This window comes from Bubalus kerabau, chromosome X, assembly GCF_029407905.1.
Source record: "Bubalus kerabau isolate K-KA32 ecotype Philippines breed swamp buffalo chromosome X, PCC_UOA_SB_1v2, whole genome shotgun sequence".
In the NCBI taxonomy this organism is placed as follows: domain Eukaryota; kingdom Metazoa; phylum Chordata; class Mammalia; order Artiodactyla; family Bovidae; genus Bubalus; species Bubalus kerabau.
This window is the reverse complement of record NC_073647.1, coordinates 90,971,599-91,103,884: the sequence shown is the minus strand read 5'-3', so window position 1 is coordinate 91,103,884 and position 132,286 is coordinate 90,971,599. Positions and strand designations below refer to the sequence as shown.

Below are 132,286 nucleotides of genomic sequence, written 5' to 3'. Positions count from 1 at the left end.
AGCTACCAGGGAAGCCTTTATCCCCCTAGTGTCTCACAATGGACAGGTCCCATCTCATTCTAGAACAACTGTATCTGTCCCCTGCCCATCTCTCTCACACACATCTAGGTTTTTTTTTTTTTTTTGAGCATCCAAAGAATACTGGGCAGATGCAGTCTTCTTTATTGAAGTTGTTTTCCAGGCCACAAGCTCAACATTTTCTAAATGTCTCAAAATTAAATGTACAGATTTCACAATCATTGGAGGTTGGCTCAGCCACCTCTCCCGTGCTATTAAAAACTCAATGGAATGTCTCTCCCATTAAAATACTAGGGAATTTACCTATGTGATTGTTAAGCTTCCCAACAAAGTTAGGCATCATTATCCCTGCTTTGCAGAAAGGAAGATTGAGACTCAGAGAAGATGTATCATCTAAAAGCACACAGCTTGTAAGAGGCATATGAATCTAATTGGCTCTTAAACACGCGTTCTTTTCACTACGCCTTTAAGTCCTCAAATCACCTCTCTCATGGGCCATTTGCTCAATAGGATCATTGCTCCTCATTGTCAGTAAGGGCCTGAACACTTGTATTGCCTTTTAAAGTTCCTAGGGCCATGTGTATTTATCCAGAAATGCCAACAAAGGTCCACCTAGTCAAGGCTATGGTTTTCCCAGTGGTCATGTATGGATGTGAGAGTTGGACTGTGAAGAAAGCTGAGCACTGAAGAATTGATGCTTTTGAAATGTGGTGTTGGAGAAGACTCTTGAGAGTCCCTTGGAGTGCAAGGAGATCCAACCAGTCCATCCTAAAGGAGATCAGTCCTGGGTGTTCTTTGGAAGGAATGATGCTAAAGCTGAAACTCCAGTACTTTGGCCACATCATGAGAAGAGTTGACTCATTGGAAAGGACTCTGATGCTGGGAGGGATTGGGGGCAGGAGGAGAAGGGGATGACAGAGGATGAGATGGCTGGATGGCATCACTGACTCGATGGACGTGAGTCTGAGTGAACTCCGGGAGTTGGTGATGGACAGGGAGGCCTGGCATGCTGCAATTCATGGGGTCGCAGAGTTGGACATGACTTGAGCGACTGAACTGAACTGAACTGAACTGAATTCTAATTATTCAGTTGGATCTCCAGGTGAATAGATTCTTCTGAAGGAGCCAAGATAGAGGGGAGTTTCAGTGAGGCAAAAGCTGCCAGGAGGTAAAATTCCTAGCCAAGTGTCTTTCTTGCACAGGACTAGGGTCCATGTCAAATATGCTATTTGCAGTGTCCTTTGTCACATAAACTTAGGTCAAGTTTAGAACCAGAAATTGAACTAGGGCCTCTTCCCAAAACTTGTTGCTTAATCTGAGGAGATACCTCTGCAAATGAGCCAGGCTCCATGTGCACTCACCTACAGCCCTAAACATCTCTGGACTTGGCTGGGTCCAGGAGGAATATGGCTATGAAGTCACCATTAGACCCATCCCAACAATTAGTGACGGCATGGCAGAGAGATGAGGTAATAGGACTACAACATGGATCTACCAACTAGACTAATGAAGCAATTTATGTCACCATAACAAGTAGAAAAATACCCAATTTCTGTGTATTTTGGCTTGTTTCCTATGCTATAGCCCAGAACTTCCTTTCCTTTGGCACTATATCTGAAACCCAGAAGATGAACTAGTAACTTGTACACTGAGGTTGGGACCCCTTTTCTCATGGTTAGGTTAGGGACCTATGTCCAATAAATAGCTGGAATCTTTCAATCCAAAGTCCCCAATTTTTAAGCTACCAATTCTCTTGGGATGGTTTAAATTTAGACCTGCCTAGATGCAGACAGCTGAACTGAGAGACTGTCAATCATAATATGCCAAGGCATATTAGCTAATCCATAAATGTATGTTAAATTTACTAGATTCACCTGAGCTTGTTGAATTTAGCCTACACAAAAATTTAAAACTCAGATGTCTCTTTGGCTCATTATATGGACAACCCTGCCCCCTACAGGTACTAGCAAAGAAAAACAGAGCAATCCTAGCCTAGTTTTCAGCGAGAAGAGCTTGTTACACTATATTTGTGGCATTGGGTTCTATTACTTGAGAATTTCTCAGTGATGGCAGAAAACAGTCATTCGAATCAGATTAGAATAAAATAACATAAAAGCCACATTGTTAGGAAAACAAAGAAACCTAGAAAGAGAAATCAAAAGCATAATGTACTTCAACAGGTTAGTATGGACTTAGTTTTCCAGCACTTACAACTGGAAGTAAAGGGGCAGGGAAGAGAGAGTCTTATGTGGTATTATGGAACATGCAGGCAAGCTAGAGTCAGGTCTGTCTTTGATTTTGCCACTTAGGAGTTAAAATCGGAACACTTCACTCCCATGATCAAGACTCCAACAGCTTCTCATCTCAGAATAAAATCCTATCTCCCTTCCCTGGGCTATAAAACCCTCAAGAATTGTCCCTTACTCATCTGTTACAGGTTTCCATCCTCCAACATTGCTCCTTTTCCTCCCTCCAAATAATGAGCAGAGCTCATTTTCTGGGACTGGAATAACCCTAATCCTCTTCATTCAGGTATTGGTTTGTATCACCTCCTAAGAGAGATCTTCTCCAAACACCCTATTTCATCTCAGTCACAATCACATCATACAATTTAATTTTTCCCCAGCATTTAGTTATTGTCTTCACTTACGTTTACGAATGTATCTGCCCCTCCCTAATAAAATGTAAGTTCCATGAAGGCAAGGGCCTTTGTCTTGTTCACCATTGTATCCTTTACACTTGGAACGGTACTTGTGATATAGATGCCAAAAAAAAAATTTTTTTTTGACGATCAGTACTAGCAGTGGGACCTGGAGCAAATTATTTAACCCATGATTCTATTTCAGTCATGAAATGAAAGTATTCAATTGCCCCCCCCCAATTGTTGTATCAAATAAGAGGGGAAGTGTAGGGGAAAAAAAGCTTAGTTCAGTGGTCAATAAAGAGGTAGGTATTCAACACATCTAGGCTTCAGCAATATGTGAACTGTGAACTTCCAGACGTTCAAGCTGGTTTTAGAAAAGGCAGAGGAGCCAGAGATCAAATTGCCAACATCCGCTGGATCATGGAAAAAGCAAGAGAGTTCCAGAAAAACATTTATTTCTGCTTTATATGCCAAAGCCTTTGACTGCGTGGATCACAAGAAACTGTGGAAAATTCTTCAAGAGATGGGAATACCAGACCACCTGACTTGCCTCTTGAGAAACCTATATGCAGGTCAGGAAGCAACAGTTAGAACTGGACATGGAACAACAGACTGGTTCCAAATAGGAAAAGGAGTACGTCAAGGCTGTATATTGTCACCCTGCTTATTAGTACATCATGAGAAACGCTGGGCTGGAAGAAGCACAAGCTGGAATCAAGATTCCCGGGAGAAATATCAATAACCTCAGATATGCAGATGACACCACCCTTATGGCAGAAAGTGAAGAGGAACTAAAAAGCCTCTTGATGAAAGAGGAGAGTGAAAAAGTTGATTTAAAGCTCAACATTCAGAAAACTAAGATCATGGCACCCAGTCCGATCACTTCATGGCAAATAGATGGGGAAACAGTTGAAACAGTGGCAGACTTTATTTTTCTGGGCTCCAAAATCACTGCAGATTGTGATTGCAGCCATGAAATTAAAAGACGCTTACTCCTTGGAAGGAAAGTTATGACCAACCTAGACAGCATATTAAAAAGCAGAGACATTACTTTGTCAACAAAGGTCCGTCTAGTCAAGGCTATGGTTTTTCCTGTGGTCATGTATGGATGTGAGAGTTGGACTGTGAAGAAAGCTGAGCACCAAAGAATTGATACTTCTGAACTGTGGTGTTGGAGAAGACTCTTGAGAGTCCCTTGGACTGCAAGGAGATCCAACCAGTCCATCCTAAAGGAGATCAGTCCTGGATGTTCATTGGAAAGAGTGATGTTGAAGCTGAAACTCCAATACTTTGGCCACCTGATGGGAAGAGCTGACTCATTTGCAAAGACCTTGATGCTGGGAAAGATTGAGGGCAGGAGAAGGGGATGAAAGAGGACAAGATGGTTGGATGGCATCACCAACTCGATGGACATGGGTTTGGGTGAACTCTGGGAGTTGGTGATGGACAGGGAGGCCTGGCGTGCTGCGGTTCATGGGGTGGCAAAGAGTAGGACACGACTGAGCAACTGAACTGAACTGAATTTATCAGTTTTTCAATCCATATACATCTCTCCTTCCCTTTCCCTTTTAGGCCTATGCTGACATTTTACATTAACCTTTCAGTGAAATCAAAGTGTGTATACAATACTGGTGATTGGAGGGTGGGTGCTATAAGTCACGGTGTGCCTTTAAGTGGGTTCCCCAGTATCTCTGTAACAGTTGTGTGTAGATATTTCAGGTCATCCAAAGATGTCAGGGTCAGGAATCTTGCCCACTCAAGTTTCTAGGCTGATTTATAAACTGGCATTTTAAACAGAAAATAAGGTCTAAGCCAGGCACAGTTAATATATGCTGGACAGTTAACTTCTAAGGTATTCAAAATCAAATGTACCAATAGCGTAAACTGAAGGGAACATTTTGGGGTGGGATGGAGAGAAAGAACAAGAATGGCTTCTCCATCTTTTTCCCCAGGTGATTTTGACCTCAGACTTAAAAAATAACGGAGAAAGGGCCTAGTCAGTGCCTATATCTGTATAATGCTGCTGTGCTGTGCTCAGTCATGTCAGACTCTTTGCAACCCCATGGACTCTGTCAGGCTCCTCTGTCCACGCGATTCTCCAGGCAAGAATACTGGAGCAGGTTGGCATTTCCTCCACTAGGGGATCTTCCCGACCCAGGGACCATCTTGCATTGGCAGGCAGATTCTTTCCCACTGCACCACCTGGGAAGTCAGTATCTGTACAAGGGCTGTTAGATAATAGCACTAAAATGAATCTTGGAATATATTCCTATTTAGTAGGTAAGGCTGAATGATTTTCCTGTTTAAAAAATGTAGATGCTACTGGTCCTCACATGTGGAGAAAAGGGATTAACTCAGATGCTGGAGAAGATAGTATTATTAGGGATGTTTTCTTTTTAATTTGAACAGGAGGGCAGAATTTGGGCTTAGTTGCCAAGTTGGTCTCTCCTTAGGAATAATTCTGTACTTTGTTAACAGAGCCTCAGACACTCTTTCGTTTTTTTCCTTCTCCCAGGAAAGGGCAGGGCCAAGACAAAACAGAGCGACTCTTAATTTTCACCTTTAATCTAGAGGGGCTACACCTAAGATCCTGAAAGAAGCTGAATGATGTGCTCCTCTGGCTTCTTCCAAGTAAGCAGTCTGATTCAAGAGCTGTAGATAGGTTTGTCACCCATGCAGATGACAGAGCACTTCTTGGAAATTATTTGTATTACTTTAACATAACTAAGAGAAGTACATGAAACTTTGGGTGCTTATTCTTCAATAAGTAAATGTAGTAAATGTAACAACTGCTGTTTATTAGCTGCTATGTAATACTATGGTTGTGATGGGCCTCTCTAACTTTTAATCAAAAGAGCCCTCAACCAGCTACGGTCTTTTGCTAATTGTTTAAATATTTTATCTCAAACTTTTTTTCCTTATTGCATGGCATGTGGCATGTTGGATGCATGATCTTAGTTCCCCACCAAGGACTGAACCCATGCCCCCTGCAGTGGAAGCTCAGTCTTAACCACTGGACCACCAGGGGAAGTCCATTTTGCTAATTATTAATGTCTAAGCTTTGGTAGGCAGCGTATTCTTTTAACCCCAGAAGGGGAGGAGAAAGATGGTAGTTTGTAAGCATGGATAGACATTCTAAGCCACAGTTTTGATACACAATTAGCAGCATAATGTCTGTTTAGTTCTAAGGTAGTATAGATGAGCAGATGAAGTGTGCATATCTATAGGTGAACTTTTAAAACTTAACACCATTTGCACTTTAATCAATCTCTCCCATATTGTTCTAGAACTGCACTGTTCAATATGGTAGCCACTAGCCACTTGTTGCTGTTGAGCATTTGGAATGTGCCTTGTCCAAAATGAGACATACTATAAGTGTAAAATACCAGATTTTGAAGATTCACTATGAAAAAAACCCAATGTAAGTATCTTAATTTTTATATGGATCACATTTAAATATTTTTATTTAATGGGTGAAATAAAAGTATTAACAGTAATTGCAACTATTATCTTTATTTCTTTTGTAACATGGCTGCTGGAGCTTCCTAGGTGGCTCAGTGGTGAAGAATCTGCCTGCCGATGCAGGAGACATGGGTTCAATCCCTGGGTCAGGAAGATCCCCTGGAGAGGGAAATTGCAACCCACTCTAGTATTCTTACCTGAGAAATCTCATGGGCAGAGGAGCTGGGCGTCATGGGGTCAGAGTTGGACATGACTTAGCAACTAAACAACAACAATGTAGCTGCTAGAGATTTTTAAATTACATGTGACTTGCATTTTATTCCCACTAGACAGCACTATTTTAGAACATTTGGTATAGATAGGGGAAACTGCATTTTTTGTATCAGTCAGCTTATCCACTGAGAAATTCAACAATATTTCAGAGGCTTTGGGTCCGCCAAAAACAAGGGGAAGAGAAACCTCGGACCAGCACAATCCCTAGTACATAGTGGGAGCACAACATACATTTATCTATTAGCTGAGGAAACAAATTCTAAATTCAGATGGGCCCTTGTTCACTTCATTACTCCTCAATGCTCCCCTCTAACACCATTTGCCATGGGGATGGATAATTATGCTATGTGTATCTTTTAAGGTTTTTGTAATACTTGACGTTTCCCCATTGAAATACCTGCTTCTTGTGAGTAGGGATCCTATTTCTCCATGTTTAAATGTTGAATGAGACGTGATCATTATTTTAAAGCACTCACCTCGGCAGCAATTTACTTATTCTAAATCTAGTACTTGAAATGCCATGTTCTTGGTTGCTTTCAGAGTAGAAGTGGAAGTGAGAAATATATTCAAGGGATTAGATCTGATAGAGTGCCTGAAGACTATGGACGGAGGTTCCTGATATTGTATAGGAGGCAGGGATCAAGACCATCCCCAAGGAAAAGAAACGCAAAAAGGCAAAATGGTTGTCTGAGGAGGCCTTACAAATAGCTGTGAAAAGAAGTGAAAGTGAAGTCGCTCAGTCGTGTCCGACTCTTAGCGACTCCATGGACTGCAGCCCACCAGACTGGGAATCTCCCCGTCCCTGGGATTCTCCAGGCAAGAACACTGGAGTGGGTTGCCATTTCCTTATCCAATGCATGCAAGTGAAAAGTGAAAGTGAAGTCGCTCAGTCGTGTCCGACTCTTCACGACCCCATGGACTGCAGCATACCAGGGTCCTCCGTCCATGGGATTTTCCAGGCAAGAGTACTGGAGTGGGGTGCCATTGCCTTCTCCAAAAAGAAGTGAAAGCCAAAGGAGAAAAGGAAAGATATACCCATTTGAATGCAGAGTTCCAAAGAATAGCAAGGAGAGATAAGAAAGCCTTCCTCAGTGATCAATGCAAAGAGGAAAACAATAGAATGGGAAAGACTAGAGAGCTCTTCAAGAAAATTAGAGATACCAAGGGAACATTTCATGCAAAGATGGGCACAATGAAGGACAGAAATGGTATGGACCTAACAGAAGCAGAAGATATTAAGAAGAGGTGGCAAGAATACACAGATCTATACAAAAAAGATCTTCATCACCCAGATAATCATGAAGGTGTGATCACTCACCTAGAGCCAGACATCCTGGAATGCGAAATCAAATGGGCCTTAGGAAGCATCACTATGAACAAAGCTGGTGGGGGTGATGGAATTCCAGTTGAGCTATTTCAAATCCTAAAAGATGATGCTGTGAACATGCTGCACTCAATATGCCAGCAAATTTGGAACACTTAGCAGTGGCCACAGGACTGGAAAAGGTCAGTTTTCATTACAGTCCCAAAGAAAGGCAATGCCAAAGAATGCTCAAACTCCTGCACAATTACACTAATCTCACACTCTAGCAAAGTAATGCTCAAAATTCTCCAGATGTTCAAGCTGGATTTAGAAAAGGCAGAGGAACCAGAGATCAAATTGCCAACATCCACTGGATCACCAGAAAGGCAAGAGAGTTCCAGAAAAACATCTATTTATGCTTTATTGACTATGCCAAAGCCTTTGACTGTGTGGATCACAAGAAACTGTGGAAAATTCTTCAAGAGATGGGAATACCAGACCACCCAACCTGCCTCCTGAGAAATCTGTATGCAGTTTAGGAAGCAAGTTAGAACTGTACATGGAACAACAGACTGGTTCCAAATCGGGAAAGGATTATGTCAAGGCTGCATATTGTTACCCTGCTTATTTAACTTATATGCAGAGTACATCATCCAAAATCCTAGGTTGGATGAAGCACAAGCTGGCATCAAGATTGCTGGGAGAAATATCAATAACCTCAGATATGTGGATGACACCACCCATATGGCAGAAAGCAAAGAACAAAAGAGCCTCTTGATGAAAGTGAGAGGAGAGTGAAAAACTTAAAACTCAACGATCAGAAAACTAAGATCATGGCATCTGATCCTATCACTTCATGGCAAATAGATGGGGAAACGGTGGAAACAGTGAGAGACTTTATTTGGGGGGGCTCGAAAATCACTGCAGATGGTGACTGCACCCATGAAATTAAAAGACGCTTGCTCATTGGAAGAAAAGTTATGACCAACCTAGACAGCATATTAAAAAGCAGAGACATTACTTTGCCAACAAAGTTCTGTCTAGTCAAGGCTATGGTTTTTCCAGTTGTCATGTATGGATTTGAGAGTTGGGACTATAAAGAAAGCCAAGTGTCAAAGAATTGATGCTTTTCAACTATGGTTTTGGAGAAGACTCTTGAGTGTCCCCTGGACTGCAAGGAGGTACAACCAGTCCATCCTAAAGAAAATCAGTCCTGAATATTCATTGGAAGGAGTGATGTTGAAGCTGAAACTCCAATACTTTGGCCACCTGATGCAAAGAGCTGACTCATTTGAAAAGACCCTGATGCTGGGAAAGATTGAGGGCAGAAAGGGATGACAGAAGATGAGATGGTTGGATGGCATCACCAATTCAATGGACATGAGTTTTGAGTAAATTCTGGGAGTTGGTGATGGACAGGGAGACCTGGCATGCTGCAGTCCATGGGGTCGCAGAGTCAGACACGGCTGAGCGACTGAACTGAACTGTGAGTAGGGGTCCTATTTCTCCATGTTTAAATGTTGAGTGAGACGTGATCATAATTTTAAAGCACTGACCTTGGCAGCAACTTAGTCTAAATCTAGTACTCGAAATGCCATGTTCATGGTTGCTTTCAGAGTACATATAGTATTCTTCTGAATTTGCTTATTGGTGGCAAATCTCCATGGAGAAAAAGAATTCTTCAAAACAGCCAAGATTCATCTCAAGGATAGAAGTAACATGAACAAACCTGAATAAGGGCTGCTTCTCTAAGTTGCTCACAAGTTCCAAATATCTTCTGAGCAACAATGACATTCTTTGAATGCCTGTGGTTGCCCAAAGCAACTTTAAAGGGCATTGACTTCAATGCCAATCAAGTAGTTGGCATACTAAGAGAAAAGGCTGCAATTTTTTTTTCCAGTCATTTCCTATTTCAAATCGTTGTAACTAGGGCCGAGAGCACATTTAATGAGATTGAGATGACCATTAACATTACAATTTGTAAAACACATTCCTGCCTCCTTCCAAACTTTTGGAAATGAAATCCCTTGATACTCACAGTGCCCAAAGTGATTTACAGAATTTACACTATGTGATCTTTAATCCTCCTCAGATTTGCCCTTTAAATTTTCCTTGGCAAACTTCCCCAATGTTTGTTCTAAGAAATGATACCTCATAAGTATACTCTAGGTGTACTTAGGACTTGAGACAAGTATTTAAAAAACTTGAGATACTCTAGGACGAAAGATACTCTAGGACTTGAGACAAATATTTAAAAAAACTAATTAGGGACTGTAATATGGCAGCAGAATTAAGAGTACAATGTGAAAATAAGCTCTCAAATCAGATCTGACTTGGAAATACTCGGCCACTATGTGACCTTGGGCAAATAATCAGATAGAGTGGCAATAATATACCTCAGAATAATGTGAGGATTAATTTATAACACTTAATAAAATACCTTACAGCAATCAGAAAATATCATAGCTATTAGTAATCCATTTGCAGTCTGATTTAAACATTGAATGAATTTAAAGACTTCAAAGAAACTGGACCCTAGCTTTCCTGTTTTTTAAATGATCATTAACAATAAGAAAGTGAAAGTCACTCAGTCATGTCCAACTCTTTGTGACCCCCATGGACTATACAGTCCATGGAATTCTCCAGGCCAGAATACTAGAGTGGGTAGATTCTTTACCAGCTGAGCCACAAGGGAAGCCCAAGAATACTGGAGTGGGTAGCCTATCCCTTCTCCAGCAGATCTACCCAACCCAGGGATCAAACCAGGGTCTTCTGCATTGCAGGCGGATTCTCTACTGAGCTATGAAGGAAGCTCTCATAACAACATAGTTTATAATCCACTCTGATCTACCAGGTTCTCTGTTCTAGGTAATGGTCCTTTTCATTAAATTTCCCTCAATAAGATGCCTGTGTACTGGCTTACTTTGTTATCTAGAATATGAACTTTTCAGTGGCATTCTTGAGCTACAGACAGAATCATGAACAACACTAAAAGTAAAACCCTGGGAGGGTATGAGGCAAAGTAGCATTGACCACTCCAAAATTATTCCGAGGAACCGTGTTCCTATGCCAATGATAGGGTTCTGTAGTTAGGCACTAGAAGAAATGAAGCTATGATAAAATTCACCATTAGTTAAATGAATACCAGTATCAAGGGGAAGTCAAATCCACATATCCGAATGTGATGACTTACTTAGAAACAAAACTCTTAGGGGTTTAAGCAACATGTGTGAAAGGTTGGAAGTAGGAATGGAAGACAAAAGCTGTCTGAGTACACATGCACACCTAGACAAGTCTTTATACTTACAGAGGTCAAGCAAGGGAATCATCAGGTCAATAGTAATACAAGAAACGTCAAAGATGCACCTACTTAAAATGTCATTTACACAAATGTTTCCAGGATTCTTATATACGAATAGACTTTAATCTTTTATTTTACCACTGAAAGATTAAGCCATTACACAATACAGGACAGAAGTTATATTTCATAAACCAGTACCTGCCCACACTCAAACAGTGAGGGGAATCAAAATCAAGGTTGCACTCTAATTCTACATGATTTTTAAAACCATGTCTATCTGACACTGGTGTGAAGCAACAGAATCTTTATCAGATTCCTCTTTTCAAAGAAAAACCCAAGGAGAGATGATCAAGCACAAATGATCACTTCATGCATTTTATTGATAGTCTATATTTTAAATCTGCAGTATGACATCTTACATAGGGAAAAAGCTTCTTCCTAAAAGATAACTATTAATAATCAAACCAGCTTTAATATGACTGACCTTTCAAGGTCTTGTTTTGCTTTAAACAATTTTTAGCAGGTGTAAAGAAAGCACTGTACAAAAAAAAAAAAAAAAAAAAGGAAACTGGGTACATTCTCAAAATTTAATACAGGGCTTCCCAACCAGGAGTCTGCTGGATAGATATTGGAAAAGGGTGTTATGTTCAGCTTTAAATTGAAGAAAATGAGAAACCAGATAAAGTAAGACAACCAAATTCATTTCACTTTGGTGCTCCTTTCTGCTTTTCTGAAAGTCTCTCCCAGAGGTCAGGAAGCCCTGGTTTAACAATCACTATAGTCTTTACAGAACATACATTTATGTGCTTCATGTTGAAAGACATAAAGGCCGCCTTTGTTACTGTTCCCCCTCCATATCCCTTTAGATTCTTATAGGCTTCAGAAAGCTTTCCAAAACTGCTGCCCAGTTCTTTATCTGAATCTAAGTAAACGTCTATACCAAAGCAGCTCTTCTTGGGAGAAGACAAAACAGGCACAGATACATAATCAGGCCAACTGCGTACCTACTCAACTTGATACTGGATCACATGGCCCTACATCTTTAAAAGCAGCACCAGGAACAAATGGAGCTATAAAGAGGTAAAATCCAAACATTGGACGTTAAAACACATACAAATCACTCAGTTCAAAGAATGTTAGCAAAGGGGCATTGAAAAGAGTTAAGGCTGGGCAGCTGGTTCAGCCATATCTTGGTATTAAGAAAAATCTGCAATATGAGGAACTGATAGAGGAACCCTCAAATAACTAGGCACAGTCATTCATTATGGGGTTCACTTTCACTGCGTATCTTTAAGATATGTCAATCTAAGCTTGGGGGTCTTTAGTAAACAAATCCTAACCAAAAAAAAGTATTTTGGTGATTTTGAGACTGTTGGGAGGGTGTGCCTATTTTCTTGAAATTTGAATTAGAACACCTATGTAGACATGAAAATAATCATAAAACTGATATAAACTGTTGTTATTCCTTGAACATTCCATCAGCTCAAATATACTGCATTCTAGATACAAAATGGAGTTACTCAAATCAAGTGAGATTGCTTACTTGTTCCAATATTCCTATTTTAGTAATGTTCCAGTTAAGCACTCTTTTCAGAATGCTAAAAATGTAAAGGGTAGGTATATAACTCATAGCTGTTTCTTAGGTGCTTTCTAAAAATCTAACTTAAAAATGAAATACTAGTTACTTGGACCTTGCATTTTAACTTTCCAAATGAATTACAAGTTACTGAATATTACTGAATAACAATTATTGAATAGTCCACAGGATTTTCCAGGTAAGAATACTGGAGTGGGTTGCCATTGCCTTCTCCAAGGATCTTCCCCACCCAGGGATCAAACCTGGGTCTCCTGCATTGCAGGCGGATTCATTATCAACAGAGCTACCAGGGAAGCCATTATTGAATATTACACATACTAAAGAATTATATTAAGGGAAAATAAATGCCTGACATTTGAACATGTGCCTTATCAATCTCTTGCATTACTAAGGTACAGTATACTTTAGTAAGTAGCAATCAGCACAGTATTATAAGACAGAAGTGCCCGCAAATGTGGCTTCTATGTATTTAGTATTGGTAACATATTTGACAGGGAAGCCGGTAAAACTTAAAAACTCAAATAAGGAAGATTACAAATATTTCTTTTTCACAAACAGCAAAGAAAAGGGGTGGAGTAAAGGGGGGGAATAAAAATATCCTCCATCTTTAAAAGTATCAAAAACCACCACAAGGTGCCACTGTATTCTCCCAAGCTGTAAAAATGGCTTTTTAAAAAAGCATTTTGCAACATTCACTTTCCGATTATGTGGGTATTTTGAGAACTGCTGAAAAGTTAGGGCTGATGCTGCCCCATTTCATGTCATGGACATTTGAGAAGCAGGTGATTAAATACAAAGCATATTAAGTGATAACCCTTCATAAAAATAATTTGAGACATTGACATTAGGAGAGAATACTTGGCAGGGAAAGAACATGTTTTTGGCAGGGGGCGGGGGGCGAGGATTACTTGAGGTAACACTTGTAACAGTTTCCTAACCTTAAATTTTGGATGAACTCCCACGATCATGTTTTTAGAGATTTCATGTATACACACACACATAATCCTGGTGCTAAATGTTTTTTTGGAATTGTTTATACAATTGATTACTTATACTCCAACACTAACATGAACACTTTTCTCAATCCCCACCCTCCATTACCACCACTAAGGTATAACTAATGTGTTCTTTTTAGAGCAAATATTCCAAATTAACAGTTTGGTTGATCTTCTAGGGTTGCTAAAGTCTGCAAACTTTAAAGCTAACTTGTTCAATTTTGTTTTTAGTACTAATAAATCTCAATCACGTCAGCTGCTTGCAGTTAAACACCTCAAACGTTTCAGACTAGTAAATGAGTTTTTTAAAATAATCTGAAATAATCAAGAAATGTCATTTTTAGTACTTTTTCCCTATGCTTTGAACAATGTAATGCCCCAACATTGTTTTTTCTTGTTCCTATTATTGCATGAAGTTCAAACTAGGTCCTCAAGACAGAACCTTTCTGTAATAAAGAAAAAGTGCAAAGGTACAAAATGAAATGTAAAGTCTTTTGCAAGAAAATGCTCCCTCAAGAGAACAGTTGTTTGGATGCAGGTGGGAAAAAAGATTTTTGTTCTCCATTGTACATCTGACACCTACAAATGACCTTGTCTTCAATGTCCATACTAGTAAGTACATACTGGTCATGGACCTTGCAAAAAAAAATAATCAAGTAGCAAATTCCACTAAAATATTTGTATCCATTCTACACAGTCCAATGGAAATTAATGAGTGCTATTGAAAAAGGTTTTCACATGCACATGTCCAATATGTGCACTGAAGGCTAAAAACTTAAAATTCTATTTCCAGTGTTTATGAATAGCTTCAGTATCTACATTCATAACCAGCATTCTGCATGAGTTACCTCTTAATACTTCACAAATGAGTAATAATACATCTTGGGAGGTTAGGAAGGTACCTGTTAATAATTTTCTTTTATGCTTAGAATGTGATGCAGTTGTTTTTAAACTATTTAAAATGAACACCCCTATTATAATGGGACATTTTATACCAAGAGGAAAATGAGTTTGTTTTTAGCCAATCAGGACTACCCTGCAGATCTGAAAACTGTAGATTACACCCTTAGTAAAGGATACAAGGAGGCTCACAAATATAAACAAATCCTGACTTTTACATGGACAATTTTTTTAGAAAGATAAAATGTATTACATAAGCGCCATAAACAGTAAAATCTGCTTATATTAAAAAAAAATAAGTGAAGCTTTGTTTGGACATTATTTTCTTGCAAGAGCAGTACATATCCTTAGTAAACAACTACCATATTTACAATTTCCTTGATACTTAGGTAGGATTGAAAGCCAGAGGAAAATATAAAAGAATGAGCTTTGAAATAATCTGTACAGCTGAGTTGGTAACAGTTAAGGTAGCCAGATAATTCCTAAAGCAGACTTATTTATTGTGTAGAGCATCTGACTACATACACCTGGGTATCAGCTCACTTTGTTAAGAGCCAAGGATGTGTTCAATCCCTCTTTGGGCCCACTAGCGTTTCCCAGAAAAAGACAGTCCTCCACAGTCAGACTAATCCTAACCCCAACCAGCCTCAAAAGAAAGTCGGCAAGAGTACTGGGGTTCTTCACAAAGCTAAGGAAACAACATAAAGTGCATATCCCATAGATTGTGAGTCAGCCTTCTCATCTTCAAATATGGGCAGCACAATTAAAATCTGAATTTCAAATAACCCAACATGACTCACTTTCCACAAAAAATAAAACTCCCTTAGTTCTTCATCTTGTCTTTAGATATGAGATATTAGGTCTGTATTAGAGATAGTAACAAGTGTGCACTGGTACCTTGAATAACAAATACCAAAAACAATGCAAATTTGAGACTTCCTACTAGTATACACATCTGTGCCAACTTCACTTCTTATGCTAAATAAGTGGTTTACAGTCTCTTTCCTCCATTTTTTTTCTTGAGAAGCAAACTTGCAAAAACATCAATGTAACTTGTGCTAGGGGGTAGTGGCTTGTTTTTCTTAAACCAAAACTCTGCCAAATTTGCTTCATCTACTCAAGTAGAATACTGTGCCAAGGATCTGTGGAATTACTGTCTTCATGAAAAGTTTAAGTTCTTCCAAGCAGTTTTCTCTATACTCCCTCTTTCATTTCCTGCCTAAATCCATACTCTGTCCTTTCCTTTGCAGGTCACAGTAGCTGTTCACATACATTAAATATTATAGATATGTTCTGCTCTTACATCTACACACTTACAAAAGCAGCTTTGTACTTTGTTTGGTGTGTTTTCTATTTTTTTTACTATGTTGGCTCACAAAAAGCAGTTTTTTCATTTCTAAGCATGGTACTTTACAATTTTTAATGCATTAATACAACAGTGCATTGGAAAAAGTACTGAGCCTCTACAAAATAGCTTTACATTTTTAAACAAATGAATGTGATTTTTTCACTTACACAAGCATAGGCTTTTTTTTTTAATATTTCCACAAGATAAATATCTCAATTAAACTATAAGCTCACTCTACAGTGTGCCACAGTGATGGGCTTAGAAGACAGTTATACACTTAGAAGATCCTAATCTTAGTGTTATTTACACTGATAAGTCCAATATCACCTTGTCTGAAAGGTGAACAAATGATATTCAGAATGTAGCTGAATGTGTGCCAACTAATAACTGGGAACGGTATAGCTTTAAGCAGTCACTTAGGAAACATGTACTGTAACTGAGTCTAAACTGGGAATTTCCTTCACCCCTCTTTGCTATGGCATATGAAACTTTAAAGATCAATATGAAAACAGGTAAGAGTCATTGCTAAGGCAGACCTTTTAAGATAACAAAGGAGAAACTGACAAGTATATGATAAATCATCAGTAATAACAATTACTGATACTGAAGTCAGATTTTTATGTCCTAACATGTTGCTTTTTAAATATTTCCTTTTTGGGGGAACAGAAATTAGAGAAAGGACAATGACTCATTCAGAAAGCAATGACTCAATTCTGGTTGCTACTTTACATTTAAGCACCACTCAAAAAGTGGACAGAAAGCAAGTGATTCCTGTTTGCCCATCACTATACCAGATACATAGCTGAGAGTTCAGACCTTAATCACACAACACTTTCTCTGTTACCAGAAGCTAAGACTGCTCTGCGACAAATAGGACAAGTAGAATTCTCAGATAACCAGCGATCGATGCAGTGGACATGGTACTCATGGGAACAAGGTAGTTTACGAAGTTTGTTGCCTTCTGTGTATTCTGTAATGCAAACACTACAGGTTTTTAATGCATCGTTTTCACCAAAACTTCTCATTGCCAAGTTGTCAATCTGTTCTTTGGTGAGTCCTCTAGGTTGGTCATCATCATCCTCATTTAAGAGGAAAAACTGAGCGAGACTAAGGAAGGGCAGAGAGCCACTTTCATCAAATGTTACTGGGGCCCTGTGTCGACCCTCTCGCCTGGCACCTGATGAGCCTGATGATGAGCTTCCTTCATTACTGCCTTCAAATACCTCTGAGCTAGTCTCTGAACTTTCACCATTGGAACTGGAACTAGGACTCGAACTGGAACTTGAACCAGAACTGCTACTACCACCAGAACCCCCTCTTCCATTCCGTGACTCTGACCTTTCCATATTTCGACTCGAGACTGAGCCACTAGGCTCTGAATCACTATCACTGTACATAAAGTAGCTTAACTCACCAAAACCTGTCATTATCTGCCTTAACATGGTCTGAATTGCAACAGATGTAGTCTCACTTAAACCAGTATTCAAGATTCTACGAATTGGAATTCTGATGGTACTGACATAGGTTCTCACACCTGCTCGCTCAGAACGTGAAAACGTACGCCTAAAACCTCCTCGTTCACTTTCATAAGTGACGGTGTTGTTTGGCGTCTGAGACCTTGACCGAGTTCTGCTAGCTATGCTATCTCTCTGCCGATATTCTCCAGGACGAACTCTTCTTACTTGAAGATCAAGGACTATGGTTGGAGGTCTCTGGCCTGATCCTGTAGATTCACCATTGCCAGTTGTGTCTGAAGATCCTGCTCCTTGTGAGGCATTTCTTGTTCCAGAAGCTGCAAAAAGACCTCTAGTTAGTAAGTCAGGTCCACTTATTTGCTGTCTTAATGTCACATGGTGCCGGGTTCTAGAACTTCCTTCAGTCTCATTTACCAAAGGATGCTCAAAAGTCTGAGATGAGATACTATGATGAGATCTTCGTGGAATTTCACTCATTGGATGTAGAGGTGATCTACTTCTTTCAGCTCTTGCTCGGGTTCTCCGATGGTCTGGGCTCCTACTTCTTGCCCTTCTCTGACCTCTGGTAGGTGGGGCTTCTCCTGTTAATGCTTCAGTTGAATTTCGTTCTGATCTGGGTGGCCTTGCAGATGTTGTTTCAGATCGTGGATTTTCCATTTGTCTTTGGCTGTTGTTGTCCATACTTTCTCCACTAGAACGTCTTGTAGGTGGTTCATTTTCATTCTCTGGATTTTGGCTCCCATTATTACGGTTAACATTGATCTCTAAACTGAATCTGAAATCACCACTGTTTGGATTAGTCCGGCTCACTGCTCTCCAAGATTGGTTTCCTCTTTGCCCACTTCTTGTCGTATTTCCAGTTTGTCTGACTGAGTTAAGCCAGTCTATTATAGAGTCACCATTAGATACATCATCTGAAGAGTCTCCACCTGTTTTTTAAAAAGGGAGGGGTGAAAAGGAACTATTAAAAATAAGAAACCATACTCTGAAACTTCATATTATTAGCAGAAAAACATTCTGAACAAATTTCAATTTACAGATTTTGTTTAAACTATACTGCACTGATTGGCAAGTAAAAGCAGGAAACTTTCAATTCCATTTTAAAACAGCAAGCTAATCCTAGAGAAATTTAAAGCATTTTTAAAAAAAGGGAATTGGGAGGAAGTCTATTTTTAGCATTGTATACAGAGCCTAGCGTACCACTGGGGACTGTCAGAAGACATTTTTTCAGTCCACTGTCAAAACATTAACATAATCAAATAAGGTAAAACACCAGTTAAGGTACAGGGCTAGTATTTTAGTTCAAATTACATTTTTTGGGTTAGATTTTTATTAGTCTACAACATTTCTTTGGGCTCTTAACTTAAGTGCCTTGGATAATACAGGACATTTAAAAACTACAGGACTGCTTTAGACATTGCAAAAATATAAACAAGATTTACAGGTTACTTCTTCATGTTACCAAGATTTTAAATTAACATGAAATTAGAGATCAGAACAAATAAAGAGTCTGAACCTAGCACAGTACATATACAGCACATTCAACAACCTAACTGTTATCATATTTCACACTGAAGGAGAAACACCAGACCTGAGGTAAGAACAAGATTTCTTAACAGTCCAACTATTTACATTTTGAGCCAAGTAATTCTTTGTTGTGGGAGCTGTGCTGTGCATTTTAGGATGTTTAGCAGCATCCCTTACCTCCACCCACTAGAGCAAACAGCAAACTCCCAACCAAAAATGTCTCCAGACATTATACCCCAGTGAGAACCACTAGATTAGAGAATGCAACCTTCCTGCTGGTAAGGAAATCAGGTTTATAAGGAAGGAATAATTCAGTGGGTACAGGGAAATTTCAATGAAGGTGGAAAATCAAGAAAAATGATCACATTTAAGACACATTTAAGATCACATTATATATAATTCCTATATCCCAATTAACACTCAAAAAAATCCCACAGGTGAAGCAGGGAAAAAAAAAGTTAACATTCTCACCAAATATCAAGAAAATGCCAGTTCTTTTTATGAGCAGTTACTTAACACCAAATTAATTTGTGCTACTGATTTGGATTATCTTTGGCTGACATTTATCATTAGGAAGCTCCTTATCCATTTCATCCTTTACACCCCTCTTCCAAGAAAAACTTACCTCTATTTTCATCTGAGTTTTGTGGTGGTGGGCCCTCTTTAATTTGTTGAAGTCTCCTCAGCAACTCTTCCTCAGTACTTTCACCTGAAAACAGTTTAAAATGTTTGCGAAGTTATAAATAAAATCCAATGACTTATCCATCTGAGATGACAACCGAAGAGTAGGAACCTGAGTAAAATTCACCTATTTGAGAGCATGACATTACAACTTATATTTATTTGTATTCCTTTCCAGTTTACAATATGCTTTTGCATACAATATCTCATTCTTTAAAAATGCAACTCTGGGAGATAGATATTATCTGCATTTAAGACAAAGAAACTCAGAGTGAGTGAGATGATTTGTTAATATAATAACCATGCTAACACCTTACCTTTTAAAATTTAAGCAATCGCTCAAACGTTAATAGAATTAAACAGAAATGAAGAGGAAGTGATATAATGAATTTTAACTAGAATCAAATGGGACCTAATGAGGCAAAAAAGAATAACCAAGCACAAATTTCTGAATAACTGACTATTTTACCCAAGGCTAGCTCTGGTTGATTATGATTGGGACATATTCAGAGAATGAGAGATGACAAAACAGAGTTAAGTCTGTCCTAAGAACCAAAGTTCCCATTAGCTCTTCCAGACCATTGTCTAGTAGTTAAATAAAGATAAATAACAAAAAGATTGTTCAGCTCCACTCTTTTCAATTCAGCTTACTATGAATTCATAATATAATTCCTCACTATAAATCCTGACATAGGATAATTGCAAATATGAGTGAACAAAATCAAGTAGTAAGTACAGCAGTAAATTTCATTCTCTATCCCTGGTATTAAAATCACACTTCACAATGGTAAACAAAACATTTTTTAAAAAAACAGTTGTTTTTTTAAAGACCAGCAATTTATATATATGTAAATCTTTAAACTACACATTGCATACCTGGGGTGCCTAGCAAATTGTTATCCCTCATAAGCCTATAATCTTCTTCACTGAGGTTATTTACAAATTGATAGAAAGCTTCTTCCCGATCCAAGCGGTCCATCTGACTTCTGCGCTGTGCTGCAGACTGATCACCACTTCCTTTATCGTTACAATCTGAGCTTTCCATCTTGATGAACAAGTGGAAAATTACCTAAAAGGAGAAAGGAGATCACTCTTGAAAACAGAAGTCAGTATATCTTCTATAGAACAGTTTTAATTATGTGAAAATCCAGAATTCAGTTTGAGACATGAATTTTAAGACCTCATATGAATGCAAACTTCCTAATACAAACACTGAAAAGCACTATCATACTAGGAAAAGACTAGGTCAGGGGTTGGCAAACCATGGCCCATGGACCAAACTTAGCCCTGGTGACTATTTTTTCTCCTTGAGATCTAAGGATGATTATTACACTTTTAAATGTTTTTCTAAGAGAATATTTTGTGATGTGTGAAAATTATGAGATCCAATAAATAAATTCTTAGCTACTTGTCCAGAGAAAAGTTTGGTTAGAGAAATACAGATAAGAATTCAGCAGTGTAGCAAGAATTGAACGGTGTCTATTCAACAAGGTTAAACCCAAGCAGCTTACTGAATTCTTGGCACTATAATTGCTTTTGTTTTTTAGTCCTCACAATGACACTGTGCACAAACACTGTTGTTGTTGTTATTCCTTTTTTACAGATGAAGAAACTAAAGTATAGAGGTTATATAACTTGATCAGGGTTACACAACTAACAAGTGACAGGGCCAGAAGCTGAACCCGGACAATCTGAATTCAGGTTTCTCTATGCTCTACTGCCTCTCACAGAGATATGCCATGTAGAACAGAAGTTCTAAAAATGCTAATGGTCAAGCCCACTTTCTCCATTTAATACGATGAGTGTGCACTGGTAATTTAGAAAAATGTTACAGGATGAGCATGGCACTTGAAATGCTGTCAAGTTATAATTGCATCACCGTGACTTGCAGTGCACAGACCACCAGTGCAAAGGAGTGACGGTGCCGCATAGTCTCTGTCACAACTACTCAACTCTGCCATTATAGGAAGAAAGCAGCCCACAGGCAGTATGTAAATGGATGCGTACAGCTGTATTCCAATAAAACTTGCTGAACACTGAATACCATCTCTAAAGGCACAGTGGAGTATGGATTATTTTATTAGAGTAGATGGCAAATATTTTATTTATAATGCAATGACACTGAAACTGTGCTAAAATAATAAAATATACATTAATATTATTAGACTATGCACTCATCATAGTATTTCCAATTCACAGGAAAGCAATGGTCTGAAAAACTAGAAAATTTAAAACAAAGATCACAAAATATTTCCTCACAAAAATAAAAAATGAAGCTTCAACCAGAGTAAGTTTCTAAGTGGCTCATTTGTTGGCTAAGCAAGGAAAGACATTTATCAATGTTGTGTTAGCTAAATTGCGTTTGACTGCAGAAGCTAAACAAATAGTTCACAGGAAATAAACTGGTTTAAGATTATTAGCCTTTTAATGAGAACAGGTGCTCAAAAAATGACAATACTGGGATATTATCAATCATCAAGTGAAAAACAAGGAAGCAAATGAGTAGTTCCCTTTGGTTCTTGAGGAGTTGACAAATATAACTGATACTATTCAGTTGCTTATTCAAGGAGTCAAGTTATTTGAGGAGTTTGAAGTAACTAAAGCAGTAGTCTCTATGAATAGTTTGCATGGAACAACTAACTACAGGTGATAACATTTTCAAAGAAGCTGAGAAACACTAATTCAGCACAACCTGAGGTGGAATCTGTGAAGATGTGTTACAACTGAAATGGTGGTTAAAAAAAAAATGCATAGAGCAAAAATATATTGAGTCAGGCAAATTTACAATTAAAATTATATGTTTGTATATTGATTAGACAGCATACTTAATGCGTGAAGATATTTTCAACGACGAAATATGTAAAATCTCATTTCAAATCAGAAAACACTAAATGGACATCTGCAAATGATTCTGATGATAAAGAATGTTTAGCCCCAATTTAGCAAAATGTTATCCTACCAAAAAGAATACCATTCTTCTCATTAGTAGACCTGTATTATAAAACATTGTACTCATTTATTATTACATCAAGAAAAACTGGAAATTTGGCTTCTTTTTATATAAATAACTACATAATATGTTCAATTTTAATTAGCAAAGTGAAAAAAAAATTACTATCTGGCCTTTTACAGAAAAAGTTTGTCAACCCCTACTCTGTATAGTACATAAAACTAGCCAAAACTTAATTGCCACTCACTATTTGTACAGCCCTAGGAAACATATAGTATATTCTTTTCCTTCCAACCCCAGATTGACTCAAGTTCACAATGACAAAATAAAAGTTAACTCAGAAACATGTGAAAATCTGATTTGTGGAAAAGCAGTAATCTATGTTGGTACTACAATTTAATCCCACACACAAAACACCAAGTATCTGGATGTTTATGTCAATACTAGAGAAAAATAAAAACAAGCCATCTTTCAGATATTAAAAAAACAAAGAAGACTGTCTAGCTGATGAGTCTAAACAAATTTTAGTCTATACATGGGCACATCTGGCTCTCCACTGTTTTTCTTAGATCATTATTCTTAGAACTAGTCTATCATTCTTTAAACAAACAAGATGAATTATCTCAAGGAAAGGGAAAGGGAGAAAGACCTTAATATTTTTTGGAGTTTCCTAATTTCATAACTAAGATTTCTTAATTTTGGTAAGACTAAACTATATAAATTTCTGAAAGATGCTGTTTTTTACATAACTTGAAACTGTAAGACTAGAAGTCAACAGGTTAAATAAAACACCCATTAACGTTATATGGACCAGGCAATGAAAAAAAAACAAGCCAAAATTTTCTACAACTTAGTATTGGTAATAAATAGCACACAGTTAATTAAAAAAAATATAGAAAAGCACAAAGAAAGTCCAGCCATAATTTCCCAAACCAAAGAAAATCACACTAGGCTAATATTAAGCAGTTAATATTCTGAATAGTAGTAACATGAAAGGATCAATTCCACTTATGAAGGAATTGATCAATAAATAGTTCTGAAAATTTCTAAAAACTGAAAACTCAGTAGGGTTGAAAGGCTTTAAGAATGCAAAGCTTTCAAAGAAGGCAAAAATTTCTGATAAGTTCTGACATTTGAAGGACAGGAACCAAAGATAACAGAAAAATCACATACCAAGGACTGTTGCAAGAATGGCACAAAGTCTTAAAAATAGCGTCAGAGGTTAAAGCCCACAAGGAACAGAAACTTTCAAAAGTATGGGAAAGAGCTTTTAAATGGCTTTGAAAAACAAATCTGAAATAAGAATGAGATCTTTTACTAAGCCTCTGATACAGATGGTATATTAATAGAAGATGGTAGGTAGAGGCACTCAACTTCTATCTTATTCAGCAAGGAGAATCATCTTCCAACTGAAAGTAGTGGAAAAAACCAAGTTTCTAAAAAAACAAAACAAAACACAAAACAAAACAAAATCCAAACTGCAAAATTTCGTCTTTGAGAAATCAGAGAACAGGGCATACCAGATGATCTTAATCTGCAAAGAAAGTGACGTCTGTAAGCTTTAACACAGCAAAATCTGGCACAAAACCTGGGGAGGGAGAGCGCATGGAATTCTGCTATAGACTATCAGATATATTGCAAACATGTAGAAAAACATGTTCACCACAAGTGGAATTCACTGTCAAATGAACCTCATTTGCATTACATAGTCTTCTTTCACACAGAACTTGCTTTACAAGATTCTCACATTAAAATCACCTGAGGAGCTTTCTCTGGGGCCAATCAGACAGCGACATTTTAAAAATTCCGCAGGTAATTCCATTGCACAGTCAGGGTTGAGAAACTTTTTGATAGAGGCATCAGGATAATACTGCTGAAACGCCTGGCTTGGTTTTTGTCCAGAGTCTGAAAAATTTTTGCATCCTATTTTATGGAGAAATATAGGCTAGATCCATGCTTCTCAAACTTCCAACATACAAACGAACCACCTGGAAATCTTGTAAAAATACAGGTTCTGATTAAGTAGGTTGGGGGTGAGGCCTGAGAGCATGCATTTTAAATAAGCCTTCACGTAATGCTGATGCTGTTAATCCTAGAATCAGTTTGAGTAGCAAGGAGCTTGATGACAATACAATTTAACAGATTCACAGTTGCTGAATACCACTCTCAAAGATTATGGAGCAATGTTAACCTGCAAAGAGCCCAGTCTTAAGCATTTTGAAAAGAACCAAGTCAAAGACATGCCAGCCAAATCTATAGACAACTCAACGCTGGGAGTTAGTAATGAAGATGTATATAATAAAAAAAACAAATCCTGAATTCTCAGTGGGCTGTGAGGATGAGTGGAAATCAACAAAAATGATGGTAAATGTGCTACTTTAAACACTTTAAGGGTAAATGTGCTACTTTAAACACTTTAAGGGTTATCAAGCTGATGGGGAGAGGGGGACCTGTCCTGGCAACATGAAGATGACCTGAAGTTTTTAGTTAACAAAAGCTCAGTTAAAAGCATGTTTGACTTGACCGTTAAGAAACCTTGGAGTCACAGGTTGACAAATCTTTCCTAGGTCACAGTATTCAGATAAAAATAGGTAGTAGTGTCAATGCTACTTGCTGTTCAGACTCTATGTGGAGTATTTGAAACATTAAAAATACATCCAAAAGGACACTGACAAACACAAGAAAATATCTCGAGTGACTAAGATGGTGAGAAGCCAGGGAATACCATAAAATAAATGGCTGAATTACTTGAAAATGCCCAAAGACAACACTAAAAATGGACACGATTACCACCGTCAAATATTTGGAGTTATAACATATAAGACAGCAAACCACAGGGTCAAATTAGAGCCTAGAGTTGGAAAAAATATGAAGCAAATAATTCTGTCTTTTAAAAGTGAAACAAATAAAGACTGTCCAAAAGTAGAGATGCAACCAGTCTCTTGAAGTAAGCTACTACCAATTTCTGCAAGTATTCAAGTAGAGGCTAGATATTAGGTAGGAGTTTGAACAGACTGATTTCAAAAGACCCTTTGGACTAAAATGTCATTAAGGATAGACAGTCCCTTGGTTTCCTTAGTCTGGGTCTAGGGTCATACTAAGCCACATATTCCCAGTGACACAATTTTGTTATAACATTTTCTTAACAAGACCAATCCACTTTATATTGCCCCATCCTTTCCCTCCAACACATCTTGTACTTTACTGCCTTCACACTTCTAATGCTCTCCCTTCAGCCCTCCGTTTAGTCTCTCCCCATTTCACTCACCCCTCAAGGTTCAGTGAAATCTTACCACCTGAGAAGCTATGACTGCCTACCTCAGGTAAATTATTTTCAACTGTCTCTGCACAGCATTTGCCTGTGCCACTAGTGTCACTTCCTGCCTCACAAGGTCTTTTATGTTTTTGAAATACTAATTGTATTCATATCTTATTTACCCAACAGATCCAAAAGATCATTTCAACATATTATCAATATAAAAATTATGGAGATGTATTATATTCTTTTTTAAAATTCTAAGTCTCAGAAATTTGGTATGTTATTTTATACTTACAGCACATCTCAAATTGGATGCTAAATTTTCAATGGTTAAAGTGAAATGTAGTCCTAATGAAACAAAAAAGTCATGTTTCATGGAAAAAATTTACATTGTTTATTTAGCGTAATTAAAATGAAAGAAAAGTAAAAGTTCAGTTCCAGTTAATTAATGACATTTCAAGTGTCCAGTAGCCACATGTGCTTAGAGGTTACCATATCGGACAATGCATGCAGCTTTAAAGAATTTGTTCGTAAGGTAGAGAAACTCCACATGCGGAAACAGCTCTAAAGTGTTCCCAATATACTGTTTCTGCTCTATAAACCCACTATTTATGAATCCCCTTTACGCTTTTCAAAAGTGAAATAATAATGGTGACGGTGAGGTGAGTGTTAGTCACTCAGTCATATCCGACTCTCTGTGACCCCATGGATTGGGGCCCGTCAGGCTCCTCCATCCACGGGATTTTCCAGGCAAGAATACTGGAGTGGGTTGCCATTCCCTTCTCCAGGGGATCTTCCGCACCCAGGGATCGAACCTGGGTCTCCTGCATTGCAAACAGACTCTCTTTACCATCTGAGCCACTAGGGAAGATAATGGTGAATACTCTACAAAAACACATGGAATAGATGATTCTTAATTACAATCACCAATCTTCAAGTTCACTCCTGACCTAAAAATTCTAATATTTCCTACATGGAAACTAGAGACCAAAAAAAAAAAAAAAAAAATCACACCTCTGTTCAAAACCCTCTCAACACTGTGATTTTGGAGACTGCTAAATCCTAAATAGCTCCTGCCTGATGAGTTTAGAAGTTGGGTTATTCTATTCAAGAGGGATTTTTATTTTGGTTTATTATTTAATTCAAAATTTTAACAATGAGACACACAAAGTAACATGTAAACAAATCCAAATTACTATTACTTCCATAGTAACATGCTGCTCTCCCTTCCCCCTACCTACACCAGAGAAAATAAAGGAAATTATTTTCCCCACATGGCATCCTTGCAACACACTCATTTATTTCAAAATTGCAATCAAACTGGCAAGGCTTCATTAAACATAACACACCATGTTTTTTGCCAAGGTATAGACTTTCATTTAAAATGCTGTTCGTTTCTTGCAGTTGATTAAGGCACAGGGAGAGAAAAAGCCTACTTGGTTCCCTACTTTTGCCCAAAGCATTCATTCTTTCTGCTTTATTCTGCATTTGCCTGGGTTGGGAGTGGAAGTCAAGAGATTCCAGCACTGGCAAGACAGATGTTACAGCTTTAACACCTGCCAAGGTCCACTGGACTAGAAGTTAACTACATTTTGGAAAAAAAAAAAAAGGAAATCCTGAATGTAAGCAATGCCTTCAAATGCCTTGTAAAATCATCTTACGAACATACACCCAGTGAGTCTGGTCTCATTTTAAGCAGTGCCTTCACTACCTAAGCGGTGAAAAAAAATGAAAAAATGTTAATAATTCTAAATCACACGTTCGGAAAGTTAAAACATGCCAAAGATGTCAGGAGACTGCAGTTCAAATATTCAAATACAGATCTCTCTCCATTTTGGTGTGAAAAGATCATGTTAATAAAATGGGTCTCTAGATTCTACTCTGTGGTGAACAACATTGTGGTACATTTCCAGTCTAAATTAGGTATGAGAAAAAAAGAATCCCCATACCCCCTGGGCTCCTTCTATCATCATAAATGAGAAAATTTTAAATCTTTTCATTCAGTTACCTTATATTGAGTTATAATATTCATGTGCACAGTCAGAAATTTTGGATTAAATAGACGGTTATCATCAGTCAATTTTAAACTTAAATATTTTTATGGAAAACTTAACCAATAAAACGTAAAAGAAAAAATGTGTAACTGTTCTTAAATCACTTAGGTCTCTTCCTAGTTAAAAGTAATATCCATTGCCCTATTCATACAGCCCTTTCACCTATATTTCATTTAAGCCTTCCAACAATTCTATGAAGTAGGAATCACAAACTCTATTTTACAGATAGGAAACTGAAGCATAGAGAGAGGAAGTGATTTACCAAAGGCCATGAGGCTAGTAAATGGAAAGAGCCAGCAATTAAATCCAGGTCTCCTGATTCCAAATCCAGTCAACTTTTCAATAAATGGTCAACTGCCTCCCAATATATCCTAAGACCATATACCTTAAAAATACATTCCTTCAATCCTAACAGGCATGTCCAATGTATTCAACCTCACTATCAGCTTTTTAGTTGATGTTTGGGGTTTCCCTGGTGGCAAAGAGTCTCTCTGCAATGTGGGAGACCCGGGTTCGATCCCTAGGTTGGGAAGATCCTCTGGAGAAGGAAATGGCAACCCACTCCAGTATTCTTGCCTGAGGCATGGACAGAGGAGCCTGGCAGGCTGCAGTCCATAGGGTCACAAAGAGTTGGACATGACTGAGCAACTTCATTACTTTCACTTAGCTCATGTTCACTTCTGGTATGAAAACTTCCAAAGGGACAAAACATCTTTTATAAGCAGTATGAACCCAGCAGGGCTTCTTTTTAAACAAGTCAACTTTTAGTATTTTTGTTTTAAATACAGTTGCCCCTCAGATGCATAGCATATGTTATTATCCTTATTTCTTTCAGGGTACTGTGTGCCAATACAGCCAAATCTAGTCCTGGAAAGTAAGTAGCCAAATTAGAAAATTTGCCCAGTCATTTCAAAAACTACTCATCTGGTCAGTAACTGTATGACTGTGTCAGGTAAATTTAATTCTGGGGAGGAAAAGCCAGCAAGAAAACCAAACTTGAGATTTATTCTATAATTAGGGTGTTTAAAGCAGATTTTATTCACCTTGAGAATTTTAAAGCATTTTTAGTGATTTCAATTCTTCTACAGTAATTATCATATATTAATATAAATTATGCACGTTTCTGACCACTGCTATAATTATTTAATTCTCCTAACCCACGTACAGTAATCTTTAAAACATGTATTTTTGTTTTGTTAGGGCAAAAAGTCACTTAAAACATACTGTTCAGTATTAATGGGTCAGGAGACCTGGTGCTAAATGTAAGCAAACATACTATATTCAATGGACATACTCCATCAATTAAGATTTAAGGCACAAAAATATAGAGTTAAAAAAACAACAGACATAAAAAAATGAATTCTGAAATTCAAAAGGTTGTATGAGTATCAGTTTTAAAATAGACCACATCTATTAAGTCTGGAAGAAATCACTTCTTTTTAAAAATCAGAAAGTACAGGAGGGAGGAATCAAGATAACCTAATGTCAACCAACTACTGAAGTTATCTTGGGCATTGTCACCTTTTGGATGTGTTCAAACAAGCTCCAAAATTCAATAGTGTCCTAAAGTACAACACACCAAAAAAAAAAAAAAAATCATAGGTATCAACATAAAAATGTGTCATACTGAAAAAAGGGCAGGCATTATTCTGTTTTCTGTTTGCAACAGAGTTTCTTTCTTCATTAAGAACCTCATAGAGCATACGAGAATTAATGACAGGCAAGCCTTGTGTATAAAGAAAATGTCAGGTCAATAATACCATCATCAAAATGAAAAATACTTAATATAGTTAAAAACAACAAAAAAAGCCAAGTCACAAAGAACTACTGAATTTGAGGTCTGGATATAAAATACCATTGTATATGTAGTTACCAGAAGTGTTGGGAATTTTTCCTATACAGAATGATTAAAACTTTACAGCATTTGCAGCCAACAAATCAAAGGTTGACTGAGTAGCAGGGTGGAATTCAGCTCTGTGAAAATGAAAAAAGAGAAGATACTAGGTTCTAGTCTTGGCTATAAGATTAACTACGTGAATTTGGCCAATTATTTAACCTTTTGCATCTCAGGATCTCCATCAGTATTAGTGTACTGGATTAAGCTATCTACAAGATACCTTTCCAATTCTATGAATCCAGACTATGATATAACCCACATCACATTACAATATAGGCTGGAAAAATAAAGGTCAAGAAACATGAATAACTAGGATGTAAGTTTAAAAGCTGCGCTTTTCTCACTGCTACTTCACTCGTACACTTCTCTTTTTATGACTATCTTATTTTTAAAAAACAAATACAAAGCATTCCTCTTTAAAAAATAGGGTAGGCTTTATGTTTCACTGCCTTACTGCACAGTACCTCTCACCAGCCACACAATTTATTTCCATTATTGGCCTATTGGAGGATGGTACTAAAACTTCTGCCACTGCTGATACTACTAGAGCAGTATGAGATTACAAAATATCTGCATGGCATAATTCAAAGAGACATTGAATACAATGTCTTTTGTATTCTATAATGTATTCTACACAATGTCTTTTGTATTCTACTAAAACTTCTGCCACTGCTGCTACTACTAGAGCAGTATGAGATTATAAAATATCTGCATGGCAAAATTCAAGAGACATTGAATACAATGTCTCTTGTATTCTATCTTTATCACTTGAAAAGGACATGAGGGATGGTGTGGGGAGGGAGGAGGGAGGAGGGTTCAGGATGGGGAACACATGTATACCTGTGGCGGATTCATTTTGATATTTGGCAAAACTAATACAATTATGTAAAGTTTAAAAAATAAAATAAAATTAAAAAAAAAAAAAAGGACATGAGGAAAAAAAAAGGATTCAGCACGTGTTTAATCTCTAGGCAGGAGTTGTGCAGCTTACAAACAATTCTAATGACAACAACCTTCTAAAACAGTTAAATCAAAAGAATATTAAGAACGTCAACGCATATATATGGAATTTAGAAAGATGGTAACAATAGCCCTGTGTACGAGACAGCAAAAGAGACACCGATGTATAGAACAGTCTTATGGACTCTGTGAGAGAGGGAGAGGGTGGGAAGATTTGGGAGAATGGCATTGAAACATGTAAAATATCATGTATGAAACGAGTTGCCAGTCCAGGTTCGATGCACAATGCTGGATGCTTGGGGCTGGTGCACTGGGAGGACCCAGAGGGATGGAATGGGGAGGGAGGAGGGTTCAGGATGGGGAGCACATGTATACCTGTGGCGGATTCATTTTGATATTTGGCAAAACTAATACAATATTGTAAAGTTTAAAAATAAAATAAAATTTAAAAAAAAAAAAAAAAAAAAAAAAGAACGTCAACAAATCAAAGGATGGAAACCAAGCCAAATGCTGCCAATTCACAGGAACAAGTTAGTTTAAAAAGGAACCCATTATGACATTTCGATTCACTCAAGTACTTAAGACAGGGAATTTAATCTTCGATTACCCAGTTCATGTTCTTTTACTATCAAGCTATGCCACTAAATTAGAATTTGGTCTTATGCACACTAACTCAATTCTGATTTCTCATTATTCACAAGAAGTCAATGACTCAAAAACCCAAAAGGCTCATGCGCTTATTTTTAAAACGTTTTAAAGCAAAAGTCATTGATTACTGGCAATTCTGGTGTTAGTAAATAAAGTACTATTTTTTAAGATATAAGTTTCCCACCAAAAATGAACTATTTTAAAATCACATGACTGAAAAATATCACCTACACAAATGACTCCTATATTGTCTGAGGAAAATAATTTTGTGTTACAGAACCAAACACATTGACAACTGTGATTTCTGAACCAGCGCTCCTACAGAGAGATGATGACAAAGGTGACCGTGTATACCCAGCTTGTCCATATGAGTAGCAGTCTACAACTGCTGTCCTATAGTGATTATTAATATGGCCTTCTTTCACTCTTAAAAGTGTCCCAGTTTGGATAAATTATAAGGTGACCTCAAATGTAACTGACACTAACAGGAACTTTGGTCAATACAAAATGAAAAATGTAATTATGAATTAAACCCTTTCTTCACACAATCAAATGTAGAGCAAGAGGAAAGAGACTATTTTTCATTTCAGAAAAATCTGAAAACACCGAACACAATATCTCCTTCCCACCACAGAATGGATTATGTTCATCATCATGTAAATACTGTAATAGCAGTCCAAACTGCTGCTGTGAAATTATTGCAGTAAGTCCACAAATCTATATACACACATGTATTATCTACAGATATTAGTCTTCTAAACATATGTATGTGATATTTTGACTAATGAAATTAAACCCTTGAGTTGAAACACTAAAATACAAGAATTTGTTGTTCAGTCTCTAAGACATGTCCGACTCTTCTGCAACCCCATGGACTGCAGCCCGCCAGGATCCCCTGTCCGTGGGATTTCCAAGGCAAGAATACTGGAGTGGGCATTTCCTTCTCCAGGGGATCTTCCAGACCCAGGCATTGAACCACTTCTCCTTCACTGGCAGGCAGATTTTTTTTTTTTTTTTTTACCACTGAGCCACCAGGGAAACCCCAAATATAAGACTATGTACAGCAAAAACATCAAATATCTATTTCAGGAGCAAAACCACAAGTTCACAAATATACTCCCAAACTGTTTAAGATTGTCAAGATTTTTACCTCTAAAATAAACTGCTTTATCTGGGAAACTTCTATTTCAAAAAAAAAAGAAAAAAAAAAAGTGTTATTGCTTTCTTACACTGGGTATCAAAATGTCAAAGGATCATGTAAACTGGATACTTTTAAAAATCAATGGGCTATAAGGTTTGGAAATGTCTGTATTACAAAATGTTTATACACACATTGTAATTTGATAAATGCAAATGTCCCATTTGATCTACTGTATATAAGGCCTCACTACATGTTCACTAACATCAAAAATATATCCAACCAGCCTAACACTTCTAGATATCACTTCATTATTAAGCTACTTCTTAAAACCACTTCTAATTTTAAATTGTTTATCAAATTATATTACAGGCAGTAACAGCTGAAACAAAGAACCCTGACAGACAGAAAAAGAGAGTGTAATCGTTAGATAAGTCTTACTTGCTTCATAAAGCAAATTTCCTTCGAGTGTTAACAGAAGTTTTTGATGCAACTTAACCTATAGATATTTTTTATTACAACCTTTCATTTTTTTTGCATTTCTGATCTAATAACAATTCTAAGGACATAAAAGTTTATTGATTTTGGCATCAGACAGACCTGGGTTAAAATAGGGGCTCCTACCACTTATTACCTTTCTGAGAACAAATTATCTAATCTCTCCTCTGAGTCACACTCTGTAAAACAGGTAACATCCTCATGAAGCTTGGCTGTAAGGATTACAAAATCACACATGTGAAGCACAGGACCTAACACATAAGTATTCAATCCAAATTAATTATGAATTTAGGCTAATTACCCATCCTAGTTTGCATGGGACAATCCTGGTTTGCACCTGTTGTCCAGGAAAATAATGTTCCTTTTTTTCTTAAAAGCATCGTAGCTAGGGCAATAAATTGTGTGGTTACCTTAACAACGATGATGAAAGAGGTTGATATCAATTAGAGTATTATATATTATGACTTCTCCGATCTTGAAGCAAAAATATCAAATGTCACACAAAATAACTTGAGATTATATTCCTGTAATATAGTCTACTGTTAGTTCATTTAGTTATTCAATAAACATTTAAATATTATTTATTTATACTCATCCCATTCCAACAGTGATTAAAGGAAGCAAATTTCTATTTTGTTCTTTCTGTTCTATACAGGTACTGATAAATTTCAGACATTATTTTAAAAGAAAACTGACAGCGCTAATGAGGTTCCAGCTACTCAGAAACACTACCCTTTGAATTCCCAGTGAAAAACACCCATTCTGACCATTAAGAATGCCCGACACCAACTAATATATACCAAAGAAGCCCATTCAATTACAGGGCCCCCAAAACAGAATAAATATTTTAAAACATGCATTCTACACATAAATCATCAGGAGACGCAACAAAAAATAAAATTACCTGACTGTTATGACATAGTATTGTATACAATAAACTGGATTTTAGTTTTCTTCACTCTCTGCTCTAGAAAAAAAAAGAATCCATTATTCTTCCTCTTTTATAAGATAGACATTTTCTTTGTAACAGACACATCCTAAAAATTACATATCCTATGTATTTTAGATACACACCCGTCATAATTCAACCTAATTCCACATTAGTATTAGGATATTTGGTGAGACTAAGGTCAGAGGGAACCAACAATCTTATATGTTAGACAGAAGGTATCTTTTAAAGGCTGACAGCCCATCTACCTTTTAATATAAACTTACTTAAAATGGACTTTTACGCATCAGATCAGTAATTATTTTCAGATTCTCACAGTTACTTTCAAGAACTTATTTGGTACATTACACTAGCCTAAGGCAGGAACTAAAATACGAAAAATCATCAGGACATCTTAGGCTAAAGAAAAACACTTTTTCAGTAAGAGAAGAGTATCCTAAAACAAAATTTAAAAAATATTTAGATTGGTCTTCCTGGATATTTTATTTCTACAACTTAGAAAACTGATTCTGGGGCAGCGATAACTGTGCCTGCCTGCTCTCAAGTCATCCAGGAGGGACATAATATACCTGATGGGGTGATAAGTGTATTTTGTCTTCAATAATGACAAGAATTTTTTAAAAAAGGACTAATAGTAATTTATTTCTTCCTCCTTTCAATCATCCGAAGCCACTGCGGTTAATTCTGATTCAGGAAATGCGGACTCCTTATTTCCAGCAAAAAAATAATTATTGTGGGGCCTTGCTATGACTGAATGACAACCTAATATAAATGCTTCCTCTTTCTGCAAAACGAAAGAACGACCTAAATAGACAAGCCTGCTAGGCCTCAGATTCCCGGACTAACCTGTGGAATAAGTATGGTGAAACTGTCTAGGGAAGGAACGTGGCTGTCTCCTCCATCTTGAAATTAATCAGCATAAGGGAAAAAGGGACGGAGTATTCAGGAAGCAGAAGCCCAACCGGTTAATACTAGTTACTAAAGCTATGGCGTACGTGGCAGGTACCGCCCGCAGAAGCCGAGACCCTTAGGCATTTTTTGAGGGGGGAGGGGTTGGGTTGTGCACGGATTGAACGGAAATTAACTTCAAAATCATTTGGCCCAATTCCCACCCTCAGCCAGGGAAAAACAACAAACACGCAACGGCTTTTCCCTCCCTTTTGGGGGGAATCCGTGCAGTGGTATCTGGCAAAGGAAACGCAAGGGTTATTCAAGCAAGGGAGTAAACCACATTTGTCTTAGATCCTCAGGGAAGATGTCATCGTGGCCTCAGGGGGCGCCTAACTGATAGTGCCCTGTAGAAGCAGAAGGCTCAAAATGGGGTTTTGCAAATCCTGGGAAATCTCAAGGCCCAAGAGTTCCCAGCATCTAACTTAGAGCAGCCTGATTTTTTCCCCATTTCCTAAACCCAAGCCCGCCATGTAAAAGAAAGGGGGAGGAGGAGAAGGAAGTCTCCAGAGAACTGAGGAGAGGAAAACCTGAGACGATCAAAGATTCTCATGCCTGAGGCCAACACTCGAAAATCGCCTCCCCCAAATTCTTAAGGTTTTGGAGGGCCCCAGCTGCGGCTCGCGCGGCCACGGAGAGGAAGTACTACCTACCTCCTTCCCCTTCTTCAAAAAGCCTGTCGACTATACACCCAACTAAAATGGCAGCGGAGACTACGCCACGGAGCCCCCCGCAGCAACCGGTGCCTGGGGTCCGGAAGCGGCGCTAAGCCTCCACCACGATGCACCAGTCAGGCCATTTTGAGAGAAAGCAGCAGATGGGGCTTCGCTGTCTTCCTCTCGCTCTCCATCCGTTTCCCAAGGCTTCACTTACTCGGTTTTGGTGTCGGGATCCGACTCGGTCGGTTCGGCCGCCGCCGCCGCCGCCGCCGCCGCCGGGGCTCCTGCGCGCCTCCCCTGCCGCAGCTCTCAAGCCCGCCTCCGATGAGTCGCTGGTCGAGACCCGCCTCTAGTCCAGCGCCTGCTCGGAGACGTTGCTCAGGCAGCCATTATCTTCCCCATTGTTACCAAGCAGCGACAGGAAACGCCTGCCCACAACAGGAAGTGATGATGCCGCGTCCTGGCCCCGCAGCCGCAGCCGATTATCCACTCCCAGCCGCTTATCCAATCCCAGGCGATTCCTCGAAAAACCCTCGGTGAGAGGAGGAGGTGGCCGGCTGACGACGCGGCAGGGCGGGCCGCGGCCTGGAAAAGGAAAGCTGCTGTGCCGCCCACCATGTGACAGGCCCCACCCTCCTCCGCCATTTTGAATTGTGGCGAGAAATTCGCGTTCTGAGAACTGTGAGAACCTTTCCCATTTTGAAAACTGGAGGACGTCACCGTATGACTGCTGGAAGCCCTTTTCAGAGAGTGAGAAACGCGATATTAGTCTAGCCTGACGTCGATTCACACAGTCAGGACCGGTTAATACAGCATCCTACTTTTATTCGAATACATTTATCGAATGCCAACTGTAGGTGTCAAACACTAGTATAGATTTTGGGGATACAGCGCAAATTAAAGCAGACCAAAATCCCAGTTCTTGTGTATCTTTATATTCTTGGGGGGAGGGACAATAATTATAGTATATAAAATTAATGATAAATGCTAGGGAGAAAAATAAGGCGAGGGAAGGTGGGTGGGAGAGAGCCCGGTGGCGGCAAATGGGAATTGCAGTTTTAAAAAGAGTGGTCCGAGGTGGCCTCTCTCAAACGGTAATTCTGAAATTCTTGAGAAGGGGCGGTGTTTGTAAAAGGGTGGGAAAATTTGATAACGTTGGAATCTAAGGGCGGTTAAGGAAGGCCTTTCTTAGATAGTAATGCATGAAAGAAAGTACAGTATGAGCTAGCAAGTCGTTTTCACAGTTAAGAAAAACAACTACATGGACTTCCCCTCATAGGTCAGTCGGTAAAGAATCTGCGTGCAATGCAGGAGACCTGGGTTCGATTCCTGGGTCAAGAAGATCCCCTGGAGAAGGAAATGGCAATTCACTCCAGTATCCTTGCCTGGAAAATCCCATAGACAGAGGAGCCTGGCGGGCTACAGTCCACGGGGTCGCCAAGAGTCGGACACGACTTAGCGACTAAACCACCACCACCACCACCGAGGAAGGCCTTTCTTAGATAGTAATGCATGAAAGAAGGTACAGTATGAGCTAGCAAGCAACAACTCTCGTTTTCACAGCTAAGAAAAACAACCACAGTTTTAGGGTGTTATCTCGTTTCTTTTCTCATTTTTCTGTGTTCTGTGTTTTCAGGTAACAGTCCAGCTACACTGGCTTTCTTAGTATTCTTCCAACGAACTAAACTTGTTCCCACCTCTACAACTTTACTTAGGCTGGCATTTTCCTCTTCATATCTTTGCTCTCATCACCCAAACCTTTTCTCAATTGTCATCTCCCCAGAAAACACTTCCCTAACCACCCTATCTGAAATTACAACTTCCCCCATGCCCTTACTGGGCTTCCCTGGTGGCTTAATGGCAAAGAAGCTACCTGCCGATGCAGGAGACACATGTTCCATCCCTGGGTCAGGAAGATTCCCCTGGAGAAGGAAATGGCAACTGACTCCAGTTTTCTTTCTGGAGAAATCTCATGGACGGGGGACTCTGGTGGGCTCCAGTCCATGGGGTCTCAAAGAGCTGGACACGACTTAGCAACTCAACAACAACAACATCCCCTTCCCAGCTTACTTTTCTTTAAAGAAATTCATCTGAAAATATTTGTTTATGCCCACCCCCTTAACAGTAAGCCTCTTATTCACTGTTATATCCCCAACAAGCTCATAGTAGGCCCTCAAATATTATTTGAGAGAGTGCCAGCCTCAGCATGATGGCCATTTCATCACCCAGACATGTATTTCATTCCAAGCAGTTACAACAATATCCCTCATACTTACCTGCTCAACTTTCAAGCATATTAATAGTACCATTTTTGACAGTATGGGAATGTGGATTAGATACTGTGTGTCTACTCAGCTTGCGTCTTATATTGCATAATCATATACTAGAACTTTTACCTAGTGTAAAGTGAATTCTTCAGTGGCCAGCAATTGCTGTTAAGCTTGATATTGAGATTATGGCAATAACATTAGCCACTTCTTGACATATTCTTGAGACAAACATGGCTTAATGTAAAATATAAAATCATAAAAAAAGTAGAAAACATAAGTGTATATGTCCATAGCTTTGGGGATGTAGAAGGACTTTCTAAATATGACACAAAATCCACAAAAGGAATTATTGTTAAATACAACTTCATAAATGAAAGCTTCTGAATATCAACACACAATGTTAATAAAATTAAAAGACAAATGATACACTGAGAAAAATAATTTCAATATGATAGCTAAGGATTAGTACTGGTTTATAATAAAAAGGGAAATTAGCAAAAATGCTGCATATATGATAAATATATGATAAGCATGTATGGCTAATATTACTACAGACAGTGCCCAGTTTATAATGGTTCAACTTAAACAGTTTTTTTCACTTTAAGATAGTATAAAGTGATACTTATTCAGTACTTCAAATTTTGAATTTTGATCTTTTTCTGGGCTAGCGATATGCTGGGCAGTGATATGCTGGTAATGCTGGGCAGCAGCAGTGAGCTGCAGTTCCCAGTCAACCACATCTTGAGGGTTAATAACCCAGATACTGGTAACAATTCTGTACCCACACAACCATTCTGTATTTCAGTATTCAATAAATGACATGAGATATTCATCACTTTATGATAAAATAGACTTTTTGTTAGATGATTTTGCCGAATTGTAGGCTAATGTAAATTATCTGAGCGTGTTTGAGGTAGTCTAGGTTAAACTATGCTGTTTGGTAGGTTATGTGCATCAGATGCATTTTCCACTTAGGATATTTTCTACTTAGGATGGATTTTTTGGGGACATAATCCCATCATAAATTGAGGAAGATCTGTAGTCTATGAAGTGCTATTATAAATGTTTTTAAAGGTAAGTGCTCCAATTAAAAAATATGCAAAAGACATGAATTCAGTTCAAATGAGGAGAAAACATTTGGCTGATAAACATAACAATAATAGTAATCAGAGTGAGTAATCAACCTCACGAGTAATCAGAAATAAAAACAATACCTTTTTTGCCTAGCAGAATGTCAAAGATTAAACATTTTATAATATTAAGTGTGGATGAAGATAGTATGAAATGGGCACACTTGTATGCTATTGGTACAAATTGATACAGCCATTTTAAGGTAATCTGGCAACATGTATCAAAAGCCTCAACATCCATATTGTTTGACCAACAAGTCCACATATAGAAATTTATTTTAAGGAAAATAAGTGGACAAGTTTGCAAAAATGTACCTACTAAATATATAAAGATGTTAATCTTGATTAATTGTATAGTATTGAAATACTGAAAAATCAGAAAAATAACTATTCAACAATAATTAGTTAAATACAGTACATCCACATAATGGACTACTACATAGCTATTAGAAATGAGTAGCTAAAAAAATGGATAGATCTGGAAATATGTTTTTATTTTTTTTAATTTTTTTTAAGTTACTGTTTTATTTTTTTATTTTTATTTTTTTTTTAATTTTATTTTATTTTTAGACTTTACATAACTGTATTAGTTTTGCCAAATATCAAAATGAATCCGCCACAGGTATACATGTGTTCCCCAACCCGAACCCCCCTCCCTCCTCCCTCCCCATTCCATCCCTCTGGGTTGTCCCAGTGCACCAGCCCCAAGCATCCAGTATCGTGCATCGAACCTGGACTGGCAACTCGTTTCATACATGATATTTTACATGTTTCAATGCCATTCTCCCAAATCTTCCCACCCTCTCCCTCTCTCACAGAGTCCATAAGACTGTTCTATGCATCAGTGTCTCTTTTGCTGTCTCGTACACAGGGTTATTGTTACCATCTTTCTAAATTCCATATATATGCGTTAGTATACTGTATTCGTGTTTTTCTTTCTGGCTTACTTCACTCTGTATAATAGGCTCCATTTTCATCCACCTCATTAGAACTGATTCAAATGTATTCTTTTTAATGGCTGAGTAATACTCCATTGTGTATATGTACCACAGCTTTCTTATCCATTCATCTGCTGATGGACATCTAGGTTGCTTCCATGTCCTGGCTATTATAAACAGTGCTGCGATGAACATTGGGGTACACGTGTCTCTTTCCCTTCTGGTTTCCTCAGTGTGTATGCCCAGCAGTGGGATTGCTGGATCATAAGGCAGGTCTATTTCCAGTTTTTTAAGGAATCTCCACACTGTTCTCCATAGTGGCTGCACTAGTTTGCATTCCCACCAACAGGGTAAGAGGGTTCCCTTTTCTCCACACCCTCTCCAGCATTTATTACTTGTAGACTTTTGGATCGCAGCCATTCTGACTGGTGTGAAATGGTACCTCATAGTGGTTTTGATTTGCATTTCTCTGATAATGAGTGATGTTGAGCATCTTTTCATGTGTTTGTTAGCCATCTGTATGTCTTCTTTGGAGAAATGTCTGTTTAGTTCTTTGGCCCATTTTTTGATTGGGTCATTTATTTTTCTGGAGTTGAGCTGTAGGAGTTGCTTGTATATTCTCGAGATTAGTTGTTTGTCAGTTGCTTCATTTGCTATTATCTTCTCCCATTCTGAGGGCTGTCTTTTCACCTTGCTAATAGTTTCCTTTGATGTGCAGAAGCTTTTAAGGTTAATTAGGTCCCATTTGTTTATTTTTGCTTTTATTTCCAATATTCTGGGAGGTGGGTCATAGAGGATCCTGCTGTGATGTATGTCAGAGAGTGTTTTGCCTATGTTTTGCCTATGGAAATATGTTTTTAAATAGAAAGGCAATCTGTTCAAAATTGGAAAAGGAGTACAAAAGGGCTGTATATTGTCACTCTGCTTATTTAACTTATATGCAGAGTACATCATGAGAAACGCTGGGCTGGAAGAAGCACAAGCTGGAATCAAGATTCCCGGGAGAAATATCAATAACTTCAGATATGCAGATGACACCACCATTATGGCAGAAAGTGAAGAGGAACTAAAAAGCCTCTTGATGAAAGTGAAAGTGGAGAGTGAAGAAGTTGGCTTAAAGCTCAACATTCAGAAAACGAAGATCATGGCATCCGGTCCCATCACTTCATGGGAAATAGATGGGGAAACAGTGGAAATAGTGTCAGACTTTATTTTTGGGGGCTCCAAAATCACTGCAGATGGTGATTGCAGCCATTAAATTAAAAGATGCTTACTCCTTGGAAGGAAAGTTATGACCAACCTAAATAGCATATTAAAAAGCAGAGACATTACTTTGTCAACAAAGGTCCGTCTAGTCAAGGCTATGGTTTTTCCTGTGGTCATGTATGGATGTGAGAGTTGGACTGTGAAGAAGGCTGAGCACCGAAGAATTGATGCTTTTGAACTGTGGTGTTGGAGAAGACTCTTGAGAGTCCCTTGGACTGCAAGGACGTCCACCCAGTCCATTCTGAAGGAGATCAGCCCTGGGATTTCTTTGGAAGGAATGATGCTAAAGCTGAAACTCCAGTATTTTGGCCACCTCATGCGAAGAGTTGACTCATTGGAAAAGACTCTGATGCTGGGGGGGATTGGGGGCAGGAGGAGAAGGGGACGACAGAGGATGAGATGGCTGGATGGCATCACCGACTCGATGGAAGTGAGTGTGAGTGAACTCCGGGAGTTGGTGATGGACATGGAGGCCTGGCATGCTGCGATTCATGGGGTCGCAAAGAGTTGGACACAACTGAGCGACTGAACTGAACTGAATAAACATTACAAAGGAGATATGGGTACAATAGGAGGGATATATAAAAAGAACGTTTAACCCAGAAAAGTTGCCATTTTTAGCTCCGACTTGAGCTGAAGGAAAAATGATGGTTAAAGAGGGAAGGAAGATAAGGGAGGAGCCCTGAGGGAGGGAATAACCTATACAAATTACCTGGGGTCAGACAATGGAAACTTAGGAAACTGAAAGAATAGCTTGTTTTCTCTAGAAAATCATTCTATTTTCTTCATAGCACTCATCACACTGGAATTTATCTTGTCTATTTGCTTATGATGTTTACTGATTGTATTTCTATGTTTATAGTCTGTCAGTCTTCCCACTGGCCCGCTCCCAGTGTAAAGTTCTGTGGGAACTGAGGCTTAGCCCAACTCCTTCACCACTGTATTTTCCAAGCCTGAAATACATAATAGACATTCATCAGTATTTCTGGACTGAATCAATGAATTGCTGTGCTGTGCTTAGTTGCTCAGTTGTGTCCAACTGAGTGGGTTGCCATCCCCTCCTCCAGGGGATCTTCCCAACCCAAGGATTGAACCCATGTCTCCCACATTGTGAGCAGATTCTTTACAGTCTAAGCCACCAGGGAAGCCCAAATCAATGAATTAGCTTGTAGTCCAAATTAGAGATTTTGGATCTTATCCTCAGAGCAATGGAAAGTTGTTGAAGAGTTTTAAAAAGATTACTTAAAAGCAATCTTTATGGCAGCTATGTGTTAATTTTTTAATTTTTTGCATTTTCTTTATAGTGGATTTATTTACTATTTAAAGAGTCCAAACTCCTTTATTTTTAAGAAATTCAACAGGCTTTGTGGCATCCTCCCAAATATCTATTTATTTAGTTTGGATACTGCCTCTAATGTCTTTGTTAAATTTTTTTGCACAGGAATTACTGGACAAAATCAATTAACCAGAAAACCAATATCTGCTTCTTAGCACTTCCATTTTGCTTAAGTTCATTTCTTTAGGAGTTCATAATAATATTCAAAACATGAATGGATTTTAAATGTTTTCTTCAGTTTGCCCTGAGAAAGGGGCAACAGGATGGGAAGAGACAGCTGAGCTCATTCATTCATTTATTCATTGATTCAGTTTAGTCTTTCATTCAACAGTATTTGTTGTGTGCCATGGCACTGTGCTATGTCTTGGGGCTACAGATATAAAAGATATAGTCTCTATCTTGAGGAAGTTCACAATCTAGAAGAAAGGCATCCTGGGAGGATATATTTAATCTGCAGTCATTTTGTGCCAATATGTGGAAGCTAAAGCTGATCTGTTGGTTCCATTATAGGGGCCCCAGCAACACTTTTTAGGAAGTCAGCCACAAGTTTGTATTTATAGAGTGTTTGAGGTCTTAAAAATAAATGAAAGATTAGAGAGTAAAGCACAAAAAGTGTAAGAGTAAATCCCTTTTATTCCTTACCATCTGTGGAAGATATTTTTAACCTAAAAACCTTAAGAACATCTTGTATATTCGACTTAGACTAGTTAAAAAGATTACAATTGTTTCATTCCTAGCAGCACAATGCCATGTTTATACCAGCACTGCTATTTAAGACCTAGTTGCTCTAAAACTCAGTTCATCTCTTTGAAAAGGTATATAGTGATGTGTATGATTTCTCCAACCAATGCCCTGTAAGTTAATTAAGTGAGGTTGTTCTCCTCCAGTAAAATATACTATAGAAAAAAATAAGAAGTGTTATTGCAAATATTCAAACATAGTAGAAATAAAATATGTACCAATGCCTGGTTAATTACATTAGTAGTGGGGTAACTCAGTAGACTCACTGTTTATCTTTTTTCCCCAGCTATTACAGCAACAATTAAACAGTTCCCTTTCCATTCTATGCTTTTGGGGGATATAAAAAATAACCTGCCTAAGGAAGCAATATCAAGCACCTTATGTACTGAAACATCAGTGTTTCAGATGTTCTGGTTTAGAAAGCACAGGGCAGTTTTCCAGCTCATGCCAGAAACAACCAGGAACTGATCTTCCTGTAACAAATCAAGTGCAATATAGCAGAGAGAAGACAGAAAGCTTGGATTTAGAGAAGAAATACTCATCTTATCTCCAATTATTAATCTATTTTAATAAATACTTGGTCAATTATTTAAAATGGCAAATAACTAAATATTTTAAATAGATGAAGCTGACTATGCACTTTCCCTGGCATCAAGCAACTTTATACCAAGTTTCTGTTTAGAGAGATGACTGTCCATGCTTATCTCTGTCCTCTTCAGTCATCATGAAAGCTTCAAGCTCGTCTGGTCCTACACCCATTTAAACTTTCATTTCCATAGAGATCAGGTGTAAATACACTTCTACTACCACCTGTCCAGTTTTACAGCCTCTCAACACTTTCGACGGAGCCCTCTGGGACTGCACACTCAATACTAACGCACTCCCCTGCTCTCTCAGTCTTTTCATAGAAAGATCTCTCCTTCTCAGCACTTTGAAAAGCGCCAGCTTCCAAAAGACCTCCTCTCCCCTCCAGACTCACTGAGAAATAAAAAACCAAGTGCAGACTTGTTTTTCCTCACAAAGCCTTTATATCTCAAACCCAGAAGGAGAGTTTGGAGGGGCACTTAGATAAAATACAGATTCCTAGGCCTCACTCTAATAATCTGATTCAGAAATTTTAGGATAGAACCCAAGAATCTTCATTTTATTTTATTACTTTGCATTTTATTTATTATTAATTTTTATTGGAATTTACAACTATACTCCAATAATTGTGTTAGTTACTGCTATACAGCAAAGTTAGTCAACTATATATATATACATATATCCCCTCTTTTTTAAAATTTCCTTCCCATTTAGGTCACCACAGAGCATTAAGTAGAGTTCCCTATGCTATACAGTAGGTTCTCATTAGTTATCTATATTATATTAATACATAGTAGTGTATATATGTCAATCCCAATCTCCCAATTCATCCTACCCCACCTTCCCCCTTGATATCCATATGTTTGTTCTCTACATCTGTGTCTCTTTCTGTTTTGCAAATAAGTTCATCTATATCATTTTTCTATATTCCACATATAAGCGATATTATACAATATTTGTTTTTCTCTTTCTGACTTACTTCACTCTGTATGACAGTCTCTAGGTCCATCCACATCTGCAAATGGCACAATTTCATTCCTTTTTATGGCTGAGTAATACTCCATTATACGTATATGTGTGTGTGTGTGTGTATATATATATATATATATATATATATATATATATATATATATATATCACATCTTTATCCAAGGAATCTTCATTTTAAAGAAACTCTCTAGGAGATTCAGATGCAGGTTATCTGCAGAGAAGTGTTTGGAAGATGGGCTTTAGTTAAAACAATACTGTGTCCCTAATATGTGCCAAGAACATTATGCACATTATCTCATTTAACTTTTACCAAAAAAAATCTTAAGAGATGTTATGAGCATTTTATAGTTGAGGGAAATGAAGCTTAAAGCAGCAAAACCAAAATTTGCATGAGATCACACAGCTGGTAAATAATGAAGATAGATTTGTACTATGTAAGTGCATGCTGCTTCTAACAACCCAGATCTCCAAGCTCCTAAACCAGAGATCAAGTGAATAATACATTAAAAAATGTGTTCTTAAAGATGATTGAAAAGACAGAAAACCTAACTTTGCTGGAAATCATATTCCCCAGAAGGTCTATATATCTTACAATACTAAAGATATTAAATGGGAATGGTCTTTTCAAATAAAAGTTTTCATCTCCCTCCACCCTGCCCTCACAGATAATTGCAGAAATCAGGTAGTCACATATTTCTTTGGCTTAGGTTAATTCCTTGTTTTGTGTGTGTTTGTGGGTTTTGTTTGTTTGTTTTTTATTTTTTTGGCAGGACATAAAGCACTTGGAAATACCTACAGAAAGAGTGCAGTTTCTGACTTCAAGAAGGCCTGAACAGTGCTCACCTGCTTCTTTGCTCCAGGGCTTGGTTGAAATATCAGACTTAGGCAGCAGTGTAGCTGGACTGGTCACTTTCCCTTGGTGTAGAGTTGGAATTGTACAGTTTGACTGGTTCATGTTGCCCGTTGAGTAAATATAGTAAAAGTCAGCACAAGATGAGGTAAGGAACCTACCTAAAAGACACCAATACAGTTGGTATTAGCTCTAACCCTGAGCAAAGCTTGCCAGACAAACAAGTTCATTTTAGTTTTCCCTTTGGCATTCCTCCCTAACTAAATTTCCAACCATCTATCCCAGGAATCTCATTGTCAGAGTTTAGTGAACTTCAGTTATTTCTAATCATAGTCAAAAGTTTATTATATCCCCTTACTATCAGTGATGTTTTCCTTTAAACTTATCCACCTTTTAAAATGTATGTTTATTTAAAAGATATTTTGTATCACTATTATAAATGGAAAACCAGTGTCACTTGTTATAAATGGAAGAAAATCAGAAAAATCAGTACATAATTAGTAAAACAGTGTTCACCTGAATATCACCTAAGATCATGCTGATTGCATTTAATATGCTGACTAACATAAGCAAGAGAAACTTTGTCTATGGACTGGTATTCCTAGCCTGGAACCCAATGCTGTCCAGATGCTATTACTGCATTATGTTCCTTCCTTCCCTTCCAAATTAAAAGCCAGTTCTATATTTTTCCTTTCAGGGCTCAAGCCTCTAGTGGCCTATTCCAAGGGGATAATTAGCTCAAATTGAATAAACCAATTTATAACATAGGAGAAGGATTAGAAGAGATTCTCTCCAGATAATACATACGGGTTTTAACTCTTGCCTTCTTGAAATAACTGTTATCTTTTTTCTAGAAACCTATGATTGCCAAACCTCCAAATCATTGGGGCCAGAGCCTACCCTGGTGAGTCTGATTCCAGTAGAACTAAGGTGGAGTCCAGATAAGTAATTTGAATGTGCAACCTGTTTGGGAACTTTGGAATAACTGAAAGAGAGGTCTTTTGGGGGAGAAATAATAAGTTGATGGGGAAGATATTTTCATATGGAAGTGCTTGATGATATTTGTCAAATCACAGTGACTACAGACAAGGTTAATTCTGTAGACTTCAGTACTTAAGTAAGAATTTAATTGGAATCAAATCAGGTATATTCTTATTACATTATTTTATTAAAAGAATTTCAAAGTAGTGCCAGATACAAGTTTGGGGTAGGGGGTATAGACAGCCTGAGCCATATGCAAATATTCCAAGTAAATATCTGATAAAGATGGAATTTCAAATCAACTGAATGACAGACTACTTTTTAATCAGTGATTTTGAGACAATTAACTTTGCACAAAATGGTAGAAAAATAATATCTGTATGGATGAAACCATTTTATGTATAAAAAATGAAACTCCTGAAAAAAGTGAAACATGCAATTAGTGAAAGTATACATTGGTCCATCCTTTTTGAAGTAAAATTCGACATTATATCCCCCAAACCTTACAAATACTTTTACTTAGCAATTCTGCATTTAGAAATTTATCTTGAGGAAATAATCACATAAGTGCACAAAGTTGTAGAATTCTCAGAAAACACTGTTAATAATAATGCAAAACTAGAAACAAAATATTCAGAGATATGGTTTGGTTACAAAACTTATGGTACACTTGTACAGTGAAATGTATTTCAAGAATGAAATATGATTATGCCTATTTATTGGTATGGAAAGACACATGATATGTTATAATATGAAAATCCAGGTTACCAAATACAATATGCTTATTTTAAAATATATATAGTTATATATTCAAAGAAAAAGCCTAGATAGTCTCCAAAATATTAATAGTCTTTGTCTCTGGATGGTGGAATTAAAAGCAAGTTTTGTCTTGTTTTGTTTTTTTATATTTTTGGACATTTTCTGAAAAAAAATGACAAGCACAAATTATTTTTAAAATTAGGAAAAACAATAAAGATATTTCTACTTTTTCACATACCCTTTAGCTTAGCAGTTCTAATCTAGGAATTTTTCTTATAGAAATAATCAGAAATATATGCACATGCACCAAAATAACACTCAAAGATTGTTCACTATGAAATTATTCATAATAATGAAAAATTAAAGTACCCTCTCTTCAATAATTAGGGTTTTTTGGTTTGTTTTTAAAGTTATTTTAACCATCTTAACTATTTTTAAGTGTATAGTTTAGTAGTGTTAAGTATGTTCACATTGCTGTGAATTATGATATTTGTTAATAAATTATGGCATACTTTATTATGAAATATTATTGACGTGGAAAACTTTGTGACATAATGTCAGGTAAAAAAATCATTTCATAGCAAGGTATGTGTAATATGATTCTATTTTGTTTTAAAGACATTTAAAACAATTTTTTATTGAAGTATTTAACAATGTTATGTTAATTACTGCTGTACAACAAAATGATTCAGTTAGATACACACACACACACACATATATTCTTTTTTCTTCTTTTTGGCCATGCCACATGACGTGCAGGATCTTTCCCAACCAGGGATTGAACCCATGCCCCCTGCATTGGTAACATGAAGTCTTAACTATTGTACCACCAGGGAAGTCCTATACATTTAAAAAAAAAATTCTTTTCCATTATGCTTTATCATAAGATATGAATATAGTTCTCTGTGCCATACAGTAGGGCCTTGCTGCTTATCCATTCTACATATAAAAGCCTATATCTACTAACTCCAACCTCCCACTCCAACCCTCCCATAACCCCCTCCCCCTTGTCAACCACCAGTCTGCTCTCTATGTCTGTGATTTTGTTTCTGTAAAACAAGCTTTTAAAAGAGTTTACTTTTTTGGAGAAGTTTTAGTTTCATAGGAAAATTAGGGGAAGATATAAATCTTTCCCATATACCCCCCTGTCTGCACACATGGCTAACCTTTTCCACTTCAACATCACTCACCAGAGTCGTACTTTTGTTATAATTGATGAACTGGAACTGACAAATCATTATCACCTGAAGTGCATAGTTTACATTAGGATTCACTTCTCATGTTGTACAGGCTGTGGTTTTGGACAAATGTATAATGACATGTATCCATTGTTATAGCATCATAAAAAGTGTTTTCACTCCCTGAAATTCTCTGTGCTCTGACTTCTCTGTGCTCTATTCATCCCTCCATCCTTCTCCCTCAACCTCTGGAAACCACTTATCCTGTTATTATCTCCATAGTTTTTCCTTTTCCAGAATGTAATATAGTTGGAATCATACCATATGTAGCCTTTAAAGACATTTTATAAGCACAGGAAAAACAAGCCTGGAAGGATATATATTTAAATGTATACATACATATTTCTGGATACTGGCATTACAGGTGATTATGTCCCCAAGTTTTTGCAAGAAACGTGTATTACTTTTGTACTCAGAAGGGAAGAAAAAGTAAATGTTATGGAAGAGAAAGGTTTTTATCTCTAGAGTAATCAATTTTTGTTCATCTTCCTGTGCATCTCAGATTGTCTATTAGAGTATAACTATCATGTGGGCAGAGATTAGGTGTGTGTGTTTTTTTTTTTAATTTTCCTTGGTTCTTCCTGCTATATAGAGTTCTGCATTCAATAAATGTTGACTAACTGCATTCATGCATGTGCATACATATAAGCCTGTGTACCTATGTGGGCATGTATAAATATGCCAACTTCTTTCTCATCAATAATGAGAAAAATAGTGACAGGTTTTGTTTGTTTGTTTGTTTTTTAAGTGCCATAGTTCTACTGACTTTTCACCATATGTTGGGAAAAGAAAATACTTGCCAAGCTATGAGTACAAAGTGACCATTAAAGATTTGGGGGGCATACCAGTGAAGCTTGTCAGTTTTAGCCCAAGCAGTTATTTTTTTTGCGTGTGCTATCTCACTTTGGATAATATTTGCTCTAGTTCCAGTTTTCTATAATTCTACTAATTAGTCTATCTGGGCATTTTATTTGTAATATTTAAATAAAACTCCAACTGGTAAGTGGGCTATCTGTACCCACTCTGGGCTCCTAGTTATAAGCAAATGTTAAATCAGCTGAAGTGATATGGGCTTTGAGCTGTTGGGAGGCTGGTAAGCAGGACAGGTGTATGTGTCTTTAGTCACATTTCATTTCTCATCGCCAAAACTCCATATTCCATATCAAAACTGAGACAAGAGTACAAAGTTTGTGCTTTAGGTTATCAGCAGGTGCCCAAGAGAGAATTAATATTAAAATCCCTAAAACCACTAAATTATTTTAAAAGATTTCTTAAAGTTCTGCAGAATCAGATAGCAGAGCTTAAGGATTTATACATTTAACCTTAGAAATAGGACAGAATAAAGACCCAATTTGAGTCCTTGATGATTTGATTTTTTTTTTAATAGTTATGACTGTGCAAGGAAGGCTTGGAATGTGACGGACATTTTAAAGGTAGATTGTGGTTTATCCTTAATTATAGCTGTAGCTGAGCCTAGTACTTGGGTTGGGGCCTAATCATGGCCCAGGCCTTTCCTCAGAGACACAGCTGGTAACTGGGTAGTACTTCTGCTTTCTTTAATCCTCTGATAGAGAATTATTGATTCTGAAATCTCTTGTAGGATGTTTTTACACAGGGAAGTGGTGACTACAGAGGTGGGAGTTTAGAAATCTGAGCAGATGGACCATCTGTGAATTTATACTGCCTCATTACTGCCCTCTAATGGGTTACCCATTAGAGGCTGTATCTGAGTTACAGCCCAGATACATCTACCTCAGTTTCATGGACTACAATAAAGCCTTTGACTGTGTGGATCATAACAAACTGTGGAAAGGTCTTAAAGAGATGGGAATACCAGACGATTTTACCTGTCCCCTGTGAAACCTGTATGTGGGTCAAGAAGTAACAGTTAGAACCCTGTATGGAACCAACTGATTGGTTCAGGATTGAGAAAGGAGTACGACAGGGCAGTCTGCTGTCGCCCCGTTTGTTTAATCTATAAACTGAGCACATCATAAGAAATGCAGGGCTGGATGAGTTACAAGCTGGAATCAAGATAGGCGGGAGAAACATCAACAGCTTCAGATAATGCAGATGATGTCACTCTCATGGCAGAAAGTGAAGAGGAAATAAAGAGCCTCTGATGAGGGTGAAGGAAGAGAGTGAAAGAGCTGGCTTAAAACTAAATATTAAAAAAACTAAGATCATGGCATCTGGCCCCATTACTGCATGGCAAATAGGGATTTGACAAAGTGACAGATTTCCTCTTCTTGGGCTCTAAAATCACTGCGGAGGGTGACAGCAGCCGTGAAATCAGAAGACGATTGCTTCTTGGCAGGAAAGCTATGACAAACCTAGACAGTGTGTTGCCTAGCAGAGACATTACTCTTCTGACAAAGGTCCATATAGTCAAGGCTATGGTCTTTCCAGTGGTCACATATGGTTGTGAGAGCTGGACTGTAAAGATGGCAGAGCACCGAAGAATTAATGCCTTCGAACTGTGATGCTGGAGAAGACTCCCGAGAGTCCCTTGGACAGCAGGGAGATCAAACCAGTCGATCTTAAGGGAAATCAACCCTGATTACTCATTGGAAGGACTGATGCTGAAGCTGAAGTTCTAGTATTTTGGTCACCTGATGTGAACAGCTGACTCATTTGAAAAGTCCCTGATGCTGGAAAAGATTGAGGGCAGAAGGAGAAGAGGTCGTCAGAGGGTGAGAAGGCTGGATGGCATCACCGATGCAATGAACATGAACCTGGGCAAACTTCAGGAGATGGTGGCCTGGTATGCTGCAGTCCATGGGGTCACAGAGAGTCGGACATGACTGGGAGGCTGAACAACAACAATGTTAACCCATTGGAGGCTGTATCTGGGGGACACACTAATACCACTGTCTTCTTACATATTTAATGCACTGTCAAGGTATAAAATGTCCCTATGAAAATCCAAAGTGCTATTCAGCAGACCCTATATTCTTTCTGTTCATCAGCAAGCCCTATAAGTCTCACACACCCAAAACCTGGCAGTAGGATACCTACACTCAGCAAAGATTTAATAGCAGAGAGCACTAGTGAGGTCTCATGTGACCCAGATGTACTCCTCTTTCAAATTAACCAGGAAGTGTTAATTTGTGAATAATTAAAACCCTAACCCACTTTGAGGCCCCTCAACCAGACATTTTGTGGGGAGATACAGAGGGTACCCTTTTGATGAAAACATGGGAACTGGCACAGGAGTCAGTGAGAATTACAGGTTTATAAGCAACACATTCCTAATTCAGGATGCTATGGTCCCACTCACACCCTTGTCCTGTGAAACTTCTATACCACAGCAAGGTCTGTACCCTTATTGAATATACTCACAGCCTCCAATTTAGTGACTCATCCTCAGTTTCACCCGATGAATAAATAAGTGACTCTAGAGAAGTCTTATTTTTAAAATGCCTGGTAGTGATAAATTGTGTATGAATGAACTTTCAAAATATAGTCCATCATAAAATGTGTGACCAGTTGTAGGGAGCAGACCCTTGAAAAGAGAGATTGTCTAAAACTGACCACTGAGCATCAGTTCTAGATATTTTTCTTTAGCAGTTCAGTTTCTAGGCTGAGCCACTCACTTTGCCTTTTTTAATTATCCTACAGATTTTGGAAGGGTCAGAAATCTGGCCTTTGCAGTTCTTTGTAGAAATCTGCACACTGGCTACTTTTATTGCCTCCTAGCTGAATATTTTTAAATTCTGTTATTTTGTTTCCATGTTGTCATTGGTCTAGCCAGTGCCCATTCCTTGTTTATTCCTCTTCATCCTCATATAAGACTCCTGTTTCACTTTCCCACTCTCCATATACAATTATCCTAACTTTAGTTTCAGTTCAGTTCAGTTCAGTTGTGTCCGACTCTTTGCAACCCCATGAATCGCAGCACACCAGGCCTCCCTGTCCATCACCATCTCCCGGAGTTCACCCAAACCCACGTCCATCGAGTCCATGATGCCATCCAGCCATCTCATCCTCTGTCGTCCCCTTCTCCTCCTACCCCCATCCCTCCTACCATCAGAGCCTTTTCCAATGAGTCAACTCTTCGCATGAGGAGGCCAAAGTACTGGAGTTTCAGCTTTAGCATCCTTCCTTCCAAAGAACACCCAGGACTGATCTCCTTTAGAATGGACTGGTTGGATCTCCTTGCAGTCCAAGGGACTCTCAAGAGTCTTCTCCAACACCACAGTTCAAAAGCATCAATTCTTCGGAGCTCAGCTTTCTTCACAGTCCAACTCTCACATCCGTACATGACCACAGGAAAAACCATAGCCTTGACTAGACAGACCTTTGTTGACAAAGTAATGTCTTTACTTTTGAATATGCCGTCTAGGTTGGTCATAACTTTCCTTCCAAGGACTAAGCATCTCTTAATTTCATGGCTGCAGTCACCATCTGCAGTGATTTTGGAGCCCAAAAAAATAAAGTCTGACACTGTTTCCATTGTTTCCCCATCTATTTCCCATGAAGTCATGGGACCAGATGCCATGATCTTTGTTTTCTGAATATTGAGCTTTAAACCAACTTTTTCACTCCACTCTTTCACTTTCATCAAGAGGCTTTTGAGTTCCTCTTCACTTTCTGCCATAAGGGTGGTGTCATCTGCATATCTGAGGTTATTGATATTTCTCCCGGGAATCTTGATTCCAGCTTGTGCTTCTTCCAGCCCAGCGTTTCTCATGATGTACCCTGCATAGCAGTTAAATAAGCCGGGTGACAATATACAGCCTTGACGTACTCCTTTTCCTATTTGGAACCAGTCTGTTGTTCCATGTCCAGTTCTAACTGTTGCTTCCTGACCTGCATACAGATTTCTCAAGAGGCAGGTCAGGTGGTCTGGTATTCCCATCTCTTTCAGAATTTTCCACATTTTATTGTGATCGACACAGTCAAAGGCTTTGGCATAGTCAATGAAGCAGAAATAGATGTTTATCTGGAACTCTCTTGTTCTTTCAGTGTTCCAGTGGATGTTGGCAATTTGATCTCTGGATCCGCTGCCTTTTCTAAAACCAGCTTGAACATCTGGAAGTTCACGATTCACGTATTGCTGAAGCCTGGCTTGGAGAATTTTGAGCATTACTTTACTAGCGTGTGACATGAGTGCTATCGTGCAGTAGTTTGAGCATTCTTTGTCATTGCCTTTCTTTGGGATCGGAATGAAAACGGACCTTTTCCAATCCTGTGGCCACTGCTGAGTTTTCCAAATTTGCTGGCATATTGAGTGCAGCCCTTTCATAGCATCATCTTTCAGGATTTGAAATAGCTCAACTGGCATTCCATCGCCTCCACTAGCTTTGTTCGTAGAGATGCTTTCAAAGGCCCACTTGACTTCACATTCCAGGATGTCTGGCTCTAGGTGAGTGATCACACCATCATGATTATCTGGGTGGTGAAGATCTTTTTTGTACAGTTCTTCTGTGTATTCTTGCCACCTCTTCTTAATATCTTCTGCTTCTGTTAGGTCCCTACCATCCTGCCCTTTATTGAACCCATCTTTGCATGAAATGTTCCCTTGGTATCTCTAATTTTCTTGAAGAGATCTCTAGTCTTTCCCATTCTGTTGTTTTCCTCTATTTCTTTGCATTGATTGCTGAGGAAGGCTTTCTTATCTCTTCTTGCTATTCTTTGGAACTCTGCATTCAGATGCTTATATCTTTCCTTTTCGCTTCTTGTCTTTTCACAGCTATTTGTAAGGTCTCTCTAGACAGGCATTTTGCTTTTTTGCATTTCTTTTCCATGGGGATGGTCTTGATCTCTGTCTCCTGTACAATGTCATGAACCTCATTCCATAGCTCATCAGGCACTCTATCTATCAGATCTAGGCCCTTAAATCTATTTCTCACTTCCACTGTATAATCATAAGGGGTTTGATTTAGGTCATACCTGAATGGTCTAGTGGTTTTCCCTACTTTCTTCAATTTAAGTCTGAATTTGGCAATAAGAAGTTCATGATCTGAGCCACAGTCAGCTCCTGGTCTTGTTTAGTGTGTATCTTTTCACTTATAGGTATTCTTTCAAAATGTGTATATGAATATTTTTTCGGTTGATGTTAGTGGCATTCTGTTCTATATCTCATTTCTTCCTTAACATTATTTAAAAGTTCCATTCATGTTTCTATGTGTACATCTAACATATAGCTTTTATCTGCTGTATTCACTCTCCTAGCATCTTCAACTTCCCACTACCACAAACCATACTACAGTGAACATAACTCTGCATGAACCCATGTAAGAATCTGGGATACCAACTCAGGAAAAAAATGCTGGGTCATGGGACATGCAAATTTAACTGCCTGCCAGTTAACTCTTCAGAGTGACAGTACAAACCTACACTCTTACCTTCATGAGAAGGTCTCCCCCAGCATTTGGCATGACCCTACTTTCTCATTTTTATCAGTTTAATAGGTACAAAGTGATATTTCATTGTTTTTAAAATTTACATCTATCTGATTACAAATGAGCTTCAGTATATCTACATATGCTTTATTAGTCTTCTGGGCTTTCTGTTATGTAAATTGCTTATAAATATCATTTGCCTCTTTTTGTACTAAAGTTGCTGATCTTTTTACTTTAAAAATAAACTTATTTAGTTATAGTTTACACACAGTGAAATTTGCACTTTTCAGTGTATAGAGTTTTGTCAGTGTACACTGTCATGTAACCAATCAATAGCGCAGTCAAGATATAGAACATGAAGTTGCTGACTTTTTGTTGATTTGCCAGTTCTTGTGTACTTCAGGTATTCCTTCATCAGTTTCAGACATTGAAATTTTTTTTCTAATCTTATCATCTCTCTTTTAGTTTTCTGCATGGAACTTCATATTGAATAGAAATCCTTAATCTTAACATATTTGAATTTATCAAAGACTTGCCTTATGTTTTGATTATTAGGATATTGTTTCCACTCTAAATTCAGAGAAACAAATAATTCTTCTTAGGGAACCCAGAGTTCAGCTTGAGAAATATAAAGCTAACTTAAATGAGAATTAAATATCAGGAGGATGAGGAGGAGTTAACGCAAACAGGCAGTTACCCTGATATAACTGCTGTTCATTGGGTGCAAAATAAAAAGAAGCAGGTCATTCTCATAATCCTGAGAATGGTCCAGAGGTAGAGCTATGTTATATCAGTCATTTAAATTTATTTTATTTTTTTTAATTTTACTTTATTTTTAAACTTTACATAATTGTATTAGTTTTGCCAAATATCAAAATGAATCCACCACAGGTATACATGTGTTCCCCATCCTGAACCCTCATCCCTCCTCCCTCCCCATTCCATCCCTCTGGGTCGTCCCAGTGCACCAGCCCCAAGCATCCAGTATCGTGCATCGAACCTGGACTGGTAATTAAAAATATTTTGTTGAGAAAAGATTGACACAAGGATTACTACATTAATATGTTGTTGTTCAGCAGAAGATAATAACATCTGGCAAGAATACACAGAAAAACTATACAAAAAAGATCTTAATGACTCAGATAACCACGATGGTGTGATCACTCACCTAGAGCCAGACATCCTGGAATGTGAAGTCAAGTGGGCCTTAGGAAGCACTGCTACGAACAAAGCTAGTGGAGGTGATGGAATTCCAGTTGAGCTATTTCAAATCCTAAAAGATGATGCTGTGAAAGTGCTGTGCTCAATATGCCAGCAAATATGGAAAACAGCAGTGGCCACAGTACTGAAAAAAGTCAGTTTTCATTCCAATCCCAAAGAAGGCAATGCCAAAGAATGCTCAAACTACCACACAATTGCACTCATCTCACATGCTAGCAAAGTAATGTTCAAGATTCTCCAAGCCAGGCTTAAACAGTATGTGAATTGAGAAATTCCAGATGTTCAAGCTGGATTTAGAAAAGGCAGAGAAACCAGAGATCAAATGGCCAACATTCGTTGGATCATTGAAAAAGCAAGAGAGTTCCAGAAAAACATCTGCTTCTGCTTTGTTGACTACACCAAAGCATTTGACTATGTAGATCACAACAAATTGTGGAAAATTCTCCAAGAGATGGGAATACCAAACCGCCTTACCTGCCTCCTGAGAAATCTGTACGCAGGTCAAGAAGCAACAGTTAGAACTGGACATGGAACAATAGACTGGTTCCGAATAGGGAAAGGAGTATTCCAAGGTTGTATATTGTCACCCTGCTTATTTAACTTATATGCAGAGTATATCATGCCAAATGCCAGGCTGGATGAAGCACAAGCTGGAATTAAGGTTGCCAGGAGAAATATCAATAACCTCAGATACTCAGATGACACCACCCTTATGGCAGAAAGTGAAGAACTAAAGAGCCTCTAGATGAAAGTGAAAGAGGAGAGTGGAAAAGTTGGCTTGAAACTCAGCATTCAGAAAACTAAGATCATGGCATCCAGTCCCATCACTTTATGGCAAATAGATGGGGAAACAATGGAAACAGTGACAGACTTTATTTTTTGGGGGGCTCTAAAATCACTGCAGATGGTGATTGCAGCCATGAAATTAAAAGATGCTTGCTCCTTGGAAGAAAAGCTATGATCAATCTAGACAGCATATTAAAAAGCAGAGACATTACTTTGCCAACAGAGGTCCATCCAGTCAAAACTATGGTTTTTCCTATGGTCATGTATGGATGTGAGAGTTGGACCATAAAGAAAGCTGAGCACCAAAAAATTGATGCTTTTGAACTGTGGTGTTGGAGAAGACTCTTGAGAGTCCCTTGGACTGTAAGGAGATCTAACCAGTCAATCCTAAAAGAAATCAATCCTGAATATTCATTGGAAGGACTGATGCTGAAGCTGAAGCTCCAATATTTTGGCCACCTGATGCGAAGAGCTGACTCACTGGAAAAGACCGTGATGCTGGGAAAGATTGACAGCAGGTGGAGAAGGGGACGATGGTGGGATGGCATCACCGACTTGATGGACATGAGTTTGAGCAAGCTTCAGGAGTTGGTGATGGACAGGGAAACCTGGCATGCTGCAGTCAATGGGGTCGCAAAGAGTCGGACACGACTGAGCGACTGAACATGTCTGATTCTTTTTGACCCCATGGACTGCAGCACACCAGGCTTCTCTGTTCTGCACTACCTCCCAGAGTGTGGGAGAACTTAAAGCTTTTGCACAGCAAATGAAACTTGCCAAAAAAGACAATCTACTGAATGGGAGACTTATGCAAAGTATATGATATATAAGAGGTTAATATCCAGCATACATCCATCATACAAACCCAATTTAAAGATGAGCAGAAGACCCAAATAGACATTTTTCCAAAGAGGAATTGCAGATGGCTAAAAATCACGTGAAAAGATGCTCAACATCACTAATTATGAGGGAAATGCAAATCAAAACCATGTGAACTATCACCTTATACCTGTCAGAATGGCTATAGCAAAAAGAACAAAAATGTGGAGCAAAGGATACCTTCATTCACAGTTAGAGGGAATGTAAATTGGTACAATCATTGTGGAAAGCAGTATGAAGGTTTCTCAAAAAACTAAAAATAGAACTACCATGCTGTGTGGTGCTTAGTCACTCAGTCGTGTCCAACTCTTTGTGTCTCCGTGGACTGTATGTAGCCCACCAGGCTCCTCTGTCCATGGGGATTCTCCAAGCTAGAACGCTGGAGTGGGTTGCCATGTCCTCCTCCAGGGAATCTTCCTGACCCAGGAATCGAACTAGGATCTCCTGTATTGTAGGCGAATTCTTTACCAGCTGAGCTACCAGGGAAGCCCAGAACTACCATTTAACCCAACAATCAATTCCACCCCTGAGTATATATCTTAAAAAACAAAAACAACACTAGTTTGAAAAGATAAATGCACCCAAACGTTCATAGCAGCATTAGTTATTCACTATTGCCAATATATGGAAACAATCTAAATGTCCATCAACAGATGAATGGATAAAGAAGATGTGATATACTGTAAAGAACTGTGTGTGTGTGCTGTGTTTGTGCTCAGTTGTTTCAGTTGTGTCTGACTCTTTGCAACCCCATGGACTGTAGCCTGCCAGGCCCCTCTGTCCGTGGGATTTTCCTGGCAAGAATACTGGAGTGGGTTGGCATTCCCTCCTCCAGGGCATCTAACCCATCTAACTCTAGGGCATCTAACTCGACCTAGAGATCTAACCCATTCCTCCTGCGTCTCCTGCATTGCAGGCAGATTCTTTACCACTAAGCCACCAGGGAAGCCCCAGAGAACAGTGTGGAGTTTCTTTAAAAAACTTAAAACAGAGCTGCTATATGATCTTGCAATCCCACTCCTGGGCATATATCCAGACAACACTATAATTTGAAAAGATACATGCACCTCAGTGTTCATTGCAACACTATTTACAATAGCCAAGACATGCAAGCAACCTAAATATCCATCAACAGGAATGGATAAAGAAGGTGTGGTATAATCATTTAATAGAATATTATTCAGCTAGAAAAAGAATGAAATAATGCCATTTGCAGCAATATGGATGGACCTAGAGATTATCATACTAGGTGAAGTAAGCCAGAGAAAGACAAATATCATATTATATCACTTATATGTGGAATGTAAAAAAAATTGATATGAATGAGTTTCTATACAAAGCAGAAACAGACTCATAAACATAGAAAACAAATATGTTTATCAAAGGGGAAGGGGGGAACTTCCCTGGGGTCCAGTGGTTAAGAATCCATCTGCCAATTCAGGGGACACAGGTTCAATCCCTGGTCTGGAAAGATTCCACATGCTATGGAGGAACTAAGCCTGTGCACCATAACCACTGAGCCTGTGCTCTAGAGCCCACGAACCACAACTTCTGAGCCTATACACCACAACTATTGAAGCCCACGTGCCCTAGAGCCCATGCTCCACAACAAGAAAAGTCACTGCAAAGAGAAGCCTATGTACAGCAAATAGAGTATAGCCCCCACTTGCTGCAACTAAAAAAAGCTCACTCACAGCAACAAATACCCTACACAGATAAATCAATAAAATTTATAAAAGTTGAGGAAGGGAGAGGGATAAATAAGGAGTTTGGGACTGACTTATACACTTTACTATATGTAAAACAGATAACCAACAAGAACTTACTGTATAGCACAGGGTACTATGCTTAATAGTTTGTAATAAACTCCATGGTAAAAGAATCTCAAAATATATATATATATATATATGTGTAACTGATCACTTTGCTAAAACTAACACAGCATTGTAAAACAATTGTATTTTTGTTTTAAAAACCACTTCAGTCCAAAAAAAATGTGATATGTATATTGGCCAACTCAGTATATATGGAATACTACTCAGTCATAAAAAGGATGAAATTTTGCATTTGCAACAACATTGAGGACTTGAAGGGTATTACACTAAGTGAAATAAATCAGACACAGAAAGAAAATACTGTGTGATATCACTTATATATGAAATTTTAAAACTAAAAGAAACTATTAAATATAACAAAAATGAAGCAGACTCACAGATATAGAGAACAAACTAGTGGTTACAAGTGGAGAGAAGGAAGGTAGGAGGGGCCAGTTAGGGGTAGGGGATTAAAAGCTGCAAGCTACTATGATAAAATAATTAAGCTACAAGGATATATTGTACAACATGGGAAATATAGGCAATATTTTATAATAACTATAAATGGAGTATAACCTTTAAAAATTGTAAATTACTATGTTGTACACCTGAAACATAACATTGTACATCAGCTATTCTTCAATAAAAAAACATTTAGTGTGGTTAACATTTTTTGTTTTAGCCATTTATTTATCTATTGGCTATGAAATGTTATATTATTTTCCTATTGCTGCTGTACAAACTAACATGAATTTAATGCCTTAAAACAGCAGAAATTTATTTATCGTACAATTCTGAAAGCCTGAAGTTTGAAATGAGTATCATAAGACTAAAATCAAAGCACAAGACAGACTGTTTTCCTTCTGGAAACTGCAAGAGAAACTCCTTTCCCTTGCCTTTTCCATCTTCTAGAGGCCACCTACATTCCTTGGCTCATGCCTGGCCTTTTTCTCCATCTCCAAAGCATATCATTCCAATCTTTGTTTCTGTTGTCACATCCCTTTCTTTCAACAGATACTCCAGCTTCTCCCTAAACAAGATTCTGGTGGTTATTTTGGGTCCATACAGATAATCTTGGATGATCTCCCCAGCTCAAGATCCTTGACTTGCTTGTATCTGGAAAGCACCTTTTACAATGTTAGATAACAGTCACAGGTTTCAGGGATTATGACGTAGGCAAATTGTGGGAGAGGAAGCATTATTTAGCCTACCACAATTGACACTTCATTTTATGTATGTGTTCTTAATAGCTTGAGATAAAATTCACATACCATAAAATTCACCCTTTTAGTAGTTTTTAGTTTCAGTAGTTTTTAGTACATTAACAAAGTTGTGCAACCTTCACCACTAATTCCAGAACATTTTTATCACCCCAATGAAATATCCTCATACCAATTAGCATGTTCCCTCCTACTTTCCTCTCATTCCCTTTTTCCAGCCTTAGGCAAACATTAATCTGCTTTCTGTTTTCATGGATTTGCTTGCTCATTTAATGTACATGGACTCCTACAACACATGGTCTTTCATGACTGGATTCTTTCATTTAGCATGTTTTCCAGGTCCATCCATTTTGTAGCATGCATCAGCACTTTATCATTTATCCTAATTTTATTTTTACTTTTCTTTAAGGACAAAAAACATTTTATACTGGGGTATAACTGATTAACAATGTTGTGATGGTTTCAGGTGAACAGTGAAGGGACTCAGCCATACATATTCATGTATCCATTCTCCCATAAACTCCCCTCCCATCCAGACTGGCATAGAACATTGAGCAGAGTTCCATGTGCTATGCAGTAGGTTTTTGTTGGTTAACCATTTAAAATATAGCAGTGTGTACATGACCTTCCAAAAGTCCTTAACTATCCCTTGCCTCCAGCAACCATGAGTTCATTTTCTAAGCCTGTGAGTCTGTTTTGTAAGTTCATTTGTATAATTTCTTTTTAGATTCCACATATAAGGGATGTCATATGATATTTCTCCTTCTCTATCTGACTTACTTCACTCCATATGACACTCTCTATGTCCATCCATGCTGCTGCAAAAGGCCTTATTTCATTCTTTTTAATGGCTGAGTAATATTACATATATATATATATATATATATATATATATATATGTATCTCAACCCACTCCAGTGTTCTTGCCTGGAGAATCCAAGGGACGGGGGAGCCTGGTGGGCTGCTGTCTATGGGGTCGCATAGAGTCGGACATGACTGAAGCGACTTAGCAGCAGTAGCAGCATATATATATATATACACACATACATATACATACAAACATACATCACATCTTCTTTATCCATTTATCCATTCCTCTGTCGATGGACATTTAGGCTGTTTACATGTCTTGGCTATTGTAAACAGTGCAGCAATGAACACTGGGGTGTATGTATCTTTTTGGGCCATGTTTTTCTCTGGATATATGCCCAGGAGTGGGATTGCAGGGTCATATGGTAGCTCTATTTTTAGTTTTTTTAAGGAACCTCCATACTGTTTTCCATAGTGACTGTACCAATTTACAGTCCCACCAACAGTGCAGGAGGGTTCCCTTCTCTCCATACCCTCTCCAGCATTGTTGTTTGTGGGTTTTTTGATAGCCATTCTGGCTGTGTGAGGTGATATCTCATTGTAGTTTTGATTTGCATTTCTCTAATAACTAGCAATTTTAAACAACTTTTCATGTGCCTATTGGCTATGAACAGTGGATAAAGATGTGGTGTATATAGGAATATTACACAGTCATTAAAAAGAATGGCCTATTCTTGTGTATGTCCTCTTTAGAGAAATGTCTGTTCAGATCTTCTGCCCATTTTTTGAGTGGGTTGTTTGTTTTGATACTATTAATTGTCATAAGCTGTTTGTAAATTTTTGAGACTAATCCCTTATCAGTTACATCACTTGCAAATATTTTCTCCCAATCTGTGGGTTGTCTTTTGTTTACTGTTTCGTTTGCTGTGCAAAAGCTTTTGTGTTTAAGTAGGTCCCATTTGTTTATTTTTGCTCTTATTTCCATTATTCTAGGAGGTGGTTTAAAAAATATGTTGCTGTCATTTATGTCAGAGAGAGTTTCGCTTATGTTTTCCTCTAGTAGCATTTTTTCTCTAGGAGTTTTATAGTGTCTGGTCTAACATTTAGGTCTTTAATCCATTTTAAACTTATTTTTGTGTATGGAGTTAAGGAGTGACCTAATTTCTTTTTTTTTTATCTTACATGTGGCTGTCCAATTTTTCCAGCACCATTTGTTGAAGAGATTGTCTTTCCAACATTGCATAGTCTCACCTCCTTTGTCACAGATTAAAATTGAGGTGCATGGGCTTATTTCTGGGTTTTCTATCCTGTTCCATTGATCTGTATTTCTGTTTTTGTGCCAGTACCATACTGTTTTGATGACTGTGTTGCATTTCTATATACTAACAACTAAAGATCAGAAAGAGAAATTCAAGAAGCAATTCCATTTACCATTGCATCAAAAAGAATAAAATACCTAGTAATAAACCTACGTAAGGAGACAAAAGACTTGTACTCTGAAAATTATATGATACTAATGAAAGAAATCGAAGAAGACATAAACAGATGGAAAGATATACCATGTTCATGGATTGGAAGAATCAATATTGTCAAAATGACTATACTACCCAAGGCAATCTGGACTTCTAACCCATGACTCAGTGGTAAAGAATCTGCCTGCAATACAGGAGATGCAGGAGACTTGAGTTCAATCCCTGGATCAGGAAGATCCCCTAGAGGAGGGCATGGCAACCCACTCCAGTATTCTTGCCTAGAGAATACCATGGACAGAGGAGCCTGGCAGGCTACATTCCATAGGGTCGCAAAGAGTTGGGCACAACTGAAGTGACTGAGCATGCATAGATGCACCCAAGCAGTCTACAAGGAATCAGGTCTTCCCTTGTGGCTCAGCTGGTAAAGAATCCACATGCAATGAGGGAGTCCTGGGTTTAATCCCTGGATCAGGAAGATCCCCTGGAGAAGGAAATGGCAACCCACACCAGTACCCTTGCCTGGAGAATTCCATGGACAGAGGAGCAGGACAGGCTGCAGTCCATGGAATCGCAAAGAGTTGGACAGGACTGTGCGACTAACTTTCACTTTCACAAGGCATCTACAAGTTCGTTCAACACAATCCCTATCAAATTACCAATGACATTTTTCACAGAAATAGAACAAAAAATTTCAAAATCTGTATGGAGACACGAAAGAACCCGAATAGTCAGAGCAATCTTTTTTTTTTTTTTTTTTTTTTTTAATTTATTTATGGCTGTGCTGGTTCTTCGTTGCTGTGTGGGCATTCTCTAGTTGAGGCAAGTGGGTATTACTCTCTAGCCGTTGTGCGAGGGCTTCTCATTGCAGTGGCTCCTCTTGTTGCACAGCACAGGCTCTAGGGTGCTCGGGCTTCAGTAGTTGTGGTTCCAAGGCTTTAGGGCACAGGCTCAATAGTCGTGGCACACAGGCTTAGTTGCTCTGTGGAATGTGGAATCTTCCTGGATCAAGGATTGAACCCAAGTCTCTTGCCTCTCCTGCACTGGCAGGTGGATTCTTTACTACTGAGCCACTAAGGAAGCCGGCCAAAGCAATACTGAAAAAGAAAAATGGAGCTGGAGGTTTCAGGCTCCCTGACTTTATACAGCACTTTATCAATTTCTGTAGCTGAACAATATTCTATTGTATAGATGTACTACATATTATGTATCCATTTTTCAGTTGATAGACAATAGAGGTGTTTTCATTTTTTCCCACTATTATGAATAATGCTACTGTGAACATTGTGTAGATATTTTTCGTGGGCATATGCTTAGTTTCTATTGGAATTTCCTTTCTCTTGGAAATGCCAGTTCAGATGGTATTCCTTTGTTTTACTTTTTGTTGTTTTTGTTGTTCAGTCACTGCCATGTCCAACTCTTTACCATCCCATGGACTGCAGCATGCCAGGCTTCCCTGTCCTTCTCTATCTCCCAAAGTTTGCTCAAACTCATGTCCACGGAGTCGTTGATGCCATCCAACCATCTCATCCTCTGTTGCTCCTTTCTTCTCCTGCCCTCAGTCTTTCCCATCACCAGGGTCTTTTCCAGTGAGTCAGATCTTTCCATCAGGTGGCCAAAGTACTGGAGCTTAAGCTTCAGCATCAGTCCTTCCAATGAATATTCAGAGTTGGTTTCCTTTATGATTGACTGGTTTGATCTCCTTGCTGTCCAAGGGACTCTCAAGAGTCTTCTCCAGCACCACAATTCAAAAGTATCCATTATTTGGAGCTCAGCCTTCTTTATGGTCCAACTCGCACATCCGTACATGACTACCTGGAAAAACCATAGCTTTGACTATATATATGGATCTTTGTCAGCAAAGTTATGTCTCTGCTTTTTCATATGCTGTCTGCGTTTGTCATAGCTTTTCTTCCAAGGAGCAAGCATCTTTTAATTTCATGGCTGCAGTCACTGTCTCCAGTGATTTTGCACCCCAAGAAAATAAAATCTGCCACTGTTTCCAGTATTACCCCTTCTATTTGCCATGAAGTGATGAGACCGGATGCCATGATCTTAATTTTTTGAATGTTGAGTTTTAAGCCAGCTTTTTCACTCTCCTCTTTCACCCTCATCAAGAGGCTCTTTAGTTCAACTTCACTTTCTACTATTCAATTCAGTTCAGTTCAGTCTCTCAGTCATGTCCAACTCTTTGCGACCCCATGAATTGCAGCACGCCAGGCCTCCCTGTCCATCACCAGCTCCCGGAGTTCACTCAAACTCACGTCCATCAAGTTGGTGATGCCATCCAGCCATCTCATCCTCCGTCGTCCCCTTCTCCTCCTGCCCCCAATCCCTCCCAGCATCAGAGTCTTTTCCAATGAGTTAACTCTGCGCATGAGGTGGCCGAAGTATTGGAGTTTCAGCTTTAGCATCATTCCTTCCAAAGAACACCCAGGACTGATCTCCTTCAGAATGGACTGAGTGGCACCATTTGCATATCTGAGGTTGTTGTTATTTTTCCCAGAAATCTTGATTCCAGCTTGTGATTCATCCAGCCCAGCATTTTGCATGATGTGCTCTGCATGTAAAGCTGCCAAATAATTTTCCCAAGTGTCCACATCATTTTACATTACCAACAGAAATATATGAAGGTTCAGATTTCTATACATCCTCACCACCACTTGTCCACCTTTTTTTTTTTTTTTTTTTGCTATAGAATTCCTAGTGGTTGAGATGCAGTATCTCAGTGTGGTTTTTATTAACATTTCCCTGAAAACTAAAGATGTCAACCAACTTTTCCTGTGTGTATCACCTATTTGTATGTCTCTTTTGGAGAAATATCTATTCAGATTATTTGTCTGTTTCTTAATTGATTTGTTGTTGAGTTGTAAAAGGTCCTTTATATATCTGGGTACAGTTCCTTATCAGATATATGATTTGCAAATATTTAATCCTGTTATTTAGGTAGATCTTTTCATTTTCTAAATTATGTCCTTTGAAGCAGAGGAATTTTTAATTTTGTTGTCTTAATTATCTATTTTTTCCTTTGTTGCTTGTGCTTTTGGTGTCACATCTAAGAAACCAATTTTGAACTCACAGTCACAAAGATGTACTCCTATTTTTCTCTAAGAGCTTTATTGGTTTATCTCCCACATCTAGCTCTTTCATTCATTTTGAGTTATTTTTTGTGTATGGTGTGAGGAAAGGCTCTAACTTCATTCTTTTGCATGTGTATATCTAGTAGTCCAAGTTTATTTGTTGAAAAGACATATTTTCCCCCAATTGGATTATCTTGGATTGCATGTCAAAAAGCATCTATCCATACATTTGAGAGTTTATTTCTGGACATTCAATTCTACTCAATTGATCTATCTGTTTAACTTTATGCTAGTACCACACTGTCTTGATTACTCTACTGTAAGTTTGTAGTAGGTTTTGAAATTAGGAAAGTGAGTGTTCCAACTTTGTCCTTTTTTCAAGATTATTTTGACTATGGTGAATCCCTTGAACAGCCACATACTTTTTAGGATTCACTTGTCAATTTCTGCAATATGGTCAGTTTTTGCACTGCCACTTAATATTTAAGTCTTAATTCAGAAATATTGGATGTCTTACTATATTTAGGTCTTATTTAATTCCTTTCAACAACATTTTGTAGTTTTCATTTTACAAGTCTTGCATTTTCTTGTTAAATTTATTTCTAAGTATTTTATTTATTTTGATGCTATTGTAACAAGAATTGTTTTCTTAACTTCATTTTCAGATTGTCCATTCCTAGTGTAGAGAAATACAGTGGTTTTGTATATTGACCTGCAACATTGCTTAACTTATTTATTCATTTGAATAGGTTTTTCTTTTCTTTTCTTCTCTTTTTTGAGATTCTTTAGTATTTTCTATATACAAGATTGTGTCATCTGCAAATGGAGTTAGTTTTGCTTCTTCCTTTTCAGTCTGCATGTCTATTATTTAATTTTCTTTCCTAATTGTCCTGGCTAGAAATTCCAGTACAATGTTCCATTGAAATGACAAAAGGGACATCCTTGTCTTGATCCTTACCTTAGGGAGATATCTTTTGGTCTTCCACTATCATGTACAATAGTACCTATGGGTACTTTGGTAGATATTCTCTATCAGATTGAGGAATCTCCTGCTTCTAATGAGTTGGGTGTTTGTTTGTTTGTTTTTGTCATGAAAGTGTGTTGGATTTTGTCAAATGCTTTTCCATACCAGTTCAAAGGATCATGTAGTTTTGTCCTTTGTTTTATTAATACAGTATTTTACATTGATTAAATCTCATATTTAAAACAAACTTTCATTTCTTGGGGTAAGTCCTACTTCGTTCTTGGTTGTGGTAAATAATTCTTTCTACATATCACTGGATTCCAATTTTCAGTTGCTAGGGGTTTTGTTTTGTTTTGTTTTTTAGGATTTTGTATCTACAGTCACAAGAGATATTCAGACCAGTTATTTTTTCCTGAGGTCACTTGCTTCCTGTCTGAAGAATTTTTCTGAGTATTTCTTATAAGGTAGGTCTGCTAGCAACAAATTCTCTCAGCTCTTGCTTATTTGGGAATGTTTTTATTTAGCTTTCATTCTTATAAGACAGCTTTACTGGATATATGATTACTGATTGACAGAATTTTTCTTTCAGCTCTTTGAATATATCATTCTACTCTCCCCTTCTACTTTCGATGCTTTTTGATTAGTAGTCACCTGTTCATCTTACTGGGGTTCCCTACATGTGAGGAGTCATTTTTCTCTTGCTGCTCTCAAGATTTTGTCTTTGTCTTTTAATATTTTTACCATGATGTGTCTTGGTATTGATTTCTGCATTTATTCTACTTGCAGTTCTTTGAGCTTCTTAGATTGTAGATTAATGTTTTCCGTCAAAACTCAGAAATTTTCAGCCATTATTTATTTGAATATTTTTCTGCTCCTTTTCTTCTCTCTTCTCCTTCTGATATTCTCTTTGTGCATATTTTGGTGCATTTAATGTTGTTGTACACATCTCTGAGGCTCTGTTAACATTTCTTTATTCTTTTTTCTCTTTATTATGAAGATTGCATAATCTCTATTGATCTATTTTCAAGTTCACCATTTTTTTCTTCTGCTAATTCAAGTCCACTCTTTGAAGCCTACTAGATCTCTTACAGTGAGTTTTTAATTTTGTTATTATACTTTTAAACTCCAGAATTTTGATTTTTAAAACTAATTTATATTTTTAATGATATTTTCTTTTTATTGAAACGTTGTCATCCAGCAAAAGAAACAAAGATGTATAGAACAGTCTATTGGACTTGGTGGGAGAGGGCGAGGGTGGGAAGATTTGGGAGAATGGCATTGAAACATGTATATTATCATATGTGAAACAAATCGCCAGTCCAGGTTCGATGCATGATACAGGATTCTTGGGGCTGGTGCACTGGGATGACCCAGAGGGATGGGATGGGGAGGGAGGTGGGAGGAGGGTTCAGGATGGGGAACACATGTACACCCATGGTGGATTCATGTCAATGTATGGCAAAACCAATACAATATTGTAATTAGCCTCCAATTAAAATAAATAAATTTATTAAAAAAGTTTAATTAAAACTTCAAAAAGAGAAACATTGTCATCACACCTTTCTTTAATTTTTTAAGTAAAGTTTTATATAATTCTTTAAACATATATACTATAATACCAATTCTGAAATATTCGTCTTCTCAACTGATATCTAGGCCCTCTCACTGGCAGTTTCAGTTTCTTCTTTTTTTCCCATGTATGGGAAAAACCCATGTATGAGTTATATTTCCTGTTTTTCCCTTTTTGCATGTCTAATTATAGCAGCTTTGTGTACTGACCCTCCCTTACTCAGGGTTTATTGTTGTTGTTTGCTTCTTTGTTTAGTGATATGGATAGACTATTTTAATGAAGTCTATTTCCCCTATAGTGTGCAGTTCCCCATTAATGTCATTCCTCAAAAAGCACAGCTTTGGGCATGCATGCAGTCACCCTGAGATGACAGTGGTTTTAGCAGAGATCTTTTTTTCTCTTTCTCTAATGTCTCTGTTAAGCTATCTACCTCTGCTGGTAACACACAGAGCTATTAGAAATCAGTAGTTGCCAAGTAATTACCCTGCTGCTTTTGAGATTGCCCTGTGTCATATATTGCTCCTCAGTCCAATCCAATTAAATTTGTGCCCCTTTGTAGAGGTAGGTTTTGAGGCCAGCCTTTGAGTTTTGTTCTGACTACAGGAGGACTTTTCTTATTTCTTTCCCTCATTCTCTCTAGTAAATTGGTCTATGATTAGTTTTGCTTATTCTCATGAAGCTACTAGCCTCTTCTTATTTGCTTACTACCAAAATCTCCAGCATTTCAAAAGCACCCTTTGGCTTGAACTTCCCCATACTATGTTTCAATAAACTCAGTTCCCCTGGGGAGAGCATCAGAATTCACTGTTCTTATGGATCACCTTTCTCCCTGGGGAAAATCTCTGTATCACTACTCCAGAGCTGGAACTGGGATCAGTGGTCTGTTTCAGAATGAAACACCTACTTTACAAGCACAGTGTGTCTTGGCCTCTCTTGCTGTGGAAAATAGCCTATAAGTCAGCTGGAGTGAGGGTGACTGGGGACAAGTGTTTTTGACCTGACATGCCTAGGTTAGAGCTTCCATACTATGATTTAAAGCTGGCTAGAGGAAGGGAGCCACAATCCTCTCAACCATGCTTAGATGAAACAGAGCTTCAAAATAGGTCTTGGGACAATAAGAAATGCTGGTTCCCACCCCTCCTGGGGAAAATCTTCATCTTCTTGGATGCATCTGTCTGCAGTGGAGCTTCTGTCATTGAACTTGAGATTCTCACTGTTTTTTAAAATCAATATTTAGTAGATTTTATTGTATGTGCTGCCAACTGTATATCTTCTTTGGTGAAGAATCTGTTCAGGTCTTTGGCCCATTAAAAAAAAACCCTGAGTTCTTTGTTTATTATTAAGTTGAGAAAATTAGTTATATATTCTTTACTGAATATGTGATTTGCCAATATCTTCTCTCAACTGATTTTTTTACAAAAGTACAAAGGCAATTCAATGGAGAACTGATAGGATTTTCAATAAATAGTGCTGAAGTAATTGGATATCTGTATGGGAAAAAGGCAAACCATGACCTCTACTTCAGATCATACACACACACAAATGAAATGTGCAGCAAGATAAAGCTAGGTTTTCAGAATTGTGGCATGAGGGACTTGGCACATTACCTCTCCTCTTAATTCAGTATTTTTTATTGCTTTATAGTATTCCACTGAAAGGATAGACCATTGTTTATTTATTTCATGGTATGTAAATAATACTCCAATAAAGCTGCTTTTAAAAAGTATGAACACAAATGCATTTAATAGTTTGGCTGAATCTAAAAAGCTATCTGTTGATTTAAAGAAGTCAAACAAAACAGTATATACTGTATGATTTCACATACTGAAATTCTAGAAAAGATTAAACTAACCAACAGTTACAGAAAACAGCAATAGCTTCGTAGCGCTGGAAGTTGACCATCATGAGGCCTGCAGCAATTTAGGGAAATTCTATATCTTGATTGGGGTCGTGGTTATATGACTGTATATATCAGTGCTGATTCAACTGTAGACATAAAACAAAATTTTAGGTGATTGATAAAACAAGGCAGCCCACATCCCAGACCCTCATAAAAATCAGAGAGCCCATCTTGCCTTCAATGATGAGAACCAGGGCTGCTTCATCTCTACTTGGTGTAAGACAAAACTCAGTTGAAGAATCTGGAGGCCACCTCAGAGACTCTGTCTTCTAGGGATGCAATGTAGACTAACCAATTCTTAGCCAGACTAACAAAACCCTTCAAATTTATATTGGGTATTATTTACTCTGATGCCATCTAAATATATATATACTGCCCATGTTCATAGGACAAATTCTAAAAGGCTTTTTTTTTTTACTCCTAGACATCAAATCTCTTTTTTTGAAAATGAATCAGTCTTGCTCTATTAAGATGCTAGGGTTAGAGGGAGGGAGGCACAACAGGGAGGCACAACACATACTTATAGCTGATTCACTTTATCATACAGAAGAAACCAACACAACACTGTAAAGCAACTATCCTCCAAAAATGTTAGTATTCCTATTTTATACTCTGACATTATCAGGGCCCTGTACCTTATCAGTATCTGAGATTTTTCACCAACCTTTTAATGGCCATGTTTTGCTTTAAGGGCATACAAGATATTTGAAAATACTTTTTACCTAACCCAATCACCTATAAAAAGGGCAATCAAGACTGAGTGATACTAAGATATGTTAATAATTGGTTTTGTTTTTCAGAGAATATTTACTCTTTGAGGCAGAAAACAGTTGTTTTAGGAGTAATAAAAAATGATTTAAAGACACATTGAGATTTAAAGACAAAATGAGAATTAAATGAACAAATAGTATATTATTTATCATTTATTATGATGAACATCGTCCCTTATCATGGAATTTCAATACTGACATTCTGCCCTGAGGGATATGAGTTTTATTTCTAAGACCAGACTGAAATTATGGGTAAAGGCAACTTTCTTTTTCCCTTCTGATTCAATTTCTTAAATTTATGGAACCTTCTTTCCTTTTTTTTTTCTTTTCCCTGATTATCAAAGTGGTAAGCATACAGTTTGGAAAATTTGGGAAGTGTGGAGAAATATATAAAAAGAAATAAGTCACTTGTCATCTCTACAGCAAGAGAGCACAAGAAACAGTAGACATACGAAAGAAAGGCAGCATTATTTCCAGTTACTGAGAAATTAACTTTGTCCCTCCATCCCCAAATGATTCACCAGCTTAATGATAATAAGCTAACTTCATTTCCACCAGGATTTCATTGATACAGGGGCTTTTAGATGGAGCTGGTCATAAAAAGAGTGAACTACAGATGAAAAGGATTCTATGGCAAGTTTTAACTAGAGATCATAAAATAAAGTATTAGCAATGATGGTTCCAGGGACCAACCTCATTTAACTTCTAGTCTGTTTCTTCATCATATCCTGTTGGATGTGGTCAGTCCTATAAGTCCCAATCCCATAAGTCCTGCCAGCGAGGTACTAATATAAGATTTTTTATGATAGTAATTTGGTGTTACAGGCAGGGATTCAGGAATATGACTTAACCCATGCAAAGGTCATAAAGGAAAGATATACACAGGGTGCAAAGATAAATAGAAATTAAAACATTACTTTGTGATTAGTGGAGTTAGTGCCCAGTACTTTGGTACAGGGCTCTCTGTAAAGCTAGGTTTCAGTAAATAACCTCAGCTCAGGGTCCAAAAAGGACTTCACATTCTCCTGCCAAGTCTTAACCTTAGTAATTGACCACTGAATTGATAAGAACTCTTAACTACATGAAATATCAAGTGAAGGACACAGGAAAGCAAGATGGTTGGGCACCCAGGAGACTCTGGCTTAGTGTTTTAATATCTCTGAATGGCAGGAAAAAAAAAACACTAAAGAGAAAGATCTTTTAATCCATAGTGACCAGCCTAAACACACTAGCAAACATAGCTCAAGGGATCCATTCAAATTACTAGGTCCTCTGGAGGGAGGTAGTAGAGGTGAGGAAGCTGTGATCCTTCTCTTTATTCTCACTTTGTGCTAACTGTCACTCTGTGAGAAGAAACTGTACAATATGTGGATACCCCCATAAGAGCATGGGAATCAGATGGTCCTAATTCTTTTATAGATGGAAATTTTCTATAATTGGATCTTAAGGACACAAGTTTTAGCAGGCTCACATTCTGTCTTCTTTTAGTATTACATTCATTGTAGTGGTCCCTCAAGTTTCTACATCCTTTCTAAGCCCCCCCTTTTCTTCATTATCCATCCTACATATTTAAAATACAGTTAACTTTTGAATAACACAGGTTTGAATTGCATGAGCTCATTTATGTATGGTTTTTAAAAAATAAATAGTTATCATGTACTATATAGTTTCCAAATCCTGAAAGATGATGCTGTGAAAGTGCTACACTCAATATGCCAGCAAATTTGGAAAACTCAGCAGTGCCCACAGGACTGGAAAAGGTCAGTTTTCATTCCAATCCCAAAGAAAGGCAATGCCAAAGAATGCTCAAACTACCGCACAATTGCACTCATCTCACACGCTAGTAAAGTAATGCTCAAAATTCTCCAAGCCAGGCTTCAGCAATATGTGAACCGCGAACTTCCAGATGTTCAAGCTGGTTTTAGAAAAGGCAGAGGAACCAGAGATCATATTGCCAACATCCACTGGATCATGGAAAAAGCAAGAGAGTTCCAGAAAAACATCTATTTCTGCTTTATTGACTATGCCAAAGCTTTGACTGTGTGGATCACAATAAACTGTGGAAAATTCTGAAAGAGATGGGAATACCAGACCACCTGACCTGCCTCTTGAGAAATCTGTATGCAGGTCAGGAAGCAACAGTTAGAACTGGACATGGAACAACAGAATGGTTCCAAATAGGAAAAGGAGTACGTCAAGGCTGTATATTGTCACCCTGTTTATTTAACTTCTATGCAGAGTACATCATGAGAAACGCTGGACTGGAAGAAGCACAAGCTGGAATCAAGATTGCCGGGAGAAATATCAATAACCTCAGATATGCAGATGACACCACCCTTATGGCAGAAAGTGAAGAGGAACTAAAGAGCCTCTTGATGAAAGTGAAAGTGGAGAGTGAAAAAGTTGGCTTAAAGCTCAACATTCAGAAAACGAAGATCATGGCATCTGGTCCCATCACTTCATGGGAAATAGATGGGGAAACAGTGGAAACAGTGTCAGACTTTATTTTTTTGGGCTCCAAAATCACTGCAGATGGTGACTGCAGCCATGAAATCAAAAGACGCTTACTCCTTGGAAGGAAAGTTATGACCAACCTAGATAGCCTATTGAAAAGCAGAGACATTACTTTGCCAACAAAGGTCCGTCTAGTCAAGGCTATGGTTTTTCCTGTGGTCATGTATGGATGTGAGAGTTGGACTGTGAAGAAGGCTGAGCGCCGAAGAATTGATGCTTTTGAACTGTGGTGTTGGAGAAGACTCTTGAGAGTCCCTTGGATGGCAAGGAGATCCAACCAGTCCATTCTGAAGGAGATTAGCCCTGGGATTTCTTTGGAAGGAATGATGCTAAAGCTGAAACTCCAGTACTTTGGCCACCTCATGCGAAGAGTTGACTCATTGGAAAAGACTCTGGTGCTGGGAGGGATTGGGGACAAGAGGAGAAGGGGACGACAGAGGATGAGATGGCTGGATGGCATCACTGACTCGATGGACATGAGTCTGAGTGAACTCTGGGAGTTGGTGATGGACAGGGAGGCCTGGTATGCTGCGATTCATGGGGTTGCAAAGAGTCGGACATGACTGAGTGACTGATCTGATCTGATCTGATATAGTACCTGATGGGCTTCCCAGGTGGCTCAGTGGGCAAAGAATCCACCTGCCAATGTAAGAGATGGGGATTTGATCCCTGGGTTGGGAAGATCCCTGGAGAAGGGCATGGCAACCTACTCCAGTATTCTTAACTGAAGAATCCCATGGACATAGCAGCCTGGCAGGCTACAGTTCATGGGGTTGCAAAGAGTTGGACACGACTGAAGCAACTTAGCATGCATGCATGCATATAGTACATGATACAATCCAAGGGTGGTTGAATCCAAAGATGTAGAACCATGGATAAGGAATTGGTTCCAGCTGTAAGTTTATATCTGTTTTTTTGACTGAGGGGAGTGTTGGTGCCGCTAAACCTCGTGTTGTTCAAGGGTCAACTGTATTTTCATTTTCATTTCCCTTTGACTCTTTTATTCTTAACAATCTCATCTACTTCCTGTTTGAGAAGGTGCATGCTAAGTCGCTTTAGTCATGTCTGACACTTTATGATCCCAGGTTCCTCTGTCCATGGAATTCTCTGTGCAAGAATACTGGAGTGGATTGCTATACCCTCCTCCAGTTATGAGAAGGTACCTTACATTTATAAAAGATAGCTCTCTGAGTGAAATTTATATCCTAACAGTCTTCACAGTATCCGTCTCTTGCTCATCTATATATACATCTCTGTCCCCAGCAAGATACCAAGGATTTTGCTCTGTGTCACAGTGACTGTTGTTATCACTCTCTGCTCCAGGTTCCTTCAGACTACAAAACCTGCCTTTTAAGGAAGGTTCATCCCTTGTTCTCACAAATGACCCAATAAGGAAAGCACCCTCGACAAATTCCTAAACCAAAGGGGCTGCTGTTGGTAACTTCCAAAGGCAGTCACCCACTCAGTGAGTACCAGTGTATCTGCTGTCATGTCTTCTTTCCTGAAACCTTGTGTTCCCTTTGGTTTTTAAACAACTTGTAGTATAACATTCTTTTGCACTCTACCCCCAGAAGTAGTAGCATATGCTTCTATTTCTATTTCCTTCTATTTCTCCCCGATTTATTTCTTAAGGTTCTGTACATCCCCTACCATGCATAATGCTGACACTATTTGTGGGACCATATTGTCTTTTGTCTTTCCTTTCCCTTCTCTTTCTTTTGTGTTTTAGACATTTGTTTTCTTAACATACTCCAGGCTTTACCTCAGGGGATTCCTCCCACAGTAAGAACTGTAAAGAAAAGAAGTTCTAGGGGCTTCCCTGGTGGAGTGATTAAGAATGCGCCTCCCAGTGCAGGGGATACAGGTTCGATCCCTGCTCCAGGAAGAGCCCGCATGCCATAGAGCAAGTAAGCCCATATGCCACAACTACCGAGCCAGCACTCTTGAGCCCGCAAGCCACAACTACTGAACCCAGCACCACAACTACTGAGCCCATGCACCCTAGAGCCCATACTCTGCAATAAGAGAAGCCACTACAGTAAGAAGCCCATGAACTGCAACTAAGAGTAGTCCCCACTCACTGCAACTAGACAAAGCCTGGTTGCAACAATGAAGACCCAGCACAGCTAAAAATAAATAAATATTAAAAAGAAGAAAAGAAGTTCTAAGTCTGCAGAAAGCAGTCACAGTTCAAATAAAACTACCTTATCCATCTTCACATCCATGAATAGAAGAATTTCTTTCAGCTGATATCTTTGCATCATTCCAATATCTAACCTACACCAGATCCATACATATTGAAATCCTAGTTTAGTGATTTCAACTTTTCTCCTCTTCCCTTAGAGCTCTAACTCTCTAAGTGTTATGGGCATCTTCCTCTTTGCTCCAAACTATACCTGAGTCCCCAATCACAAGTGGTGTCTCCTGAAATTCACTAAATAATGCCTGAAGTATCCTTTGCCATCTTGTGGTCTTTCTCTCTTGATTTTTTTCCCTGAATATCTTGTAATCTGTCATGAAAAGGACTGTAATCTGCTCTTATTAGTTACACTTTGTCTGTAATACTCAGAGGACTCCTCAATAGTTTTCTGGGCCTGGGATAGTTTGTGGGAAGAGGAGGGGCAATGAGAGGTCATTCCAGTTTACTCTCATCTTTCTTTTTCTGTTAAATCTCTTTGACCTGAGTTATCTTCCTTGACCTAATAATACAGCATATACCCTCCTTTTTCCTACTCTATACCAAAAAGCTTTTAGGCCTGGGGACATTTGGGGGGCGGGGTTATCCTTCTTTTCCTTTTCATGTAAGCCAAATTTGACCACTAAGATCTTAAGGCTTCTCAATCTTCATTTCCTGATAAACCTATGGTTTGGTTTCTGACATTTCTAAATCTAAAATGGTCTCCTAGGCTGTGATTCTCTGTTCATTTACAACACGCTGTACTTTCTCTGCCTGCTGCCAATGTCTTTAAGCTGTTGCTGTGCCAGCCAGATTCTCAAAGCCAAGGCATTACTGCCACAGTCTCTTTTAGTGTATTGCTTTTTTGTTCTGACTTTTTCTTTTGAATTTTTGGTAATTTATTTCACTGTACCCTCCACCCCTTCAACCTTAATTGTAAAAGCTGCCATATTCTTCCATGTATTTAAGGCTTTCACACTTCTTGATTTGGTTTCTAACAAAGTCTACCGTCCTTTGGGTCTTTGAAGTCAACAACAAGGATCATGGTATACCTGAGGGATAGCCAGAATGGATTCACAAACTTATGAAACAGGAAAGAGAGCCTTAGAAGTATGGCTCTAAGTCACACAGAATAAGGTAAGCAGCAACATAATATGGGCAGATGGCACCAACTATAAACACTTAAAGGCCTAATTGTCTCCCACTAAAGTTCAGTTTACAGTCATGACAGAGGGACAGAATGAAAAAAGGGGGAAACAAACTATGGTATCCAAAATAATTCCATTGTATTAAAGAGAAAGGATATGTCCAAAGAAAAGACACATAAACTGTCACTGTTTGCAGATGACATGTTATTATACATAGAAAATCTTAAATATTCCACCAGAAAACTATTGGATCTAATCAGTGAATTTGGTAAACTTGCAGGATACAAAACTAATGCATGAAATCTCTTGCATTCCTATACACTAACAAAAAGGCAGAAAGAGAAATTAGGGAAACAATCCCATTTACCATCACAACAAAAAAAATGCCTAGGAATAAATCTACCTAAGGAAGCAAAAGATCTATACTTATAAAATTATAATACTCCGATGAAAGAAATCAAAGAGGACACAAATGGATGGAGAAATAAACCATGTTCTTGGACTGGAAGAATCAATATAGTGAAAATGAATATATTACCCAAAGAAATCTACAGATTAAATATAATTCTTATCAAATTACCAATGGCATTCTTTACAGAATTAGAACAGATTTTTTTTTTTACCATTTGTATGGAAACACAAAAGACTCCAAGAGTCAAAGTACTCTTAAGAAAAATGGAGCAGGAAGAAACAGGCTCCCCAACTTCAAATTATACTAAAAAGCTATAGTAATCAAAACAGCATGGTACTGGCACAAAAACAGAAATATAAATCAATAGTACAGGATAGAAAGCCCAGAGCAAACCCATGTACCTATGGTCACCTAATCTATAACAAAGGAGGCAAGAATAAACAATGGAAAAAAGAGAGTATCTTCAATAAGTGGGGCTGGTAAATCTGGATAGCTACATGTAAAAGAATGAAATTAGAACACTACCTAGCACCATACATAAAAATAAACTCAAAATGGATTAAAGACCTAAAAAGGCCTGCATAGTCAAAGCTATGGTTTTTCCAGTAGTCATGTACAGATGTGAGAGTTGGACCATAAAGAAGGCTGAGCACCAAGGAATTGATGCTTTCCCAAGAATTGATGCTTTCAAACTGTGGCTCTGGAGAAGACTCTTGAGAGTCCCTTAGACTTCAAGGAGATCAAATCAGTCAATCCTAAAGGAAATCAACCCTGAATATTCATTGAAGGGACTGATGCTGAAGCTGAAGCTCCAATACTTTGGCCACCTGATGGGAAGAGATGACTCACTGGAAAAGATCCTGATGATGGGAAAGATTGAGGACAGGAGGAGAAGTGGGCAACAGAGGGTGAGATGGTTGGATGGTATCACCGACTCAGTGGACATGAGCATGAGCAAACTCCAGGAGATAGTAAAGGACAGAGAAGCCTGGCTTGCTGCAGTCCATGGGGTCACAAAGAGTCAGACATGACTTAGTGATTGAACAACAGCAACAACAACAAATGTAAGACCAGATACTATAAAACTCTTGGAGGAAAACATAGGAAAAACACTCTTTGACATAAATCACAGTAAGGTCTTTTTTGAAGCACCTCCTGGAATAATGAAAATAAAATAAATAAATAAATAAAAAAGGTCTATATAGTCAAAGCTATGGTTTTTCCAGTAGTCATGTACGGATGTCTGGTTTGACATAGCTTTCCTTCCAAGGAGCAAGCATCTTTTAATTTCATAGCTGCAGTCAACATCTGCAGTGATTTTGGAGCTGAAGAAAATAAAATCTGTCACTGTTTCCACATTTTCCCCTTATGTTTGCCATGACATGATGGGATGGATGCCATGATCTTAATTTTTTAAATGTTGAGTTTCAAGCCAGCTTTTCACTCTCCTCTTTCACCCTCATCAAGAGGGTCTTTAGTGTTCACTTTGGCAGCACAAATACTAAATTTGGAATGTACAGAGAAGATTAGCATGGCCCCTGTGCAAGGATGACACACAAATTTCTGAAGCATTCCATATTTTTAGACATAGAGAACAGACTTGTGGACACAGCGTGGGGGAAGGAAAGGGTAGGATGAATGGAGAGAGTAGCATGGAAAAATATCTACTACCATATGTAAAATAGACAGTCAGTGGGAATTTGCTATATGACTCAGGAAACTCAAACCAGGGCTCTGTGACAACCTAAGAGTGGTGGAATGGGGTGGAAAGTGGGAGGAAGTTTTAAGAGAGAGGGCACATATGTATACCTATGACTGATTCATGTTGGTGTATGGCAGAAACCAACACAATGTTTTTAACCAAGTACCCTTCAATTAAAAATAAAATTTTAAAAAGAGACTCTTTAGTTCCTATTCACTTTTTGCCATTAGATTGGTAAGTAAGTAAGTGTTAGTCACTCAATGGTGTCCAACTCTTTGCAACCCCATGGACTGTAGCTCAGCAGGCTCTTCTGTCCAGCGTTCTCCAGGTGAGAATACTGGAGTGGGTTGCCTATGCTCTTCTCCAGGGGATCTTTCCAACCCAGGAATTGAACACATTCCTTTTCATTTTAGTTCACTGATTCCTAAGATGTTGATACTCAACCTTGCCATCTCCTGGTTGACTACATCCAATTTACGTTGATTCATGGACCTAACGTTTCAGTTTCTTAAGCAATATTGTTCTTTATAGCATCAGACTTTACTTTCACCACCAGACACATCCACAGCTGAGTGTTTTTCCCACTTTGGCCCAGCTGCTTCAGTCTTACTGGAGCTATTAGTAATTGTCCTTCATTCTTCCCCAGTAGCATACTGGACACCTTCTGACCTGGAGGGCTCACCTTCCAGTGTAATATCTTTTTGCTTTTCATACTATCCAAAGTGTTCTCCAGGCAAGAATACTAGAGTTGTTTCCTTCTCCAGTGGGCCATGTTTTGTCAGAACTCTTCGTTTTCAACCATCCATCTTGGGTGGCCCTGAGAAGCATGGTTCATAGCTTTTTTGAGTTACACAAGCCCCTTTGATATGATAAGGCTATGATTCATGAAATGGCTCAGCGGTAAAGAATCTGCCTGTCAATGTGACTCAGATTCAATCTCTGGGTTGGGAGGACCCCCTGGAGAATAAAATGACATCCCACTCAAGTATTCCTGCCTGGGAAATCCCAGGGACAGAGGAGGTTGGCATCTACAGTTCATGGGGTGACACACACACACACACACACACATATATACACAAATACGTAGCAAGTAAACAATATACTACTAAACTAGCAATGGATCAGTGACAAAATCAAAGAGAAAATCAGAAAACACCTATAGAAAAATGGAAATGAAAATGTAATTTTCATTTATATTTGTAAATGAAAGCACAACAGTCCAAAATCTATGGGATTCAGCAAAAGCAATTCTAAGAGAAAAGTTTATAACAATACAATCTTACCTCAAGAAACAAGAAAAATCTCTAATAGATAATCTAACCTTACACCTAAAACAACTAGACAAAGAAGAACAAAAACAAACCTAAAGATAGTGAAAGAAAAGAAATCATAAAGATCAGAGCAGAAATGGATGTAATAGAGGCATAGAAAACAATCGCAAAGATCAATGAAACTAAAAGTTGCTTCATTGAAAAGATAAACATAATTTATAAACCTTTAGCCAGACTCATCAGGAAAAAAAGGGAGAGGGCCCAAATCAATAAAATTAGAAACAAAAAAGCAGAAGTTATAACTTGCACCACAAAAATAGAAAACAACATAAGAAAGCAATTGTATGCCAATAAAATGGACAACCTGGAAGAAATGGACAAATTCTTAGAAAGATACAGTCTCCCAAGACTGAACCAGGAATAAACAGAAAATATGAAAAGACCAATCACAAGCACTGAATTGAAGCTGTGATGAAAAACTCCCAAAAAACCAAAGTCCAGGACCTGATGGCTTCACAGGTGAATTCTATCAAGCATTTAGAGAATTAACACCTATCCTTCTGGAACTGTTCCAAAATATTGCAGAGAAGGAAAACTTCCAAATGTATTCTGTGAGGCCACCATCATGCTGATACCAAAACTAGCCAAAGATGCCACACACAAAAGAAGAAAATTACAGGCCAATATCCCTGATGAACATAGATGCAAAAATCCTTTGCACATTACTAATGTTTTGAATCCAACAATACATTAAAAAGACCATATACCATGATCAAGTAGGATTTATCCCAGGGATGCAAGGATTTCTCAATATCCACAAATCAATCAATGTGATACACTACATCAACAAGTTGAAAAATAAAAAACATTTAATCATCAAAAAGAATAAAATACCTAGGAATAAACCTGCTGAAGAATACAAAAGACCCATACTCTGGAAAATGTAAGATGCTAATGAAAGTAATCGAATAAAACACAAACAGATGGAAAGATATATCATATTCATGGATTGGAAGAATGAATATTTTCAAAATGACTATACTACCCAAGGCAATATAGAGAGTCAATGCAATGCCTATCAAATTACTAATGGCATTTTTCACAGAACTAGAACAAAAATTTTTTTTTTTTAGTTAATTTTAATTTTATTTTATTTTTAAAATTTACATAACTGTATTAGTTTTGCCAAATATCAAAATGAATCCGCCACAGGTATACAAAAATTTTTAAAATTTGTTTGGCGACACAACAGACCCTGAATGGCCAAAGCAATCTTGAGAAAGAAAAACAGAGTTAGAGAAATATAACTCAGCCATAAAAAGAATGAAACAATACCACTTGCAGCAAATGGATACACCTAGGAAGTGTTATACTGAGTGAAGTAAACCAGACAGAAAGACAAACATTATATGACATGTGTGGAATCTAAAAAATTAATACAAACAAACTATTTATGAAACAGAAACAGACTCACAGACTTAGAGAACAAACTTGTGGTTGCTGGGGGAAGGGAAAGAGGGGAAGGGAGGGAGTTTGGGATGGACACGTACACACTGCTACATTTAAAATGGATGACCAACAAGGGCCTACTGTAAACACAGGGAACTCTGCTCAATGCTAGGTGGCAGGCTGGATGGGTAGGGAGTTTGAGGGAGAATGGAAACATGCATATGCATGACTGAGTCTCTTTGTTGTTCATCTGAAACTATCACAACATTGTTAATGGGCTATACTCCGATACAAAATTAAAAGTTTTAAAGAAAACGTATTTGTATATTTTACTATGAGTATTAACATATATTTTGTCCATTTTTCTTTCTTTTTGTTGGAGACTTTGGGATTCTAGTTACCCAGCCTAGTTCCAGGCCCTTGACAGTGAATGTGCTGAGTCCTAACTGCAGTATTGGGGGATTCCCTTGCCCATTTTTCTATTAAGTGATTTTGGTAATTTCCCTTATTAACTATATATTAAGGAAATTGTTTGTTATATGTGTTACAAACTATTCCCCAGTTTCTCATGTGCCTTTTGATTTTTATTTATAGCATTTTTCCCATGTAGGAAATAAAGCCCATGATTTTTATGTAGTCAAATTCATCAATCTTTTCTCTAGTAACTTCATTATTTTCCTTATTTTAAGTTTTTTTATTAAATATAATGGACATAAAAGTGATTATTATCACATGTCATAAATGTAGTTCAGTGAATTTTTGTAAACTGAATACTTCCCTGTAACCAGCATCCAGATCAATAAATAGAACATGAACAGTATCCATGGTACTCCCACACAGTCACTACCTGTTCCTTCCCACACAAGGTAGTAAATTAGTTTTATAAGGTTTCATTTTTTAATATAACATTCAAAAACTCCTTTTTAGGGAAAAGAGTGAATTCAGGAACCCATTTTATTTTTTAAAATGACTAGTTAGTTGTCCCAACACCATTTATTAAATAATAAATAAATAAATAAATAATATAATATTTATTATAATTAAATAATAAATAAATAATAAAAAAAAAGGTAAATAAGAAATTTTACCTTTATATCAATCTCTTTTATGTATTTGAACCTATTTCTAAACTCTTTTTTCCACTGATGTGACTATCTCTTCATGGTTTCTAGCAGAGGAATGACATAGTCTATGCTTTCAAAAGATCATTTTGGCTGCTGTGTGGAGAATGGACTGTATGGTGGGATAGTGTGCAGGGTGCAAGTAGGGAGTAAGGATATTGTAGTCATCTAGGTGAGAGGTAACAGTGGCTTAGAATAGGAAGTTACTGCAGAATAGAGAAAAGTGGTCATAGATGAGGTAAGATTTGGGCATTTAATTCATATATCAGTACCACACAGCTCTTTTAATTTCTGTATCTTTATAATATACTTTAATATCTCAGAAGACCAATTTCCTCCTCATTAGTATTTTTTCCAGAATTTTTCTTACTTTTCTTGATATGAGCTTTTCTTTATATTAGCTTAAGAATCAGTTTTTTCAGTTTCAAAAAATTCTATTGTTGTCTTTAAAAGGTCAAATTAAACTTATGTAGTAATACATACAAGAAAGAACATCTTTGTACTATGAGTAGTCCCATCCAGTAACAGAAAATTTAAGACTCTGTGATTGTCAAAAGTATATAAAAGATTTCTTCATACAGATCTTTTAAGTTTCATATTTTTAAGTCCTGAGGGTTTTTATTGTTGCCATTTGAAACTGGACATTCTCTACCATTATATTTTTATTACCAGTTATTATCTCAAATACACAAAAGGACAAAAAATCAGACACCCATGTTTTTATTATCTAGACTTAACTGAATGTTGACATTTTTCATGCTTGCTTCAGATCATTTTAATCCTATTTTTATTTTTTTATTTTATTTTTTTTTTAAATTTTATTTTATTTTTAAACTTAACATAACTGTATTAGATTTGCCAAATATCAAAATGAAATTTTACATTTTAATCCTATTTTTAAATCGAAGTATTATTGATCATAATGTTATATGTTATATGTTACAGATGGACAATATAGTGATTCACAATTTTAAAGGTTATATTCTATTTATAGTTATTATAAAATATTGGTTATATTCCTGGTGTTGTTCATTATATCCATGTAGCTTATTTTATGCCCAATAGTTTGTACCCCTTAATCCTTTATCCCTATATTGCTCCTCCCACTGCTTACTTCTCCCCACTGATAACCACTGGTTTGTACATATTTTCAATTTTACTGAATATTGACTCACTTTCTGAATAGCAGTTAGTTCAGTGCACAAATATTTATTTACTCCACAACATGTGCCAGACACTATTCTAGGAGCTGTGTTACAAGAGTGAACAAAGAAGACAAAATCTCCTGCATTCTGAAGAGTACATTGAAGTTGGGGGAGATAGACAAAACTCAAAATATCTAAAGAAAATGCAGAATGTGTTATATCAGATAAATTAGAAAAAAATAAGACTGGGAAAGTGAATATAGAGTGCAATGGTGGTTAATCTTAATTGTTAACTTGGCTAGGCTATACTACCCAGTTTTTTAATAGAACTAACCTAGATGTTGCTGTGAAGGTATTTTACCAGATGTGGTTAGCATCTACAATTAGTTGACTTAAAGATTACCCTAATTAATGTGGGGGCTTGCGTGTATGCCCAGTTGCTCAGTTCTGTATGAGCAAAGATGCAATAACAGAAATTCTAGCCTGCCAGGTTCCTCTGTCCATGACATTTTCCAGGCAAGAATACTGGAGTGGGTTGTCATTTCCTTCTCTAGGGGATCTTCCTGACCCAGGGATTGAAATCATGTCTCCTGCATTGACAGATGTATTCTTCACCACTGAGCCGCCTGGGAAGCCCTAAATAATGTGGGTGGACCTCACCAATCAGTTGAAAGTCTTAAGAGAAAACCTGAAGTTTCTTGGAGGATAAAGAATTCTACCTCAAGATTGCAGCATCACTTCTTGCAGTTTCCTGCCTGATGACTTGCTTTATGGATTTGTGACTGACAGTCCCTGCAATTGTGTGAGCCAGTTCCTAAAGATAAATGTCTTATTATAAATATATTAATGCACTGTATATATATATATATATATATATATATATATATATATAAATTATGTCCTATTTGTTCTGTTTATCTGAAGAACCATGACAAATGTACAGTTTGGCTTGAGAAGACAGAATCTTAAGGATAAATTTTCATTTTTATTATTGTTGTTGTTTTGGCCATGCCACACAGCACATGGGATCTCAGTTCCCTGACCAGGGATAGAACCTGTGCCCCCTGTAGTGGAAGCATAGAGTCTTAACCACTGGATCACCAGGGAACTCCCAAGGATAAGTTTTATGAGTTGGTTCTGGAGTTTCTGGAATTGCTTCTCTAATCTATTAGGTTTAAATACATTAATGACTCTGGTAATGACATTGGTAAAGAAGTGGTAAAGAAGGCACTGGGGAAAAATAAATAATCAGACTTTCAGGAATTATTGATCATGAGCTCTGAAATGACATTAATTCTAGGAGAACCAAAAGAACAGTATACTCCACTAGTCAGAGTAAGGCTCACACGTGTCAAGTGATAATGGATAGCTCAGGTCCATCTCACAGTGGACACAGTGGGTCCTCAAATCTGTCTTGTGGTTATTTTTCTGATCTGGAATGCATAGTTGGAATAGATATAGTCAGTAACTGGCATAATCCTTTCATTGGTTCCCTAACCTATGTAGTGAGGTCTATTATGGTAGGAAAGGCCAAGAGGAAACCACTAGAACTGTTTCTACCAGAAAAATAGGAAAACAAAAGCAACACCACATTCCTAGAGGAACTGCAGAGATTAGTGCCACCATTAATGACTTGAAAGATGAAGGGGTGTTAATTACCACCACACCCACATTTAGTTTGCCTATTTGGCTTATGTAAAAGACAGGTGTGCCTTAGAAAATGACAAAGGATTACCATAACTTTAACCAGATGTTGAGACCAATTGCTGTTGCTATTCCAGATGTGGTTTCTTTGCTTGAGAAAACTAATATATCCCTTGGTATCTGGGGATATTTCAGTTGTTGATCTGGCAAATGCCTTTTATCAATGCCTGTTAGTAAACACCACCAGAAGCAGTTTGCTTTCAACTTCCAAAGCAGCAATACTGTCTTGTTGCAAGTATATCCATTGCTCTACTCCTAATTTTCATACTTTATAGAGATCTTTTACTTTGCCTTTTACTTCTATAAGACACCATACTACTTCATTACATTGATGACATTGTGCTGATTGGACCTGGTGAGCCAGAAGTGGAAACCACTCTAAACTTACTGGAAAGACATTTATGTGTCAGAGGGTGGGATATAAATCCTACAAAATTCTGAAGCCTTCTATCTCAGTGAAACTTCTAGGGGCTCAATGGTATTATGTGAAGATATCCCTAGGATGGCTAAGTTGCTGCATCTGACCCCTCCTACAGCCAAAATATAGACCAAATGCCAAGTGGGACTTTTTGGATTTTGAAGTTATGTTTCTCATTTGGATGTGCTACTCTGATCCATTTACCAAGTGATCTAAAAAACCACTATCTCTGCATGGAGCCCAGAAGAAGAGAAGGCTTTGCAACAAGTCCAGGCTGCTGTACAAACAGCTCTGCCATTGGGCCATATGATCTAGCAGATCCAGTGTCACTTGAAGTGGTATTTGTCAGTGGCAGATAGGGATTCTATTTGGGGCCTTTGGTAGGACCTTATAAGTCAATCATAGTGTATGCACTTAGGATTTTGAAGCAAAACCCTGCGAGCCTCTGCAGATAACCACTCTCCTTTGGAGAAATAGCTTTTAGCTGCTTGCTATTGGGCTTTAGTAGAGACTGAACACTTAACCATGAGCCACAAAATTACTATGAGACCTGAGATGCTCATCATGAAGTGGATATTGATTCCCCCACAAACTCATAATGTTGGCTATGCACACTGGCACTCCACTAGCAAATAGAAGTGGTATATAAAATTATGCTTTAGCAGGCTCTGAAGGCACAGGTAAATTAAATAAATAAATGTCTCAAATGCTTATGGCCCCTACTACTTCTATGAAAGTGAAAGTGAAGTCGCTCAGTCGTGTCTGACCCTTTGCAACCCCATAGACTGTAGCCTACCAGGCTCCTCTGTCCATGGGATTTTCCAGGCAATAGTACTGGAGTGGATTGCCATTTCCTTCTCCAGGGGATCTTCCCGACCCAGGGCTCGAACCCGGGTCTCCCACATTGTAGACAGATGCTTTACCGTCTGAGCCACCAGGGAAGTCCTATATTACCTCCTTTTTCTCAACCTATATCTATTGCCTCATGGGGAGTTCTCTATAATCAGTTGACTGAAGAAGAGAAAACTTGGGCCTGCTTGATATACATGTATATCAAGATGGTTCTGCTTGATATGCATGCAACACTTAAAAGTAGACTGTTCCACCACTACAACCTCTTTGTGGGACATCCCTGAAGGACAGTGATGAAGTGAAATCTTTCCATTGTTCAGAACTTTGAGCAGTGAACATGCTTGTTCATTTTTACTTTGAAACAGAAATGGTCAGAGGTATGAGTGTGTATATACCAATTCATAGACTGTAGCCAATGATTTAGATGGGTAAGCAGGGGCTTGGAAGGAACATGATTGGAAAATTGGTGATGAAGAGGTCCAGGGAAGACGTATGTGGGTAAGTCTCTTTGAATGGGCAAAACCCTTCACAAAACTGGATATTTGCATCCAATGTGAATGCTCACCAAAGAGTGACATCAGCAGAGGAGGATTTTTATAATCAAGTGGAGAAGATGATCTGTTCCATGGATAGCCATGAGCCACTTTCCTCAGCCACTCCTGTCATTGCTCAAGAGACTCATGAACAAAGTGGCCATGGTGATAGGGATGGAATTTATGCATGGGCTTAGAAACATCAAGTTCCACTCATCAAGGACAACTTGTCTCCACCCACTGCTCAGTGCTCAGTCTGTTAGCAGCAGAAACCATTGCTTTGTCTCTGATCAGACACAATTTCCAGGGGTGATCAAGCCAGTTATTTGGTGGCAGGTGGCTTATTAATACATTTGACCACCTCTATCATAGAGGGGACAGCCCTTTAGTTTTACTGGAACAAATGCATTAGATATGGACTTGTCTTCCCACCATTCAGTTCTTCTGCCCAAAATACACTCTGTGGACTTACAGAATACCTTACCCACTACCATGTATTTCAAACAGCATTGCTTCTGATCATGGATCTCATTTCATAGTACTTGAAGTGTGGCAACAGGGCCATGCTCATGGAATTCACTAGTCTTACCATGTTTCCCCTCATCCTGAAGCAGCTGGGTTGATAGAACCATGGAATGGCTGTATGAAGGCTCAATTACAGTACCATCTGGGTGACAATATTTGCAGGGCTGAGGCATGTTCTCCAGGAATTTGTACATACCTTAAATCAGCATCCAATACATGGTACTGTTCCTCCTATAGCCAAAATTTATGGGTCTAGGACCCAAGGGGTGGAAATGGGAGTGGCACCACTACTATTACCATAGTTATCCAATAGCATAAATTTGGCTTTCTGTTTCTGCAGCCTTATGCTCTGCAGATCTACAGGTCTTAGTTCCAAAGACTGGAATGCTTCCACCAGGAGACACAACAGTGACTTCATTGTATTTGTAGTTAAGAGTGTCACCTTGCCACTTTGGGCTCCTCATGCCTTTGAATCAACAGACAATGAAGGGAGATACTTTATTGGCTAAAGTGATTGATCCTGATTACTAAGGAGAAACTGAACTCTACAACACAATGGAGGTAAGGAAGAGCTTGTATGGAATACATTAGGTACCTTAAGGCATCTCTTAATACTACTATCCTTGTGATTAAAATCAATGTAAAGCTATAATAACTCAATTCGGTGGGACTACTAATGGCTTAAACCTTTCAGGAATGAAGGTTTGAATGGCTTCATCAGGCATAGAACCACAGTCAGCTAAGGTGCTTGCCAAGGTCAAAAGGAATATGGACTAAGAAGTGGAATGAGGTAGTTATGAACACCAGTTATGACCATGTGACCAGTTGCAGGAAAAATGGCTATAATTGTTATAATACATAATCCTTATTTTTATGAATATATTTGGGTGTATATTTATGTCAAATGCCTTTCTCCCTCCATTATCTCCTCATAGAACATGAGATGCATTAACGATAATTAAATTTACATCATAGTATTTGAGTTACAGGATATCAAGGAGAGGAGTGACTCAAAGACTTTGCATACTCTTATGGTGAAAAAGTTAGCACATTTTTCAGTTGTAAATGACTTTGTTATTGTATTTATTTAGAGATATGTGTATGGACACCCACTGGACAAGAGTGGGACTGTGATAGTTCATTTTATGTATCAACTTGGCTAGTTTATTGTATCCAGTTATTTAATCAAGCACTTACATAGGTGATGGTGTATGCTAGATGTAGTTAAAATATGCAATCAGTTGACTTGAAGTAAAGATTACATTTGATAATGTGAGTGAGCTTCATCAATTAGTTGTAGGATATAAGAGAAAAAACTGAGATTTCCTGGAGGAAGAAATTCTGCCTCAAGGCTGAGGTGTCACATTCTGCCTAATTTCCATCCTGCGGGGTTTGCCCTAGATCCCACTCAAGACTGCAGCATCAACTCTTCTTGAGTTTGCAGCCTGCTGGCCTGGTCTACAGATTTCAGATTTGCCAGGCCCCACAATCACAATCACATGATCACATGTTCTAATTCCTTAAAATAAAATTATATATATAAACATATATACTATGTTTCCCTGAGGAACCTTGACTGATGTAATTGTGCAGGTGCAATTTTAAATAAGATGTTTAGGAAAGGTGGCATTTGAGTATCATTTATGTTTCCAATAATAGTTTATGCCTTTTTACTGTTTAAAATTATTTCTTTATTATTTTTATTTATTAAAGTTTCATTTTTAGATAGTGTAGATTCACAGTTTTTTTTATAGTTCCACAATATATTACAATTATTTTTTAAGTAGATAAGTTAAGATTTTTCATTAGAGTTTCAATATCAAACTCAATTAATAGAACGAATAGACAGAAAAGTAGGAAGATACAGATCTGAAAAGCACTATGAACCAATTCAACATAATTAAGATTTAAACAATTTTCACACAACCACATGATACAAATTCTATTCAAGTCCCCATAGATTATAAACCAGGAAACACTGGAACATATCCAGGGACATGAAACAAGGTGCAAAAGTTTCATGGTCTAAAGGTATTGAAACTATAGAGTCTGTTCTCTTATCACTGTGGAGTTACGTTAGGAATCAATATCAAAAGATATTTGAAAATAATCATTCTGGTTCAAGATGGCAGAGTAGAAGGTTGTGCGCTCATCTCCTCCTGCAAGAGCACCAAAATCACAACTAGCTGTTGAACAACCATCAACACTGGAACTCACCAAAAAAGTATACCCCATGTTCAAAGACAAAGAAGAAACTGCAGCAAGATGGTTGGAGGGGCACAATCACAATAAAATCAAATCCCATACCCACCAGGTGGGTGACCCACAAACTGGAGAACAATAATACCAAAGAAGTTCTCCCACTGTTGTGAAGGTTCTCAACCCCATGTAAGGCTTCCCAGCCTGGGAATCTGACAAAAGGACTGAGAATCCCCAGGGAATCTGACCTTGAAGGCCAGTGGGATTTGATTACAAGACTTCCACAGGACTAGGGGAAACAGATACTTCAGTCTTGGAGGGCACAAACAAAACCTTGCATGCACCAAGACTCAGAGGAAAGGAACAGTGACCCCACAGGAGAATGAACAAAAACTACCTGCTAGTGTTGGAGGGTCTCCTGTGAAAGTGTGGGTGGGCAGGGGCTCACCAGAGGGATGGGGGCACAGGCAGCAGCAGTCCTGAAATATCCCTCATGGTGTAAACTCTCTTGGAGGTCACCATTAACCCAATCACAGAGCCAGTAGATGCGAGGTCTGGGTCACTTATGGTCAAAACACTACCAGGGAAGGAGTGCAACCCCACACATGAGCAGATAATTGGATTAAAACTTTACTAAGGCAAGACCCAGTTTTTCCCACTAGCAGTCCCTCTCATCAGGAAGCTTACACAAGCCACTTAGCCTTCTCCATCAGACAGCAGACAGAAGAAACACGAACAACCACAGTCTCACAACAACTAAAACAAAAATCACATTACAGAAAGTTATCAGCATTAAAAAGCAGAAAGTTATGTCCCAGATGAAGGGACAAGTTAAAAGCCCAGAAAAACAACTAATTGAAGTGGAGATAGGCAACCTTCCAGAAAAAGAATTCAGAATAATGATAGTGAAGATTCAGGATCTCAGGAAAACAATGGGGAAGATGCAAGAAATGTTTACCAAAAACCTATAAGAACTAAAGAACAAACAAACAGATGAATAGTACACTAGAGGGAATCCATAGCAGAATAACTGAAGCAGAGGCACTGATAAGTGACCTGGAAGACAGAATGGTGGAAATCACTGCTGCAGAACAGAAAGTAGAAAAAATGATTAAAAGAAATTAAGACAGCCTAAGAGACATCTGGGGCAACATTAAGTGCTGTCCCCTACATTATAGGGGTCCCAGAAGGAGAAGAAAGAGAGAAAGGACCTGAGAAAATACTTGAAGAGATCTTAGCTGAAAAATTCCATAACATGGGAAAGGAAACAGTCAACCAAGTCCAGGAAGCACAGATAGTCCCAGGCAGGATAAACCGAAGGAGGAACACACAAAGACACATAGTAATCAAACTGACAAAAATTAAAGACAGAGATAAAATATTAAAAGCAACAAGGGGAAAATGACAATATACAAGGGAACCCCCATCAGGCTATCAGCTGATTTCCCAACAGAAACTCTACAAGCCAGAAGGGAATGGCATGATATATTTAAAGTGATGAAAGAGAAGAACCTACAACCAAGAATACTCTACCCAGCAAGATTCTCCTTCAGATTTGATGGAGAAATCAAAAGCTTTCCAGAAAAGCAAAAGTTAAGAGAATTCAGCACCACCAAACCAGCTTTACAATAAATGCTAAAGGAACTTCTCTAGGCAGAAAACAAGAGAAGGAAAAACCCTACCTACAGAAAATAAACCCAAAACAATTAAGAAAATGATAATAGGATCATACATATGGATAATAACCTTAAATGTAAATGAACTAAATGCTCTGACCAAAAGACATAGACTGGCTGAGCAGATGAAAACATGTGCATGTATGTACTTCCACATCACTCTGCTTGACCCCCAAAATTGTAAGTAATTATTTTATATTGTTAGGTTAGTCACGTTCCCGTTATGGCTTTCAGTTGTAATCATCTTTAATTTTTTGTCTGGTTATTGATTGTGAAAACTGATAAACATCATTTACTATTGTGATTAGGTAACTATTACTCACTTAATACCATTGTGTTGGTTAACAGAAAAATAATAGAACTCTATATGACCAAAACTACCATTTAATAGAAAAACCTGTAATCACTTTTAAAAATCTAGATGTATATCAGAATCATCTTGGAATTTTTTGAAAAATACAAATGCCCAGGAATTGCATTTTATTCACCAGCACTCCAGATACGTTCCTAATGAGCAGTCATGTTTAAAAACAACTGGACTCTATGAGGATCTTTTACTTTTATCTGGTTTGTTTCACTTTTTCTATTTCACATTCAGTGCTCCCATTTCATTTAGTTTATGCTTTCCAATTTCTCCATATCTTCTTTTTTTTTGATGTTCTTTCTCAAGCCTTTATCACACATGGTAGAAAAGCTCTTGTATATATATATACATAATGTGTATAATATACGTATTTCAGAAAACTTATGAATTTTTGCCTAGCTAAAAATTTTATGACATTTTGATTCCACTTGTTTGACTTAATATAAATAGAATGCCAGATTTCTAATTAATAAAACAGATGTGCAACAAGCAACAAAGATTTACTGTCTAACACAGGGAACTATAGTCAATGAAAAGTAATTTCAAAAATAATATATGTGCTTATATATAAAACTGTATCACACACAAAAAATAATTCTATTTTTTGAAATTTAGTAATGCTTATCTTTTCATCAGTTTTTCTAAATGTCCTATGAAAATCTAATAACAATGTATGAGATACAAAATTTTAAATATATTTGTGTAGCATATGATTAATATAAATTAGTTAAATAGAAATCTATTATTTTTAAAGTATTGGTGACATGATTCAAGATCCTCCTATTCTTGTTTTTCTGCACTTGATAAAGTATTCTCAGAGAAATGTTAATATGTCTCACTATGATTATATATTTTTTCTTTTCCCTGATAGTTCTTCTGATTTTTGCTTTATGTATCTTTGTTTCTTTGTTAGGTGTCTAATGGTTTATGATGTCCATCTCTTTTGTGAATTGTACCTTTTATCATTACAAATATTTCTATGTGTTTCATTTAAAAATAAATAAATTTAATTAAAAAATGGATATTTGAAAATAACCTACATATTTTCAAGTGCAATATAGATTTAGTTTTATTGATCTTTTCTCTTACCTAGATTTTGCTCAGGTTTTCAATATTGTTGATTTTGGCTCTTTATTATTTCCTTCCTTCTTACTCTGGCTTTGTTTTGCTTTTCTTTTTCTAGTATCTTGAGTTAGAAGTAGGATTACTGCTCTGAGACCTTTCCTGTTTTCCAATGTAAGCAGTTAGTGCTATAAATTTCCCTCTTAGCACTTTAACTGCCATTGCACATATTTTGGTATTTTGTATTTCCATTTACATTTAGCTATTTTTTTTTCCTTTCAAGACTTCCTTTTTGACTGATGAATTATTTAGAAGTCTAATTTCCACATTTCATGATTTCCCTGTCTTTCTATTATTGACTTCAAATTTGACTCCATTGTGGTCAGAGAACACATTCTGTAGGATTTCAATTCTTTTAAATTTATTGAAGTTTGTTTCATGGTATGGTCTACCCTGATGAATGTTCCATAGTGAAGTGCAAGTTGCTCAGTCCTGTCTGACTCTTTGTGACCCCATGGACTATACAGTCCATAGAATTCTCCAGGCCAGAATACTGGAGTGGGTAGACTTTCCCTTCTCTAGGGGATCTTCCCAACCCAGGGATTGCACCCAGGTCTCCTGCATTGCAGTCGGAGTCTTTACCAGCTGAGCCAGGTAAGCCAAAGAATACTGGAGTGGGTAGCCTATCCCTTCTCCAGCAGATCTTCCCAACCCAGGAATCAAACCGGGGTCTCCTGCATTGCAGGCAGATTCTCTACCAACTGAGCTATCAGGGAAGCCTGATGAATGTTCCATAAGCTCTTAAAAAATTTCTGCTATTTTTGGGTGGGGTGTCTTATATATCCTAATTAGATACTGTTGGTTGATGGGTACTTCTATATCCTTACTGACTTTCTGTGTAGTAAGTAGATCTATCAGTTGCTGAGAGTGAGATATGGGAGTTTCTAATGGTTGATTTGTCTATTTCGTATTTTGGCTCTATAAATTTTTGCTTTGTGAATTCTTGGACTTAGGTTTTTGATGTGTACACATTTAGGATTATTAAATCTGGGAGGATTTACCTTTTTATTCTATTTAAAGGTTTTATTTGTATCTAGTAATAGTCTTTTCTCTGAAGTCTACTTTATCTGACATTATGTAGGCACTTCTGCTCTTTTTAATTTATGTTTACATGGTATATCTCTCTCCATCTCTTTTCCCCCAACTATCTATATCATTAAAGTTGAAGTGAGTTTCTTATAACCAGTACATAGTTGGGCTGTATTTTATTTTATTTTTTTTTAATTTACTTGCCCAATCTTTGCCTTTTGAATAGTTTAGACCATTTAAATGTGTTTAGACCATTTAAATTTAAGATGATCATTAATTTGTTAATACTTAAGTTTATCATTTTATTCTTTATTTCCTGTTCATTTCCACTGTTTTTTATTCCACTGTCTTTCTCTTATTGCCTTCCTGTGAGTTATTTGACCAAATTTTACAATTTTATATTTATTTATGTGTAGTTCTCTGGGGTGTATTATTTTCTATAGCTTTCTTAGTGGTTGCTCTGGATATTACACTATCCATACACGACTTATTACAGTCTGGTGATATCACATCTCAATTGTGATGTGGAAATCTTACTTCCATTTAGGTTCTTGTAGCCTCCTAATTTTAAAATATTATTGTTTTGAGTATCAGATGGAGTTTTAATTTTTTGTTTCAATCATCATGTCTGATATGCATTGAATTGTGCTTCCTCAAAAGATATGTTAAAATAATACCACTTAGCTCCTCAGAATGTGACCCTATTCAGAAATAGGGTCATTGCAGATGAGGCCATACCAGAGTAGGCTGGACCCTTAATCCAATCTGACTGGTGTCCTTATAAAAATAGAAGAGACAAAGAAACAGAGACACACACAAGGAAAGATCCACATAATGATGACAGCAGGGATTGAAGCACTTAACAGCTACAAGTATTGCCAAGTATTGCCAAAGATTGTCAACAAATCACCAATAACTAGGGAGAGGAAAGGCAGGATTCTCTCCCTTAGGTTTCAGAAGGAGCATGTCCCTGTCAACACCTTGATTTTGGAGCATGTCCCTGCCTTCAGAACTGTTAGATCGCCAGTCCAGTTTTGATGCATGATACAGGATGCTTGGGGCTGGTGCACTGGGATGACCCAGAGGGATGGTATGGGGAGAGAGGTGGGAGGGGGGTTCAGGATGGGGAACACGTGTACACCCGTGGTGGATTCATGTTGATGTATGGCAAAACCAATACAATATTGTAAAGTAATTAGCCTCCAATTAAAATAAGTAAATTTATATTAAAAAAAAAGAACTGTTAGATATTACATTTTTGTTTTCATAAGCCATACAATTTGTGGTACTTTGTTACTGTGCCTTAGGAAACTGATACAGATTTTGGTAGTGGGAAGTGAGGTGCTGCAGTGAAAATTACCTAAATATGTAGAAATGGCTTTGAAATTGGGTAATAGATAGAGGTTGGAGGAATTTTGAGGTGCTTGATTTAAAAAAAAACAACCTAGATTGCATTGAATAGACAGTTGGTAGTAATATGAACATTAAATGTACTTCTTGTAAGGAATCAGAAGGAAATAATGAACAAGTTATTGAACACTGAAGGAAAGGTGATTGTTGTTATAAAGTGTCAAAAAGCTTGTCTGAATCATGTTCTGACTTTGGACAGAAAGTAAACTTGCAAGTAGTGAACTTGGAGATTTAGTTGAGATTTCCAAGCAAAGTACAAAAGAAAGGTCCTGGTTTCTCTTTTCTGTTTATGATTAATGCATAGAGAAATAAACTGTGGAATGAACTTCTAAGTGGAAAGGAATTAGACAAGTAATAGAAATAAAAGGTATCAAAATTGCAAAAGAAGAAAAACTGACACCATTTGCAGATGACATGATACTACATACAGAAAACCCCAAAGACTCCATCAGAAAACTACTAGAACTAATAAATGAATTTAGAAAAGTTGAAAGATGCAATTAACACAGAAAAATCTGTTGCTTTTCTATATACCAATAATGAACTATCAGAAAGAGAAAGCAAGAAAACAATTCCATTTATAATTGTGTTAAGGAGAGACCTACACTTTCAAAACTATAAAATACTGATGAAGGAAACTGAAGTTGATACAAAGATATGGAAAGGTATCCCTTGAATCAGAAGAATTAATATTGTTAAAATGTCCATACTGCCCAGGGCAACAAACAGATTTAATGCAATTCTATCAAAATATCCATGACATTTTTCACAGAACTAGAACAAATAATCCTGAAGTTCATATAGAACCACAAAAAACCCCAATTGCCAAAGTAATCTTGAGAAAAAAGAACTAGGTTAGAAGTATTATGTTCCCAGAAGTCAGATCATACTACAAAGCTACAGTAATCAAACCACATAGTGCTGGCACAAAACAAACACATAGATTAATGGAACAGACTTGACAGCCCAGAAATAAACCCACACACTATGATCAATTAGTCTATGACAAAGGATGCAAGAATATACAATGGAGAAAAGACAGTCTCTTTGGTACATGGTAGTGGGAAAATTGGACAGTTACATGTAAAAAAAATTAGAATATTTCCTCACACCATATACAAAAATAAACTAAAAATAAATACCTAAATGTAAAACCTGAAACTAAGAGCCTCTTGATGAAAGTGAAAGAGGAGAGTGAAAAAATTGGCTTAAAGCTCAACATTCAGAAAACTAACATCATGGCATCCACTCCCATCACTTCATGGCAAATAGATGGGGAAACAGTGGCTGACTTTATTTTTTTGGACTCCAAAATCACTGCAGATGGTGATTGCAGCCATGAAATTAAAAGATGCTTGCTCCTTGGAAGGAAAGTTATGGCCAACCTAAACAGCATATTAAAAAGCAGAGACATTACTTTGTCAACAAAGGTCCATCTAGTCAAGGCTATGGTTTTTCCATCAGTCATGTATGGATGTGAGAGTTGGACTATAAAGAAAGCTGAGCACCGAAGACTTGATGCTTTTGAACTGTGGTGTTGGAGAAGACTCTTGAGAGTCCCTTGGACTGCAAGGAGATCTAGCCAGTCCATCCTAAAGGAGATCAGTCCTGGGTATTCATTGGAGGGACTGATGTTGAAGTCAAAACTCCAATACTTTGGCCACCTGATGCGAAGAGCTGACTCATTTGCAAAGACCCTGATGCCGGGAAAGATTGAGGGCAGGAGGAGAAGAGGACGACAGAGGATGAGATGGTTGGATGGTATCACCAACTCAATGGACATGAGTTTGGGAGTTGGTGATGGACAGGGAGGCCTGGCATGCTGCAGTTCATGGGGTTGCAAAGAGTCGGACACAACTGAGCAACTGAACTGAACTGAACTGAAAACCTGAAATCATAAAACTCTTAGAAGAAAACATAGGTGGATCACTCTTTGACATAAATCATTACAATAATTTTTTGATCTGTCTCCTAAAGCAAGAGAAATAAAAGCAAAAATAACAAATGGGACCTAATTACACTTAAAAGCTTTTGCACAGAAAAGAAAACTATTGACAAAACAAAAAGACAATCTACTGAGTGGGAAAAAACATTTGTAAATTATATGACCTATAGGGGTTAATATATTAATACAACACATATAAACAGTTCATACAACTCAATATCAAAAAAATCAAACAACCAAATGAAAAAATGGGCAAAAACTAGGAATAAAACTATCATATGACCCTGAAAGCCCACTACTGGGTATATACCCTGGAGAAAATCATAATTCAAAAAGACATATGTATCCCAATGTCCATTGTACCACTATTTGCAATCACCAGGACATGGAAGCAACCTAGATGTCCATCGACAGATGAATGGATAAAAATGTATACATATACAATGTACACATATACAATGGAATATTTACTCAGCTGTAGCAAGGAATGAATTTAAGTAAGTTAAAATGAGGGGGATGAACCTAGAGCGTATTATACAGAGTGAAGTAAATCAGAGAAAAACAAACACTGTATGTTAATGTATATATATGGAATCTAGAAAAAATGGTACTGATGAACATATTTGCAGGGGGGAAAGGAGATGCAGACATAGAGGACAGTCTTGCAGACACAGCAGCAGAAGGAAAGAGTGGGACAAGTCAGGAGAGTAGCATTGACATATGTACATACTACCATATGTAAAATAGCTAATGGAAAGCTGCTATATAATACAGGCAGCCCTGTCCTGTGCTCTGTGATCACCTAGAGGGGTGGGATTAAGGGAGAGTGGGAGGGAGGCATATACTTATGGCTGATTCACATTGTCATATGGCAGAAACCAACAGAACACTGTTAAGCAATTATCCTCCAATTAAAAAAAAAACTAAAAATATATTAGAGTGCTAACTCTAAGGTTAAAAAATGGGTAGAAGACCTGAATAGACATTTTTACAAAGAAGATATACAGATGGTCAACAGCCATACGAAAAGATGCTCAACTTTGTTAACCATCAGAGAAATACAGATCCAAACCATAATGGGCTACCACCTCACAACTGTCAGAATGGCTATCATCATAAAGTCCACAAGCAAGAAATGTTTTCAAGAATATGGAGAGAAGAGAACCCTTGTACACTGTTGGTGGGATTATGAATTGGTGTGGCCATTGTGGAAAACAGTATGGAAGTTCCTCAAAATAGAAAAATAGAATGACCATTTGATTTACCAATTCCATTCCTGGGTATATATATATATATATTTTTTTTTTTAAAGTGCTAATTTGGAAATATACATGCACCTCAATGTTCATGGCAGTGTTGTTTACAATAGCCAGTGGGCACTTATATGTGGGGTCTAAAAAAAGATCAAACCCAAAGACAAAGTGAGGTATGTCTTCATTTTATGTGTATGTTCATGAAAGGGTGGTTAATTCAAAGTTGGTATAATTCTGACTAAAGATGGAAAGAATTTCTATTTAATGGCTAAAATAATATAAAAATGTTACAGTAGCATAACAGATTATTTCACATACTTGCCCATTTTGAAACTAATTATGGTCCTTCTGATAATTTTTAAATTTGAACTATTTCAAAAGCTGCACATCGTCAAACTCTCAATATTTTGTATTGTACTATCTCAAATTTTCATAATTAAAATTACTATAAAATGTCATCAAATTGGAAAACATGAAGCATTGCTCTCTGATCTCATCTCTCTACTCCTTTCCAGCCATACTAGCTGTCTTCTAGCTCCTAAAGTACTGCACATTTCTCTCTGCCAAAGGATCTTTGTATGTGGTGTTTCTGGGAAGTTCCCTACTCTCATTTCCATATTCCTCTTCACCTAGGTCAATCCTACTTATCCTTGGTGTGCAAGTCCAAGTATCAGGTCAGGTTTCTTTATTAGTGGTTCTCATAAAACTATGTTCCTTTCCTTCAGAGCTCTTATATCAGTTTGAAATCATATGTTCATAATTAAAGTGATTTTTAAAAACTAGTGTAAGTTTTATGAGGAGAAAGTCAAAGTCCAATTTTGCTCACCATCAGTATTCTCAGTACCTAGCCTAGTTCCTAGGGCATAGTAGGTGCTCAAAATAATGTTTAATTGATTAATGAACAAGTATCCATAGTTGCTTCAGTAATCTCTAATTTTGCCACAGCAGCTCAATATAATAATAGCTGATATGTATGGAGTATCCTATATATGTACCAGCCACTACTTTAAATTCCTTTTTAAAATTAATTTATTTATTTTAATTGGAGGCTAATTAATTTACAATATGGTGGTGGTTTTTGCCATATGTTTACATGATTCAGCCACCAGTGTACATGTGTCCCCCATCCTAAACCCCTCTCCCACCTCCCTCCCCACCCCATCCCTCTGGGTTGTCCCAATGCACTGGCTTTGAGTGCCCTGTTTCATGCATCAAACTTGTATCGGTCATCTATTTTACATATGATAATATACATGTTTCAATGCTATATCATTCCATGCTTGCCTTCTCCCACAGAGTCCAAAAATCTGTTCTTTATATCTGTGTCTTTTTTGCTGTCTCGCATATAGGGTCGTCATTACCATCTTTCTAAATTCCATATATATGTGTTAATATACTGTATTGATGTTTTTCTTTCTGACTTACTTCACTCTGTATAATAGGCTCCAGTTTCATCCACCTCATTAGAAGTGATTCAAATGTGCTGTTTTTAATAGCTATCTCATTTCCCAAATTCTGTGAGATTGGCACCATAATTATTCCCATTTTACTGATAGAGAAATTGAGGTAAGCCTTACTGTTAACAAGAAGGGAATACTGAATTCAATTCCAGGCATTCTACTTCACACTCCATGCTCTTAAATGCTAAGCCATCTAACCAAACCTCTTCATTTTCCAGATGGAAAATGGAGGCCAAGAAGGGAAGTGACTTGTCTAAGTTCTTACACTGAATTTAGTGGCAAAACCAGGAATAGAACCAAGGTATCTTGATTAGTAATTTATAACATTTAACTACTTCATTCTGCTACTGATAATAAATTAACTCTGACAGAACTATTACACATATGCAATTATAAAACATATTATTATGTTTAATATAATGACTCTTTCAATTTCATCTTTAAAGATGGCATCTTTCTCCAAATAAAGATCAAAAGTTTTTTGAGCTAGTTTACTAATTTTCTTAGTTTTTAGCCTAATAAAAAGACAAATACTTGAGGGTAAGACGCTGGAGTGATTTCTAAGAATCCAAAATAAGAACTTTTAAGAAAACACCTATACCTACCTGTTAAACAATAGCAAGTGTTAAGTATTACCTGACTGCCCACTTGGTTCCAAGACTTCACAAGTGTGATCTTTAATTCACAATAAGTCTATGGGAACAATAATCTTGTTATGCTGCTGCTGCTGCTGCTAAATCGCTTCAGTCTTGTCCAACTCTGTACGACCCCAGAGACGGCAGCCCAACAGGCTCCACCATCCCTGAGATTCTCCAGGCAAGAACACTGGAGTGGGTTGCCATTTCCTTCTCCAATGCATGAAAGTGAAAAGTGAAAGTGAAGTCGCTCAGTCGTGTCTGACTCCTAGCGACCCCATGGACTGCAGCCTACCAGGCTCCTCCGTCCATGGGATTTGCCAGGCAAGAGTACTGGAGTGGGGTGCCATTGCCTTCTCCGAATCTTGTTATACTAGTTTGTTTTTTGTTTAAGCAGAGACTCTGGGATACAGAGCTATCAAAGTAACTTATCACAAATTTCGCAATTATTAAATGAATCTAGGCTCATTCTCAACTGATTCCAAAATAGGGGGTAGAGTGGAAGATTAGATATTGATTACTGGGAGTGGCATTTTGTGACATTATTCCTCCATAACAATGAATGGAAGGTTCCCCACACCCCCCGCTCAGGTACTTATGCGCAGCAAATCACTATAGGTAGATCTCATTTTATTCAGCTTACTTGGAAGATACTGCATTTTTTACAAATTGAAGAGTTGGGGCAACCCTGCATAGAGTAAGTCTAGTGGCACAATTTTCCCAACAGCATTTGTTCACTCCATGTCTCTGTGTCACATTTTGGTAATTCTTGCAATATTTCAACCCTTTTCATTATTATTTTTGTTATGGTGATCTGTGATCATTATTGTTACTCTTACGACTCACTGAAGGCTCAGGTGATGGTTAGCACTTTTTTTTTTAGCAATAAAGTATTTTAAAATTAAGATATGTACTTTTTTTGGTAGACATAATGCTATTGGACACTTTAAATAGACTGCAGTATAGTTAAACATAACTTATATGCACTGAGAAGCCAAAACATTCATGTGACTTGCTTTAGTGTGATATTTGCTTTATTGTAGTGGTCTGGAACTAAGCCTGCAATATCTCTGAAGTATATACCTGTAGTAACTTTATGTGACATTATTAAACTGACCAGTGGGTGTTTTTCTTATTAAATTATACCTCTGCTGTATGTGTGAGCTCCTAGAAGGCAAGGCATGTGCTTTATGCAGTTGACACAGGACTTGAGGAACTGACCCTCTGCCCCGTTGAAAATCCACATGTAACTTTACAGTGGGCACTCTGTATCTTCAGTTCTGCATTTGTGGACTCAACCAATCTCAGACCCTATAGTACTGTAGTATCTCCTACTGGAAAAAGTCTGGATATAAGGGGACTTGCACAGTTCAAATTTATGTTGTTCAAGGGTCAAGTGTATTTAAACTTTTCTTTTTTTACTATCTAGCACAATATGTGGCATAGCTGAATATTTATTGAATAATTTTCAGTATTAATACTTATAATCATATTTTTGAAGTGGTATAGGCAATACAGTTTATGCTAGAAATAAATGTCTTGAGTTAGAGACATGGGCTTGGATGGGACAAGCACAGAGTGTGTTGTCAGCTTGGGTGAAAAATCTTTAAAGACTATTCATTGTATGATCTTGAGGAAGTTTACTATACCTCTCCATGTTCCAATTTTCTTAAATGTAAAATGGAGAAAATGCCTCTTTTGCAGAGTTGTTGTGAGAAATAGTAATTCATTAAAGTGCTTTGCACATAATAGACAATAAATAATAGCTATTATCTTGCGTCAGTGCAGAGGAGGAGATAGACTAAAACTCCATTATACTGTGGGGAAGATATTTTGGAGAATTCATGCCCCTAATATGGGAGTTCCTAACCTGTGAATCCTCTGAAATTCTATGAAAACTTTTGAGTATGTTCATTTTCAGGGGGCAAAGGCCCATTGATTTCATTAGATTCTTAAAGTGGTATGTGGCCTGAAATATTTATTAACTACAGCTCCAATTATTTTAAATAGACTACTGTATAAAAGGAGTGTGATAATCACTCTCCCCCAAATTAAGTCCATTAAAAGCTCAACTACAAGATGTATCAAATGTCTTTAGACAAAGGACTTGCCATCTTCCCCATGAGCTCTGGTACTGTCTCAACTTTGATCAGGAGTTGGGAAGAAAAGGATGTGAAATCACTGGGAAAAGAATAGAACCACTTATTCACTACAACCATGCCGTTAGTTTAGTTCAAGAGGAATCTTTCTCTAGGGCCATAGTCACCAGAATACACCTCTGAATCCTGCACAGAGTGAAGAATATACATTTGTGATATCCATCACATAGGAAACTCATAGGAATTGGGAAAAGCAAAGACTCAGAATATTAGAGGGGCCCAATTGTGGGGGCTTTACTTACTCTGTCCCTCATTCTCTATCCTCCCCCACTTGCTTGGTATGGAATCTCAAAATCTCTTTTTGTTCTTTAAAGCAATGGCTTGGGACCTTGGTTTCAGTCTTTCATAGTTCTGATGAAGAGAAAAAAGACAATATAGTGCATTTAAATAAAGGATTGCCTGATTGTCTTTTGGTGTTAAAATGATCTTCTGTGAATTGATAATGACTAGTTTTATTTTAAATGTCTTTACTTACCAAAATAAAAAGTTGGTAACTATAAAGACTCCCCCTCCATCTCTTTTTCCTTATTTAAAAATTTCCCAAATCTGAAATCTAAGTCTGGAAACCATTGAATTAAGACAATGTTGCAATAGTCCAGGTGAAATACCATGAAAGCTTGAATTAATGCAGTGTCACTGAGCAGGGGGATAGAAAGGCAGGAGAATTGAGGGTGGCCAATTGGATATGAGGATAGAAGAGAAAAGAATTGCTAGTGAACCTTGCTCTCTGGCTTGGGTCACTAACTAGATGAATGGCAGCACCATTCACTGAGCAAGAACATACTCAGGGGATATACGGATAATGAAATGATCTTGAATACATAAGTCTGAAGAACTTGTAGAATGTCCAAGTGGATATAACCAGCCTACAACTGGAAATATAGGATGGGAATGCAGGAGAGATTTGAGGGAATCTAAGTGATAGTTCAAGTGGTAGAAGTGGATGAGATCCTTAAGTGAGAATAGAGGGTCACTTTCTCATACACATTTTTTTTCACAATTTCCTTGAGTATATTTAAAACCAATGAAGTGGCTGTTGGCTGTATGTGCCACAATGACCTTGTGGTTATCCAGAGCTCTAGGCTCTCATAGGTGGCTCACATGGACTGGGCACTTGGAAGCAAAGTCGTTTTCTAGACATAGCCTATATTAATATACTGAGCACCATGGGACAAGAACTTAAGAAAGTCTCAGTTTAAAAGAATTACGAAAAATCTGATATCTTTTGGGTACCAGGCAAATTAACATGTATTACTTTCCAATAAACAGCTTTGATACTTTGAGATGACTGTATCTCTGTAAAATCCATCTGGATCAGAAAATAAGGACATCATTTGTTCCTTTGAAGACTAGACACATTAGAAAATGATTCCCCAACTCAAGGGGTAGAAAAACCCCTCTGCACAAAACTTACCCAGTGCTCCTCAAATTTTAACAAGAACACAAATCACCTAGGAATCTTGTTAAAATTGAGATTCTGATTCAGTAGAATTGTTGTAGAGCCTGGAATTCATCATTCCTGGCGAGTTCTCAGATGATGGTGATACTCCTATTCCTATTCAAAGTGTTACTCAAAGCATGGTTAGAACCTTCGATGGCAATTTGACATTGATCAGTAGACTTGTCGGGCTTCCCTGATAGCTCAGTTGATAAATAATCTGCCTGCAATGTAGGAGATCACTGTTTGATTCCTGGGTTGGGAAGATCCACTGGAGAAGGGATAGGCTGCCCATTCCAGTATTCTTAGGCTTCCCTTGTGGCTCAGCTAGTAAAGAATCCATCTACAATGCAGGAGACCTAGGTTCGATCCCTGGGTTGGGAAGATCCCCTGGAGAAGGGAAAGGCTACACACTCCAGTATTCTGGCCTAGAGAATTCCATGGACTGTGTGTATAGTCCATGGGGTCACAAAGAGTTGGACACGACTAAGCAACTTTCACACACAGTGGACTTGTCTCAAATATGGTACCAATTTTTTGCAATTCTTTCCTTTTCTCCTACATTATGTTTGTTTTGAAATGTAATTTTACATATTGAATTGAATATATTAGAGCTTTTATTTTGCATATCATTTTAAATTTTACTTTTAAAAATTCACTCTTATTGTGTTTTATAATAGGATTAGTTTTTAATGGATTGGAGGAAAACATTGGTCCTTCATCACAGACAGTTTGAGAAACATTGATCTAGACAATGAAGAACTTTTTATTTGGGACATAGAATTTAATTAGAAATGGTTGGTTTCTGTTACATATGATTCTAAAGCAGTATTTTAAACTTTTCTTTTTTATTTATTCCATAAACAATAACAAAACTCAGCTAAGTAACATTATGACAGTTTCACCATACACTCAATCACAAATATTTAAAACCTTTGCAACAAGAACAACAAAACCAGAGGTGTTACAAGAATAATTTACAAGAAAATCTATAAAACAGCAAGAAGCTCACAAATGTTCATTTTCTTTTGCACAATATCACTACACTCGTTCACAACATGTTTTGTGTTACAAAATTCCCAACAAAAGTGTATTTTTTCTTTGTATTGTGGTTTCTAAAACCAGAAACTTTGAAGTAAATATCCTTTTATTAGCACCTAGTGGTGCAGAAAAAGGAAAATTCTCACATACAGACACTTCACAGCACTTTTCTAAGAAAAATATACACTTACAAAATATGTTACAAATTGGCACACTTAAAAATATACAAGATTTTGTAGGCGTCTTAAGAGTGATCCCTAAGCTTTATTCTTCGATTGACTCTACAGATTATTTATAAAGTTTAACTCTAAAAGAAAAAGGCAAATAATTTCCTAACATTTTAAAGTTGCAGTGTCATATGTCAAACAGAAACTTAGGTTACATTCATAAAAAGGGCCTTTAACACTTTTAAATTTTCTTAAATGCTTAAGGGGCTTGGGAGAGGAGAAAAAATGGGGATAATCATTTTATTTAGCACCATAAATCAGTAACTTACTAAAGAGGTGCATTCAGTTTTATGGAAATTAAATTAAGGACTAGTACATTCAAAACTCTGTAGGCAGCAAACTCTAATCAGTGCTACAGGAATCCCAGTAGAGCATCTCAAGCTTTCTCTCATTCTTACTGGGAGTCAAAAACAAAAAGCCTCTTATAGTTTTCATTCTAAGCCTTTTCTTTTGTGCTGTAAAACTAGGCATCTCTCAAAGAGGCAAAATGATTTAAATATCTCCTTTCTTCTTTGTGAAGGGGGTGTCTTTCTCAGACTCAGAAATCACCGAGCTTGTTAGATGGACAGACATCCTTTCCATATCATGTTGATGAGTGCTTCTTTAGTATCTTTAATATCTATTTACTCAGATACCAATTTTAAAAGCCTCATTCACACCGTAAACTTTGAACTAAACCTCTTTCTTTTACATTATCCTTCTCCAATGCTTTATCTCTTAGTTATTATTCTGAAATCAAGAGTACATCTCAAGTATCATGTAGCTGCATAGGGAGCTCTGCTTCACGACTGTAGCTACTGTTTAGTATTCTGAGAAAAAAAATGTACCTTAAAGGGTAGCCTGAGTACTGCCATCAAAATAAGCCCGTGCTGGCTGAGGACCTTCAAGCTGATACTGTTTCCCAAGTTACACAGCCCACCTAAAGTTTTTTCTATCTTATTTTGTTCCTTGAGAAACCTTTACAAAATTCCTGGGCTACACTTTGTTGACAAGATTCCTATTTGTTACTAAAAATACTTGATTTTGGTACTAAGTCTTCCAAACACAATGATGGGCTTAGTGAATTTTATTATTAGAAAGTCAATCTCATGTTAGTTTTATTTCATAAAAAGGACATATTCCTGTAGTGATGGGTAGTCACTTAAAAATCTCTAAATGAAAACAAAAACTCCTTAAATTGGACAATTTCTCAATAATACAGGAGAAAACCAATACTTCTAGTTCTAGCACCAGTTAGGACTAGCTAATGCTTCATTCTCTTCAGCACAGAAACTTAGCTCTCTTTCATTCTTGGAACTGTTCTGAGAGCATCTGTGAATTGAAGATGTGGCAGATCTGCATCAGACTGGTTCAGCTTGGTAAGACCAAGCTTGGTTAAGAGGTTCTTGGATATGGGTTTTCTCCTTTAGGCAATAACTGCTAATTAAAACTCACTAAAATGGAAATTTACTAGAACTGCAGAATCTCACATAACAGGACAAAGGATGCTAGCCAGAGTTGTTTACAGCTTGTGAGCATCCTTTATACCTCTCTCTTTTTTATGCACACTTGCCCCCTCCCTATCCTGCCTGCACACATGCAGATGCTTCTTAAGAAGCAAGGAAAAAGGTCAGAGAAGGTGAAAGTTGTCACGAAAGTCCATCTAGCACCAAGGACTTCAGGAAGATGGCTAAAGAAGTAATGGTCAAGGTAGTGCCGGAGTTTTGAAAACATTGAGGAAAAGGTAAGGCCTTAACACATAACTACACAAAGTAACAAGTCAGAAGAGAGAGCTGTGAGGAAGCTGGTATATGAGACACTGGAGAGGCCATGGGTTCAAGTCAGTTATCAAAGACCAAACATAACACTGAGAGTCTCAAAGAACATTGGTCAAGGCCACTATTTCAGCACCCTGCTCCTCATAGTCCAACAACTAACCAGGGCAGAAAGGGATCAGATCTTTCCTTATAGATCTTCAAGGAAAAGGAGTTTCCAACTTTCCTTAGTCATGTAATATAATTCTGCGTGTGTGTGCATGTGTATCTGCATTTAAAACTAGATTTGAAAGTAGCCAAGGCAATGAAAAGTAATTAAGTGTATGAAAGTTTCCCTTTGAACTTCCATAAGAAAGTAGCCTGGCTAAAGTTCTTATAGTCTGACACCTTGGGGAGGTGGAATATAAGGTTATAAAAGAAGAACATTTTTAAGATCAAGAACTGAAATTAAGTAAGGAGAAAAATGGAGAATATCACTCCCAGGAAAGAAAAGATTAAAGGGGATTCTGTTGGGGGAGGAATTATAAGAAGAAGCTTCTTAGAAGAGAGAAGGGAGTGGCAATCAGGAAATTCAGACCAAGGAAAATTCCATATAGCTAATTTCGGATATCTATGATAGGGTAAAAACACTACCTTTCTGTTACTGGTCCTCACTCCACTAAGGCAGCTGGTTAAATAAGGAATCTCCAAAAGTCAGGCCTATTATGTTGTTAGAGGGAGCAAAGGATTGCGAGAGCAGAGACAAGACCAACAAAGCTTCCCAAACTGAAGACCTCAGAACATGATATACTGAGAGGGAAATAGAATGCAATTTAGAGAACAATTATCTTCTGCCTAATCCCATTTTTCATTTCTCAGACTCGGTTCCTTTTCATGTTTCAGTACAAAACAATTGGTTATAAGCCACTAATTTAACCTTAAAGGCATAGAATTAACTGTAGGCCAAGAAAAAAGGTACTTTAAAATGGCAGTTCTCTTCGGAGAAAGGGATAAACTATGTCCTAGATTAGGCTCCTAATGGGCTCCATAGGAGCGACTGAAAGAGTATCCATTCCAAAGGATTCATGATAGCAAGTTCTGACAAGGAAATTATTTCCAACAGTTTTAGGCTGTCCTTCTACCCCACCTCACCCCATTTGCCAAAGCTGAACTGATACTGAGGAAAAGTGGGACAACTGCTCCCATATTTATTTTTATAAAACATACTGTACTCATGGAACATTTTCTTTATTCCTTCTTTCATTGCCACCATTAGATTACATAGAGAGCACTCCATTCCTGTAAGCTGGTGACTTTGAGATTTGGAGTCTTGGGGATCAGAATACAGGCAGAGTTGGTGATTCCGAACTAAATTCAGCTGGAAAATAGAAAAATAAAAACAAAACAAAGACCAGTTCCGAGGAACCAGCCATAGCATTTAGCAAAAACAGCTAGCTATCAGAGTGGAGAAATAGAAGAAAATGTTCCCATTTGATTATTTTTCCTTTTGAATGGCTGCTGAAGAGCAGGAGACATGTCACATCTGGTACTTTTCCATTAAGTAATTTTCCAGGACTCACCACACACTAGTGTCAAAACCTAGGAATAGGCCTGAAGCAGCCTCACGAAATGCTCTTCACCCACTCATTCCCCACAGACATACACAATCACACCATCAAGAAGAAAAGTTGGTTCATTTTACTACCTAGTTGTAAGTAGTAGAGCTGGCTGGTAAAAGGAATCATGGACAAGTGTGTATACTTATATATGTGACAGGCTTCCTTCCATTTCTCTCTGACTACTTTCAAATGTTGCTTCTCTGTTTGTGAATATATTTAGGTGGCAATGACTAGGTAGGTTCATATTTTGCTTAAAATTTTCCTTTTGAAATATATTCCCTTTTTTAAAATCCCCTTTTCCCCCACCCACCTATTCTCCACCCTCCCACCCACAGCCTATATATCCACAAGTTAATAGGTTAGTAACAATATTAGTAAGAATAGTAAGAGTAACAACAACAACAACCAACAACATTAATAATATTAATCCCCTATATCTGTATAGCACTTTACGATCTACAAAGCGCTTTCATATCCATTATCTCATCTGTGCCATAATGCATCAGTCATCAGACACACAGGCCTTCAACTGTGCAAGGAAAAGAGATCAAATGTTAGAAGTCAAGTGGTGAATAAAAGGGAAGAAAAAGCTAGTTGTGAGGGATGTTGGGGCTGTGAATTTTTTTAAAAAGGGAAAGGGCTAAATAAAAAATGTGATTTCAAAAATGTATATAAAAGATTGAGATTTAAGTTTAGTGTGTGGCATCAGATACTCTAGTTATCCTCAAACTAAGTATATATGGCCCCAATTAGTTGTTACAAATTATTCAGTTTATCAAATATATGTATGTGATTCATAGGCATCAAACTGAGATACCTTAACATTTTCTTTAAATGACATTGGCATTGCAAGATTAAACACTTAACACTAAAGCCATGATATGAGTGCATTTCTGACAAAACTGGAATAAAACATTTATGAAACTACTTAAAAGCAATCTATGTATTTCATTTATCGTAGTCTTGATTTTATAGCTATTTTATAATTTATCCCAGACTATTATAAAATATATAAAACTGAGATATAAAGTATCAGCAATATAACTTTGCACTTTAAATAATTTTCAGATACAGATTTTCCTTTTAGAAAACAAACTTTAAAGCAGCTGCTTTGTTTCCTTGTAAAAGTTTCTGTAAATGCATATACTTGGGTCCCTGATGGACTTAGCTGTTGTGACTTTCAGACTTTTCCAACACTTTAACCCTTAGACAATGGAACAAACAAACCTTTATTGTGCCTTATTTAATGGTTCATGTTTCCACACAGGACAGTAGAATTTTAATTTTAAAAATAAGGTATGTATTCTTATATTTTAAATTAATTAATGAGCTTTAAACTGTGGGGGTGAATATGTAAGATGAGGTAAGGAAATTTGGCACATTTCAAACAGTATCCTTTAAGTTTTGGTAAATTGTGTAACACAACATATTTTTCCACTGTGATCTACAGGTGCTATCCACATAAGTGGGGGTGGTTAATAGCAATAATCACTGGAATGTTTCTAGTAAATTAACAGGGACAAGTTCCCCAAATACTCACAACCAAATGTTGATATAGAAGTAAAAATATATACAATACAGTCACCTGTTTGTAGTTTGGCACAATGTTTTCCTTTATTTCCCCTTGGATAAATAGTGCATAAACTACTTGTGCAACTGTATGACTTCTAAAGTCTTTTACATAGAACATCAGATTAAAGTTTGCTTCTAAAGACTTATTCCCACACTTTAAAATTCTTTTCTTTAAGCACTTACATGTCAACATACATACCACAAGGCATATTTTGAAAGAAATAAAACACAAACATCAAATATCTTTCTGGAAAATGAGAGTCTCTTCTTCAAACACAGGTAAAACCCAAAATGTTGTTTCTGCATTTAGGAGATTGTAGTCGGAATCCCTGCAGAAAAACCAAACAATTTATGCCATCTTAGTTAGATTTAGTGTATGTCCCACAAAGGGATCATACAATCTAAATTTGTTTACATCATACTAGATGCCGTATGATGCAGAAAAAGATACCAATAGCAGGGGGCACTAGAAAGCACTCCTAATTGCCTTATGATGAGATTTTTGTTTTCCAAATTATGCTCTTTTTGTTTAAATCATCTTGGTTTTTTGGTCTATATAACTTTTAAATTCTGTTGGTCAAAATTTTTCTTACTGCAAAGCCCTTCCCTTCCCCAAATCATCCAAAAGCATATTTTAGTTGTATTTTCTCAGTAAGTAAAAATTAATGCTGACTAGCAGAAAAAGTAGCCTTGTCAAAATTTATCCCTAGTCAAGCCACAACAAAATTGCCCAATCTTTTTGGTGGCTTAGAGGTATAGAGATTTTCATGCACGTTTTTCTTTTTGTTTTAATTTGAAAAAGAAAGGAATGGGACAGTTTCTTTCATGCAAACTTTTGCTTTCAAGAGGGAAAAAATGAGGGACTGTGGGCTTAGCAGAGTAGGAAAGCTAAGGTGCATCATCTCAGCCATTTTGGTGCAGTATTACCTCAGTTTTTCAAAAGAAGCTGTCCCAGCCTCATCCTTGTGGACCTGTTCTCGCTCCATACGCTTTCCCTTACACTTCTCTTCTCTCAGGGCCTTGGAGCTGGTTTTGTGACGATATAACTTTTTGTGTGTCGGTACATTATTGCCTAAAGTGCTCAGGTTATTAAGCTTTTTATCAAAGAAGGCAGAGCGAGAGTCCTCATTATAACCAGACATGCTTGCACGACCAGGATCACCTATTGCTGCTTTCCCATTGCTTTTACTCACACCCTTGATAGACCTGTGATTCTTAGTGGCTCCTGGAGAGCCACTGTTGACCTTTTTCTTAGATTCCTGTGGTGTCCCAGCCAATATTTTGAGGGTTTTTAATTTTAGACTATTGGACTCAGGGGAGTAGAATATATTAGGGTCCCCATGGTGCTCCATGGGTTCCCAAAGGGGTTCTATGGAGGCCATCATGAACCTCTGCACATCTGCCATACCAGAGGCAATGTTGGACAAGATATATGAAGGCTCCTGAAATTCCCGTTGGTCATCATCCAAAAGGTTGTTGGTGCTGGTGCCCATGTTCATGTCATTCCAGCCTGGGCTGCTCTCCTTCCCCAAAGACCAGTCTCCAGAAAGCCCCTTCTGACTTGGCATCTTCATAGAGGCCACAGGGCCATGTTGGATACATTCAGCCAATGTCTTCCCTGTGGAGGATATGCTGTTGATTTGGCCTCCTCCACGACTGATGCCAATTTGCATTTTCTCTCCATTGATTGCAGCCATGAATTTCCCTTTCTTTGCTGACTTAGGGACCTGGCGGGAGGTTTTGCCAGGTGGTTTTTCCATCCCTTTGTTGTTGCTTTTGGGGGATTTTTTCCTGTTGTTTTTCTGAGAAGAGCTTTGGTTCATAGCCCCACTCTTGCTGGATGAACTTTTCTTTCTTGATTTTGACACCTTGTTGCTGGTACTTATTTGACTAGATGGATCATTAAATGTTGATAAGCAAGGGGCTTTCTGGAGCAGGCTGACAGAATCCTCATCATTGAACATATGGAACTGAAACTGATGGTTATGTAAAGTAAATCCATCATCCACTTGAACCTGCTGTGAAAGGGTACTGCAGTCCCACTTGATTTTCTCCATATTGCCCAGTGTTCCTGGGACACCCTCTTGAAATCCTTTTAGTGTTCCTAGTGTCTTGATATTCTCACATCTGGTAATTTGAGGGGAAAGACTGGGAGTATCAGGTGGAGATATCTCTGAGAGGGAAGAGTGGCGGAATTTGTCAGGAGTGAAGTTGGAGATATCCAGGAGGTCAGTGGACTCCTTTAGTGGTGCTATCTCATCAATGCTCTGCTGTATCACCAGCTTGGGGCTGCAGTGGGCCAAGAAGTCATCAGCAATATCATCATCACCATCCTTTTCACAAGATTTCAAGCTTAAGGAGCAATAATTGCTTGAGTTGACAGAGAGAGGGGCAATGGAATCAAAGCTAAAGAGCCGCACATTGTCCATATTGACTGGACCCTGCTGGAAAGGAAAGCAGACCTCTCCATTATTAAAGTGACATAATTGGTAAGAGTCATCAGATGAGAGCGGGGTGTCTTGCACAGAGGTATATATGACCTTGTTGCAACTACTGCCACCACTATTGAGACAGATTGAATTGTATGTTGTAGCTGTGAGGCTATTTTCCATGGAGACTACTTGGGAGACTCCAAATTCACTGGACTGGGTTGGAGCTATCTCCCTTGAGACTTCAGCCATGAATTCCTGGGAGCCAGAAGTAGGTTTGTTGTGCCACACATCTCCATAGCTGCTTGATTCCATTTTGAAGTTTTGGGATGACTGAAGCAGCTCAGACTCAGAAGGTGAGGAAAGCACACAGTCCTGGGAGGGTTGGAGAGGTACAAATGATTTTTCTGTTTGAGGGAGCCTATCTTCATTTTGCTCTGGAGAATGATGATTGAAGTATGAGATACCAGTATTATTTGACAAGTCTGAAGCATCTAACAATGTCTGTAGATACCCTCCAGGAATAACAGGTATATTGTTGGCAACATGAGCAGATGATAGAGGCATTTCAGAAGAGCAGCTGGTTGGTAGGAACGTAGAATTCTTAGCAACCTTTGTCTCATGAAATTCAGATAGATGAGAACTGTTTGAGGTCCCAACAATAGGTTCATTCTTTGAATTAGCCTTGGAGGATTGGTTTTCCAAAAGAGGGCTCATTTGAACAACTGGCTTGCTTTCTTGCCCAGCTTTGATTTTTTTGGATTTTAACCTGGCTTCACTTTTAAATTTGATTTTGTTAAGCACTTTCCTCTCTGGTGCCTTAAACTGACCATCTTGGGCTTTGACTTTCTCTGAGTCAGGACCTGTGATGTCATTTAAATGTGATCCATTTGCACAGCTGGGGGCAGCCAGAGGTGCTGACTTCAGTGTGCCTTTCAGGCCTCCATCTTCTTTACGATTATTAGCTTGCCTCTCATCATTGCAGAATGAAACCTGCTTACCACTTGCTGACGTTTCTATGGATGGAATTCTTTGAATCCTGTGCCTGTTGCCAAGTTTAGATTTTCGTTTGCGAGCAGGTGGCAGAAATGACATCTCAAAGCTACCTGGTTCAAAGCTTTGCTTTTGGCATAAGGATGTTTTGCTGGAGTCTGCATTGCTGTTTCTCTGCTTTTTCTTCTTCTGCCAGAAGCCCTTCAAGGGAGCCAGCTTGGCATATTTGTTGAGCTGATTTTCACTCAAATTAACTGTTGTTTCACTGGCATCCACTCTACCCAACTTCACCAGCATGTTTTTCTCACCTTTAAAACGGTTGATGATAATATATTTGATAATAACAGGGGGCTCCTTACGGGTTACTTTTCTTCTCTTTTTGGGACACCATTCATCATCATCTTCTTCTATAGAACCACCTGGCAGCCATTCCTTCCTCTCATTTACTTTTTCACCCTCTAATGAGTCAACATCATACAGATAATCTTCACTATACCTGACTTTTCTCTTGGCTCGTAGCCCATAGTTCTGCTGGGAGGAGGAGCTGCCAGAATTAGTGTCCCGAGCCATATAGCGGCTACAGTCCTTGATCTCCCCCATGGTATCAAATGAGACCTCAATGAAGGAACTACCATCACTGAAATTCCCTGATGCCTCCAAGGAATTGGCAAGATGGCCTTGCTTTAGATTCTTAAATTGCCCTACTTCAGTTCCACTGCATGGTTTATTTAAGGCAGATTTTTCATCATTATCCTTCCCATCTTTTTTCTCTGCACCTTTTTCTTCCTGGCCTTCTTCTTTGCCTTTCTTCTTGTCCAGGTTTTTATCTTCCTCCCCCCAGATAATGCTCACATCAGGGGCCTTGAATTGGGAAAAATCGCTACTTTGCTTCAGGGCCCCAGTCTTAGACTCCCGCTTGGGGCAGGTAGTAAAGACACTGGGAAAAAAGTTGAACTGGGCATCTTCCTGCATCAAAAGGGTGGTCTTGTCTCGAACATTGTCCTGGAAGGACTCATATCGAATTTTCAGGGAGCAGACATCACTTCCCAGTGTTGACTCATCATCATCAAACATGTAGTTATCCACATCTTCTTCAGAGAACAGGTTGACAGATAGCTCATTCTTGGAACAGAGGTCAAGTAGTTCGATTTTACTCTCACTGATGAAAGTCTCAAAGTAACCCCAATCCTGATTGGAATTTGCCAGCAAAGCCTCTTCTGTATTGCACTTATCTAACAGTAATGCCTCATAATAACTTTTCTGACCTGGGTCCTCCAAGTCAATGTCAGGTTTCTCAGCTTCTCGTCTATCTCCTGCCCTTGATTTGTGCAAGGGGAAGCCTAGGAGCTGATCTGAGAGAAGCTGTTCTCCATATTTCATGTTTTCTCCAGCATTAATACACTGAATCCCTATATCAGAGACTGCACAGGTTTCATAATCCCTGTTTAGATCACTGACTTTTAGACTGATCCCTGGCTCAGGATCTACTGAATCCTTGGATTCCATGAAGCAGCCCAAGCAAGTCCGGCTTGGCTGCATGAGGCAGTCCCCATTCAGAGCTGACATGCCTGCAGGCTCCATTATGGCAAATGGAGCTTTCTCACACTCATTGGGCAATGACCATGTGTTCAGGCCCTTTGCAACACCAGATGTAAGGGAGATGGCATTCACAGAAGCACTATTAGCAGCATGCTCAGGTGCTTCAATCAGGCCCAAAGGAGAGGGAGGGCTCTGCATACAGGGCTTCTTAGAGGGCAGAGGCAGGAGACCTCTGGGGTACATCAGGTTCTCTTTTTGAGCCACTGGTATAGACTGGATTGGTGCAGCAGCTTCTAGAGCTGCAAATGACTTCATTGCCACATCCTGGTCCTCTGAATCTAGAGAAAAGGGGGAAAATGACAGAAATAAAGTTAAAGATCTTAGACCAGACTCATTAACTCTTCCCCTTGATCAGTTTCTGGTACTTGATCTTAATGTATAAAAGGTAAGCTTCAGCTTCTCTAACTTTAGAACTAGAAACTACAAAGTTAAAGAATGACCCTGATTTTGTACTGAACATTTATGAGAGTGAAAAGTAATTATTTCTTTACATTCAGCTTTTTCTTCAGACACACACAACACTCTCCTCAGAAATGAGGGGAAAATGGATTGCTTGATCAATTGGAAAGTCAAAGCTTTCAGGGTGGGAAAATGCTCAGATGGTATATATTCACGATTTTTAAATTCTCTAAGGCATATTCCTATCCTTCAGACTTACCTCTGTTTTGGAAGCTTCTACGGAATCTAGACATTTCAAACTTCACATCAAAGCAGATTTCTAATTCACTACGAATGTAGGGGAACCTAAGTATTCATTTGATAGAGATGATTTCAGAGAGCAAAGGGGTTGGATTAGATACCTCCTTGAGACCCTTCTAGTCTAGTTACAGATTTGGTGGGATAAAGTTTAGGATTAACACCTATCTCAGATGTATCCTAGACTTAACTTGCCCCTGCTCTGTGGATACTGAAAATCTATAGCAATAACAAAGTACTACTGGGAGAGCTAATGCATACTATAATTAAATTCCCTTACCATTTTCCTTGACCCCATTAATCATAGTGTTTTCTCCGTTGGTTGAGGCAACAATAGCCTTATCTTGTTGGTTATCCATGAATGGGACCTCTTATTGTTTCATTCCAAGTCCAAATGCTGTCCAACCTGCACATTTCAAATACATAACAATATCAGTCACTAAATTTTTTCTCTGTTTTAAGGTTATTTCAGCTAGAGAGGTCTTAAAAGCTTTACTGGAATTTACCTGTTTCCAGACTGGCTTCATAGCCACTATTGTTTTGTTTCATAGCTTATACATACCATATAAGTCAGTTTGGAAATTCACACTTCATTCATACATTCTAGATCCTTCTATCCCCTCTTGGCTACCATACTATTAAAACAGAAGTCTGAGGAAGCAGGCAAACTTACATCTTCTTTCAGATAGTAACACATTTAACCACTTCCAACCCCTAGCCAAAACAAGGCTACAAAAATGTTTCCACAGATGACTGATCTATACTTATATCCCCTTTCAAGTAATGAAATAAAGAACAGCTGCTTCAGGCAAATATTACTAGCAAAAATTAATGTATCATGAAATATATACAGGAGCAATGCACTTAATTATCAAGAATTATCTAATCTTGTCAGATACAACAAGAATACTGGAACAAGTATACTCCAACAAGAATCATGGAACATATAAGTGCCACTGTAACTTTACTCTGGGATGCTGTTTTCCTGAGAACATAAATTTCTCCTCAGAAAAAATCTGACCAAGCACCCAGGATTCATTGCTCTGAATTAAATGCAAAAAAAAAGTGTTGAGAATAGAGATAATATGCTTTGGCAAAAGAAGAGGTGGAGACTGGTATGGGAGTTTGATAAGTTGGGAAGGGGAGAGGAAGGGAGCACTAGGTGCTAGGCTGGATACAGTTACAGAAGTTCTCTCATTTTGTACTTATAATCACCTTGTAATTTTGGCTCTACTAGGTTCTTATTTGTTTTCTTTTTCTGGGCCATGCCACGCAGCTTCTGGGATCTCAGTTTCCCCACTAGGGATTGAATCTGGACCATGGCAGTGAAAGCACTGAATCCTAAGCTCTAGACCACCAGGGAGCTCCCTTATTCCCTTAATTTTTTTCAAAAGGGCAAACTGAGTATCATAGATACTGGCTTAGATACTAATAAAGATACTATCATAGATATTAACAATGATTATCAATTATTTGGGCCTTTTTCCCCCTACAGAATCAGAAGGCTAAACCCCGAGCAGAAAATCCTTTAGTCCGTTCCTATGACTTTTTAAATCTCAGCTCTAAATGACACAACTTAAGGGCATGTATTTTCACACATTTTAATTTATACCTTGGCTGTTTATAAAAAAAGATTTGGGAGAAGGATTATAATTTTTTATGCCTGCAATACAAACATCTCTGCACTTGTTTAACTCTTCCCTGTCGATCAGCATTTTAGGATAACAAATTTTATGGGGTGATTAAAATCTATTTTGAGCTGAAATTGATTAGCACGTTTGGAATAATGTACAAGCTGCTTTGCTGATCATGGTAAATCATGCAGTGTAATGGCACTGATATAACATTAGCATGGAGACAGGTATTTTGAAGCAAGAAAATGCTCAGTTAAAGTGGAAAAGCAACCTCTCCTACTTGATCTTCCCTCAGTTGGGTCTGAAGAAGGCTCACAGATCTTGTCCTAGTAGATTGCTATGCTCTTCCCCAAAGGCCTTTAGGGCTCAGGTCTCAGAGTCTAGATGACCCATGCCTATGATTGTGTTGGGAGCTGTCCTTGGCCTTTCCCAACTGGGAAAAAATAAGGCAAGAAAGTAATTCATGTTTCTGCCTATGGATCTGGGACAACATAGCCTTTCGGATGAGTAGTGCTAATCTCTGGGATACTAGTTTAAATTAATTCAACAAATTTACCATGTACTACCTGTGGTCATGGTGGTGTACCAAAAACTGCAGTGGAAAAGCTAGTTTACTGAGACCAGATCCTTGCTCTCAAGGTGCTCAGAATTTATGGGAGAAAGCAAGTCATAGACAAATACTAATAAATATATTTTATTCACTGAAATAGAGGGAAAAAGTTTCTATAGGAGTTCAAAATAGAGAGAAATTATTCCACTTCTAGAAAGGAGGTAAATCAGTGAAGGATTCACTAATAGCAGCATTTGATTTGGACCTTGAAGGATGCTGTTCCAGGGAGTAGGAATGGGGAATAATAGAGGAGAGAAAGGCATTCTAGGCTTCAGGAACTTCATGAGTTGCCATGAGTCTCTCCCTACTCCAGTCAGCCTAAACAACTGCAACAGAATCATAGGCCTGACACTTTCCTTGCATATAACACCCTTTTCCTTATTTTTTCCATTGTTCTTTTTTAAAAATTAATTTATTTTAAATGAAACAAAGATGAATATTTTTATAATAAAAGGTACAATTCACCAAGAAGATAGACATCATAAATCATTAACAGCAAAGCAACCTTAACAACAAAGAAACAAAGATACAAAAGCAAAAATCAGAAGAAATATAAGTGAAAAGAAAAAATATATAATCATAGTGAGACATATTAACATTGCTCAGAGACTATTTTACCAAGTGCAGAAAAAACAAGAATAGAAGCATCTTGAATGACGTCATTAATAATCTAAATATACTAGATTTACATTTAATTAATTTATATTAATCATATACTACACAAATATATTCAAAATTTTGTATTTCATAAGTTGTTATTAGATGTCCATAGGACGTTAGAAAAACTGGTAAAAAGATAAACATGACTAAATTTCAAAAAATATAATTCTTTTTTATGTGTGATTCAGTTTTATATATAAGCACATATATTATTTTTGAAATTATTTTCTGTTATAGGTTATTATAAGACATTGACTATGGTTCCCTGTGCTATATAGTAAACCTCTGTTGCTTGTTGCATATCTATTTTTAAAAAATTAGAAATATAGCATTCTATTTATACTAAGTCAAATAAGTGGAATCAAAATGTCATTTTTTTAGACAAAAATTCATAAGTTTACATATATATTCATAAGTTATACATATATATATGTATACAAAAGCCTTTCTACTATGATTGATAAAGGCTTGAGAAAGAACATCAAAGAAAAAAAGAAGAGATGGAGAAATTGGAAAACATAAACTAAATGAAATGGGAGCACTGACTATGAGATAGAAAAATGAAACAAACTAGATAAAGGTAAAAGATCCTCATATAGTCCAGTTGTTTTTAAACATGGCTGCTCCATAGAAACATATCTGGAGCTCTGGTAAAAAAAAAAAAAATACCTGGGCATTTGTATTTTTCAAAAAATTCCAAGATAATTCTGATATGCATCTGGATTTTAAACAGTGATTACAGATTTTTCTATTAAATGCTAGTTTTGGTGATATAGAATTATATAATTTTTCTGTTGATCAATCATGATACAATGGTATTAAGTGAGTAATACTTACATAATCACAATAGTAAAAGATATTTATCAGTTTTCACAATCAATAGTCAGACCAAAAATAAAAGATGATTACAATTGCAAACCATAATGGGAACATGATTAACCTAACAATATAAAATAATTACATACAATTTTGGGGGTCAAGCAGAGTAATGTAGTAAGTGGAAGTGCATACATGCACATGTTTTCATCTGCTCAGTCAATCTATGTCTTTTGGTTGGTGCATTTAATACATTTACAGTTAAGGTAATAATCGATATGTATGATCCTATTCCCCTGGAGAAGGGAATGGCAACCCACTCCAGTATTCTTGCCTGGAGAATTCCATGGACAGAGGAGCCGGGCAGGCTAAAGTCCATGGGGTAGCAAAGAGTCAGATATGACTGAGTGACTAACACTTTCACTTTCACTTTCATGATCCTATTATCATTGTTTTGGGTTTATTTTCTGTAGGTAGGGCTTTTCCTTCTCTTGTTTTCTGCCTAGAGAAGTTCCTTTAGCACTTGTTGTAAAGCTGGTTTGGTAGTGCTGAATTCTCTTAACTTTTGCTTGTCTGGAAAGCTTTTGATTTCTCCATCAAATCTGAAGGAGAGTCTTCCTGGGTAGAATATTCTTGGTTGTAGGTTCTTCCCTTTCATTACTTTAAATATATCATGCCATCCCCTCCTGGCTTGTAGAGTTTCTGTTGAGAAATCAGCTGATAGCCTGATGGGAGTTCCCTTGTATATTGTCATTTTCCCCTTGTTGCTTTTAATATTTTATCTCTGTCTTTAATTTTTGTCAATTTGATTGTGTCTTTGTGTGTTCCTCCTTGGGTTTATCCTGCCTGGGACTCTCTGTGCTTCCTGGACTTGGTTGGTTATTTCCTTTCCCATGTTAGGGAAGTTTCAGCTATGACCTCTTCAAGTATTTTCTCAGGTCCTTTCTCTCTCTCTTCTCCTTCTGGGTCCCGAATAATGTGAATGTTGGTGTGTTTAATGTTGTCCCAGAGGTCTCTTAGGCTCTCTTCATTTCTTTTCATACTTTTTTCTATGTTCTGTTCTGTGGCAGTGATTTCCAACATTTCTGTCCTCCAGGTCATTTATCCGTACTTCTGCTTCAGTTATTCTGCTATGGATTCCTTCTAGTGTATTATTCATTTATTTGTTTGTTCTTTAGTTCTTCTAGGTCTTTGGTAAACATTTCTTGTATCTTCTCAATCTTTGCCTCCATTCTTTTTCTGAGATCCTGAATCATCTTCACTATCATTATCTTGAATTCTTTTTCTGGAAGGTTGCCTATCTCCACTTCTTTAGTTGTTTTGCTGGGGTTTATATTGTCCCTTCCTCTGGGACATAACTTTCTGCTTTTTCATGCTGATTAACGTTCTGTAATGTGCCTTTGTTTTAGTCACAGCTGGATTTTGGTTCTTCTTGCTTCTTCTGCCTGCCTTCTGATGGAGGAGGCTAAAATGCTTGTGTAAGCTTCTTGATGGGAGGGACTACTGGTGGGAAAAACTGGGTCTTGCTCTGGTGGGTAGGGCTCTGCTCAGTTCAGTTCAGTTCAGTCGCTCAGTCGTGTCCGACTCTTTGTAACCCCATGGACTGCAGCACGCCAGGCTCCTCTGTCCATCACCAACTCCTGGAGCTTACTCAAACTCATGTCCATCAAATCGGTGATGCCATTCAACCATTTCATCCTCTGTTGTCCCCTTCTCCTCCTGCCTTCAATCTTTCCCAGCAACAGGGTCTTTTCGAATGAGTCAGTTCTTCGCATCAGATGGCCAAAGTACTGGAGTTTCAGCTTCAGCATCAGTCCCTCCAATGAACACCCAGGACTGATCTCCTTTAGGATGGGCTGGTTGGATCTCCTTGCAGTCCAAGGGACTCTCAAGAGTCTTCTCCAACACCACAGTTCAAAATCATGAATATTTTGGTGCTCAGCTTTCTTTATAGTCCAACTCTCACATCCATACATGGCTACTGGAAAAACCATAGTTTTGAATAGATGGACTTTTGTTGGCAAAGTAATGGCTCTGCTTTTTAATATGCTGTCTAGGTTGGTCATAGCTTTTTTCCAAGGAGCAGGCGTCTTTTAATTTCATGGCTGCAGTCACCATATGCAGTGATTTTGGAACCCCCCAAAATAAAGTTTGTCACTGTTTCCATCATTTCCCCATTTATTTGTCATGAAGTGATGGGACTGGATGCCATGATCTTAATTTTCTGAATGGTGAGTTTTAAGCTGACATTTTCACTCTCCTCTTTCACTTTCATCAAGAGGCTCTTCAGTTCTTCTTCACTTTCTGCCATAAGGGTGATGTCACCTGCATATTTGAGATTATTGATATTTCTCCCAGAAATCTTGATGCCAGCCTGTGCTTCATCCAGCCTGGCATTTTGTATGATGTCCTCTGCATATAAGTTAAATAAGCAGGGTGACATTATACAGCATTGACCTACTCCTTTCCCGATTTGGAATGAGTTATGTTGTTCTATGTACAGTTCTAGTTGCTTCTTTACCTGCATACAGATTTCCCAGGAGGCAGGTAGGTGGTCTGGTATTCCCATCTTTTTAAGAATTTTCCATAGTTTGTTGTGATCCACACAATCAAAGGCTTTGGCATAGTCAATAAAGCAGAAATAGATGTTTTTCTGGAATTCTCGTGCTTTTTTGATGATCCAGTGTATGTTGGCAATTTGATCTCTGGTTCCTCTGCCTTTTATAAATCCAGCTTTAACATCTGGAAGTTCACAGTTCACATACTGTTGAAGCCTGTCTTGGAGAATTTGGAGCATTACTTTACTAGCGTTTGAGATGAGTGCAATTGTGCGGTAGTTTGAGCATTCTTTGGCATTGCCTTTCTTTGGGATTGGAATGAAAATGGACTTTTTTCAGTCCTGTGGCCTCTGCTGAGTTTTCCAAATTTGCTGGCATATTGAGTGCAGCACTTTCACAGCATCATCTTTTAGGATTTGAAATAGCTCAACTGGAATTCCATCACCTCCACTAGCTTTGTTCGTAGTGATGTTTCCTAAGGCCCACTTGACTTCACATTCCAGGATATCTGGCTCTAGTTGAGTGATTACACCATCATTGTTATCTGGATCTTTAAGATCTTTTTTGTATAGTTCTTCTGTGTATTATTGCCACTTCTTCTTAATATCTTGTGCTTTTGTTAGGTCCGTACCATTTCTGTCCTTAATTGTGGCCATCTTTGCATGAAATGTTCCCTTGGTATCTCTAATTTTCTTGAAGAGATCTCTAGTCTTTCCCATTCTGTTGTTTTCCTCTATTTCTTTGCATTGATTGCTGAGGAAGGCTTTCTTATTTCTCCTTTCTATTCTTTGGAACTCTGCATTCAGATGCTTATATCTTTCCTTTTCTCCTTTGCTTTTCAACTCTCTTCTTTTCACAGCTATTTGTAAGGCCTCCTCAGACAGCCATTTTGCCTTTTGGCATTTCTTTTTCTTGGGGATGGTCTTAATCACTGCCTCCTGTACAATGTCACGAACCTCTGTCCATAGTTCTTCAGGCACACTGTCTATCAGATATAATCCCTTGAATCTATTTCTCACTTCCACTGTATAATTGTAAGGGATTTGATTTAGGTCATACCTGAATGGTCATGTGGTTTTCCCTACTTTCTTTAATTTCAGTCTGAATTTGGCAATAAGGAGTTGATGATCTGAGTCACAGTCAGCTCCCAGTCTTGTTTTTGCTGACTGTATAGAGCTTCTCCATCTTTGGCTGCAAAGAATATAATCAATCTGATTTTGGTATTGACCATCTGGTGATATACATGTGTAGAGTCTTCTCTTGTGTTGTCTTCTCTTGTCTATGTGCTCTATGGTTGGGTCAATGGTGACCTCCAAGAAGGTTTACCCCAAAGGGGATCTTTCCAGACAGTTACTGCGAGTCCTGACCAATCCCTGTGGTGAGCCCCTGCCAACCCATGCCTCCACAGGAGACCCTCTAACACTAGCAGGTAGTTCTGGTTTGGTTTCAGTGGATTCACTGTTCTTTTCCTCTGAGTCTTGGTGTGTGCAAGGATTTATTTGTGCCCTCCAAGACTGGAGTCTTTGTTTCCCCTGTCCCGTGGAAGTCTTATAATCAAATTCCCCTGGCCTTCAAGGTCAGATTCTCTGGGGATTCCCAGTCCATTTGTTGGGTCTCCAGGGTGGGGAGCCTGATGTAGGGCTCTGAACCTTCACAACAGTGGGATAACTTTTTTGGTATTATTGTTCTCCAGTTTGTGGATGACCCACCCAGTGGGTATGGGATTTGATTTTATTGTAATTGTGCCCCTCCTACCTTCTTTCTGCAGCTTCATTTTTGTCTTTGGATGTGGCGTATCTTTTTTTTTTTTTTTTGGTAGGTTCAAGCAGTCTCCTGTTGGTTGTTGTTCAACAGCTAGCTGTGATTTTGGTGCTCTTGCAGGAGGAGATGAGTGCACGTCCTTTTACTCCACCATCTTGAACTGGAAGCCTCTTTTTAAATTATTAATTAATGTATTTTAATTGGAAGATAATTACTTTAAAAGATTGTGATGGGTTGTTTTTTTTTTTGCCATACATCAACATTAATTGGCCATAGGTATACATGTATACCCCCACCCTGAAGCCCCCTCCCACCCCCCTCCCCACCCTATCCCTCTAGGTTTTCCCAGAGCACCAATGCCCTGCTTCATGCCCTGAACTTGCACTGGTCATCTATTTTACATATGGTACTGTACATGTTTCAAAGCTCTTCTTTCAAATCATTCCACCCTTGTCTTCTCCCACTGATTCCAAAAGTCTGTTATTTATATCTGTGTTTCCCTTGCTGCCTGCATGTAGGATCATTGGCACCAGATTTCTAAATTTCATATATACGTGTTAATATATATTTGTCTTTCTCTTTCTGACTTACTTCACTCTGTATAATAGGTTCCATCTCATTAGAACTGATTCAAACTCATTTCTTTTTATAGCTGAGCAATATTCCATTGTGTATATGTACCACAACTTCCTTATCCATTCATCTGATGATGTACATCTAAGTTGCTTCCATGTTCTCAGTTCAGTTCAGTTCAGCCGCTCAGTCATGTCTGACTCTTTGCAACCCCATGAACTCCAGCATGCCAGGCCTTCCTGTCCATCATAAACTTCCGGAGTCCACCCAAACCCATGTCCATTGTGTCAGTGATGCCATCCAACCATCTCATCCTCTGTTGTCCCCTTCTCCTCCTGCCCTCAATCTTTCCCAGCATCAGGGTCTTTTCAAATGAGTTAGCTCTCCTCATCCGGTGGCCAAAATATTGGAGTTTCAGCTTCAGCATCAGTCCCTCCAATGAACACCCAGGACTGATCTCCTTTAGGATGGACTGGCTGGATCTCCTTGCAGTCCAAGGAACTCTCAAGAGTCTTCTGCAACACCACAGTTCAAAAGCATCAATTCTTTGGTGCTCAGCTTTCTTTATAGTCCAACTCTCACATCCATACATGACTACTGGAAAAACCATAGCCTTGACTAGATGGACCTTTGTTGGCAAAGTAATGTCTCTGCTTTTTAATATGCTATCTAGTTTGGTCATAACTTTCCTTCCAAGGAGTAAGCGTCTTTTAATTTTATGGCTGCAATCACCATCTGAAGTTATTTTGGAGCCCCCCAAAATAAAGTCAGCCACTGTTTCCCCATCTATTTGCCATGAAGTGATGGGATCAGATGCTATGATCTTAGTTTTCTGAATGTTGAGCTTTAAGCCAACTTTTTCACTCTCTTCTTTCACTTTCATCAATAGGCTCTTTAGTTCTTCTTCACTTTCTGCCATGAGGGTGGTGTCATTGCATATCTGAGGTTATTGATATTTCTCCCGGCAATCTTGATTCCAGCTTGTGCTTCTTCCAGCCCAGCGTTTCTCATGATGTACTCTGCATAGAAGTTAAATAAGCAGGGTGACAATATACAGCCTTGTCGTACTTTTTCCTATTTGGAACCAGTCCATTGTTCCATGTCCAGTCTAACTGTTGCTTCCTGACCTGCATACAGGTTTCTCAAGAGGCTGGTCAGGTGGTCTGGTATTCCCGTCTCTTTCAGAATTGTCCACAGTTTATTGTGATCCACACAGTCAAAGGTTTTGGCATAGTCAATAAAGCAGAAATAGATGCTTTTCTGGAACTCTCTTGCTTTTTCCATGATCCAGCAGATGTTGGCAATTTGATCTCTGGTTCCTCTGCCTTTTCTAAAGCCAGCTTGAACATTTGGAAGTTCATGGTTCACGTTTTGCTGAAGCCAGGCTTGGAGAATTTTGAGCATTCCTTTACTAGCATGTGAGATGAGTGCAATTGTGCGGTAGTTTGAGCATTCTTTGGCATTGCCTTTCTTTGGGATTGGAATGAAAACGGACCTTTTCCAGTCCTGTGGCCACTGCTGAGTATTCCAAATTTGCTGACATATTGAGTGCAGCACTTTCACAGCATCATATTTTAGGATTTGAAATAGCTCAACTGGAATTCCATCACCTCCACTAGCTTTGTTCGTAGTGATGCTTCCTAAGGCCCACCTGACTTCACATTCCAGGATGTCCAGCTCTAGGTGATGTGAGTGATCACATTTTGTTATTATCTGGGTCATGAAGATCTTTTGTGTATACTTCTTCTGTGTATTCCTGCCACCTCTTCTTAATATCTTCTGCTTCTGTTAGGTCCATACCATTTCTGTCCTTTATTGTGGCCATCTTTGCATGAAATGTTCCCTTGGTATCTCTGATTTTCTTGAAGAGATCTCTAGTCTTTCCCATTCTATTGTTTTCCTCTATTTCTTTGCATTGATCACTGAGGAAGGCTTTCTTATCTCTCCTTGCTATTCTTTGGAACTCTGCATTCAGATGCTTATATCTTTCCTTTTCTCCTTTGCTTTTCGACTCTCTTCTTTTCACAGCTATTTGTAAGGCCTCCTCAGACAGCCATTTTGCTTTTTTGCATTTCTTTTTCTTGGGGATGGTCTTACTCCGTCTCCTGTACAATGTTACGAAACTCCATCCATAGTTCATCAGGCACTCTGTCTATCGGATCTAGTCCCTTAAATCTATTTCTCACTTCCACTGTATAATCATAAGGTATTTGATTTAGGTCATACGTGAATGGTCTAGTGGTTTCCCCCACTTTCTTCAATTTAAGTCTGAATTTGGCTTCCATGTCCTAGCTAACATACATAGTGCCACAGTGAACATTGGGGTACATGTGTCTCTTTCAATTCTGATTTCCTCAGCATATAGTCCCAGCAGTGGGACTGCTGGGTCATATGGCAGGTCTATTCCCAGTTTTTAAAAGTAATATACACACTGTTCTCCATAATGGTGTACCAGTTTGCATTTCCACCAACAGTGTAATAAGGTCCCCTTTTCTCCACACCCTCTCCAGCATCTATTGTTTGCAGATTTTTTGATGATGGCCATTCTGACCATTGAGAATACCCTTTTCAATCAATACTCACTTTCATTCTCTTCAGCTCTACCATATACTCCAAAATATTTTTACTTAATATTCTAGACCACTTTTTGCTTCCAGGTATCTTGCTTGATATTCTCTGTGCCTGGAACATCTCTCCCTATTCTTTCTCCTTCCTCTATTCTTCCCCTCCTCCCTTTCCAGCTTTTGTTTCATTTCCCTCTCCTATTCCCCACTCAAAATTTCCTGACACTTTCCTTGATTCTCCGTACCACAAACAAAATTAATTTTTTCCCTTCTCTCTGTTCCCGAAGAACTTTGCTCTTCTCCGTGTTTATCATCTTATATAAACATTACTTCTTTATATCTGATACCCTCAAAAGACTATGCACCCTTCATCTCCATAGGGCTTAGCTCAAATAGTGTTTAGAATATGGTATATACTCTGTCAAAGTTGACTAGAAGATGATGTTGAATGATAGAAAATGATGGGGGAGAATTTGGGGAATAATAGTGTTTTGTTTTTTTTTTTTTAAACATCAGGTACATATAAGGAGCTATGGTTGAAAAGATGAGAACTATACTGTGGAGGCCAAAAATCTTAAAGAAAACACTGAAGGGTTTTGAGCAGAGAAATACTATTATTAGAACATTAGCACCAGTGAGAGAGGGAGAATCAGAGGTAAGAAAATATGTTAGGAGACAATGTTCAAGGGTGAGCGGTCAAGAAGATTAGAATTAGGGCAGAGGAAATAAAAATGGAAAGATTTTAGATTTGAGTAAATTGCAGAGGTATGCTGTAGAGTTTGAAAAATGATTTAGATGTGGCAGATGAGGGAGCAGGAGTTGGCATATGGAGAGGAGAGAGGTCAAAGAATTAATTTATTGTTGTTTAGTCACTAAGTTTGGAGAAGGAAATGGCAACCCACTCCAGTGTTCTTGCCTGGAGAATCCCAGGGATGGCGGAGCCTGGTGGGCTGCCGTCTCTGGGGTCGCACAGAGTCGGACACGACTGAAGTGACTTAGCAGCAGCAGCAGCAGTCACTAAGTTATGTCTGACTCTTTGCAATCCTATAGACTGTAACCTGCCAGGCTCCTCTGTTCATGGGGTTCTCTAGGCAAGAATACTGGAGTGGGTTGCCATGCCCTCCTCCAGGGGCTCTTCCTGGACCAGGGATTGAACCTGCATCTCTTGTATTGGCAGGCAGATTCTTTACCACTGAGCCACCAGGGAAACTCTCAAAGAGTTATTAAATGATTGTAAAAGGAGCATTAGGAGTGGTTGGATTCCAGACCAGAGTAACCTCAGAAACACAAGTGCCAGGATGTTTATGAGAATAAAGCAAGATGAGTAATAAGCCTGATCATCAGGTCAAACATATATAATGAAGCTGAAAAAGGTCTTAGCTGGAAAGTAGGCAACTGACCAGCAAGCTGATATGGATGGAGAAACTACGGGTTTGGTTAGGAACTGAAATGGATCAATGAAATGAGACTGTTGTAGTAAACAGGTCCACAGAAGTTCTCCAGGTTAGCCTAGCCAAGATCTATCTAGTCTAAATCTTCCCAGTTCAACTCCAGTCAGCTGACAGATGACAGAATCAGCATTAGTACAGAGAGTACATAGTTATCCATAATGCTACTTGACTAATTCAACTTTCTAACATCTACCAGGATTTCAAGATACTAGGTTAGATATATGGAGATGTGATGCTTTTAAGAAAACATGCTTAAATGAGGAGTCATACAAGTTTTTTAAATATTAAGGATAAGAAAGACATCAAAAAAAGATGATCACAGTAAAACACTAAAAAATTATATATATCTCAGAAGTATGGTATAATTCTATGTTGTCTTTCATGATTAATAGTCCAAAATTCAAAAGATATGCACAAAAACTCATGTAAGAACTGATATAATAGGATGGATGAAACACAACCACTAACTAGCTGGGTAACAAAGCTCTGCATGTTCCATCTACTTTGATTTTTGGCAGACATAAATCTAAGACATAAGTCTTTGCTGTTAGGTTCCTGGGCAGCAACTATAGTAGCTGCATTTTGGCGTAGCTCAGTGGTTCAATATTTGGATCTCCATTCCTCTTATTTTTCCCTCCCTCACTATTATCTGCACCATCCTTTCTGATATCATTGTAAAGAAATTCACAGGAAGAACAAGTTCATAGGATCATAAATCAATGAGAAAGTATGTGAAAATGCATTGTCCATGTTAAAGCACTACACAGATGCTAGAAAACCTTATATTCAATAAGATGTAAATTAGAAGTGGACAGAAACAAGCAGAGGCATTCATAGGCTCAAGTTGGGAATGGCCAGACTCCCCACTAGACTTATAAACTTTATTATTTTATTTTTAATTCTTAAAAAAAATTTAATGGGACTTCCCTGGTTGTTCAGTAGTTGGGGATGAACCTGCCAATTCAGGGGACACAGGCTCAATCCCTGGTCCAGGAAGATTCCGCATGCCATGGGGCAGCTAAGCCCATGTGCCACAACTACTGAGCCTGCGCACCCTAGAGCCCATACTCTGCAACAAGAGAAGCTATCTCAGTGCGAAGCCCATGCACTGCAACTAAAGAGTACCCCCGCTTGCCCCAACTGGAGAAAGCCCACGTGCAGCAACAAAGACCCAGCACAGCCAAAAATAAATAAATAAATACATATTTAAAATTTTATATTGGAGTACTGTTTATTTACAATGTGTGCTAGTTTCAGGTGTACAGCAAAGTGAATTAGTTATATACATATATACTTATATCCACTCTTTTTTAGGTTCTTTTCCCATTACAGAGTATTGAGTAGAGTTCCTTTGAGTTGAGTTCCCTGTGCTATACAGTAGGTTAGTTATCTGTTTTATATATAGTAGTATGTACATTTGAATCCCCAAATCCTAATTTATCCCTCCCCTCATTTCCGCTTTGTAAACTGTAAGGTTGTTTTCTATGTCTGTGAATCGTTTTCTGTTTTGTAAGTAAGTTCAATTGTATCATTTTTTTAGATTCCATATATAAGCAATATCATATGATATTTATCTTTCTCTGCCTGACTTACTTCACTCAGTATGACAATCTCTAGGTCCATTCATGTTGCTGCAAAGGACATTATTTCATTCTTTTTAATGGTTGAGTAATATTCCATTGTATATACATACCACACCTTTATCCATTCCTCTATCAATGGACATTTAGGTTGCTTCCATGTGTTGGCTATTGTAAATAGTGCTGCAGTGAACATTGGGGTACATATATCCTTTCAGACTATGGTTTTCTCTAGATATATTCCTAGGAATGGGATTATTGGATCATATGATAACTGTATTTTTAGTTTTTAAAGAACATTCATACTGTTCTCCATAGTGGTTTTATCAATTTACATTCCCACCAACAGCGTAGGAGGGTCCCCTTCTCTCCATACCCTCTCCAGCATTTATTGTTTTTAGACTTTTTGATGATGGCCATTCTGAGCAGTGTGAGGTGATACCTCACCTGTAGTTTTGATTTGCATTTCTCTATTAGTGATGTTGAGCATCTCTTCATGTGCTTTTTGGCCATCTGTATTTCTTCTTAGGAGAAATGTCTATTTAGATCTTCTGCCCATTTTTTGACTGATTTTTTTGCTTTTTTTATATTGACTTGCATGAGCTGTTTGTATACTTTGGAGATTAATCCCTTGTCAGGTACTTCATTTGCCAATGTTTTCTCCCACTCTGTGGGTCATCTGTTCATTTTGTTTATTATTTTCTTTGCTCTCCAGAAGCTTGTAAGTTTGATTAGGTCCCATTTGTTTACTTTGGTTTTATTTTCATTACTCTAGGAAGTGGATCAAAAAGATATATTGCTGTGATTTATGTCAGAGTGTTTTGCCCACATTTTTGTCTAAGAATTTTATAGTATCCAGCCTTACATTGAGCTCTTTAATTAATTTTGAGTTGATTTTTGTGTATGATTTTAGACAGTGATCTAATTTCATTCTTTTACATGTAGCTCTCCAGTTTTTACAGTACCACTTATTGACGATATTGTCTCTTCTCCATTGTACATTTTTGCCTCCTTTGTCATAGATTAGGTGATCATAGGTGCATGGCTGTATCTCCAGACTTTTTATCTTGTTCCATTGATATATATTTCTCTTTTTGTGCCAGTACCATACT

The 132,286-nt window shown here is 37.9% G+C and overlaps 2 protein-coding genes, 1 long non-coding RNA gene and 1 other non-coding gene across 11 annotated transcripts; 2 read left to right on the top strand and 2 right to left on the bottom strand.

Moving 5' to 3' along the window:
* Nucleotides 1-11,102: 11,102 nt before the first annotated feature.
* Nucleotides 11,103-35,879, bottom strand: RLIM (ring finger protein, LIM domain interacting). Of its 7 annotated transcripts, none has more exons than XM_055565518.1 (6): nucleotides 35,699-35,879; nucleotides 33,833-33,895; nucleotides 33,339-33,452; nucleotides 20,401-20,593; nucleotides 19,469-19,552; nucleotides 11,103-18,245 (listed from the first exon to the last, which is right to left on the bottom strand). In XM_055565518.1, exons 4-6 carry the CDS (start codon nucleotides 20,567-20,569, stop codon nucleotides 16,663-16,665), a joined length of 1,836 nt encoding a protein of 611 aa, XP_055421493.1. In that variant the 5' UTR covers nucleotides 20,570-20,593; nucleotides 33,339-33,452; nucleotides 33,833-33,895; nucleotides 35,699-35,879; the 3' UTR covers nucleotides 11,103-16,662. The 7 variants fall into 7 exon arrangements, with proteins under 7 accessions (XP_055421493.1, XP_055421497.1, XP_055421498.1 ...); XM_055565522.1 differs by lacking the exon at nucleotides 33,339-33,452 and adding an exon at nucleotides 24,233-24,379; XM_055565523.1 differs by lacking the exon at nucleotides 33,339-33,452 and having other exon boundaries at nucleotides 20,401-20,616.
* A 183-nt stretch (nucleotides 35,880-36,062) lies between these two features.
* LOC129640300 (uncharacterized) lies at nucleotides 36,063-85,189 on the top strand. 2 transcript variants are annotated; one of them, XR_008708732.1, is made up of 4 exons: nucleotides 36,204-36,337; nucleotides 36,764-37,006; nucleotides 46,445-46,494; nucleotides 84,939-85,189. It is a non-coding gene; the product is annotated as an uncharacterized LOC129640300 (long non-coding RNA). The 2 variants fall into 2 exon arrangements; XR_008708731.1 differs by lacking the exons at nucleotides 46,445-46,494; nucleotides 84,939-85,189 and adding an exon at nucleotides 37,121-37,629 and having other exon boundaries at nucleotides 36,063-36,337.
* LOC129640544 (U6 spliceosomal RNA) lies at nucleotides 79,126-79,231 on the top strand. Its single transcript, XR_008708900.1, has one exon. It is a non-coding gene; the product is annotated as a U6 spliceosomal RNA (small nuclear RNA).
* Nucleotides 85,190-111,485: 26,296 nt separating the features above from the next.
* NEXMIF (neurite extension and migration factor) lies at nucleotides 111,486-117,375 on the bottom strand. The gene is made up of 3 exons (XM_055564811.1): nucleotides 117,248-117,375; nucleotides 112,178-116,549; nucleotides 111,486-111,579 (listed from the first exon to the last, which is right to left on the bottom strand). The coding sequence occupies exons 1-3, from the start codon at nucleotides 117,324-117,326 to the stop codon at nucleotides 111,486-111,488; spliced, it is 4,545 nt and encodes a 1,514-aa protein (XP_055420786.1). The 5' UTR covers nucleotides 117,327-117,375.
* Between the last annotated feature and the right edge of the window lie 14,911 nt (nucleotides 117,376-132,286).

Excerpts from the sequence above, each read along its gene's own strand:
- RLIM (XM_055565518.1), bottom strand. The coding sequence starts at position 20,569 with ATGGAAAGCTCAGATTGTAACGATAAAGGAAGTGGTGATCAGTCTGCA. Across the intron at positions 19,553-20,400 it reads CAATTTGCTAGGCACCCCAG|GTGAAAGTACTGAGGAAGAG; the intron begins GTATGCAATGTG and ends AACTGTTTTCAG. Across the intron at positions 18,246-19,468 it reads AAACTCAGATGAAAATAGAG|GTGGAGACTCTTCAGATGAT; the intron begins GTAAGTTTTTCT and ends TTTAAAAAACAG.
- NEXMIF (XM_055564811.1), bottom strand. The coding sequence starts at position 117,326 with ATGGATAACCAACAAGATAAGGCTATTGTTGCCTCAACCAACGGAGAA. Across the intron at positions 116,550-117,247 it reads TAATGGGGTCAAGGAAAATG|ATTCAGAGGACCAGGATGTG; the intron begins GTAAGGGAATTT and ends CCTTTTCTCTAG. Across the intron at positions 111,580-112,177 it reads GCTTCTTTTGAAAAACTGAG|GGATTCCGACTACAATCTCC; the intron begins GTAATACTGCAC and ends GTTTTTCTGCAG.